The sequence below is a fragment of the Ochotona curzoniae genome, unplaced genomic scaffold (genome assembly GCF_017591425.1).
Source record: "Ochotona curzoniae isolate NIBS_2020 unplaced genomic scaffold, NIBS_Ocur_1.0 scaffold_2476, whole genome shotgun sequence".
Taxonomy (NCBI): domain Eukaryota; kingdom Metazoa; phylum Chordata; class Mammalia; order Lagomorpha; family Ochotonidae; genus Ochotona; species Ochotona curzoniae.
The window spans coordinates 11,982,076-12,126,254 of NW_024467095.1; the positions used below are offsets into that span (position 1 = coordinate 11,982,076).

The 144,179-nt window shown below is 43.7% G+C and overlaps 1 protein-coding gene across 32 annotated transcripts; it reads left to right on the forward strand.

Moving 5' to 3' along the window:
• Nucleotides 1-24,042: 24,042 nt before the first annotated feature.
• On the forward strand, nt 24,043-89,604 carry NRCAM (neuronal cell adhesion molecule). Of its 32 annotated transcripts, none has more exons than XM_041002211.1 (28): nt 24,043-24,060; nt 26,887-26,992; nt 29,512-29,708; nt 31,902-32,024; nt 35,544-35,714; nt 37,956-38,067; nt 40,735-40,919; nt 42,598-42,729; nt 46,303-46,446; nt 48,115-48,226; nt 50,389-50,555; nt 50,654-50,801; nt 52,354-52,478; nt 52,897-52,926; nt 54,369-54,470; nt 57,391-57,588; nt 57,681-57,751; nt 59,259-59,484; nt 60,145-60,260; nt 61,774-61,969; nt 64,097-64,219; nt 64,791-64,976; nt 65,694-65,729; nt 71,284-71,409; nt 72,537-72,695; nt 78,381-78,512; nt 79,527-79,605; nt 87,112-89,604. In XM_041002211.1, exons 3-28 carry the CDS (start codon nt 29,570-29,572, stop codon nt 87,347-87,349), a joined length of 3,576 nt encoding a protein of 1,191 aa, XP_040858145.1. In that variant the 5' UTR covers nt 24,043-24,060; nt 26,887-26,992; nt 29,512-29,569; the 3' UTR covers nt 87,350-89,604. The 32 variants fall into 32 exon arrangements, with proteins under 32 accessions (XP_040858145.1, XP_040858146.1, XP_040858147.1 ...); XM_041002212.1 differs by having other exon boundaries at nt 64,791-64,967; XM_041002217.1 differs by lacking the exon at nt 24,043-24,060 and adding an exon at nt 36,132-36,188 and having other exon boundaries at nt 26,907-26,992.
• The last annotated feature ends 54,575 nt before the right edge of the window (nt 89,605-144,179 follow it).

Consider the following 144,179-nt stretch of genomic DNA (forward strand, 5'->3'; position numbering starts at 1 on the left):
GATGTGCACACCGTGGGAGGGAGTGGTGGTGGTTCCACTGCTTGAGCTCCTGTCACCCGTGAAGGAGACCCAGATTCAGTTCCAGATGCCTGGCTTCAACTTCTGCCAGCCCAGACCTTTGCAGGTATTTGTGGAATGAACAGCAGATGGAAGATCCTCCTTTGTCTCTCTGCCTGTCAAGAAAATTATATATACCTTCAAGGCATATATTTAAGGCATACTTTAAACATTTTAGGAATGGCAACTTTGAAGGTGGAACCTTTAAAAAAAAAACATTTGTTTTTATTGGAAAGGCAAATCTACAGAGAGAAGGAGACACAAAAATAAAATCCATTGGTTCATTCCCCAAGTGGCTGCAATAGTCAGAACTGAGCTAATCCAAAGCCAGGAGCTAGGAACTTCCTCTGGTCTCCCTTGCAGGTACAGGTTGTCTACACTTTGGGCCATCCTTGACTGTTTTCCCAGACCAAAGCAGGGAGCTGGATGGGAAGTGGGGCAGCTGGGACATGAACTGGTGCCCATATGGGATCCCAGTGTGTGCAAGGCAAGGATTTAGCCACTAGCCCATTTGATGATTTTTATATAGTTGATTAGGATACAAAGGGTCAAGGGTTACAGGAAGGTGGGTGAGACTGAGACCATTATTTCCACATTCTCATTTTTTCCTTCCTGTATCTGGAGGATAGGGGAAGATACGGGGAGAAGCCACACCCAGTCTCCTCACCGCCTCCGTACCCTGGGATGGAGGAGAGCTACCCTGTGCCATCCCAGAGGCCCCAATGTGGGGCCTGAAGGTGGAAATCTTAAGACAATGTTTAGGTTTGCCTCTGCAGAAAATAAAGGTTTAGAAACCAAGTGGAAAATACAAACGAGACTATAGAGGTATTTTTTTAAGGCTGTCTCCTGTATTGAAAACCTTAGAGCTTTTAACTTTTTGCAGAACACACATTTTTAAATTCCTTTGAACTGTCCCAAAATAGAATTATGAAGAACTTCAGATGTCAAAAATGTGCCATTTTAAGGTGTATTGTGGCAGTGCTATTCGCCTTAGACCATTTGTTGTTTTCTTTTCAGAAACTGTGACTTCATGACATTATTTTGATTTAATGTATATTGGTAAGGACTCATTTCTAAATACAACCTTTGAGTTCTTAGCTAATGAGATTTCTTATTAAAGAAATGCTTTTACATAAAAACAGGCTAGCTGAGATGACGGATAAATGCCAGACCTTGCCCTTCATCAGAGCAGAAGAGGCCTGTGTAGCCAGTCGTGCCCAATAGGCAGTGAAGACATGGAAGGGTACCAGCCCAGTGACAGGAGTTTCTGAGAAACTGGCAACAGCATGTTGATTGGCTGGTTTCTTTTCTTTTTTTTTTTTTAAGATTTATTTTTATTACAAAGTCAGATATATAGAGAGGAGGATAGAGAGGAAGAGCTTCCGTCCGATGATTCACTCCCCTAGCGAATGCAACAGCAAATACTGTGTGAATCCAGAGCCAGGACCCGGGAACTACCTCCAGGTCTCCCACACAGATGCAGGATCCCAAAGCATTGGGCTGTCCTGGACTGCTTTCCCAGGCCACAAGCAGGGAGCTGGATGGGAAGTGCAGCTGCTGGGATTGGAACCAATGCCCATATGGGATCCCGGTATGTTCAAGGCGAGGACTTTAGCCACTAGGCCACGCTGCCAGGCCCGGCTGGTTTCTTTTTATTGTAAGCTGAACATCTAAAGTCAAAATGCTTGGTTTTTGTATTGTTATTTGATTACCACTAAACATCTTATTATTTCACTTCCATATCAGAGAGAGAGAGAGAGATGGAATGAATCATCCATTTGCTGGTTTACTCCCTAAGAGGCTACAATGGACAGAATTGGGTTGACCCAAAGCCGGGAGCCAGGAGCTTCTTTCGAGTCTCCCACGTGGATGCAGGACCCAAGGGTTTGAGCCATCTTCTGTTGCTTTCTCAGGCCATAAGTGGGAAGCTGGGTTGGAAGTGGAGTAGCCAGGCCTAGACCTCGGGTCCAGATGGGATGTCAGTTCTGCTTGCTTCACCACCACACTGGCCTCATGGTCCTTGTTTTAAAAAGATCCAAACTAAACAAAAAAAAAAAATCAAACTATGGTTTATGTCATTTATTGGTATTTTTGCAGAACAGATTTAAGTCAGATCATAGATTTTTGTTTTAAATCAAATGAAACAATGTGTCATAAGTTAATGTTTTCATCTTAAGAGCAGATAATATGTTCACTTAAAGAATAAAAGAAAAGTCAAGGCATATATGAGAAGTGTAGCTTATTATCACATATAAAGTAATAAATAGGTTAAGTATATAGTGAAGACCTGCGGACATTGTTCAAGTATGAAGGTTCTTCACACAATCGCTGGAAAAGGCACGCCATTTTTCAATTCTGTTTTCCAATGAACCTTCTGAAATACTCTTACATTTAATGTTGTTCATATTTGTTAGGGTAAAAGGAAAGGTAGATTTATGTTTTTTTTTATAATTTTATGTATTTTATAGTAACAATGTGTCTAAAATTATATATGTTGTTCCACGAGACAGTTACCATATTTATTGCATTATATTCAAGAACAGACAGCAAATTGGTTATCTCCTTTACCAAGGAACTCCTATATAAAGACTCTTGGGACTTTAGAAAAGCAGGGTTTCTCCGTTTAATTTTGGACCGTATTTAATTTCTTCATTTTAAGAGCTTTTAGGTTAATAGGCCCTCCCTGTGTCTCTTCCTTCATGTGGAAGAGGATTCATTATTGTGTTATCTTTATTTGATCCAGTGCTGGTGAACACAGGCTCGTGCTAAAACTCATCAAATATTTAAGAAATCATATGAAGGTGGCATTTGTGTCTGTTTTGCGGCAGCTGCTAGCTGTGTCATGGGGTCTCTGAATTCATTTTGTGAAGTATAATGACATTGCTCTAACCCTCACTCCAGTTTGCAACTGACAGAGGTCAAAACCGTTCCCGCAACACCAGGGAAACGAACTGGTGGGAGTCGTGGGTTGACCTCATCATAATGTGTGTGCCAGGGCAGTGAAGACACGTCAGGGTGGTGAGCGCTCCCTACTGTGCAGTGGGTCCCAAAGTCTGTGATTGCACTCGCTCTTAAAGGCTGTTGTAGCTCTGCTGATCAGGGTGGGCCTGCAGGAAAATGCTTAGGGGAGTGTTTTTCTTGCCATCTCACTAATTCTCCTGGGCAGAAGGGCAGATAAGGGTAGGGGGCTTTCATGCTGTGTATTCAAGTGTATCATTTTCCTCATAGAGGAAACTGGCCTATTCCTGTGTACTGCAGATTGGTCTCCCTTCTGGTGGCAGGAGCCAGAATGACTGGGCATTCGTGACTCATTAGCCCACTGGGAAAAATAATTTTATTTTGAGCTACCAAAAGAAAGAGATTGATAAATTTACTTTTAAGAGGAGGCCAATTCTTTGCCCAATAGGTCCCATTGGAGGCTTTTATTTCTCTCTTCCTTTCCTTATAGTCACTGTTAAGTTGTTGGACTAGAAAAATTACCTGCAGGGGCATACGGCTTTGGTTTGTCTACAAGTAGACTGAGAGAGAGAGAGAGAGAGAGAGACTGAGAGAGAGAGTGAAAGAGAGAGAGATCTTACCCACTGGTTCACTTTCCAAATACTTGCAAGATGGCAGGAGCCAGAATCGGAACTCAGTCCAGGCCTCCCTTGTAGATGAGTAGCAGGGACCCAAGTGCCTGAGCCAGCATCTGTTCCCTGCCAGTGTGCACAGTTAGCAGGGGCTGGAGTCAGGAGCCAGGACTCAAAACCCAGCACTCTGATATGGAATATGGATGTCTTAACAGGCATCTTAACTGTTAGGCCCAACACCCTCTCCAAATCTTTTGTTTTTAATAAGAAACATTGGTGCCGTTGTTGCTGGAGTTGAACATTCAGCTGAGGACGCACAGCGCTGCTCTTTGGTTTTGCATGGATACTCAGACTTAGCATATCCAAGTTACCCTGGTGTAAAATTACACATAAAATTCAATTCTGTCAAGAAGCATCAACAGAGTGGCGCATAATCTGTTTAAGGTGAGGGAATAAGTCTCTCATTGCCTAGATTCTCGCAGAGAATATAGTATTTATATACACATACATTTTTATACTTCTTTTTTGTTATTGTTATTATTATTATTATCATTTTATGATACAGTTCCATAGGCCCTGGGATTTCCTTTGCTCCCTACCCAAGTTCCTTCCCCCTGCCACTGAGCTCTCCTGTATTATTACTATAGTATAGTTCTTCGTAAACAGTCATATGTCCATCATCGTGCCATAAACAGTGGCAGGGAGTCCACATATATTTATTGTATATTCCAAGTAGGTAAGAGTTCAAAGACTTATGAAATAAACTACAGCCATTGTGAAGCACAAACAAGGATCCATCCCACTTGTCGTAGGGTTTACACAAATTTCAATTTTTTTTTTCACCCAGATGGGAGATAGGAAATTAAAGCAAGAAATTGATAAGATTGTGATTAAGTGCAAGGAAAATCCTATCCGTTTCACACACAAATCATCACTGCCTTTTCGCTATTTTATTGGTAGTGTGTGTGTGTACGAGATTATTGACAAACGTCTAGTCTTGCACTGGTATCTTTATCTGGAGAAGTATTTCGCTGTTGCCTGGTATAATGGGAAGGTGTTTTAAGTTAGAAGCCACAGCCCTCTTCCAATGCCTGGACCTCTTACTTGCTACATGGCCTTGGTGAGACCTCCGCTCTGGGAGACTGGCTTTCTCCATCTGTAAAATAGGAGTTTATGACCCATTTTTCCTGGGATAAAATATTTCAGAATTCAGTAAGTTTTTAGAGCTTTGATTTTAGGAAATTAGCACAGTACCATGTGAATACATTACATGACACCCTCGGTGAGATCTAGAATAGTACCCTCTAAGTAATTCTTCAGTAAAATGTTCATGATTTACATTTACTGAATTAAAAGACAACTGTAAATAGATCAGATTTGTGTTACCAAAATTTGTGCTTCTCAGAGATTTTGGGTAAGTGACCATGAACCTGAATGAGCCCCTACTGTGTGTTAGGCAAAATAAAAGTTATTCTACCGATTATAGCTTGTCATTTTTATTTAAATTAGTAGCAGATGAAGTATACCTCCTTCGTTGCACAGATTAGAGTATCAGTAAAGAATTCTTCTCACCATACAGCTCTGATTCCCAATGGGTTTCATAAAAAAGCCATGTGGCACTCTCCAAACTGCTGGTGAAATTTACTCTTCAAGAAGATATTCACACAAGGACACAAGGGTCTTCGTAATTTTAGAACTATTACTCTATTGTGAGATGATTGATAAGATGAGAGTTATGGTTTTAGAACAGGAAATGAGATTTCCATTTCATATTGTTAAAATTAGTAGCAAGACACTTTTAGCTTTTTTCCCTTTCCCCATTGTTCTTCCCCCAGGAAATAAAATCAGTTACCTCCCTAGTTCAGGCAGTATCTGAACTCCCTGCAGTGACTTCTAACTACACCTGCCAGTTTAGGTTCCCTAGGTGCCACAGTTCTCAGTTTGCTTGTTTGCCGTGATCAATATGAGGTGCCTTGCAAAAAGTTCTGCTATGGATAAAATAACAGATTGTCCGTTATCTTCATGATAAAAGAAATGGGTGAATATTTCAGGGTACTCTGTGGTTGTATTCCCTCGTACTTTGTTAGATTCTTTCTCTTCCTTCTTTTTTTTTTTCCTTTTCTTTTTTCTCTTTTTAAAGGAGATTTATAGAGAGGAGAGACAGAGAAGGATCTTCCACCTGCTGGTTCACTCCACAAATGGCCACAATGACCAGAACTGAGCTGATCCAGAGCCAGGAGCTTCCCCCAGATCTGTCACATGGGTGCAGGGACCCAAGGACTGGAGCCATCCTCTGCTGCTTTCCCCAGTCACAAGAAAGGAGCTGAACGGGAAGTAGAAGTGCCCAGACTAGAATTGGTGCCCATATGAGATGCTGGTTCTACAAGGCAGAGGATTAGCCTGTGGAGCCTCCACCCACCCACTTTGTTAGATTCTTATGCACCATTCCAAAAGGAAGCAAAGGGGGTTACAGTGCAGGTGTGTGTTTTGGACAAATGCCATCTATTGTGTCCACACTGAAACTCTCTTTTCTAGCATATCTTCCTGGTTTTGAAAGTGTATGGGTTGCAATCATGATTTTTAAAATGCTACATATTTGGGCCCAGCATGATGGCTCAGTAGCTAAATCCTCACCTTGCAAATGCTCAGATCCCATATGGGTGCTGGTTCATGTCTCAGCTGCTCCCCTTGCCCTCCAGCTCCATGCTTGTGGCTTGGGAAAGCAGTAAATGATGGCTTGGGATCCTGCAAGTATATGAAAGACCCAGAGGAAGCTTCTGACTCCCATCTTCAGATCAGCTCAGCTCAGCCATTGTGATCATTTGGGAGTGAACCAATGGATGGAAGATCTTTCTCCTGTTTCTCCTTCTCTCTGCAAATCTCTTACTTCTGTCTGTCTCTCTGTAATATATCTCTCCTCTCTCTCTCTCCTCTCTCTCTCTCTCTGTAACCGACTGCAATAAAAATAAATTTTAAAAATTTGAAGACTTCTCATTGAAAAGTATCCACTGCAAGTGAATTTTACAGAAATATGTTAATCTGAAAATGACTACATGCGAATTTCAAGCTTAAAAAAATTATGTACACTAATTTATTCCATAAAACTGGGGGCAGCTGTGTGAGATGGCAGGAATTTAATTACCTCGTATAACTGTCTGGTTAAACAGGTAATGTTTTGGTGAAAGAAGCGTCTATGTATGAATGACATAACTGCCCTAGGGAACATCATGTTATACCGTGGAAGAAACGAGCCATATCTCAGAATAAATAAGTGGATTTTCCTTCCCATTTTACCCTCAAGCACTGAATTAAGAATTTGCAGAAGGAAGGCTGCAAGCCTAGCATTAGTGTTCTCCTTTGACAACCTTTTTTTATATTCTGTCTGAGATTGATTATATGTAAATGTAAATATTTTTCTGTCTCTCATAAAGAATCTGAATATGCTAACATTGGAGCACAGTATTCCAGTTCAAAGAAAGCTGCTCCCCTTAGGGATGTGTGTTTTCTGGCTGTTCTTACTCTGAGTTGTTGCTGTCTAGTGCAGCCACACCATGACGGCACATAGCAATAGCGTCAAAGGCTTGTTGGGAAGAATCCGTGTTTCTCGTGCACATCTCGCAAGCAGAGGCTCTCATTGCCCTTTGTGCTGGACTCTTCGGAGATGCTTGTATCGTGAGTTGTCCTGGGAGGCAGGCAGCCCTAGAACAGTGCACAGGTGTGCTTAATGAGCATTGTGAAAGATGCTGGTTCCCTAAACTCAGAGTATGTCTCATACAGTATTACAGTCTGTTGTGTTTGGAGGCATCACTTGGCCTGAACAGTGGAGGAGGGCAAGCCATGAGCTCTCTTTTCTCTGTTTTCTGGCCCATTTCAGAATCAGAGAACTTCACTGAAAATAACAATGTTGGGGACATAGAGGAACTTACGGAGAACACTATGGAATGGCACATCTCATATATAAGCATAAGACGACTCTCTCTCTCTCTCTCTCTCTCTCTCACACACACACACACACACACACACACACACAACCCTGAAAAGTGGAAACCATTTGTGGGAAAAGGACATTCAAGACATTCCTTATGATTTAGTAATTTGGAACTATCCCATGTGCTGAATGTCTGCAGTTATTTCAAGACCAGTTTTTTTTTTCATTCACCAATTTTTGTTGGTAGTAAGTGTACTCTCATTGGTTTACCATAAAAGGTGTGTTTTCCTGTAAAAGATAGTATTAAAGCAGGCATAATTTTAAGAGAAGTTCTCTGTTCTGAGTACAAATGTGCTAATTACTTCTTGAAAACACCATGAGTTGTTTCTTTGCAAACTCTGCTAAGTGGCTATGAGAATTTCTGTTAGTAAGCCATTATCTATTACTGAAAATACCTAACTCAAGATGGCTGGGGAGGGGAGATTGTGTGTGTGTGTGTGTGTGTGTGTGTGTGTGTGTGTGTGTGTGTGTGTGTAAATCTCTCAGCCCAGATAGAGCCTGGCATATAGTGACTGCTCAGTAAATGCTAGCTATCATGACAGAGAGGGAACAGTTCATCAAATATCAACACTTTGGACATTAGGAGCTTCTAGAAGGAAACCAAATTCAGCTGTGTAATTTGGGAGGCCATAAAATACAGGTCAGGCATGGAGCTGGTTTCTCAGAGTCAATGGAGAAACCTGTCTGCTTAGCTGAGTCAGACTGAAATAGACCTCAAAACAAGCCTTTTTGTGAGATCCTTGAGGTCTCCCAGAGGGACCTGGGGCTCTCTGCAAGGCAAGCTGCCCTCAGCATGTTAAAAAGGGTGAGGACGCTGACAAGACCTTCCACCTGGGGTGGGGATAATCCTTTAGCCTGAAGCCTGCAGCAGCAGCAGCATAGGATTCCACAAATGACAAAGAGACAGTTGAAAATGTGCCATGGGGATTAGCATGCAGGTTTATTTTATAACCACGGCTCTTCTGTCCACTTGAAGTCCTCTGTGAGCCATGGCTGCCACACGTTCAGCTCTGAGCTTCTTCTAGAAGGGGAGTGGGCCTGAGATGAACCCTGAGCTGTGGCAGACGATAGGGAAACACCCAGTGGTTCATCAAGCCAAGACGTCTCAGCTGCTGTTGAAATCAGTGCCCTCCACAATCCGTCTGGTAAGAGGCCCTCAATGTTCATCTGCTGCAAGGATGGTATTTTTATTGTACTTTGTCATGAGACAGACAAGAATTTCCCTCCCTCGAAAGCAGTAGAATTATAAACCCAGGAACTAAGGAAAACTTCATTCAATAATAATACTAGAAATGGGCTCTCTGACTTCTGGTGAGGAGAGAACTGTCCCGGAAAGAGAGTTGTTAATGTGTTTGTTAGGAACAGAGAAGTGATCTTTGTTTTTGTTCGAGACCACCAATGCAATGGTTGCCATGGTGAGACTAATAAAGATAGGATCTGTACAAACAAGTGATGCCAGTTACCAGTCAATCTTCCAACAGTGTGTGTGAAGCATGGATGTTTCTCAAATCCCAGTTTGTTACAATGGCTGTTGGACCACTTCTAGAGTGGTTATTTCAAGGAAAGGTAGAGAAGTAATCTAGTTGCTTGTGGGACCCAGAATGATCTTGTGATTTCCGCCCCCCCCCCCCACGAACCCCAGATGTATATTATCTTTCAGGATGATACCAAGAAGATGTGTTTCTCAGCTTAGAAGGAATATAAGTAAAAATGAAACGAGTCTCCCCAAATATGCCTTTTCATGTAAATGAAATCAGAGCTTTATACAGAAGTAGAAAAAAGAGATGCTGGGATGCATTCTGTTTCAGATAATATGTAGCACAAAATATAGTGATCATGTGAATGGTTTGAAAAAATAGCAGCTAATGCAACTTGCAGGATTTGAATACAGGAAGATTTGTGTGTTCATCCTACAAGGTAAATACAGTTCAGTGCCTCTTTAGGCTGCTGGACTGGCATGAATCCTGGCCCAGGTCACTTGCAGCTGTCTCACACGTGCTGCTTGCTAGTGGCACCCTCCCAACATGAAAATGAGCTTTCTGATTAAGTCATCGCAGGAGCCTGTGAGCCGAGCAATGTGGAGTGGGTCAGACGAATGACTTCTAGCGTCCTAAGTGGTTTCTGTGTGACAGTTGGGCTCATAGCAGGGGTAAGGGCTTCAGAGAAGCATCCCATGATTTGAGACAATTATTCAGGATGGTTCATGCCTGGGGAAGGCCAGCACCTGCCAGATGGTGCTGGCAGGAAGCAAGTGGGCCCTGTGTCGGCCCTGCCTGATGAGGAAGCTCGGAGTTAGGACAATCCACTGTAATGGACAATCCTGTCACTCTGCTCTGCACCTGTTAGGGAAGAGGCCAGGCTATTTGTGTGATCTGCGCACAAAGGATTTCTTGCAAACCTTTCATTATTCTCATCCCTGTACTAGCAGAGGAGGAATATCAGTTTTCATTGACACACACCATCAGCAAGAGAAGTAATGACCTTCTTTCTGTGGTGATGTTTAATGCACAGGGTGAAGTGAAGCAGGAAGATGAAGTAATATGGGCTGGTTGTTAGAGTCTAGTGTCCGAGATGAAACTGGAGTTTGCTACCACAGAGCAGTGATACAGTTCCTTAGAGGGGCACGGAGCCCATGTGCTCGCTCTGACCAAGCCCGCTTGGAAGACAGAGCTTATCTGAGTGGAGTCTCCACAGGCTAGCTGGAGTTTTCCTTCCAAATAGACAGGCTATTTGCAGAGTTTGAGGAAACGTTGAAGATATCTGAGAAATGCTCCCCCAAGCTGCCTAGAATGAAAGCATGTGCACACTGGAACCTGTAGTTACATTTCCGGTGAGGTCAAGAATCAAATACTAAGCCAATAGTCTTCCAAGTCTAAGTGTATGACCCAAAGCTGGAAGAGAGGAGGAGGAACTCTATGCAACAAAGCAGAAGACTTTCCACAGTCAATGTGAGACAATCATAGCTTCTCGTGCTGCCTGGGATAGTGGAAGAGAACCGAACACTAAGTCCCCAGACACAGTGACCCCAAAGGAGAGTGAACACTACCCTTCCAGGAGTGTGTGCCTTGAGCATGCTTGTCCAACAGAACTGCAGGGACTGGATGTGGAAGAGGAAATACTGATCAGTATTGGAATAACAAGTACTCCTGTATCCTTCACTTGCTGCAAAACAATCTCAGACTTTGAATCCACGGAACTGAGTTCAAATCCATGTGTGCATTCTTGCTCCATGATATTGGATGAGTTTCCTGGCTTCTCTATGAGAAAACCCAAACAAAGCTGAGTACCTGAATGCTCAAGGACTATCTGTCCTTTTCCTGTTTCCTCCAGGAGCCATGGAAATGAGAGACTAAGCACTGGAGTGGAGCTGTCTCCTGCAGGGTTGTGGGTAATGCCGGGGGCCACTGGCGGATGCTGCACACATTGAGCATGAGTCAAGAACAAGATGGTGCTAATACATTCTGATTCTGCTGTCCCCTTATCTGAGTGTCCCGTAAGATCCAAGCCAGAGACTGAGGCAGGTGCATGGGTGGTTTTGTTCGTGAATGTGATGCCAGGGAGCAGAAATGCAGGACAGGAGGGTGAGCCAGGCAGCAAAGGGAGGGCCAGGACAAGAATACATGACTGCCTCGCTGCTGGAGTCTTTGGGGCCAGGTAGGGAGTATATGAAGTAGTTCATCTGTGAAACAGGGTTGCGTTTATCCAGGGTCCCCAGATTCCTGTTCCTGTTGGTCTAAAGCAACCTCCCACCATCACCCCACAGCACAGAATGCCAGGTAGTTCTGGGATAAGCATGCTTGAGTGCATTCAGATTCCACGGACTGTTGTGATTAAGGTTAAAGATGGCCAGCCCTGGAAAGCAAGGAACAAGATGAAGCTGCTATTCCTGCACACCCATGCAAAGTCTGCAAGGGAGCAGGTTCTTCCAGCTCTGACTGGCATAAGGGAAATCACTGAGAGGAGTTTTGAAGACACGCACAAAGGGGTTCCATGCACCACGTCTCAAGGACAGAAGGTTTAGTTCAACTTTTAGCCTGGGGGGAAAGGCAGTGAAATGCATTGTTTCTTGAAGCGCCTTCAGTTTTACAAATTTCTGCTTCATGAAAATGATATCAAACTTACTAAAAATCTATTGATTGATGAAATGCAAATGGAAACAGCAAACCACAATGATGTTTGCTACTTTTTATTTGTTAAAGAGACATCTGCCAACTACTAAAGGGAACTGACCTGTCCTCCATGTCTACTTGAAGGATAGCAGCCTAACATGGACTGTTACATTTGTGATATACCATGAAGACCAAGTAAATAGTACTTGGGCTAGAGGAAAATACAGTGATGAAAAGTCAACTTACTGTAATTCTCAGTAACCAGCACTGTTATGTGGGCCTTTGGTTTTTAGGATTTAGTAATTTTCTATTATGGGGAGGCTTTGGAAAGGATGCCAGGGTGAGAACACAGGAGAGGACACAGGAAATGTTTCAAGTTGGTTTGGCAAAGGCAAAAATGGTAAAAGCATCCGGTTTGCTTCCAGCCCTCCTCTGCCCCACAGATCTTGCCCAATACCCCACACTCCCTTTCCCTGTGTCACAGCCACCCTTTAGGAACCTAGTGCACTGATGGGCTGATTGTGCAGATGCCTCTGTGCAGTGAACCATGTTTTATTGATGTTTGCCATGTGCCTAGACCCTTTTCAGGAATCTTAGATAGCAGCTTACATCATAAACCTTCACCAAATGTCCTCTCCACCAGTCTCTTAAGTCCTGATGATAATGTAAAAGGTACTTCATGTGCATTGTGCCAGACAGACACGCTTGGCGTACCCCTTCAGAGCCTTTGCTTCTTCATCTCTTGTTCCAAGAGCTCTGGTTGGGCTCAGACCACACCTCCTGCTCACTAGTACTCACTAGTGCCCATGCCTTGGAATACTCAACCTGGAAGTGCAAGGGGATCCACCTTGGACTGAGTAAGGCCTGAGATGAATTCTTTTCACCATTGGGTCCTTGGGGTAGATTGTGTTTCTTGATGTAACAATGGTACAATTTTTCCCTGGTACAATAATGACCCATTCATGTTTGCTCAGTGTACACCGTATGCTGGACATTTACTTGGGCACTTGGGAATGCAGAGATGAACTGTTCTGCTCAATGCCGTGTCTAATAGCAGGTGTTTTCTTGGAAATGCTATTGTTTGATTCACTTTCTTGCTGGCCGCATAGTCCACAGCGAGTTCTGCCTAAATAGGTTAGGTATCCAAGGAGTCATAAGCAGTTATAATCCCTCAAAAGGATTCAGAGAGAACTGCAGATAGCAGCCAGGGTTGGGGCCTCAAAGAAACATGAAGTAGTAGATCAAGGGAGACACACATTAGAAAAGTGGCAGGAGGCCATCCGACTAGCAACACGGAAGCAGCTAAATTAAGGATGGTTAAGCAAATGGAAGGGCTGGCATTGGGGTACATGTTGTTAAGTCCTAGATGCTCTGTTTCCAATTTAGTTCCCTGTTAATGCTGCTCTGAAAGCAGCAAAAGGCAGCCCAAGTACTTGGGTCCCTGCCACTCGCACGAGAGCCTGGGACAAGATTCCTGACTCCTGGCTTCCGTTTGGCTTAGTCCTGACAGCAGTAAACAATTGGGGACTGAATCTAGATCTTGACCTTGATCTCTCTGTGCTCTCTGTCTACTCCTCTCTGTCCTTAGCCTTTCAAATGAGAGTTAATAGTGATCAATCGCCAGGATTAGAACCGGTGCCCATATGGGATCCTGGCATGTGCAAGTCAAGGATTTTAGCCGCTAGCCCAGGTTTATGTTTTTAACATGCAATTCCTTAATGATAATTGATATCACGGGCTTGTTATGTTTGTCTTCTTTTTAAAAAGTGTCTGTGCAAGTCTTTGGCCCATCAAAAATGATTAAGCTGTATTGTTTTTCAATTGTAAGAGTTCTTCTGTATGTTTTAAATATAAGCCCTTTATTAGACACATGAGTTGTAAATGGTTTTTCCTAGTCTGTGGTTACGTCTTTGCTTTTTCTCTATGCCTTGGAATCAAATGGCTCTAATGTTAATGATATTCATTTGATCAGTTTTCCTCTCTTAGTGTTACTAAGAAACTATTTAAGCAAGGGCATTGTTCACTTACGTGTTATACCAAGGATGAAAAAACCAGCAACTTTTGTTCTTTAAAACACTAAGAATCGTCTGCATGCCAGGACAAGGGGCTTGGCAGTCTCTGTCAGCTCTGTGATTTCGTGGTTGTGGTCATGATGGGTGGCAGGAGGCTGGTGAGTAATTATAACTTGATGCTAGCAGCCAGCTGTCATGCCTACTGCTAAGCCCTGCTTACTTTGCTGTCAGTATCTTCTCTAACCACCCCAGCCACAAGCAGCCATGGGTCAGTGTAGAATTCATTCTCAGATGATCAGGTTAAATGTTGCTGAATCCTGTAGGGTTCCCTGCACATTTTCTTTTACACATGGAGAAGACGGCACTCTGGATGCTCTTTCTGAGAAGTTCTTTAACACCTAGGAACAGACTGAATCTTTTGAGATTTCTCTAAAAGCACGAGGAAGTCTGAGTTCTGTAGCACAGCATCTGAGTTTCCTCATTCCCAAGAACCAGGCTGACATGTCTTCTCTATTCCTGCTCTGTCCTGGGGCCCCTGCCTCGTCTGGATGTTTGGCAGTAACCCACTGCACACTGGGTCCCTGCTAAGCCTTGTTTTCTGGGCTTCTGAATTGCATCTCCCCCAGGATGTCTCACCTTACCATTGCCCAATTTGAACATGTCCAGCTAGTGATGCCAGGACCTAGAAACCATTTGCTCAAACCTCAGGCCCCCAACCAGCTCCTCTGAAGCAGGAATCCCCTATCAGAGTGCTGGGTTCAATTCCTGGGGACTCTGTTTCTGATACAGCTTCCTGCTAGTGCACCTGGGAAGACAGGAGAAAATGACCAAGTGCTTGGGCCCCTGCTTCCTGTAAGGGAGGCCACGTTGGATTTCCTGACTCCTGGCTTTGGCCTGGCCCTACCTGGCTTGTTGCAACAATTTAGGAAGTAAACCAGTGGATTGAAGAGCTCTTGCTCACTCATTTGCTTTGCCTTTCAAGGAAATAAATAAATCTTTATATATATATTTTTTTCTGATGGCATTCCGAAACTGTTCTTTGGCCGTTCTTTTCACACCATTTCAATGGAATGTATTCTTTCTGAAGGATCAACTTAAAGTGATGGTGAGATGACAGGATGCTCTTCTCATGGAAAAAAAAAAAGTGGTTCCTGAAACATCAGTGCAACAGGATATTCCAAAAATCTTACAACTGTTGAACTGATGAAATCTTACATTATAAAGAATGTTCTTGCTAACATTCGTGTTTTTGTGTACCTACTTTTTACAGAGAACCTGGCTTCCTAAGGAGTTCATCTTTAACTTCCTGCATCCTGAATCATATTCTAATTGCTCCTAAGCAAATCAATTTCTGTAGAAGCCAGTGGCCATTCATTGATTTGTTTATCTTTGATGAATGTGGATTTTTGCACGGCCTGCTTAGAGAACTTGTATGCACGAGGCGTTAACTATGTCATGCATCACTCTGCCTTTGCAGGTGAATTCTTTGTTGTGCAGATTGCACACCAGCAAGTGACTGAGATGTGTTTTTCCTATGAAATAGCCACTGGGAGGGATGAAGGATTTCCAGTTCTTTGGTTCACGATAATCCACCTCCCCCAGCATGGATAGCAAGCAGAAAATACAATTCTTCGTGCCATGTCAAACTCTATTCCTCGTTTTCATGGTCCTATGGTGATTATGCAGAGCTTGGATTCCTTAGCAGAATTTATTTTGAAATGTTGCGGTGGAGATTACAGTAATCTATGATAGGCAGGAGTGATGTCCCTGGGGCTTGTTCAGTCTCAGCCTTTCGCTGCCTAAGCCCCCAGCCCTGTCTTTAGGAAAACAAAACAAAACAAGCTACTGTGCAGAAATACAGCTGGGTTACTTTTGGAGATTCACGCACTGAGTGACATGTATCACTCGGTAATTTTTTTTTATATTTGCTACTTCATACACATTATATGTATTTATGGGCTAGTAGGAGATGGTTTATTTATTATGTTTAAATCAGGGCAAAAAATATTATGGTAAAACATTCAAAATCCTTTATGGAATGCCAACATCGCAGGAGACAGCCTTACATACATCACAACTCCAGCCCTCTGCCTTTTTTTTTTTTAGGAAAAATTATACAGTATGTGATCATAATCAATAGTGACCCAGCTGGGCAATGAAACAACACCATCTTTCTCCCTGCTGAGTATCACAGTTTGTTAATTGATTCACCTGCTGATTGATACTTCAGTTGCTTAGGGTTAGAAGCAGTTAAGCAAAAAATTTTCTTTGACTTTTTAAAAATGCTTCAGGGACACATGTTTTCACTCTGGTTGGTCAAATAGTTAGGTGCAGACTTGCTCAGTGAGGAGGAGGTATCTGTTTAACTTTGTAAGAAACAGTGTCCTCCTATAGGTTCTTCTAGCAGCCCAATGATTTCTGCTTTTATACTTAGAATCAAAATCCTATCTCCAAATCATAATGTAAATTACAGGGCTGATTTTACCCCATGTGGATGTCCTTTCCCTTTTGGGAGGTGGGGAATATGTGTGGAGGGAGATGGAAAGAAATGCAGCTCAGAGAAAAGCAGAGGGGGTGGTGTCAGCCACACCATCCAGCCCCGTGTGGCCCATTGGCCCTGGCACCTTGCACCTGATGCATTGCTAAGAGGAGACATTCGGACAGCCACCCTGTAGAAGTCACTTCTGGAAGGGCCAGCATTGTAACCAGACAGATCCATCACCACTGGGACACCAGCAACCCATATGAGTGCCAGTTCAATTTCTAGCTGTTCTACTTTCAATCCAGCTCTTTGCTAGTGTGCCTGGGAAAGCAGCAGATGGCCGGAGTAATTGGGCACCTGGCATGCATGTGGGAGATGCAGTTGTGGTCTAGCCTCCTCCTGCATTTGACTCCTGACTCTGATCCACACCTGGGCATTGCAGCCATTTGGGGAATAAACCAGTGAATGGAAGGAAGATTCTCTCGCTCTCTCCCAGTTTCTCTCTCTCTGTCTCTAGTAACTATACTTTTCAAATATATAAAATAAAAATCTTAGGGAAAAAATTCACTTCTGAAAATTCTTTCAGAAAGGACTCCAGAGTTACTGTTTGTGGAGCATGATGTCTGTGATGGGGTGGTGTTTCCAGGATAGTCTTGCCGTGTAGTCGCTGACTGCCTCAGTGGGCTGTAAGCAGAGATGCATACATTACCTATGGTTGTAGGAAAGTCAGAACAGGAGAACTCAGGGCTTTGGAAGTCACTGGTGGAGAGTGCAGCAGCTGAAAGTACTGGAACCTCTGTCAGCCTGGATAGGTCCTTGTGCACCCACACTGGATGCTAACAATTAACAAACTGGGCTCATGTAATTATTTCAAAACTTGCCTTATTTTATTTTTTAATATTAAATTCTTAAACATGGGTCTGCTATTACATTTAGGTTTCAGATTACAAATTGTATTTGTATCTGGAGAGGAGCTCATTTCTTTGGAATGGAGGTCTGCAATTTCAGATCTGTACCATGCCATCCTAAAGGATATTCATGCACTGATTCAAAATTTAGATTTATGGATCTGACATGATAGCCTAATGACTAAATCCTTACCTTGCACACCCAGGATCCCAATGGGCTCTGGTTTGTATCCCTGCTGCTCCACTTCCTATCCATCTCCCTATTTATGGTCTGGGAGAGCAGTGGCAGATGGCCCAAAGCCTTGGGACCCTACCACCTGATTAATAAACTCCAAATCAACAGACTGATTTTAAGGGACAGTCTACATTACCAGGCTAGTTATTCATCTAGAAGTGATCTTGACAAGTGTCCTGTGTATTTGCTTCTTTCCAGTTACTATTTTTACTTGTGGCATGGGCTGTACAATGATGACCCTAGATTATTATTTCATCATCATGAGGGTTCTTCTATGGCATGTGAGTCAGCACATCAATCGGTTGCTTTCAGCTGGGAACTCTTTTGGGCCCAGAAAGTCCAAGGTGGTCTTTAGCATCCAGAATCTCTTTCTAGGGTCTCACAACTTCAGAAGTATAGCTGGTACTTCCCTGAGGGTGAACCCCAGGCGGCTGAGGCTGGTCACAGCTCTACTTCCATAATCCTGACTTCAATCCCCTTACCCAAGGTACAGTCATATGGCCACTCCCATAGTTAGTGTGAGTGCTGGCAGTTGGATTTCCTGGGAGCTGTGCATGTAGCAATCTCCCCACAGGCTTCACCCAGGTTTGTGGAAGACATCTCAGGCACAACCATTCTTTTGAAAAACCTCCCAGAAAGCTGGAACACTATTAGGATCCCAAGAGAGTAACCCTGTCCAATGTTACCAACTTCACACTCACGGTGGTTCAGCACTCCTGGCTCTGCTTCCGCTGACATTTGGCTGCCCACTGGCTTCCTTTTGTTCTTGACACTTCGCATCCTCTGCTTACTCATGGTTTCTCATTGGCCTGGCCTTGATGTGACCTTTAACCTTTGCTTCTGCTGCTAACTGCTGACTCACTCTCTCTTGCAGTCTCACACTCACCCTCCCCCAGAGGCAGGAATTTCTACCCACTGAGTCCTTCACTGTCTAGCAGCCCCGGCCTGGAACAGACGCTCAGGGCTGCCTTGCTGTGTTCAGACAGCCACCCTGACTCTGTTAGCCTTGTCAGGATGCAAGGCTCCCTAGAGAAGGACAGACAGTAAGGCTGGCAACTGGAGTGGAGTTGTCTCCTCCCCCTTTCCTTTAGAGAACTTTGATCGGACTTGGACATGACACGGGGTGTGAAGAAGGATATACTTTGCCCTTTGTGAAAAACTTATGAGTTTGAGTCAAAAGAAGTCAGGGAGCCAACGGTCACGTTTCTTCTCTCGTGATGCAAGGCTTGCTGAGGAAGGGAGTTTTTTTTTTTTTCTTCTATTTCACAGATTTTACATACAAATCTGAAACATTTGTTTGCAAGAGTGAAATGAAAGTTGAAATGATTTTGCTCTTTATCGTTACTCTTGGTCACTTTAACATATCTAAATTTTCATTATCAGGGAGATTTATTTTCAGAAGATAACCTAAGATTTATTGCATTCAAGTATGCTTGCCAATGTTTTTGGCAATTTTTTTTCTCATCGCAAGCCATATTGTACTCACATACTCTTTGAGCTTTGATAAAGAACGCTGCTGTTTTTAACCGGGTGCTGTTCATGTTAGTCTAACTCCTTTGGCAGAGACAAGTTAATTGTTAATGACGATTTCCACCGAAGGGAGAATGGCTGGCATGTTCCCAAGGCGAAGGGTGAGACAGACAGGCTTCGGCAAGGGCAGAACTGAGCGTGCAAGGCCATGGTTCTCGGTGAGACATGCCCAGCACACCACTCTCAGTGAGGGCGTGCTCCGTTTCTGTAGCTGTGTGACTTCCAGGATGATTCTACTCTGGAGATGCATAGCTGTTTGGCAGCCCGTAGCTGCTCACCACAGAAGGCATACGACAGAGGAGTGGGTGACTTTCCATGAGCAGGAGGCAGAGAACGGGCTGGGCCATTGCTTTGTCTTACCCTAGCAGAGCTCACTCTAGAGGGTTCCTGGCGCTGCAGACTCTGAGGGTCCAAAGAGAGAGCACAGCTTCAGGCGTCAGAGTTCATGACTTGGCAGCAGTGTGAGGATTCCCTGACCCAGGTCTCAGTAAGTGTATTCTCTCTCTATTGTTATTACAGTTTCCATTGTTTCTTGATAAAATTGGTGTGTTATGGTTTATCCCGTGTAGATGCTGGAAAGCTGTGGTTTTCTTTGTTTTGAAGAACAAGGTGAATACATCCAAGATAATTAGTGATGAGCTAGAAATTATATTTTTACTGCTTGAGACTTTACAGGAATTTCAGTTTGTGAGCACGTCTTTGTGAAAGTGTTATAATTCCCAGCACCTGTTTTGAGAGTAGGGAGCATGCTGGTAGACCAGTTGTTTTCCCAGTGCTTGACTCTGTTCTCATCAACAAGGGTTCTAAGAGAGACAGGCTGGTTTTAGTTCCACTTGTACCACTCATTTTCATTTCCCCTGGAGCTTACATGTTAATTCAGAACCAGAGTCTAAACAGAGATGCAGGTAAATCTGGTTTAATGACCCGGTATATTGTAGGCATATAAAGGTGGACTGGATTGTGTTAGGATCACAGGACATTGGGTGAGCTTCTGTACCCGATTCTCCACTTCACAGCTGTGAAATTTCCTCTGTTACAATGTGGAAAAGGCAAGTGCTCCACCTCCTAAATGAAGCCACACAGCATGGACATTTCATTCACAAAACAGTCTTTCTAGAAGTGCATGTGCATTTTGCATATTGCTCTCTGACATGTTTTGCAAGAAGTGTCCTGCTACAAACTTGACCAAGTTCAAAGCAGAATTCAGTTGCAACAAAATACCCGTTAATAGCATTATTTCATTTTCTATTTATGCAAGTAAGCCCTATACCATACATGGACATGATGTTACAACTAATTTGACCGTGGTGATAAGAGGTTGACTTTTAAACCAAGTTGTATAAATGTCAATACAGAATTGAGTTGCCAGTGGTGAGACTGCAAAGAATCTCAGCTTCAAATATCTGAAGTCTCCTTTCTTTTCCTATCTTCCTTTCATTGACTATTTTTTTTCCTAACCAGTATTTGTCACCTACCATATACCACGTATCATGCTCTAAAACAGTGAGGAACAGGACAGATGAAGTGTCTGCCCTGGAGACACTTGGGAAGAGTGGATATCACAAACACAGACAAATTACACAGACCATAAAGATCATGGAAATAGTTCAATAATTAGATTTGTAGGTACTGTCCTAATTTATAATCATAGCATCCTGCCACCTGGGAAGAGAGCTATTGGCCACCCCGCCCATGCTGAGTCTCAAGAAGCCCTCATGGAACCTCATGGCAGGTGGCAGTTGACCTGGGACAACATCCAGGGCTGACTGTGCACCTGCTCTGCCGTGTCTGGGGTGCTTCTGTAAGCGAGGCACACTGAGCAGGTGAGGACAGAGGTGTGCAGCCTGGTGTGACGCTGCTCTCTCTTGAAGGAGCCTGCGCGCACACACACACACACAGAGTCATCTGCCTGTCACTCTCTGTAATCGACATCATGTCTCTCACTAGGAATTCCAGGAATTTGAAGGTAGATGTGAAATGATGTGTTTCTTGGGTGATCAGTTCTATCTCTTGGAGATGATTTTTTAACTGATGTATGAGGAATAAATTGGGCTCTGCTAAGGAAATACAGAGGAAAGGCATTCTAGCTAGGTCAATGGACTGGAATCCACAAAGACTAGACAGTGGGAAAACTGGAGGCACAGTAAAGGACTAACACAGGAAGGAAAATGGAAACAAATGATCTAACGAGAGTTACCTGGAAGGCAAAGTAGGGGAAGCTGGCAGGGTACATTGAGGCCACTTTGCTGGGGACCTTGAAGACCTGTCTAAGGAAATACTGGTGCATCACATGTGGCTTCTCCCAGTACTGAGCCAACAGATAGCAGGTGAAAGAGGGTGAACACAGGATGCAGGCAGCCCAGGTCTGTGGCTGTGGTCCAGGTGAGAGAAAGTGAAGGTGGGAGATGCCCGGGCTAGCAGGCAAACCCGTGTTGGATCATCCCTAGAAGGGAGAAGCACTCATGCCTCATCTCTAAAGTCACCAAGTGGTCACTTCATTCCTGGTTGTCCTGGTCTATTTGGGAAGAGGTGGCAGCAAGTACCTGAATACTTAAAGTACAGGGATTTCAAATGGAAGACTCATCAGGCTGGTAAAGTGGAGAGATTTCACTGCAAATATTTCTGAACTGATTTTATCCAACATGAATAAATGATGATTCCAGTCTTGAGGGTTAAATATTTAACAGTGAGCTCAGTCTTAGAGTTCATATATAATACTGGGCAGATTTTCAATGCTGCGGACTTCCGCTCTTTTTCATTTCCGTCTTTTTAATATATAATCATTTTCCCCCCTCTTACTCTTTCCTTTGCCAGTTCCCTGCATGAGAATCATTTAAACATTGCCCACAAATCTTCTGTGGAAGACGACCAGGATATTCAGCTGGGGGAGCTCAGAAGCGGTCTCAGCTACTGCAGCTTCACATCATGCTAGGAAATTCGTGCGTGTCCGTGGGCGGCGTGGCCGTGGTCCTCTTCCTGTGCCGGGCGATGAGTGCGCTGGAGGTTCCCCTGGATTGTAAGTATTGACCTCTTCTGCAGAGCTCTCTGGCCCAGGACTCCAGCCCCTCCCCTGTTTCCCACCACCGTGAACTGTACGGCGGCAGCAGGTGTCTGGGATACTGAACAGCTCGTCAGAATTGATTCGGCTTTTACCTTTAGCACCTGTTGCTTACAGACTCACAGTTAGACATCGCCAGAGGACCAGACCACGTGGCTATCTGCCTGCCGTCCTGGTCACCCCACAGGTGCCCTTGTGTACCCAGGTGGTTGGGAAGGGCGGCTGTTAAGGAGTGAATTGCATAGTGCCCTGATGCTCCAGATAGGTGGCAGTAGGTGGAAGCAAAACGTTAGGAACCACGCGTTCAAATGATCATGGAGGCTTCTCCCAGTAGCCCCTTAGCCTTCACCTTTGCATTCCTGTGCCGAGAGTGCCCTGTGAAGACAGGGGTAAGTCTCACCACCAACACTCTGCCTCTTGGTATTCCCCCCAAGTACCCCAACTACACGCCTGTAGTTTCCAACAGGTCACTTTTTGCTTTCTCATCTTGGTCTTAAGAATGAGTCTAGAACTAGGAGGGTTATCTTATCTAGATCCTGGTGAATAGTCTTCTCTGGCTGAAACCATGTGAGCAAAGACCAAGATGCACAATTTGAGGGGAAGACAAGACATCTGCTAAAAGGCCCTAAAATGGAGCAAACTGCAGCCAGGGTGATCAGCTCACTGTCTCCCTAACAGTAAAGCACCCATTGCACCCTCCCTGCTGAAGGTGGCCTGTTTGTGAAAAGCAGATAGACTGAGTTCCAAGCAGTCAGTTTTCCTGCAAAGCAAAGCACATTTTCAAATCTGGACAATTACTGTGCTTCAAAATTGATTTACCTGTTATCCCCAATCTGTATGACCTCTTTAAATCCATTAGCTTCCCGAGTAGAACATCTGTTTGGCAAGCTTTCTAAGGTGCGAGGAACCTGTCACTTAACTGAGGCTATTCAATGGTTGGGATTTTTGTTTTCCATAGAGGTTGAGGTCACCAATGTGGGAAAACATTACCAAAAGGTGTGGTTTACTCCCCCAACACACTTTGTTGGCTTCCCTTACTGTGCATCTAGAGAATAATGAAATGCAATATTTGTGATTTTTTTTAAATACTCATCCAGTGGTGTTCAAGAGTCCAAAAATGTCTCATTACTTGAGCTCGTTGAACTGGGATTGTGTATATAAGTGTTTTCCCTAGCAGATATGTGGGAGAAAAAGCAGTTGAGAGAAATGCTTCTGTTCTCTAGATATCCCTCCCACCCCTTAATCTGAGTCTCAGTCTAACAATCAGAGGAGAACAGTCACCTATGGCTAACTCAATTATCACTGTTCATGGAGAAGAGGTGTAACCATAATGAAAATAAAGTCCCACGTAACCCAGGCACTCCTGCATTAACCTTTGCGAGTAGTGATGTCGAATAGCACCGCAGGATGATTTCAGTTGCATGCTCATGTAATTTTTTCCCTGCCCATGTTTCTTACATCCTGTCGCTAGTATATGAGCTGCTCGTTGGGATAGTCCCTAGGTAACTGAGAAATTATGAAGCAGAGACATGCTAATAGCCTGAAAAGTTGAATTACTGTCTTGACTTAAGAGATTAACCAGATATGTGAAAATCTAAAATCAGTGCTGGACTTGGCTTGGATGGAATATTGTCATTATAACAATGTCACATTGTTAGGTATGATTACCAAGTGCATTGCGATAATAGGACTAATGGGATCAGACGCTACACTGTGTGTGACAACTCAAATTAACTATAGATTTCAGCCATGTTTTTAAATTGAACATAATTGCTTGTCCAGTACATCATGTATGGAATAGCATTCAGCCACTTCTTTTCTTGGAAGAGTCAATTTTTTTTTCCTACAAGTGCTGCTTTTGTTGTCACACGTGTTTAAAGGGGAAGCGGCTGCAGGAATGAACCAAGCCATTGTTGTGCATTTATTTATCTTGCACTTTTCCAACATCAACATACATCAGATGGAGTTTTTGGGGTCAAGTTGGATAGAAAAGCTGCCCCTTTTATCTTCAAGGTTCTAACGTTCTTATCACTAACATCTGATTTTTTTTAATCCTGTTTGCCCACTCACCTGCTGATATTGATGGGGAAAAAGCAAAACTTCTTGAAGACTGTAAGTGTCTTTATATAAATTACTAGGGAGTGTGAAAAGTTGACCATGTCTTTGTTTTGTTATTTTTTAATTAATACATTGACTTAAATGCACAATTTCATTTTTTGTAATGAGTGTCTTTTTAAACCCGTGTGTTTAGCTAAATAATGCCTTTATAAACCCAGGAGCAAATGTGCTTTATTACACGCGTGAGTTCTGAAGATTCGGCTCCTGCAGTTTCTGTTACCATTATGCGGCTCCACTAACTTATGAGCTTTATTCATATCTGATGTAACTCAATGAGAAAATCCACACGGTTTAGATTGATTATCTGGTTCTAAATGCTCCTACATTTTTTCTGGTACGAAGATGTATCTTTTGGTGTCTATTAAAGGATGAATGAAGGTTTATCCCAGGCAGTAGCGACATGCTCTCTCGGCTTTCTAACCTTTAAGACTCTGTAGAGAGATGTTCAGGTGCCACACAGCCAATTTGAATACTATGCAGAAGTCACACAGCCCACTCACTCCAGCTTGGAGAGGCTTGCCCAAGCGAAACCTGCTGCTGTCCCTGCCTGGTGAGCAGCATCTACTACCTAGCCCAAGTCCTTCTTCAGACTTTTCTCATTTTCCTTTGATGATGGATCCACCAGGAGACATATGAAAAACCACATTTTCCTTATTTACAGCAAAGCACTTGTTCATTGTCAGGTAGCTTGAGCAGTGTTCAAAGGGCTTCGTCTGGATAGTAAATGTCTGATAGTTAGCATTAACCTCTGAGGCAGCCAGGCAGTAGCACATGAATAGAAATGCTGCATTTGAAACCACCAAACCTGTGCTCTGTTATGCCCAGGACAAGGAATGGAACTGAACTGCTTTGAAGAATCCCCTTCACATTGCCTGTGTCTGTTTGGGGGAAGGGGGTGTAGAATTCCAGGTTTTCCTCTGTTATCCCAAGCTTTCTACTCTCAGAACCTGAAGGGCTGATTCAAAAGTGAATCTGGTTCAAATAAAAATAATTGTGATCATAACTTTGAAATGACTCACATCGTGGAACCATGACAACTTTGGCAGGTACTGAGAAGTGGGCACGAATTATGAATCCCGCCAGCAACCCTAGGAGGCAAATGTTACTTTTAGACTTTTTTTGCCTCTCAGGGAAGTGGAGCAAACAGAGCTTAAGAAATTGGCTTGAAATCTTCTAGCCAGGAAGAAACAAACTAGTATTTCTCTACCCAGGCACATTGCTGTGTAGCACTGAAGCATGATGGCGCTAGAATAATGCGTGTTCCATGTTTACCACAGAGGCTGGGAAGGGCAGCTGACTTAACTGGAAGTTGGAGAAGAGAATCAGGTGTCGCTACCAGGAGGGTTACGTTATGCTGTTCAGTAGGGGATATTTAGTAAGAGCTATCAAGTGAACTACAACCAAGGCAAGAGAACTAACCCACGTTTGCTGATTTGTAAGACCTTGGATATAGAAATGATCCATTTGGCCATAGCAACAATTAGCCAAGAGAGAAAAGAGTGGAGGACAATTGTTGGGCTTTGGGAAAGGCTTGGTTGGCAAATAGAAGAGTTTTACAAAAGAAGCTGAGAACATAGGCAAGGAAGGGGAAGATCTGGAAGATGAAACACTTAAGTGGTCAGGGAGCAACTCCAGCAGCAAAGGAAAATGAGAGTCAGAGAATCTAATGCAGAGGAGAGAATGCTGGAGCAGGGCCAGGGCACGGCACAGCTGCAGGGATAACACCAAGCACAGAGAGGTCTGTACCAGCTTTCTCAGTCCTATTGACATCAGCAGCCACAAAAAAGATAGTGGTGGAACTTGCTCTGAAAATTATAAGATGTTAGCAGCATGCCTGGCTTTACCCTCTGGATACCAGTAATGGCAGTCAAAATTTTCTCCAGATATGGCTGAATGTTCTGGAAGTATAGGGGCAAATCACCCTTGTTGAGAACCACTGGTTGGTGTTTTAAAAGCTCTGCTGGCTGCTGTTCAAGGCAGTGACGTTTCACCAAGAGTGTTCAGGTTTGCATCTTTGGTTTATTCCTTCCTTGTCAAGCTGTTTCTGCTTTCCTGAGCATCAGAGCTGGAATGGATTATTTTCACCGTCCCTTCCTGTCCTAACACTTTGTCACTTTGATTCATAATCGTAGCAAAACTTGAATCTTAGAGCATACCCTATACCAGCTGCCTCCCGAGTAGATTGTTCTGGATCAGAACTATACTTTCTACCAGTGAGTTTAATAAATCATCGCGCAATGCATTAAAGTGTTGAGATGGAAAGAACATCTCCTACAACAGACAATTTTATCTTTGTTCTTAATTCACCTACCTCCTGGTCTAACGTGGACACATCAAATTTCCAATTTAACAATCATTTTAGTATTAACTTCTCAAATGTGTGTGTTTCCAACACACATTAAATTATATTGGCACAATAAGGGGCTATAATTCAGTTGCTCTTTCTTAAGAAAAATGCAAACTTATAACTTACATTTCATTCAGCATCATCCTTTGAACCTAAGGAATCCAAAGATTTCTCATTGTTACATCAGAAAAGAAACTGTTAATTTCAGGCTTGTGTTTGTACTTATTTTCTGAAACTTTTAGTGTGGAAAAAAAATGGACATTGTGATTGGCCCTGAAGTTTCTAGAAAGAAGTTGTGTTTTGGCTCGACAGTTTTGGGGAGAATTTTAGGAGGTTTTTTTTTTCTAGGAGACAATGGAAAATATTGATAGCAAAGGCAGCCTGAGGCAGGAGATGCTTGTCACAGGGCAAAATGGTTGCATTTATACTGTTAAGTGACTTGTTTACCTTGCTCTTCTCTCTCTATAAACAAGTGGTACAGCCTCCAACCATCACTCAACAGTCTCCAAAGGACTATATCATTGACCCTCGGGAGAACATTGTAATCCAATGTGAGGCCAAAGGGAAACCTCCTCCAAGGTGAGCGCAGCTTTCTGTTTTCTTGTGGGGACCAAGAGATCTGTCTGAGTACAGAAATAAGTTTGGAAATTTCTGTAGACCAAGATAAACTGATAAGGTAAAGCACCGCTGCTTTTTTTAGACTTACGGATCCATCTGCCCCACCTCCTGTCCCACTTCAGCCCTTCAGCATTATTAACGATAGTGTCTTTAGATCCTGCATATCCATACGGTATCATCTGTAGGTTTGTTTGTTTTGTATCTCTGCTTACTCAGAATGAGTCAATTCTTCTCAAAAACCCAGATTACTGTATTTTTTATCATGATGCCCTCTTTTCTAAATGCCGGGAATTGTAGGGAGAAGTGGGAAAAGTCCTCTGATGTGGTTCTGACACTAACGGCTTTCTGACACGGGCAAGTTCCTCTTCTGAGGGCTTTGCATCTGGTAATTTCCAAGATCTTCCCCATCTCTGCAGTGGTTCTAAACCTGCTGAGACTTCCATCTTCAGGACTCTCCCTGGGGATCTTGGCAGGACGTTCCATAGCATCCTAGAGTTGGGAGAAGCCATGAAGAAGGTGCAGGGCAACCCACACATTTGCAGATGGAATTTGAAGTCCAGTGATGCCAGGGAACTCAGCCAGCTTCCCACAGATGTGGGTCTATAATTTTTCCAGTGATCCTGGGGAGTTTGGGAGAGATGGGTTCTTCTTAATGTGGACTTTGAGGTAATGAAGAAGATGTTGTATTTCTAGATGTATTCTACAGATCTCTTTACACAATCCCAGTTGAGGAAAAACAAAATTAGTACTAGCACCTGAAAAATGTTGAGTTATATTCAATGTCTCCATCAAAGGTTTGCTTCAGAGCAATGTTCTTGCGAACTCTGTCACACATGCCCTGATGTGGTTTTCTCCAGTGGATTTCCTTGGGCTTTGCACTTGTTGAGCATGGCCTGTAACTCCTAAGTTGGGATTTTTCCTCCTCAACACAGTGATGGATATCTTGCAGCAGATGGTTCTTTGCTGTGGAGATGGAAGCTGTGCTGTGCATTGTGGGATGGTTAACAGCATTCCCCAATCTGTACCCATGAGGTGCTGGCACCATCCAGCACCAACACTGCCTGCTCTACTTGCGGCAGTACCACTTTAACGACAAAATAGGAGGAAGGCCAAATCCAAGTGGACCCAGGAGACACTGAATTCAGAGACTGCTCCATGCCTTGGTGTGAACCACGGCCATCATTGGCTTATGACTGGCTATGGTGCATTTCATTACACAAGCTCTGTGAATTTTTACATAACGCAACCTTTCATACAAGTAAAACAAAAAGAGAAATCCCAGTTGACAGTTTGGCATACCTCCTTAAGGAGTTTGAAAAAGTCTATCTGGAATTTCAAATTCTCTGAGTATAGTTCATAATCACCTTTGTAATAATCAACATTATAAAATGCCCATAAATGTATCTCCTTTCAAAATATTTATTTGTTTGTTTAAAAGGCAAAGAGGGAAATATCTTTAATCTGCTGATTCACTCCCCAAATATCTGCAACAACCAGTGCTGGCCCAAGCTGAAACCAAGAGCCAGAAACTCCACCGAAATCCCCCACAATCAACTCATTGAATGTTGAGACAGAGTATCAACCCTGATCAATGAGCTTTACAACAAAAATGCTTCAGTGTCATACAACACTGAAGACACCACTTAGGGATACCCTTATCCTGTGCTGGAGTCCCTGGTTCACGTCCTGCCTCTGCTTTCGGTTTGTGCTTAATGTGTACTCTGGGAGGCAGCAGCTAGTGGATCAACTAGTTGGTGCCTGCCATTCACGTAGGAGACCGAGACTGAATTGCTGGAGCCTGGGCATTTGGGGAGTGAAGCAGCGGTAATCAAGGCGTTTCTCTCACCCTTACTTCCTGTCTCCATGCCTGCCTTTCATTACTTTTAAAAACCAGAGAGACAGACATAGAAGGAGAGATCTTCCATCCTCTAATTCTGAAATGTCCACAACATCTCGGACTAGACCAGGATCTGGCACTTTTCCCGTATAAATGGCAGAGACTTAACTACTTGAGCTATCTCCTGGTGTCTCCTAAGGGCAACGTTAGCAGGAAGCTGGAACCACAGTGGAGGTGAAACTCAGACCCAGAGGTTCAAATGTTGGATATAGGTCTGCCAAGCAGCAGCTTAACCATTACTCCAAACATAGGTTCCAGCAAAAAATTATGTTAAATCTGCTAATAAGGCTCCAAGATATTATGCCAGAGAGTTCAACTGTGTTTCCTGAGAAAACTGACAGATATGTGTATTAGATTCGGTATCATTTGCAAGCAAATAAGCACCTTAAAATGTTTAGAAAACTATTTTCAAAGTTATGATTCAATCATTTTAGGGATGGAGTCCTTCTGTTTACTCATTCACTAAGCATTCAAGCCTAAGTATTAGTTCCAGATACTCTCAAAACATGTAGGAGTTTGTTAAGGGGTGAATCATCCCATTTCTCTGGTTTATTAACAAATGTAACCTTTTCTTTGTGGGCAGCTTTTCCTGGACCCGTAACGGGACTCATTTTGATGTAGATAAAGACCCTCTGGTCTCCATGAAGGCTGGTTCAGGAACACTCATAATCAACATCATGAGCGAGGGCAAAGCAGAGAGCTATGAAGGAGTGTATCAGTGCACAGCGAGGAATGAACGCGGAGCCGCCATTTCCAACAACATCGTCGTCCGCCCTTCCAGTAAGTGGGTCTTATGGCCCAAGCACAGGCCTTGGTGGAGTATTACACCGTGTACACTACAAAGGAACTTGATAGCATTTTAGGGGAAAATTGAATTAGAAGATGTTCATATGGGTGCAAAAAAAAAAAAAAACCTTTCTAAATTCATAGATTTTTTAAAAAAGATTTATTGTAGTGATTTGAAAGGCAAACCGGCAAGAGAAGGAGACAGAATCTTCCATTTACCAGTTTACTCTTTATATGCATGCAACAGCCAGGCCAGGGCTAGGCTAAACTGTCCACATCTCCGGTGTGGGTGGCAGAGACCCAAGCACTTGGGCCACCAGCCACGCCCTTTTCCAAACCTGTCAGCAGGGAGCTGGGTCAGAAGTGGAGCAGCTTGGATTCAGGCTGGATAGCGGCACCGAGATCACACACAGCAGTGTAGCCCATTGCACCACAAGGCCAGCCCTGTGATCCTCATATATGCGTCTGCATGAGCTTTTGAGGACCTCCCATACCCTTGCATCTCAAAATTTATTGCACCAAGCTGAACTTTTATTTCCATGAACTTCTTGAAGTTCTCTCAGGTTGCTGCTTCCAATATTTGGACACTGTTTTACATGAAAATCCTTGCTTCTTTCCATTTTTCTCCCAACAAACTCCTCAACCTAATGACTGGCCAATGCAATTTATCTTCTCTGCAAGTTCTAAATAAAATAACCAAAGCTAAACCAAAAATGTGTTTCCCTGAATTTATCTGAATGTTCATTCTTCATGTGACCTTTATATAAGCACAATTCTCGTAACCAGATGGAAACAAATACAGTATATATGAATAATCAAGGTTTTAGGTGTAATTTCTTTAAACATTTATTTCCAAATTTTCTTCACTTCCTTGATACCAGAATTGCCCTTTTGAGCAATCACTATCCAAATCTTCTAACAACCTCTAAAGTTGGCACTAAACAGTTACTATGTGTAGTACTGTTCATGATTAAAAATTTTTATTACATATGTAACATGTTTTTCTTAAAGAAACATTAATGAAAAGTACATTTTTAGAACCTGAAAAAGTGTTCATGCATCCTTGCATTCAAAGAAACAGCCCCTGGTCGAATATTCTTAAAACCATCTCATTCTAAAATATTGTGTAAAACCCTTTTCTGACCTGTCAACATATGCAATCTCATCAATGATAATACTTATGTAACACTACATGAAATGTAAGTGTAGATGTACAATTAATAATGTTATATATATTTAAATGTAATAACTTATTAAAATATTATTTGACCTTTTTTCTGTTTTTCTCACATGTCTTTTTTCTTGTCTTTTTAATGGTGTAGTCAGTACAAATTCTTGTATTTGGACTCACTGACTCACAATTTATACCCATACTGTCAGCACTGAATGAGAATCATCTTTTATTTTTTACTTTCTTTTTTTATTGAAAAGGCAGATTTACAGAGAGAAAGAGAGACAGAAAAAGATCTTCTGTCCATTGGTTCACTCCCGAAGTGGCCACAACAACAGCCAGAGCTGAGCTGATCTGAAGCCAGGAGCCAGGAACCTCCTCCAGGTCTCCCACACAGGTGCAGGATTCCAAGGCTTTGGGCCATCCTCGACTGCCTTCCCAGGCCACAAACAGGAAGCTGGATGGGAGGTAGAGCAGCTGGGATTAGAACTGGCAGCCATTTGGGATCCGGCGCTGGGATCCTGTGAGGCGAGGATTTAGCCACTGAGCCATCATGCCGGATGCCTGTTTTTATTTTTTTAAAGAAACAATATTGTATTTATTTATTTAAAAGGTAGAGATACAAAGAGAGTAACAGAGAGATCTGCCATTCACTGGTCCAATCTCTAAATTACTGCAATGGCAGGGGCTGGATGAGGCAGAAACCTGGAGGCTGGAGCGCCTCCTGGGCCTGCCGTGTAGGTACAGGGGTCCAAGTCCTTGCACCATGTTTCATTGCTTTCACATTAACGGGGAGCTGAGTTAGAAGTGGAACAGTTGGGGCATGAACCATCATAGCAGGTAGCAGCTTGACATCTTAAGCCACAATATCAGCCCTTTCAATACCGTATTTAAAACATTTGCCATAAATCAATATGTGAAGATTCAAAATCATTGTTTCCACATTTTTTGTATTTGTGTTTTATTTTTTAATGCAATTAAGATTGTGTTTGTGTGTGTGTTTTTTTTAAAAATAGGATCACCACTGTGGACTAAAGAAAAACTTGAACCAATAACACTACGAAATGGTCAATCTTTAGTACTTCCCTGCAGGCCCCCAATTGGATTACCACCAGCCATAATTTTTTGGATGGATAATTGTAAGTTTTAACAATATAAATTCTTACTTCAGGAGTCTTACAGTTGCTTACAGTCATAATAAATCACTTCCCCATGTGACTCATAAAATGTTTATCAGTAGCCACTCATGGGAGTGAATACCGTATCATTTCATTCATCCAATTAGTTTTATTGAGCATTCATTTAGCACCAGGCACTGCTCTAAATACACCAAATGCCCTTCTTCTCAGTGAACTTACAGTTTTGCAGCGGGTGAGAATAGAGTTGGGGAAGGGAGGAGACAATGTACTCATGAGAAAATCCTGTGAGTTAGCAATAAGTTTACTGAGTCATTAATCTAATGGACTAAGGGAGTAAGCAAGACCCTTAAATATCTGAGTGCGAAAGGAATAAGGGTAGAAGACACCCAGCTGGGAACAACCGTGATGTTTGTTGGAAAAAAGTCTAGAAGCCAATGTGATCAGACTAGGGAACCCAAAGGGAGGCAGTGGGTGAGACCGGAGAGGTCATGAGAGCATCAGGAAAGAGACGTTGGCTTTTGCTCCAAATCAGGGAAATGTTGAAGGATTTATCCGAAATAAACAATCCTCTTGCTTGAATTCACATATGGGAAATACAGGGGACAAGACGGGGAGGGAGACCTGCGAGCGACCACTGCTGTGGCCTGAGCAGTGTTGATGGTGCCTTGGTCAGGGGTGGCCATAGGAGACAGGATAAGAATGGCTTTCAAGGTGCAGTCTCCAGGATTGGTTGGAGTCAGAGAGGAGGCATGAAAGAAAGGAATCACAGATAACACAGTGTTTTGGAATAAACAGTAAGATTCAGTTCCTATTTCCTAAGACAGTAGAAGCCTATGGTGAGAAGAAATTAAAATGTTTTGAATATGTTTTTGTTTGTTTATCTTCAACATTACTTAATATGTAGCGAGCTTTAACTAAGTACTAGTTCCTTAGTAAGAATTTTACACTGGCTTATTTCATTAATCTCTTTTTCATCACCCGTATAAGGTATGTGCAGTTAAAATTTCCACTTTCCAGATGAGAAAACTGAGACAAAAAGAAATGAATACACCCACTGAGTGATTTCAGATTTGTCCACCTGTGTTCCAATCTTCAAGGGAATTGTTTCTGGCTCTGCTTCTCTAATCTCCCCCCAGATTCCCTTCTCAATGGGCTAGTGTGTGTCCCTAGAAGTAGCTAGCTCAATAGCTCTGCTTTGAGATTAAGAACTGGATTTTGGGATGTAAGAGTTTGCAAGGTGCTTGAGTTGAGATGCTCAGTGAGAGTCAGAATCATGAATCAGAAGAAAGATCTGGGGTTATAATCAGCAGTGTGTGAGTCATTGGATTCTAAGTACTCCTTCAGACCTTGAACTAGCAGATGGTGGGGGGCAGAGCCTGGGAGACAAGAGGCCAGGATCCATCCAGCAGCTGAGAGCTCAGGGATACACCAGCCAGGCACGGGAGCAGGTGCAGTCAGGAGGCAAGAAGAGAACACAGCAAGAGTGCTGTCTCAGGGACAAGGTGACAGAAGTGTGTGGGGAAGACATAATGAGCCCTGGGTTAGGTGACATCTAGCCTGAGAAGCGACTGTCAGGTGTGGCAGCATGGAACTCACCATGAGACCAATGTAATTGAGGTGAGAATGTATTTCTAGGAAATATATTCTATTCTCAATGACTCAGTATCCTCTGAAACCACAGGCTGTCCACTCGTGCAACAGAAAACATGGCTAGAATATTTAATTTTCACTTTTGAGTCATGAAATCATGTGGAGAAAGAATAACTAGGAAATGAAAACCAAATATACAAATAAGTCATATTTTTTATCGCATAGCAGCTTTAACTGATCTTAATATAAGTAGCAAGCCAAATATTATTGAGCTATTTATAGCTTTGGGAATAACATCCTCCAAAGGTCCTTGCCAAAATAAGGCCAAGTTATTGGGTCCCGGGTTCTTATTCAGAAAGCGTGACCCCTGTGATTAATAAAGAGACATAGCACATGTTAAAGTCTCAGAATCATCTGACTATGAAACTAATTGCTCCCCACATTGCACAGCTGACTGTGTCATTCGCACACATTGTAAGCCATTGGCAAAGCATCTGACCTTTTGAAGGGATTTGAGAATATGAGAAAAAAAATTCAGTTCCATACAGCATTCTTGTTGCAAGATGACATTATAAAGCTAGTCTTAGGTGCATAGATGCCAAGCAGAGAACCTGGAAAGGATAAAATGCCACAGCCTCAGCATCCTATAGCTTTACTTGATCTACCAGTAAACATCAAATATCAAATACAGCAGGAGGAAAAACACACATGTGGTTGACTTGTACTCATTGCGTTCATTAATAAATCCCTGTTATTTTTTAAATTATTTTTAAACTATCCTTCCCCTGAGAATTAAAAGCTTAACACCATGCATTGGTGTTAAACCCCATATCTTGACCAGGAATTTGGTTAAGACGATTAGCCTGTGCTGTTTCTTCAAGCCCGGCTGCAGGCTTTTATCCAGAGTTTTGCATTTTCTGAAATGATAGAGCAGGCTCCTATGCAGGGAGAGAGTACCCTGTGTTCACTCAAACTGACAAAATCCTACCAGGAAACACAACATCTGACTCCAGGTCACCGGAATGTGTGATTGCTCAGTTCTTTAGCCTTGCAGCTGAAGACCCCTCCGGTTGCAACACCTCTGTGAACTGAGTCAGAGCTTCAGGGTACATTTCAGCAGGCCAAGTGTAAATTCACACTTATGGCCACTAGCCCGCCTCCCAGCACCTGTGTCCACTCAGGCACTCCTCCCTTCCAGTGCCTAAGGCTGCACAATTCCTCCATTGGGCCAAGGAAGTCAGTCCTGATGGTTATTCATGTCCTCCCCTAGTGAGTGTTGGAAGGGGCCCTGGTGAAGGACCAGGCACTGTCCCATTGCGACAACAAGGGACAACGCAGATGCTAGTGTTGACCCTTCTTGATCATAAATCCTGGAGAAGAGAGAGATTACCAGTCTTCGATACATAAATGCAATGCAAAGAACCGGAAAGGACTCGTGTAAATACATGTGACGGGCCAAATGCAAGAGACTAAGCAGGCGGGGGTCAGGGTGTCCTTGTTAATGTTAATTGCCCATTTGCTGCCTGAATCTTCAATTGTGAGCTCAGATACAGCTTGGACTGCTGGGACTGTTAGATAAAACATGTGGTAACCTCTTCCAATCTTCCTTCATGCATTTTATCTTTAACAGGGAATGAGCTACCAAGGTAAATCACACAAACTTTTAATGAAGGGTGTTTTGTTTTGTTTTGTTTGGCTTACACTTGCTTAACAAAACCCTCCAATTTCACCTTTATCTCCAACCTAGAGAAATGAGTACAGGGGGGATTTTACTGTACTGTGCTTTCTTTTACAATTATTTTGCATCTACTCAAAAAGCTTTCTAAAGAGAGCAGATATTCAAATTCCTAGAATGGTTGCTAGATGTTGTTTCTCTGGCTAATCTGGACAGAGATCTCATGATGTGGGTATCTCTCTGCCTTTCTCCAGCTTTTCAAAGACTTCCACAAAGCGAGAGGGTTTCCCAGGGCCTGAATGGAGACCTTTACTTCTCCAACGTCCTCCCAGAGGACACCCGGGAAGACTATATCTGTTACGCTAGGTTTAATCACACCCAGACCATCCAGCAGAAGCAGCCTATCTCCGTGAAAGTGCTTTCAGGTAAGACAGCAGCTTCCCTGAGTCTCTCTCCCAAGGGTGTTGACAGATCCACACGGGATTCTGAGCCATCCAGTTGCTATTGACCTCGATAGTGAACAGGTTCCCTGATCAGGAAGTGATCTAGGGATGATGGGGGTTGCCCTGTGTCTGAGAAAGTGCATACATATGCCAAGTACTTGATTTTTGTGGTTGTTATTACTATTTTTATGATCACCTTCTGAACCGCCTTGTTGAGTTTCCTCTGAGAACTGGTTGGGTTTGGCTGAGCGAATGGCACATGCCATGGGAACCACTGGTTTTACTTACAGGGGGTAGCACTTGCTCAGCCTAGCTGCGTATGTTTGCTTTTGTTGCCCTATACTTTTTGACCCTTTTCCCTACAATTGTGCCCTCTTCATAATATTCTGTTTATTTCAGTGGATGAATTGAATGACACTATAGCTGCTAATTTGAGTGACACTGAGTTTTATGGTGGTGAGTTTTGGTGATTGTAACTGCTGTTTTTCCTTCATTGTAGAATTTAGTTCACTAACTTCACGTCCATGGCTATTTAACCTTATTTTTTGTGGAACTGCTAGTTATGTGTTTACTGCCTACTTTTACTGTACATTTCTTACAAAATCTAGGTAGATTCTCAAGCATGTCACTAAAACGTTTTCATGATGTATGTATGACAATGAAACTTGTAACTGTTTTCATGTGGAGTCATGTCACATGATTTGGAGGAAAATAATCTTTCATGATTGTTTAGCATTGTATTTTCCATTTTTTGTCCCATTCATAAATTTTCCTCATGAACTAAAAAACTGACAAGATACAGGCACTTGTTGGCTACTGATTCACCAATGCTTCTGTTTTACAACCAACCTTTAAATGGATTTCATAATAAAGCATCACATTTCCCACCTGTTTTCGTAAGACATAATCAGCATAATTATCTTAGGGCATCTTCGACATAATGAGTAATAGTTCTCTTTGTTTAAAAGCAAAGTCACTGTCTCCTATAGCAATAAACTGGTTAAAAATAGAGCATTAATTATATTCTCCTAAGCAGAAAATAATTGAATTGCCCTTAAGAGAATTGTAGCTGTTGATTATAGCACTATCAAGGCAAAGAATAGAAACTAAATGTGAAGTCCACTTAATTATCCAGTGAGGATTCTACTGTGTTCACTCTCCATCCTTAAGATAGAAAATAAAAAGCGTTAATGTTCCATTAGAGACCAAGGTAGACATGCAACACCTGCCTTATTTTATGTTAATATGTATATACTTATGAAAATATGAAAAATATGGGTTTCGAAACTATTACATTCATGAGTTCAAAGGAGTTTTCTCCCATAGTCTCCAAGATCTTAAGAAAAAACAATTTCTCTCAAGCATGTGCGCTTTCTGGCATCCAGATTTTTTTCTTCCCCAGAAGTAAACATAATTCACTATTATATGACTTTTCCTCTCAATGTCTGTGAGCATCAGACAGACAACGTATGCAAATTGTCAAAAGCTTTTAGACACTCAACAGCTATCATTTCTACCTTGGGTGTTTCTGAGGCCCCTTTGGAAACCAAGGCCACGGTTTGGAAAGGTCTTTTCAAATAAGAAGGACTTGGATTGTACTCTCCAGTGAGAAGGCCACTTTCCTTGTCCTTGACTTCACCATTATTTTAAGTCATAGCCAGGCCTCTTCCAGTAAATCTCCGTTTATGGTTGCTTCTGTTTTGTTTTCCATAAACTTTGTAGTTTAGGAATTAGATGTGACTCATCAATGGAGTTGGCTAAATGTTTTCCCCACTGTAAACCAAAATACCACTTTCATGAGTATACCTTTCTGAAAAACCCAGTATCCTCCAGGAGATGGACCATTTGTTTTTGCTGGGACCCGAGCACTGATCTTAAGGGATACATGATTTGATAACAATTTTCCTCTCTATCCTGATGTAGTCAAAATGTTTGAATCCACAGAAAATTTATAAGACCCTGACCCAAATTAAGAAAATGCACAAAGGAAAATAGTCCTGACTGCTAGGGTTTGTGCAGCCAAAGTTGTTTGTGCTCCTGGTTAACTGAGACGTAGCTGTTTGCAGGACAGACTGCATGTATGTGCGTGTAGCTTAACAAACTTTCCATCAACATTCAAAGGTTCTGCTAAGGGATTAGAATTTCAGACATCTTCTTTGTTAGCTGTTCCTAGAAATGTGTATTCATATACTGTTTAATACATGTTGATTTTCTTGTTTGCAGCTAAGTCAAGTAGAGAGAGGCCCCCAACATTTTTAACTCCGGAAGGCAGTAAAAGTACCAAAGAGGAATTAAGAGGAAATGTGCTGTCGCTCGAGTGCATTGCTGAAGGCCTGTGAGTTAATACGTTTTGTTCTTATGTACATTTCTGTTTCTTTTTCCATTTCTTGGTTTGTTTGAGAGGAAGAGAGAGAGGGGCAAACAGAGTTGCCATTAGCCGATTCATGTTCCAGGTTCTGCAACAACCAGGGCTGAGCCAGGTGAAGCCAGGAGCCAGAAACTCAGCAGAGGTGAGCACCTGTTACCTTTCAAGGTGCATGTTAACAAGAAGCCAAAATCGGGGTGTGGCCCAGCATCCAAATGCAGACACTTTGACATGGAATACAAGTTTCTTAACCACTAGGCCCAATGCCTAGCTTCTGCTGTCTTGTTTCTTATTAGAAACTGTGTAACACATTGGTAGAGAAGTGCTAATATCATAGGAAGGGTCATCATTTGTGTTAATCCCATCCCAATCATACTTACAAAAAATTTTAACTATTTTCAAGGAATACCCTATGAATCTCATGTTACCATTAAAATATTTTGGTATGGCAATAGTGTTCATCCTGAACTGGGTATGAATAATCATATTATGATAGTTGTGATTTATAATTAGATCTATGATTTGGCTGTTTTAAAACAAACCAGCTCAAAGCTTAGTGGCTAACTATTTGTTACTGATTGCTTATCAAGAGGTTGAGAAGGCAGCTAAGCTGTATTTACCCAAGCTGAACAAGTGCCAGCACCTGCTGGGTGGCTCAGCTGAAGGTTCAGGACCCTTGGGTTGGCTGACTGGGGCCGCTGAGCAACAGTTGGCTGTGAGTTCCTGACATTGCTCTAGCACTTCACCTGCTAACAGCACAACCATGCGGCACCTCTGAGGGCCTTGGCTCAGAACTGGGGCAGTTCCTTCTGCTGCTTCCTTCAGGCAGGTCACAAAATCAACTTCTATCAGGACGCCACACCTCCAAAATGAAGCCACCCAGAATTGATACGCCTTTGCCAAGAATTGCAGGGAGGCCTCACCCAGACATAAGGGCAAGTGTTACATTAGGTTCACGTTACAGGTGACTTTCTGGATACTTTCTGGCTTAACACCCTGAACAAGTACATGGGCAGAGGGGCAGGTCTGCATATAACCTTGTGTGGGCTCTTGGAAGCATGCTGCCCTGCTGCTGGCTGATCCCTGCTGTCCCTGGCCTCATAGTCTTCCCTGAATGTAGGAGTCATGTTTCTTGAGAAAGCACACGGAGGCCTCTGCTGGCCACGTCAGGAAATCATGGCATGAATACGTACTAAAGGTCCATCCTTTTCACCGTGTTTTAAAATATGTATATATATATATATTAGAACAGACAAAGCTTGCATTTGATAATTTCCTTCTCTGGTGCCATAACACTGGCTCAAAATGAGTTCATTATATCTTACCAAGTATCCATAACATGTTAAAACTAAAATTAAAATTTTAAATTTAGAATGTTGATTAAAATTTTAGAAGCTACTTCATCAAATGTATGTGCTCAGTTATTTTTATTCAGTGAAAGAAACCAAAACTAATTCTACAATTAATCCCATTTGTGTTTCTTTTCTGTTTGAAAGGAGGAATAACAGAGAGCTCTCCCATCCCTTGATCCCTGGGCCAGGCCAGGAGGCAACAGCCAGGAATTGCATGTGGGCTCCCATTTGGGTAGCAAGAACCCAACTGATTAATTGAGACATCACCTTTGCAGGTGCATTAGCAGGAAGTTGGGTCAGAAGTGGAATATTCACAACTTGAGCCAGCTGAGCCACAATGTCCCCTCACCACTTGCATTTCTAAATGACAAATACTGTGATTTTTTTCCTGAGTTCCTGAACCAAACTTCAGTGTTGCTATAGTTTCGTACTTAGCTAATGTTTCAAATCAAGCACCGACATCCCCATTAACAATGGAAACTTCTGAAATTAAGGCCAAAAGAGGCCAGGAATCCAAAATTAGAGAAAATATTAGATGACGAAGGAACAGTGCCGAGAACTTGACAATGACCCTCCAGCCTCAAGCCTGTTTTGCAACTTTGCACCTGTCTCTATGTTTTATGACTTAATAGTAAACATAGTGAGGAAACATGTATAATTTATGAGTTTTATCTGTTATCTATTGGCATAGGAATATGTTTAAGGATCTCATTAATAGTGAAATGAGGAAGATATTATACTCTAATCATTTCACATCACAAGGTAGCTTGTCATAAAATACAAAAGTTCTTCCATTTGGTATAGAATTGTGTGTGAAAATTCATAGGCACCAGAACATGTATGAACTCTCTACAAAATTTACATTCTAGCTGAAAAAAAAACAGTAATTCAGCATCATTACATTAATAGCAGTTTCTATGACTGACATGAATATCTTCCAATAAAAACTTTCTGCAGTTCCTCATGGATCAGAAGAACTGAAGAAATGTGTTTCTTTCAGTAAAGCAGCTTAGGCTAGCATTCACACTGCATTATTTAAATGGAAGTTTATGATGTGCCATAAATTATTGTAGTTCTGATTATGTGAGAACAGTAACATATGGACTCAAATGTAAGATTTGGGACATAGTTTATAGAAATCTCATGCTGATTAAAATACTTGTATGTTTTGCATGATCTTCATATAATAAAGAATTTGTTATGAACTTACATGAAAATTAGTTCTCAGGAGCAGTCTTGGGTGAGCTACTTTTTCAGTAACATTCTGACTTATTTCTTCTATCAGGCCTACCCCAATTATTTACTGGACAAAAGAAGATGGAATACTACCCCCCAATCGGACATTTTATAGAAACTTCAAGAAAACCTTGCAGATCACTCAGGTTTCAGAAGCAGACTCTGGAAATTACCAGTGTATAGCAAAAAATACACTGGGAACCATCCATCACACTATTTCTGTGACAGTTAAAGGTACCTCGATGCTTTAAATGTATTTCTGTCGTCTTCAGGCCAGGCCTTGAAGGACCAATGCAATGTGCCTTTGATTATGTTCTTCAATGAAGACAAATGCAAATTTCTATCAACATTTGCACTACCTTCAAACTCTTCTCGGTGACATTTGTAGTGCATCTAAGTCGGGTTAAAAATCCCCTTCTGAAGAATTCCAGTCAATAAATCTGGAAGGAATAATGGAAATAAAAAGTCACTGTTACAGCCCCACAGTGATAACTGCTGTCAGCAGGATCTACCAATGAATGCTATCGTTGGTGAAGGAAAAGAGAAACAGGGCATTTGCATAGCCGCAAAATATTTCTCTCTTCCCCAGCCCCCGCAAAAATGAGCTTCAGGGTCAGGTTTAATCTGAGGCTTCAGGACTCCTGCCATCTGGGCTTCCTGCCCTGTGAGTTTGTGGCTGGGCTTGGTGACTCTGTGCTGCTGGAATAGGGGACACGTGAGGACAGTAACCTTGTAGCGGAAAAGGCTGGTGGGCAGCACCTTAGCCAGGTGGCATAAATGGACATCACCAATATTGAGCAGCAACTTCAGGAACTTCCCAGGGTGGTAGAGTCAGATAATCATCTCTTTTTCTCCCCAGAACAAACCCTCAATCTAATTCTGAGAAAACTTCAAACTCAAGTTGAAAGACATTCTACGAAGTTACTGCCCAGTACTCTTTTGAAGGGTCAAGTCATGAATGACAAGGATAGATCAATGAGTTATCAGATTAGAGGAAACTGGGAAATCATGGCCTGCAGAAGTAGTGTGTGGGCCAGGATCTTGGGACAGAAGCAGTGTGTTAGTGGGAAAACTGGATATCCTGATGAACTGTACAGTTTAATTAATAGTACGATGCCAATGTAAGCTTCTTATAATGATGACTGTACTTTGGTCATGTAAGTTATTAACATTAGAAGAAACCAAGGGAAAGATATGTGTGAATATTTTGTACAATCTTTGCAATTTTTCAAAAGGCAACATTGTATTAATTGTTCTCTAATTTTATAATTATATATAGTATATAGGGTTCCAAATGTAAAATCCTGTTTCCTGGCCCTACCTATGCTGTACATTGTTATAAACCTTAGATAAATCTGTCACCTGTTTAATTATGTATTTGAATGCAAGAGATACAGAGAGATCTTCATTCTACTGGTTCACTCCCCTAATGTCTGCAGTCGTCTCTGAAGCCAGGAGTTGAGAACTCAGTGTGGGTGCTCCAGGTGGGTGGCATCACCGTTGGTCGGCCAGGAGGCGCATTAGCTAGCAGTTAGTGTTGGAAGCGGAGCTAGAACTTGAACCTAGCATTCTGATTTAGGTGTCATTTTGATGCAGGTATCAAAGTAGACTCTGAGCCATTGTACCAAACGCCCAACCCTCTGTCACCCATTTAGCATCCAGCTACTCTTAAAGTAAAAGGAGACTGTAAGACTCATATCAAACAGGTCTAGAGAAAATATATATGCATCCCTTGAAACATTCTTTGGAGAATCTGAAGTGTTACTCAAACCGTTGCTTACAAACTTACTCAAGACTAATAAGTGTTTTTACAAAACCCTGGTTTTTTATTGTCAAATAGTAAGAAATGCTAACGTACTAAAATTTCATATGATTCAGTCTTTTGGCCTTTTTCTTGTTTCTCTCAATAAAGCGGCTCCATATTGGATCATGGCCCCTCAAAACCTGGTGCTGTCCCCGGGAGAGAATGGGACGCTGATCTGCAGTGCTAACGGTGACCCCAAGCCCAGAATTAACTGGTTAATGAATGGCGTCCCAATAGAAAGTAAGTTTTCTGCAGTGTGTCGTCAGAGTGTTTGTCTACATCTCAACAATGAATGAATGATGATAAAAAGTAGTGATTCAGGAATAAAACTGCATAAGTTACACAGAGGCACCAAAGAACCTTTAGAACTCTGCTTTTTTACCACTAGACATTTACGATAACTGTGTGTCTTTTATGCTGTTATAATGATGCATGTTGACTTGGATGTGGCAGTGTTGATTCTGCTTTACAAGGGTCCTGGGGAGAATGACCAGGGGAGAAAGAAATGCCATGGACATTGCAATTGTCTTCTTTTGTTCAAAACATCCAGTGAATTATGGAATTCTTATCAGAGACGACAGGTGAGAGACCAGGCAGAGAAAGTAGTGCATGGAAGAAATGGTCTTCTGGAGCTCTGACTCCTAAGTGGAGCCAAGATGTTCCGAGTTCTCCGACATTAGGGGTGACGACTCCAGGACCATGTCCTCTGACTGCAGTCTGTATAGACTGCTTAGCCGTTTATCATTGTTCCCTGTCTGAGTGCCACCGAGATCGACTTCAGCAATGCTTACTTAGCCTGGCTGTCCTTGTCACCGCCTGCAGCCACCACCCCTGTTCTGCAGCTCCAATGCCAGAAGTGCTCAATGAACACAGAAAGGGTTTTTAGCCATCCGGGTGGCCTGGAGTAAATCCCAGAAGTTAGCAGGCCTTTCTGACAACAACCTTCCACTTAGGACACTGCAGAAACTCCGAGTGGACAGCTGTGGAGGGGGAGGGGCAGGGGAACAGCTGTGCAGGTGCAGTGTCGTTGGGCACAGGGCTATGCAGCATCCCCTGTTCCCTGTGCCACCTGGCCTCCCGCATTTGCCTGGACACCAGCTGGCTCCTGGTAGCAGAATCTGGCTACCCAGGGCACACAAACACTGTGAAAAGAAAAGCAGGATCAAGGAGAGAGACTTGGGTCCTCACAGCAAAAGGTGATGCTTTGGTGCGTTTCAGATCTGGAAGTTACCGGTGGACAAAACTGGAAGGATTGGCTGCCAATACCTCTTGTCTCTTGCTCAATGTCTTTGATATCTCTGGACCTCTAGGGCTGACTGGGTTACTAAAAAAAATGTCTGCTGAAGATAAGCAGTATATTTATTGGGCAGTTTTCTCCAAAACACTCAAAACTTTTTTAAGCTACCAAAGTCTGGGGAAAAGCACAGCTGCAATTTGCTGATTCTGAAAGAGAACCTTAATTGTTTTGTGTTGTATTGTGTCACGTGCAGAGCCTGGGAGAGTATTGTGGGCACTTGGGCGTAGAACCCAGGGCCAAAGAGAGTATGAACTTATTACTGTCAGGAGATGCCACAGCGTTCCCTTGAGGTCCCAGGAAGTCCCAGGTTAATGAGTCCCTAAGTTCTTTCTTCCTCCTCCTCGCCTGTGCAGTCTTGGTGTGGTTCTCAAAGTCACGGGCACTGTGATTTCTGACTCATAAGGCAGCAGGAGATTCTATCTCTTGCAGGATTTTAGTCATCCCCTGTGTGATTTGCCTTGGCCCTCGGACCCTGTTGCATGGACCTTGTTCGTCTCAACTACGAGGAGGGAACAGGGAAGAGAGGTTGAGAATAGGCACCTGTCCTCTGCCACACACCCCATGCTCTTGTGGAAGGGAGGGACTGAGAGCCAGTTGCATGTGGCCAGCAGCCTGGCAGCTGGAGCCTGGTGCAGCAGGTTCCAAAGATTCCACCATGGCATCTCTGAGGATGTAAATGAGAAAGACTTTTTGGTAGGCAGACTACCACAATGTCCATCACCTACCCTCTCTAACCTGTGAGTATGTTACCTTCTATGGTAATGGACTTCACAGCTGTGATTTAAGTTAAGGGCCTTAATGGGAGATTATCTAGGATTGTCTGGCCTGGGTCCAGTTGAATCACACAAGCCCTTAAAAGCAGAGTACCTTTCCCAGCCGTGGTCAGAGAGAAGTGTGACTGAGGAAGAATGATGAGAAAGGTGGACCACTGATAGCTTTGAAGATGGAGGAAGGGGTCTGTGGACCAACGAATGTCCCCAGGAGCTAGAACGGGCAAGGACATGCACCTGTTCCAGGAAGTTCCCAAGGCCACTGCCATCCCACTGGCACCTGAATTTGAGCTCAACAAGAGCCAGGTCAGACTTCCAGAAATGCAGAAATGAATGACACCGAGTGTGTGTGAACATAACAGCGGCAAGGAGAAAGCCACTACAGAATGAATGGGCACCATACTTGGAAAATGTGTAATAAAACAGGCATGAGTAGCCCCAGCCTCCGTTTATGGTCTGGTAAAGCAAGTTAATAAACCGCAGGCTTTTGCTAGGTGAAAGCAATCTAGGGTCTAAATGTAATGATAAATATGTCTTAAACCCACATTTTTTTCCTCTCACCCAAGAGACAGGTGGTGGTTACAGTCAAAGTAAAGGCTTCTTAGTTGATTCAGGTTGCTAGAGCAGTTTCAGAGAAAGGGTGATATTACTCAGGCTAAATTCATCCCAGCTTGCTGCCGCAGGGGCTACACCCCCAGCGAGGGCACTTTTAAAAGCCTGTCAGGTCATCACCTTAGGTTTAACATCCATCAAAGGGATGCCTCTCCAGGAACACAGCAGTTCCAAATGTGTGGGCACGGTCCACACTAAATGCCTTATGAGTAACCTATCGTGTTACTCACTGGCTCAGTTCGGCTTCAGGGAGGATCATTCCTGCTCTCAACATGCATTTTGAGAGATTTAGCTCTCTGAAAAGAGAAAGCTTGCTGTGTTAACCTCAGGAACCACCAATATGGGACATTTTACTTAATATTTTCACATTTGTTGCTTAGTCCTAGTCTTATCATAGACTTCTTGATTTATATTTTTGCTTCAAGAAGGAGGATCTCGAAATGGAAAGCTTTGGATGCCTTAGGGTGCTTCTGCAGTTTTTGACTGGATTTTGCTGTCTCTCTTTTTTTAAGATTTATTCATTTGTTTGAGCGGTAGGAATGTGAGGGGGGAGATGAACAGAGGGAGATCTTCCATCCCTTGTTTTGTTCCTCAAGTGGTGACAACAACCCAAACTGGGTGAAACAAAAGCCAGGAATTGGGAACTTTGTCTGGGTCACCTCTGTGGCATCCATGGTCTCACATGAGCTTGGGCCACCCTCTGCTGCCTTCCAGGCACATGCAGGGAGCTGGACTAGCGCAGAGCACCCCGAACTTGAACCAGCACTCTGATAGAGGATGCGTTACCCTCGGCAGCACGGATGCAGCTCCTCACTGATCCTCACAGCAATGAACTGGTCTCTTTGGGAAGAACCACAGTCTCTTCATGAACCACGCAATGTCTTCTGAATTTATAGTGCAGTTTTTACTCAAATCTGTGGTCACTGTTATGGAATCGATCCACTTGACACTGAGTGTTGAGCATATGCCCGTGTTTTTTGCCTTGGTTCTAGTTTCTTTCATTGCATTTGTCTGCAGCCACCTATATTTCTGCACTCCTGATAACCAGTTATATAGTATAGACCCCGAGTTTTATAAGCCTAATATAAATCTTCGCAGACAGGAATATATAATTTTTTATGTTTTTCCATGCAGTTACTCCTGATGATCCCAGCAGAAAAATAGATGGTGATATCATTATTTTTTCAAATGTTCAAGAAAGATCCAGCGCAGTGTATCAGTGTAATGCCTCAAATGAATATGGATATTTACTGGCTAATGCATTTGTGAATGTGCTAGGTAAGCGCTTTGTTTATTACATAAATGACTAATTCAATGAATGACTGCAGTGGTTTTCTTTTCATGTGTTACTGTATAAAATACACAGCCGGTGAAACTGTGAAGGATACGTGAAGATGGATGCAGATCCTGCCCTATATGATATTATGTCATCTGCATATTCCATCATAACACAGTTTTTAGAATGGTGCATTCTTTATTGCAGACATAATTGAATAGGGAGGTTGCTCCATTCATAGTGTCAAAGCCCTCAAAAAGGAAGATAATATTTGGTCCTAATGACTGAATATTATTACTCTTCTTTCATCTTTAGAAGCTGCCATGTTTCAATAGCAGCTTCTTAATTCTGATTGTTCAAGAACAAGCCATTAATCATATTGCTTAGAGTTTTTCCAAGTCGTAGTTGTACATTTAATTTGTAAGCATATGATTAGACAACTGTGGCATACTCAAGCATTGGAGTATCATGACATTAGTGTGTGTGAACATCGTATTTCTCATAACAAAACTGCTGAGTGCTATATTCATTAAAATTTATGCAAAAATGGTTTTGATGGCACAAAGAAATTAGACTTCAGTAGACCTAACTACCCCCTTTCACTTAGATGGAACTTCATTTTAAGCATTAAGGAAAAAAGTACCAAGAACTGATGGGCTGTGTGCTTAAAATGAAGATCATCACTCTTGTGAAAAGCTAAGTAGCTGGTGCGGATGCAGTTTTGACTTCTGATTTTGTGTTTACTCCATTAAGTTCGGCTTTTCTAGATTTCCCGTCTAAGTGAAAGGGGGCAGTATTTGTCCTTCGATGCCCAGTTATGTGACATAAAGTAATGTCCTCCGGTTCATTCATGCTGTTGCAAATAACAGGATTTCCTTCTTTAAAAAAACCCCTATACTTGCTACCTGTGTCCTTTTGTTAATGGTTGTTCTAACAGGTATGAGGTGACAGTTCACTATGTTTTAATTTCCATTTTCCTAATGATTAATGATGTAGAGCTTTTTATTTTTCTTGTATTTATTGGCAATGTGTAAGTCCTCCTTTGAAGAAAATGACTTCCCAGATCCATTGTCTTGTTTGTTGGCCAGGTTATTTGCTTTAAAAAATGGAGTTCGAGATCTCTGTATTTTGGAAATGAACCCCTTTCAGTTGCCAGTCATTCCTCTGGCTGCTGCAGAAGCTTTTGAGCTTGATGTCATTGTCCCTTTCGTCTCCTTTGCTCTCGTTACTCGGTTCTGTGTGTCAGTCATCGCACCCATCACTGCTTTCCCTGCCAGCTTGTGTGTTCTCTGTTTTCCATTTCACCGGCTGGGAATGTGATAGATCCATCAGTCTTTAAAGAAAAATATACTGGGCGATTACTTTTGTGCCAGACAAGATGTTGAGGATAAAAGGATCCATAGTCCCCTTCCCTGCCTGCCAAAGACTCCCAGAATTATAGAAAATAGGAATCAGTCACCCAATAATTAAACGAATGCCTGGGTCAGATGTGGGGGGTAAGGCAGAAGAAGGAATCTGGTCTTCCACACTGGGTGACTGTTAGGGAACATGAGGGAGAGAGACTGTGGTTGTGCTCTATTAGGAACTTTAGTACAAAGTGCAGTAAACCTGTCGTAGGCCTGAAATGTATTCTGATATTTCCTGTACCTTTAAAACTTTTTTTTTTCCAGCTGAGCCACCTCGAATCCTCACCCCTGAGAACACACTCTACCAGGTCATAGCAAACAGGCCTGCTATGTTAGACTGTGCCTTCTTTGGGTCTCCTCTTCCTACGATTGAGTGGTAAGTCATGGCCCTATATATCCTCCTTTTTGTAATATTTACATTTGCCAAAGTCTACACATTACAAAATATGTTAGATTTTAGTCAAAGAACATGCCTGGGGAACAGTGTTGTGGTGCAACAGGTTAAGCCACAACCTATACAAGGACCAGTTCAAGTCCTGGCTGCTCCATTTTCAATCCATCTCCCTGCTGATGTGGCTGGGAAAGCAGCCTAAGAAGGCACAAGTGCCTGGGCCCCTCCATGCACGTGGCAGATCTAAAAGAAGCTCCAAACTACTGGCTTTGGCCTAACCCAGCCCTGGCTGTTTCAGCCACCTTGGGCGTGAGCTAGCAGGTGTAACATCACTCTCCCCATTTTTGCCTCTGCCTTTCAAATAATGAAATATTTTAAAATGTAGAAAGCGCAATGCACAATCCATGGTTTTGTTTATTACTACATTCATTCAGTCAATCACAGAAGTTTATTAACCTGTTCTGTGCTTGCTACTTGCATGTAACTTACTTAGCAGGCCACTTTGCCAACCACAAAGCTGTGACATTTTACAGTACTGTGGACATCAGTGGGACTTTATGTATTGTTTCTGTAGAGACTGGTTGAAGGTAGGAGAGGGTTTTATATGCTCAAAATCAGAATTACTAAATCATATTTTCAGGATCCACCTCTTATCCCAACAAGGAAAACAACTCCAAAATTGCTTAAGTCCCTTATAGAAAATAACATAAGATTTGCATATAATCTTATGTTGTGTCTCTGTATTCTTTAAATCATCTCTAAGCTGCTTACAATACCTAATATAATGTAAATAATGTGGAAATGGTTCTCACACTGTATTATTTAGGACACAATGTCCAAAAAAAAAATCTGTGTAGGTTCAGTAGAGAAATAATTTTTTCGCATATTTTCAGTCGATAGTGAATTGAATGCATAGATGTGGAACCTGCAGATATGAAAGCTGATTATATCAGTTTTTCCCCTTTAGAATCTCTCAGAAACCCCTGACTTGGATATAACCAAGCTCTGTTCTGCTCCACTTTTTAAAAAAAGATTTACTTTGTTTGCAAAGCAGCATTACACAGAGGGAGGAAGTGGCAGAAAGACAGATCTTCCATCCACAGATGGCTACAATAGCCAGAGGTGGACCAGTCCAGCAGTAGCCAGAAGCTTGTTACAGGTCTCCCACATGGGTGCCCAAGGACTTGGTCCATCCACCACTGCTTTCCCAGGCTATTATCAAGGAGCTGGATCAGAAGTGGAGCATCTGGGACTTGAACCAACATCCATATGAGATGCCAGAACTGCAATAAGAGTGTCCAACAGTGCCGGCCCCTCAGCTCTGCTCTTTGCTGTCCTGCCTCATAGCCCATTGCCTTGTGGAACATGCCCGGCAGATCTTCTTACACTGCTGACTTTAGCATGAGCTGGAAGGTTGGGATAGTCAGTGGTTCAGTGAATGAATCAAAGCTGCAGGATTCATGTATTGATCATCTACTGAGACCCAAACATTATGGAAACCCTCTGTTACTGTGGCAAAAATAAAGACAATTGTAATACTTAAAGGAACATCAGCCAGGCCACCTTAGCCACCATGAAGAGCTGCACAGATGGTTATGGGTGTATTTTCATAGGTGATAGATCTGCTCCAGTACTAGACTTGTTTGCCTCCTCCTTTCTCATCCATCTCTACTTCTCCCATCTGACCCAGGCAGTGTGTCCCCTCCCTTCCAGGAATATTTTCCTCTTCATACTGTGAAAAGTATAATCTTTATAGCGTTAACATTAGAGTTTCTTTAGAATTACAGCCTGCAGATAGAGATACAAATAACATCACAGCTAGGGAAGATATCAGAAAGAACACCCTTTTTTCTTCCTACTTTATCATTAGTTTAGAAATAGGATAACACCATGTTTATTAAACTATGGGCCTCTCAACATAGAAACTACAATTGAAAGATATGAGTTGTCAGCCTAATTCTGCAAATCCCATTTCTTGTTGAAGTTTTTGCTTTTGGTTTGTCTATGTAATTGCTGATATAAGGTGCGCCTTGAGCTGAAGCAAATTACACCTATGTGCACTTGACAGCTGGACACAGCCTTGAATGCAGCATTTTATATCTGACTCGTGTGTTTGTAGCTTCCTTGTGTGTGCTTCTGCAATGCAGGTTTAAAGGAGCCAAAGGAAGTGCTCTTCATGAAGACATTTATGTTCTACATGAAAATGGAACTTTGGAAATTCCTGTGGCCCAGAAGGACAGCACAGGAACCTACACATGTGTTGCAAGGAATAAACTGGGAATGGCAAAGAATGAGGTCCACTTAGAAGTCAAAGGTGAGACAGAAATACTAAAATTTTTTTTTCAAGTGCTGCGTGATGTTCAACAAATTTCCCCCACTTTGTCAATGGATAACAGTAACTTTAACTTTCAGATCCCACAAGAATCATTAAGCAGCCTGAATATGCAGTTGTGCAAAGAGGGAGCACCGTGTCCTTTGAGTGCAAAGTGAAACACGATCACACCTTAGTCCCCACGGTCACATGGCTCAAGGACAACAATGAGCTGCCCAATGACGAAAGGTATTGGAAGACAGTTTCTCTCCTTTCTGTTAACACTTTCAGCTTTGAAACTTGCTGTCTCCAAAAGAGAGAGATGTGCACTTTATCCCTCCTGTTTAGTATTCAGAGAGTATCAGGTAGTTGAAATAAAACCCTGAGAATGTTTGTCTAGCTTTGTGCCTTGGTCCCTTGTGTAATGCAGGGAGAGTAAACACCCTTCGGGTCTTGGATGGCATCCCCTGGTTTTTATTTTTATGTCAACCAGTGAGAAGGAAAGATAGTAGCAAAGCGAGTGAAACAGCTGACTGTGTAGCAGTCCCATATCCTGGGGTGGGAGAAGAATCACGGTGCTTTCCAGCGGAAGCCCTTGATTTGGTGCCGCACGAGCGGAGCTGAAGATGGGTCTCACCCTTCACAGAAAGGATGCTGGGCTCTGCTGTAGAAGGTTTCTCTGGTTGCTTTGCAGCTGACTCAAACCTCAGCGCCTCCGTGGTGCCCTACTGCTTGTTAATGGCCCCCGAAGAACTCAGGTCTAGAGTTTAGTTCTGTGTTTTAGCTGGTCATTTGACTTGTAGAATCGGAAAAGGACAAGAAGAAAATACAAATGACCATGAGGTTAAGTTTGCTGGTGCTTTAGCTTGGAATTTGTCTGAGCATATGGCTTATTTAGCCTCATCAAAATCACATAGGAATCTTATGCATGTTTGGTTTTTTTTTTTTCAATTTATTTTCATTTTATTTGGAAGATAGAGAGTGATGGAGAGAGGTCTTCCATTTGATGATTCACTCCCCCATATGCCCACCAAGGCTGAGTCAGGTGGAAATAAGGAGTTGGGAACCCAACCTGGGCCCCCTATGTGAGTGGCAGGAATCCAAGTGACTCCCAGGGTGCACATTAGCAGGAAGCCAACATCTGGATGTTAGCTGGTACTCAAACCCAAACGCTGATATGGGAGCCAAGCACCAACCCCTACACATTTGAGTTTGGACCAGTCGGCAATTTCTCCTGCCCACAAGTAACCTCTGGAAAACCCTTGAGGGAGACAGCCTGTCTAAATCTTCCTATGTCTGTTGACAAAACAGATGACTATTCTTTGCATGAACTTTGTCCTCTAAACAGTTTATGTGTGTGGCAAAAAATGACACAAATTTGTCCAGTAAATAATAAGTATAACAGGCAGTTTGATGGAAATTGAACTGAATAAACAGTTTTTCAGAGTTTCTTAGTCACCTAGTAGGGATAACTATTGATCACCACCTCCCCCACCACCTTCCAGTGCCACACACACACACGAACACACACCCCGCCAGTTGCCTCTGAGGCCTCGAGTTGCGGCCCTGTGACCTGACGCACGTGGAGCTAGAACAGCTCCCCTTGTCGCAGTTGTTCAGATTTTGGGTTGGACTGGGAATGCTCAGTCTGCGTGGAACTTTTTGCTCTCATCGGCCCACTGTGTTTAGCATCTTTCCATGTCTTTCAAGTTCGCTCCTGCCTTTCTTATGACAACGAAGCAGTCCCAGGATGTGGCTGCACACCCGTGTCAGCTGCTCTGAAGCTGCTGTATATTCACAGGTTCAGCGTGGACGGAGACCAGCTGGTGGTGACTGACGTGGGTGACCATGATAGCGGGACCTACACTTGCGTGGCCAATACCACGCTGGACATGGTTTCTGCCAGTGCTGTGCTCAGCGTCGTGGGTAAGAACTGTAGCCAAGAGACGCTGTGTGCCGCCCTGAAAAGACAGACTGTAAAATGCATAGGAAGTGTTCGCTTGTTACACTTTTACACCATGAATGTTGATGAGCTTCTACTCTTGAGTTTCTTCTTTGGAAGACACTTTTGATCATTTCCGTGTGAGCATCCTCTGGGGCAACACTGGGATAAAATGACAGCCAGTCCCATTAGTGAGACTGTAGAGGGAAAATCATCTACTTCTAATCGAGTTGGGAGGATTTTCCCCCTTTATCGTTCCTGCATGATCAATGCCGTACCTCCCAGCTAATCATAGAGCCTAATTTTAGAATCCCAGTCACGTGGGATCTTTGTCTTTTTGTGTATCTTGTATCTTTTCATGACTAATTTTGATTAAATCCTTTGTATTAATGTCCTTTCTAGCTCCTACTCCAACTCCAGCTCCCATATACGGTAAACTAATATGAGTCTTCATTCACTATTCTCTGTTAAGACAGTTTTCACATTTGCAGGAAAAAAAAAATCATCACTTTCTTTTCTCCATCACCTCATTGTGTTTCTTAACGGAAAATGGTACCTGCTGTGTGTTATGTTGTGTCACTCATTCTCTGTGATCTGTCATCCCTTCATTATAAGTCTAGAATTATTTCCCGAGCTTCTTGCCAGTTGTTTATATAAACATTTCATGTGTTGTTACTATGAAATCATTTTATTTGCTCTTGGATCTAATTCTCTTGTCAAGTCTCATGGTGCTTCTGAGAAGCCATCATCCACATTGTACAGAATGAGAAAGCTCTCTCCATTGTCATTCCACAATTTGGTTTTAGCTTCAGTCTGTTAAAAGTTGTGGAAAAAAATAAATATTGTCTGGGGATTTCACTTTCAAGGAATTGGCACAAGAAAAAAAATGGATATTGAGATCATTTAACATTTTTATTAGATGCCACAGACACACTGTGTAATAGGAGATAAACCCACTTTTGTGTGTGACTTCCCTGGGTCTGGAAGACAAACCAGTCATCATTTCCAGAAGTCTTTGTGTTTAGAAAAAGCTTATCTTTACTCAACATAGGCATGCATAAAAGTAGTTTTGTGGCATAACCCATGAGGATTTTTCACAGTCTGTAATTATGCCACCTAAGACATGTCCTTGGTAGGCATGGACCGCTTGACTGCTGACAGGAAGGAAGAGCTTTATGTGGTCTCTCCCTCAAGAGCCAGAGTTAACTTCCAAGAGCAAGGTCAAACAGCGGCCCAGGGACAGTGCTAATGCCTTGGGTCCCAGAAGCACCATTGGAAAGACATGCATGTTTCTAGGTCGCCTTTCCCCACAGGTGTGCCCCTGTGTGCTCTGAGAGGGAACACACCTTGCCTGGCAGCAGGGCTGCCTGCACAGCCTCTGTGTTAGAAACCCCGTAAGATTAATGATACTGTTCAGAGGTGCCAAAGTCTGTCATTCAGCATGTTTCCGAGGGAACATGGAATCATATTTATACTGTGCTTTTATCCACCCATGTTTATTCCTTAGCACCGACTGGTCTCTGTTTCTCGTGCGTTAGAAATCCAGCTTGGCTCTTAGTGTCTCTGCTTGTGCTCGTGTTGTTGTTTGTGGGATGACGCACACAGGCAGTGCTGATGAACCATGTATGTCTGCTTCGTTGGCTTCCATTACAAGTGCTTAAGCCTCGTTTGAAAAAGAAGCAGGCCGTTCTCTTGGGTGGAGTGCCTTGCATATGCTCGTGTGTTCTCCGCTGCCTTAGTGGTTTCCATGTCGTTCCAGTTGCATGCTTGCTGACCGTTCAGTGTGATGTGTCTTTAAGATGTGCTCTGTAAATCCTATCACAGAACCTCCTCAGGATGGACGCCTAACCAGGGGGCGTGTGTTTGCTCCACAGATGTCCCAAATCCTCCCTTTGACTTAGAATTGACAGATCAACAGGACAAGAGTGTACAGCTGTCATGGACTCCGGGTGATGACAATAACAGCCCTATTACAAGTAGGTGGTGATACTGGCTTTGTCGTGGTCAACTTCAGGACCATTTTTGAAGCACTTTATGATAATATGCAATTGACATTCTTCATTAAAATATGTACTGGCATTTTCTCCTGTGGTCTTGATAACATAAAAATAGTTGCTTATGAGTGCGGATCTCTTGAGAGATGGAGGTGTTCCTGGCTGCTCATATTGGTAAGTAAATACATGGATACTTTTGTTTAGGATATGTGAAAATCATCTTAAATATTTATCACAGTATTTAGACACCGCCGAACTGCCCCCTTTAGCACCTGCTTCTCCAGTGTCCAGTTGGTCACAATTGGAGCAGGTACTAAAGAGGGAAACACAGGAATGCTAAGCCTCTGGTTGAGATTCTCATATTACATAGCATAACTAAGTGCCTGGGTCTGTAGGTGCATGAGAGGGGTAGTGGAGAGACCCAGTAAAATCATGATTTGCACCCTGCCTGTGCACTGAACTGACCCCACAGTACCCAGAAAATTCATAGTGTTCCATGGGAGAATTTTAAGGCATTTTGATATTTCAAAAACACAGTAAGAGGTTGGCATTGTGGTGCAGTGGGCTAAGCTGCTACCTGTCACACCAGCATTTGATATTAAAGCACCAACTCAGGTCACGGCTGCTCCACTCTCAATCCAGCTCCCTGCTAATACTTCTGGGAAGGCAGGAGAAGATATCCCAAGTGCATAAAGTCCCTACTACCCACATGGGGAACCCAGTTGGAGTTCTGGGTTCCTGGCTTCGGCAGTCCAGCCTGGGCTGTTGCAACCATCTGGAAAGTGAACAGAGGAGGAAGGTCCCTCTCCATTTCTACTTTACCCTTGTCCTCTGTCATTTTTGCCTTTCAAATAACTCAGTAAGTGGGTCTCTCTTTAAAAAAAAAATTAAAAACACAGTGACATTTGTCAAATACCAGATTGCGTTGATGTTCTATCTCTGTTCTATCTCTGCAAAGCATCTGTGATGACAAACAGCAGGCACCATGTCAAGATCACTGTGGACTGTGAAATGAGGAACCTGCTGTCTGGTCTGCTTGCAAGGCTCGAGAAGCTGCACAGTATACAAAGATACCAAGTACATGTTGAGAAAGTCTGGGAATTACTCACTTGGGAGATGGTGTCACAATTCACATAATAGCATCAGATGGATGGTAGAGCCAGGGAATGGCCAGATGTTATATCTATTTTACTGGAGTGGACAGCAAGACTAATTGAGAATATGAACAAAAGGAGGGAACCAAGAAGGTCTCTAGTGCTGTTTTCAGTTGTCTCTCCCAGCTGGGAGAGAAGACTGGTGTCAGTTTTGGTCATAACCAGTTTGAGATGCCTTCGTAGACAAGCACGTTGAATTACTGAGTAGGAAAGGTACTCCCCAAGTGTGCAGTTCGGGGGAGAAGTCTGCTGTGTGTACATCTGAAAGTTACCCCTTCCCGAGACTGGCAGTCACCAGCAAATGAGTGGAGATTGAAAGGAGAACCCCAGAGACTTAGCTTTGGGCCATTGCAACACAGAAAACATTACTAGTTTGTCTTTGTTTACTTATATGGTTTGCATGCTAGCATGTGGCACATAGTCATGCATAGGGGTTAGGCAACTGTTGTTTAAATAAGAGTAAAGCTGTGACAAAATGTTAGACATGGAAGAGACAATGAAAACTACACCTTGCTGCCACCCTGTGGTCTCACAGGAATATCACCATGTAACCTGAGTGGTAACACTGATACTCAAAGCCCAAGCTTACACCTAAGAACTTGTATTAGAGCAAATCTTAACTTACACCCAGAGGAGATCGAGATGCGCTCTTCTGTGCCCTGCTTGGCGTCAGTCCGGGAACCGTTTCCACATCCGTAGAGCAGCTCCACTCACTGCTAGCAGCTGCGGAGTGATGCACAGCTGGCTGCACCGGGGACTCGTTTAATCAGGGTCCTATTGGTGGACGTTGAGGTTGTCTGCAACTAGGCTTCATTTACAAACAGTGTTGCAGAGTGGATTCTTTTCTCATGTGCCTTTGAGCTTTCTGTTTGTGAACATTTTTATTCAAAATAAACTGCCAGAAAGACAGTTTCTCAAAAGGTATGTGAGTTGAATATCATTCAGTTTGATGAATTGCCATATATGAAAGATCTGCCAGTTTACACTTGCCGCATGGTCTGGGCATGCATGTTTCCCTGCACACCAGTCAATTAAATGTTAAGCCTTGGATGACTGCCAGTCTGTTTAGTGGAAAACAGCATCTTACTATATTTATGTAATTCTTTCCATTACGAAAAAAAAAATCAACGATGTTTGCGTACCTGTCAACTTTTCCTAGAACTCCATGGACCAGTTCTGAACAATTTAGGAAACTAAACTCAGCATGTTGGAGACAGCGTGACAAAGACTTCTGAGTGTTCTCAAGTACTGAGGATAATGATAGAGCTCTGAAATCAAAGGTTTATTTTACTTTTATTGGAAAGGCAGAGTACAGCGAGAAAGAGAGACAGTGAGGGAAAGATCTTCTATCCACTGGTTCACTCCCCAGATGGCTGGAGCTGAGCTGATCTGAAGCCAGGAGCTACAAGCAGGTCTCCCATGTGGGTGCAGATGCCCAAGGATTTGAGCCAATCTCCTTTGCTTTCCAAAGGCTTAAGTAGCAGGGAACTAGACTGAAAGTGGAACGACCAGGGCATGAACATGTGCCTGTTTGGGATGCTAATGTTTGTGTCTGGAAAATTAGCCTATTGAGCCACTGCATCATCCCCAAAATCAAACCATCCAAAGGGAAGTTTTCTTCCAAATAAATTGACTTATGTCTGGCTACACTTGTTAGATTGCTCTTGTAATTGTTGCTGATAGTCTACCGCTTGGCTGACTGAATTTTAACATCTTGGCTTTGCTGTGTGTCTCTGTGTTGTGGCCAGAATTTATCATTGAGTATGAAGACGCAATGCATGAGGCTGGGCTGTGGCATCACCAGGCAGAAGTGTCGGGCACGCAGACCACAGCTGAGCTGAAGCTGTCGCCCTTCGTGAACTACTCCTTCCGCGTGCTGGCGGTGAACAGCATCGGAAGGAGCTTGCCCAGCGAGGCCTCAGAGCAGTATCTGACAAAAGCTGCAGGTAAAGCCAAGATGACTGATGTGAAACAGACAACAATGCTCCTCTTTTATAGAAGTCCTAAGTTGACACATCTGTGTCTGCTTAACTTCTAGAGCCGGATAATAACCCCACGGCTGTGGAGGGACTCGGATCTGAGCCGGACAACTTGGTGATTACTTGGAAGGTGAGCTGTGAAGCCTTTGGCTTTTCTTGGTACTTCTTAGAGTGGAAAGAGAAAATAGCACCAACATAAAAAGCCCAGGTCACCCATTTCTGGGTGAAAATATGTATGTGCAATGGAGAGGCAGTGTGATGAAGTAGTTCAAAGCTTCATCTCTGGAGCCAAAATGAATGAGTGCACGTCGCAGCTCTACCACCCAGCTGGAGGACCAGCTGTCCGCGTCTGCAGAGGTGATGGAACTGTGATGGGACAGTAGTCAACCTGGCTTCCTAAAACTGAAGCAGAGAATGTATATAAAGCACCTCACTTTGCACACAGATATGCTCAAACACAAACCAAACCACAATTGGTTCATATTCTACCCTCCTGGAGAAGCCCCAGGAGGTCGGCATCAAGTACTCACAGTAAGCTACATCTTTTTTGTTTGTTCGTTTGTTTATCTGTATTTTTTGGATTTGGGAAGCTGACATACAATTTTCAAATCTATTTCAGTTTTTACAAAATAATGTCTTTTGCCTTTTTGGTTTTTAAACGTAGGAACTAAATCTTTATAAAATGTTTATTTATTTACATTGCTTTATTTGAGAGGCAGAGCAAACCTCTCTGCTGGTTCACTCACCAAATGCCTGCAGCAGATGCCAGGAGCTGTGAACTCAGTCCAGCTCTCTCCGATGGCTACAGGGCTTCAGCTACTGGAGCCATCACATGCCACCTCCTAGGATGTGCATTAGCAGGAGACTGCAAGCAGAAACAGAGCCAGGACTTGCCCCCAGCACTATGCCACACGGGGTTTTTCATTGCTACACCAAACCGCCCCCCTTATACCTATTTTAAATAGAACCATATATACAGAATTATATTACAAACACATGTGTGTGCTCCTAATCATATTACACATAGAAATGGAATAAGGTGACAAGACAACTTGTTTTTCATAAAGGGGAGAACACTTCGTAAGTTTCAGCATCCAGGTAAAATGGGCCACAGGTAGTGTAATCACCCAAACAGGAAGATATGAAGGAATCTATATGGCTGAAAGGTTTTAAACGTCACCCACTCTTGGCTGAGGAGCTTCAAGATAAGCATGCATAACCTTGAAAATGCTGATCCCAATGATACTCTGCCAGCTCTACCTTCAGACCAGAGAAGGTCTCCCCAACAAGCCGTTGAACTTATCTGTACAATAAGATGCTGGACTCTATGCTTGGTATATGCTTGCAGTGAAAGAATCTCAACTGAACTTGAACTGCGGTTATGCAACAAGGTGGAGGAATCCACCATGGGAGGAGGATTTAGGGAAGGGTGGGGGAATCCCAGTACATATAAAACTGTGTCACATAATGCAATGTAATTAATTTTAAGAAAGAAAGAAAGAAAATGCTGATCCCGAACAAGCTCTGAGCCTGATCATAAATTGAAGGTCCCCAGAGGGAATTGTACTTCCTGTTCCTGGAACAGCATGTGTAGTCAGTCTGTTTTATGAACTCTGGTTATCTGGCTTCTCGTGCAGCCCTTGAATGGTTTTGAATCGAATGGGCCAGGCCTACAGTACAAGGTCAGCTGGCGCCAGAAGGATGGAGATGATGAGTGGACCTCCGTGGTGGTGGCCAACGTGTCCAAGTACATTGTCTCCGGCACGCCAACCTTCGTCCCGTACCTGATAAAGGTGCAGGCCCTGAACGATGTGGGGTTTGCTCCGGAGCCGGCTGTTGTCCTGGGACACTCTGGAGAAGACCGTGAGCATGGCTGTTTCCTTTGTACTTTTCTTCAGCAAGAGGCAAGTTCAGGCGCAGGGCAAAGCCAGGTCCAGAGGTGCTCAAGTTGCACAGGAGAGGTGGAAGTTATTTTATTTAGCTTCTCTGAATTTAGACATCCTGCTTTGGAAAGAAAAAAAAGCGGGGGAGGGTAGCATGTTAACGGTGGCTGTTTTATTTTTTTGAGATTTCTGTATTTGAAAGACAGGATTTTAGATAGAGAGAAATTGTTCCTTCCCTGATTACATCCCCAAGTGTCTACAACAGCAGTGCCAGGCTAAAGCCAGGAGTCAAGAACTCCATCTAGATCTCATACACGGGGCTGTCTTCTGCTCTCTGGGGCACGTTAGCAGGGAGCTGTATCAGAAGTGGAGCAGCTTGGACTCAAACCGTTGTCCATAATGGGATGCTGGTGCTGCAGGCACTTGTTTAACCCACTCTGCCATGCCCTGTGACTCCTTCCTTGAAAATTGTTGTTCTCAGAAAGTCAAATGAACAGAGACCAGAATCATCTATTTTGATTTTTAGAAATCTGAAGAACAGGGCGTGTTTCAAGGCAAAGTAATGAGAGGCAGTGACATTTTGCCTGAATTCATCGTGGCGCTAACACCTGTGCCCCTCATTTCCTGTCGTTTCTCCTAGTCCCCATGGTGGCTCCTGGAAACGTGCACGTGAATGTGGTGAACAGCACCTTAGCCGAAGTGCACTGGGACCCCGTACCTCTGAAAAGTATTCGAGGACACCTCCAAGGCTATCGGGCAAGTCAGGAGGGACATTTTCTGTTCTTAGGCCACCTGCCACGCGCACTTCACAAGGTTGGAGCTCCTGGGTTGTCTCAGGAGCCCGGGATTTCTCATTGGGCTGTTGCCCCAGGCAGCACCCCATCTGAAGGACCCCATCTAGAGATGACTCCAACTCTCACTGTGTCCCAATGTTTTCTCTGCCTTCCCCACAGGTCCAAGTTTCTGCCAACTCAGTAATTAATGTGCATAAAAAATATGAAAAGTGAATTCTTTTTTTAAAGAATGATTTTATTTATTTGGAAGGCAGAAAGAGGGGGAGAGACACAGAGAAAGATCTTCCATTCACTGGTTCGTGTATCAGATGGCTACTGGGTCAGGCTGAAGCCAGGAGCCAGGACCTTTACAGCCATTTGGGTGCAGGGACCCAAGCACTTGAGCCACCCTCTACTACTTTTCCGCGTGGATAACTAATTGTTAAATAACTAGACTAATTAAATACATCTAGCTGTAAAGCAATATGGACCATGTGTATTGAATATGTAAAATTGACCTGGTAATAATTTGTGCATCTTCAAATAATTCAGATTGTAACTGAGGACCATTTAGTCACAACTGAATAATTCTTATAATCGTCAATTGTCTTCCTTTTGGAAGCGTGGAAAGATGAAATCCCTACAAATTTCTGTTTGATCAACAGGCACCCAAGAATGACACACTCCTTAATTTGCTAATCCTGACCTCTAGCGTTCACTTTTTGCACAGCATCGTGTTCACAGGTTGTAATTTTTCCCCCTCTAGCGTTACCAGCTTCTGTAGATATATTTGGTTTCTCTTGGAAATGCCTCTAGTTTCCTAAGAATTTAAAGAAGCTTAATAAGCAACAACTAGGGCTTTCTGATTCAAGTTAATTGATGCTTTTCTTATCCACCTCTCTAAAAAATTTCTCACAATTTAATACCAAAAAAAAAAAGGTACTAATTTATGGGAAACACTTTGGCTTAGTTAAAAAAACCCTAGACTCAGAGTACTCTGAGGACTCCCTTAGCTTTGGGAAAGTTATTACTCAGGAGCCCAGAACCTCATCTGGAATATAGTAATATTTAGCAGTAACAATAGCAGCCTTTCTGTGGTTTTTGGAATTCAAACACATGATGTATTGTGTGTGAACTTGTATTAACTTGAGAAAAGTAGGCCAACATTGGGCAGTAATTTTTACTTTAGGAACATTTGATACAATTAAAGGCTCAAGTCCATCTACTGTCATCCATTTGCTCGGTGCTGTTCTGTTGGTTTCCCTTTGTCCCTTCCATGAAACGGGATAGCCTGCTTGGTTGAAGCATCTAAATTTAATTTCCCTTGCCATCACTGATCTGTTGGGCTCAGGATCAATATCCATTGGTTTTGCTAGTAATTTTCTTCTAAAACGCACCAAAGAATGTTCTGGAAATACAAACGTTTTAAATCCACAAACCTGAGGATTCTTGCTTGCTCCGTGGTGCATCCCTGCGTTCTGTTCCTGCTGTTTCAGATTTACTACTGGAAGGCGTCACAAAGGAACAGACGTCACCTGGAGAAGAAGATCCTCACCTTCCAGGGCAGCAAGACCCATGGCATGTTGCCAGGGCTCGAGCCCTTCAGCCACTACACGCTCAACGTGCGGGTGGTCAACGGGAAGGGGGAGGGCCCGGCCAGCCCCGACAGAGTCTTCCACACTCCAGAAGGAGGTATGGGATGGTCGGGTCTCTGAGATGTGTGGCCTGGGAGACTTATGTTCTGGGGGTCCCATGTTATCTTTTCTAAGATGAGCACAACACACGCAAAAGTGGCAGCAGATCACGCGTCGGTGGCCAGAACACCGTTCTGGGTCATCCTCTCCCTCGGCTTCTGGTTTTGCTTCACATTTGTACTTTCCAAAACCTTGCTTATTTGGTGTTCATTTGGGTCACTCATCCTCTGGCCTGAGGCAAGTTCTAGAACTTCTCCAAGCCTCAGCAGCCTCATGTGGAAGGCGTGTAAACTCAATTGGGTCTCCCAAGCAGAACATGTAGGAACAAAACTGTTCGGAGCTGTTTCTATAAGCACCTTCTCACAACCATCTTTACCAGCACATATGTAACTGGCATATTAGGTCAACTTGTTCAAGTTATGTATATTTGTAAAACTGTAAACTTGAGCTGAGTTAGAATATTGGAGATCTTGGCTACATAGTTTGGAAAGAGAAGGAGAAATTATTTTGGAAAAAAAGAATGCCTCACCACAAGCTGAGAGCAGAGGGGATTCTGCACAACTGATGGAATGAGGAGAGTGGGAGTTTGGGCACTGATGCTTGGAGTCTACAGAGTGAGGGAGAAATGGGCCTGGGACTAAGGATGGGGAGTGGAAAAACCACAAAATGGGCTTTATCTGTTTCTGTGTCCAACCAGGCATGAAAATAGCCCAGATATCTTCCATGGATCCCTTGCAGCCCTTTGATAAGGGAGTGCCCAGACACACCCCCGTCCCCATTCAGAGCTCAGGTGTTGCCAAGCATCACCCTGTGCATCCCATTTCCCATTCCACAGAGGTGCTTGACCTTCATCTCACTTGGGGCTCCTTCCACTCAAGCCTTCCGCTAGTCCTTTAGAAGGAGCAGGAGAGGGTGTCCTGGAAGAGAGAGTCAGATCGAAGGGTTGAAGGAGAAGGAAGCGAGGAGTATGATGACACAAAGGCACGAGGCAGCCAGGCTCCTCCAGGCTACTGAGAGCTGCATGGTGGGAAATGGGGAGGAAAGAGAGGAAGGTCAGCTAGGGAGGTGCTGTGTCATGCTGATCCTGGGTGCAGTGAATGTTCACCAGAGGCTCTTCCATTGGGGAACGTAGGCCTTTGAGAGGTGTGGGTGGGCAGGAAGAACAGCATTGAATAGGCTTAAAGAGCTCCATGAGTCTCCTAACATGGCATGCAAAAATGCTGGTGTATGTTTGAGACTTCTTTTTTTTTTTTTTTGGCTGACACCAGTGTTTTCCAAGAGTCCTGGGTTCCCCAGAAATTAAAAAACACTTATTAGAGTGGAAGAGCTTAGAGCTATGCTTTGAAGTTCTGTGCCCCAGAAAAGGCAACTAAGAGCCTACAATGGGAAGCAACACAGAGGAAGGGACGAAGAGGGAATGGGTATGATTTAGATGAAGGTGGTGGTGTTGCCAAGACTTAGCACCCTAGGAGAAGATAGAGTCAGGGCACAAGAGGAACTTCAGGGGGATACCTTAGTCTTTCAACAGAGTGTGCAAGTGCCACACAGCTGGTTTATGGGGAGCATGGTACAGAGAGGCCCTCCCAGCCATAATCCCCATAAAGAAGTGGATCAAAGGCCCCCGGAGCATTTCCCCTGGCCATTTGCCAGCCTCTGCCTTGGAAAACCTAACACCCCTAGGTCTTCACCATGATCAGGGCTATGCCAACACTGGTACCCAGATCCTAGGCAGCTGTCAGCTCTCGGGATGAGGACAGCCATGCACCTGGACAGGCTGACCACAGCCCAGAACATCCCTCCCCCTGGGCACACACCAGTTGACCCAAGTGAGTCTTCATGGTCCTAGAACACAGCTGCTCCCACTCAATGTCCTGGTGAGAATGATTTCCCTTCATAACCAGTTTGCTTTAGGAAGCAACATTTGTAAATCAAATAAGTACTCTTGCCACAGCAGATGTTTGATTTTGATCTGTATAAAGGCGACATTATTATGTATAGTGTATAGTGAGAGATGGTTGTGAAAACCCAAGCATTGACAGTTTGTGTGAACACAGGAACATGTACCATTTTAATACATTTCAAAAACGTTCATAAGCCTTTACATTGACTATGTACTCCTTCTAAGTCCCCAGTGCTCCCTCATCTTTGAAGATTGTTAATCCTACACTGGATTCTCTCACTTTGGAATGGGACCCACCAAGCCACCCCAATGGCATTTTGACTGAGTATACCCTAAAATACCAGCCAAGTAAGTTACTGGGAGGAGGGGAGTGTACAATATGGGTTGCTTTATTTTTTGAGATGTATCCATTAATTTGAAAGTCAGCATTACAAGGAGAGGGGAAGAGACAGAAAGCCTCCATCAACTGGCTCATGTCCCAGATGGCTCCAACTGCCTGTGCTGGGCCAGGCTAAAGCCCAGAGCATTATGTGTGCCTCCAAAATGGGTATCAAGGGCCCAAGCACTTGGTCCATCCTCTGCTGCTTTCCCAGGCCCATTAGCAGGGAGCTAGATTGCAAGTGGAGTAGCCAGAACACAAAGTAGCACCCCTGTGTGATGCTGGTGTCGCAGGCATTAATGCCGCCTGCTGCATCACAATGTTAACTTCTCAGATTTTGTCTTGCATTATTGAATAGTAATTTGTAGAATTTTGATGGTGTAGTGTGTTATAAAAGGTTATCAGTTATATGAGGCAAAGGAGGAGCAGGATTAGAAAAGTCCATGTAAGCTAGGTTTGACATTTCTGCTTTACATATTTATGAATATGATTCTGTCCCAGTTGATGGAGAATGCTTTGCTTGTTGTTTTTGATCGGCAGTTAACAGCACACATGAATTAGGCCCTCTGGTAGACTTAAAAATTCCCGCCAACAAGACACGCTGGACTTTGAAAAATTTAAACTTCAGCACTCGGTATAAGTTTTATTTATCTGCACACACAGCGGCAGGATTGGGGAGTCAGATTACAGAGGAAGCGATGACCACTGTGGACGAAGGTAAGATGGGTATGTATAAAGTCCATGTGGTGATCAGGCTTGTGGTAGTCTGTGCTTTCCTTCCTACCATCTGTCTTACCCAGACATGCATAACTATATAGACATGAATCATGTAATTCTAGTTCTGGTCGTGACTCACTGGAAAAAAAAAATTACTAATCCTCATATTGATTTAGACCTAGCAAAGAAGCCAAAACGATTTCTACACAGTATATTGATTTTATGTTTGAGCAAGAGACTTTGTATTTTGGCATGTCATCTGGTACAGAGAAAGGGAAGTAATTCCATTAATGTATTTAGAAAAGGAATTATCACTTATTTTTGTACATTTCCAAAAGCATTCTGAAAATTGCAGATTCTGTGAAAATGATCCAAAAATCTTGTTAAAAATGTTCTGGTTTTGCATGTCACTAAGCTGTAGAATTGCTTGACGAGTACTTAACTTGATTATCTACCATTGCATAAGAACTTGACATTTCTGTCCTATGATGGTTTTGAAATAGCCTAAGCCAGCTTGGATACTAGACAAGCATGAGTAAAATGGGTTTGAGTCATGGATAAGTTTGGGGACACTGCAAACCTTTGTCCCTGGTACCTAATGCAGATGACGTCTTTGTTCCTCTTGCATGCTGTAGTATTTTAAGAAGTGTTTTGTATCACTATACATGCTCACAGTGTGTTACATCTAACTATATAGTGTCCTGTTTCTGTTTCCCTTCGTTAAAGCTGGTATTCTTCCACCTGATGTAGGTGCAGGCAAAGGTAAAATAACTCATCTGCATGACTTTCTACATGTGTGAGATTTGCCATGTTCAACGTGGGGAAGTGCAGCATGGGTTAAAAAAGAGAGAGAGAGAAATAAAATGTACTTGGAAACTTAGAATAAGGAGAAGCTCTTGGCTTCTAAATGAAGGCCTGACCTTCTTTGCGAGTGGAAAGCCACGCACTGAATTCTCCCCAAATTTTTTCTCAAAAATCTTAGTCGCCGGTACAAATCTTAATATTGAACAATGCGATTTTGGCTGGATCAGACAGGACCAAAATTGTGGATTTGTCCCAGATCCTCTACATGGCCGGGCTACCTATTAGGAATTTGGAACTATTAGTCCTCGGCTGAAAACAGCTTGTGAGGAACCAGATGAAGCCAGCTTGCTGTTCTAATCTGATGTGGTTGTTTGCATCCTCGCAGATGCTCCTGGCATCACATGACACTATCCACTTGGAATTGTGGGGAGCTGTTCTACTGTTCTCTTAGACATTTGCTCACATTCAGAAACTTGGTAAATTATAAAGTGCACATTAGGTAGATTTTGCAGTGATTGATTAAGAACCTAGCCATTTTCAGTAAGCCAGATAAGATTTTATTTCTGTTTTAGATTTTAAAGGACAAAAATTCTAAATTCCTACAGCATTGTGGACACGTTGGAACATAATTTCTATGTATGCTTTTTTTCCTCAGAATAATTAGCTATGAAGTAGATTAGCTGATCATTTTACAGTCCTTTCCTGATGTATGATAAAGCATTCCAGGAAAAGCCTTGCCTCTTTTCCCGTACAGTGGACACATCCCTGTGGCTGTGCCAAGGGTTGGTGGCAGAGAAACTGCATCCACAGGGTTACTCGTGGGGAAGTCCGAGCTTTCTATTGACTTGTCCTGTAGCAAGAGAACAAGTGTATTCCTTTTTTAAAAAAAATCATGCCTGTTTTCAATAAATAGAAATCTTTAACTAGTAGTTTTAGTTGTACCATTTGATGGTCCTAAAACTTATGAATAACAGTCATCCCCCAGTATCTGTAGGAGAATGATTCTGGAACTTTCCACGGGAGCCAAAGCCCTTGGATGCTTAAATCCTTGCTGTAAAATGACATTGTGCTGCACAGAACCTACACATATGCCCCTGAAGATGGTGCATGATCCCTAAGAGACTTTAGTAGCTCACACAATATGAATGTGATTAAAGGAATTCTCCTACTTTATTGTTGGGAATAGTAGCCAGAAAAAAAAATTAGTCTATACATATCTTGTGAGGACGCATATTTCTTTGGGAATATTTCCTATCCCGAGTGTGCATTTTATCTTTGAACCAGAAACACAAATGTAGAACCAGCTATGTGATTACGAAGACAGCAGACAATCCAATAAGCTCTAGCAGTAAAATCAGAGGTCCCTCAGATCAGATGAGAAAAAAGAAGAAAGAAAAAGAAATATATTTTTAGGAAGACTAACCCAGATTCACAGATTCTGCTTAACTAGCATCCTATTTATTGAAAGAATGAATTGCATGTGCTTTTCCATTTCCCTTCTCCGTGTGAAGATTGGTTCTCCACCGTTCTTCCGAATTGCTATTTCAAATGATCTTTTATATTTAAAGATGTGCAATAGGGGATAAATAAGATATAGGACATCAGGGGAGGGAATCATGTTACCCTTAGCTTTGTAAGTATCAACATCTAATATTTCACTGCAAATGTCATTTTTAAGTGGTTTTAGTTCACTACAGTCAAAGAGGAGGAAAGAATTGTACCAAAGCTTTCATTTTTTTTTTCATTTTCTAGCAATATGTAAGAGACATTGGGAAGAAGAGATTAAATGGTGAAGCACAATACAGGATAATTTAATTAACTATATTGTGCTGTACTAACCCTTTTTATTTGAAATGCCATTGGTTTGAGAGACAGAGAGGAGTGAGGAGAGTGCATTCGTCTCTGGGGGCACTCTCCAATGCCCCAAAGAGTCCTCAGCTGGGATCTCCATCTGAGGTCTCCCACATGGGTGCCAGGAACCCAGCCTCTGAGCCATCCAGGACTCCTACATGGGTGCCAGGAACTGGCCTCTGAGTCATCCAGGTCTCCCATGTGGGTGCCAGGAACCAGCCTCTGAGCCATCCAGGTCTCCCACATGGGTGCCAGCAACCCAACCTTAAGCCATTCAGGTCTCCCACATGGTGCCAGGGACCGGCCTCTGAGCCATCACCTGCTTCCTCTTAGGGTGCACAGCAGCTGGAAGCCAGTGTCAAGAGCCAGAGCTTGGAACTGAACTAGGTACTCAAGTGTGGTTTGTGGGCATGTAACCCTTCTCTGCCATCTGACCCCTCTTCATCATTTTCCTTTCTGTAATTAATAAGAAGATATTCAAATGCTTCAGGAATCATTTCTTTTGACCCATTTCCTTCTGTGGTGAAAGCGCTCAATATCTGTGTGAGATTGACAGTTCTTGAACTGTATTTATTCAATCTCTGTCTGTCTTTAAGTAGTTTCAGGGTGTGGGATACTTAGATCTGGACTGTGAAGGCATTAAAAGAGGTGACTGAAAATAAGCAAGCAGTGGGTTTGAGCTGCGTCCCCAGTATTACTCAAAGAAGATCCTACTGTATTCATAATGTTGGATTCCACTCCTCTTAGCACAAACCAGCAGAACGCTTTTGGAGGATGAGTAGTTGGGGCTTCCAGAATAGGGAGAAAGTCGCTTTCTGGGGTAAACATTCAGGACTGACCAGAGAAGGGCTTGGTGTGCAGTTAGTGCTGAAGGTTTCCCATGAGCTCTCACTGAACTGTTTCCCTTGGTTTTAGATGTACTGTTTCTAAAGAAAGCTCACTGAGTTCAGTAGCTACTGTCTGCCTGGAATATAAAATGTACTGGCTGATTGGTTTGTTTTGAGACATAATGCTCACATGCCATCCACTTGTGTGTTGCTCAGCTTCTTCCAGTGGCTGGAACTGGGAAGGGCCAAAGTCAAAATGCCAGTGGGTCAACCCAGGTCTGGCATGGAGGTGGCAGGGGACCCAATGACTTGGCCATCTCTGCATCAGCAGGAATCTGGAGTCAGGTGCTGGAACTAGCCAGTAAATCCAGGCACTCTGGTGTGGGACACAGGCATGTCCTTGACACTATGTGTTCACTCCTGCCAATCTTAAATGTCACCATACTGAGACATACTTAAGATAAGTATAAACATGCTGAGCTAATGGGTTGAAGAAAGATGCTCTTTGAGCATCGAAGAGTGAACTGCAGGTATTTGTTTTGACATTAGAGTCAGGGGGATAAAATTCAGAGAAAGAGGAGCAATGCTGAATAGGGCAGTAAACCTACACTTAAATTCCAGCAGCTAAGTCAGACGGTCAGATGTGTGAGGTCCTAACACAGGATACAGGCAAAGGTGTGGACTTGGAATACTTAGAAGCCCAGTGTGGCTGTGGCATAGACAGTGTATGGGAATGAGAAGCTGCTGGGGTGTGTGGGAAGAGACAGACTCAGAAGGGAACAGATGCTAACATCTCGTAACCGCCCCGAATGCTATCTAAGTGAATGGATGGCGAATGAAGGCAGTTAGAAGTCCCTATGATAAAAGTAGCTAAACAGCATAGAGTAAGTTAAACGTAAGTTTCCAGTAAGCAATACTGGTATTGATTATAGTTAATAGTAGAATGATGTGAATTAGACCTTTGGAGCTTGTTCATCTTACCCATGACGTTTTGTGCCCCATGTCCACCTTCTCCCAGTCCCCAGCCCATCCCCAGTTCTTGGCAACCACTAATCTACTCTGCTACAGAAAATTCTCTACGTGACTTGTTCAGACTCCCCCCGTATGTGGTTATGCTGTAGTTGTCCTTCTGTGACTGGTTTGTTTCAGTTAGCACAGTGTCCTTCAGGGGCATCCATACCACACTTCCCATCTCACTACCTCATTCCTTCTTATGAGCGGAAGACATTTTGTTGTATGAATTGACTGCAATTTCTTTATCCATTCCCCTGCCAGGGGCTTCCTAAGCTACGTCCATAGTTTCTCCATTGTGACTTCTACTTTGCATTTGGGAGAACACGTATCTCTCCAGGATACTGATTTTTATCTCTCAAATCTGCAAAGAAAAGCAAAAATAGAAAAGAAATCCTGTGGATGAAAAGGAGTCCCTCTCCTCACAAACCATTGTACGTAAGAAAACAAAACAAGGTTCTCCTTGATAGGAGGATTTTGCTATGGTTCCTCACTGGACGTTTTCCATAACCAGTCCAAGACTAAATTCCTCATTTTCATGATTCCAATGTTTTTTCAAGACTTCATATTTTCCCTGAGTTCTTTGCTATGGGTCTTTTACATGCATGTCCATGTGTATGGTCTCTATTGAATGGTCATTTTCCCCTCATGATCTGGTTCCTTCAAAAAGAAAATCTCAGAAAACTAAAATTCATCATGTCCCCAGAAGAACCCCGTTCTCTTCCTGCTTAGTGCAGAAACATAGAATATGTGTATGTTGCTGAATTATACTTAAGAGGTCAGGTGTATGGTTTATTTGACTTTCTAAATGCACTTCTGTTTTGATGTTAAGGTACAGTTTTTCATAAAACTTCAGCAGAATCCTTTAGTATCTGTTTTGCAACATATTTTAGAATTTAATTAAGTCTTGAGTAAACGCACAAATACTTCCTGAGTTACCACACTAGTATGTTTTTTCTGAGGTAGTAATTGATTTTATTTTTTGATTACTCAAGTTATATATAAATAGGTGGGTTTTAATTCACTCAGTAGAGAGCGTGTAGCATCATGCAGTATTCATAATATGAATTATCAAGAAGCAATTCAAGTTATCCTATGCATTTTCAGAAAATGCTATGTAACAAATATAGCCGACTAGACTTTCTTACTGTATGAGATGAGTCCTGGCACAGCAAGTCTTGCTCCCTCAGTTCTTTCTTAACTTCTGGTAGAGCATATCTGGTGATTCCTCTGGCAGCTTCTCTCCCAGCACATTCTTCCTACCCAGCATTCTCCGAAGCAGAATTTCTCATCTGAAGTTCCTGAGCTCCATGAATCAGGTTCTCAAGGAAGCATGTGACTTGATTCAGGGCAAAAGCCAATATCCCAAAGAGTATTCTTGTTCTCCCCTGCCCCACCCTGCCACCCTGCCACCCCTGTTTAGAGCTGAAGAGTAGCCACATCGAATGGAATCTTATTTTGAACCATCCTATGTTCCACGATGCTTCTGTCCCCAGGACAGCTCCATAGTCCACCTCCTTGTCATATAGCAGTGAACAAGGACTGTAGTCCCCTAGGGCTGTATCTGTTGCACAGTAGAATATGTGAATCAGAAGCCATGTGACAGAGCTCAAATATTTTAAGATGATACATAATACTTTCTTATTTATCTATCTCCTAATGTTATAATCCAAAGAAAATTCTTGTAAGGAAAGTAAAAAGGGGATAAATCCTAAATTTTAAATTAATTTTATTTGCACAATTTTAGGATATTTAAGCTTACTTGATACTTGTTTGTGTGGTACTGATTATTTGTTTGTGTTATTTTTGTGTTGTGTATTTAGTTCAAGCACTAGGTCCCAGGATCAGCAATTTTACTGCTGCGGCGGCTGAGACCCATGCCAGTATCAGTTGGGACTATGAGGGACCAGAGCCTGTGACGTTTTATGTTGAATTTGGTGTAGCAGGCAGTAAGAAACAATTTCATTATCAGCTCTTTCATTTGGGTTTACATTTCAAGAGATGAAAAATGTGCTTAAAAAGATTTACTCTCAGTCATCTTGAGAAGCAGCTTGACTCAATTAAGTGAGTCAGGATTATAAAAAAAAATCATGAATTACCATTCACTAAAAATATTTTAGATGTAACTTGAAATACCATTTTTCATGTTATTAATAAAGAGCATCCATTACATATATGTGTTATTTTAGTGTGATTGTACTTTAAAGTACCTTAAAAATGATCATAACATGTAAACAAGAGTCATAGCTTATTGAAAAGTGCAGATACACAAAGAAGAAGACGTCAGATTGAATCACAAAGTAGCAGAAATCAAACCAACTTGAAAATATTCCTTTGCCCAAACTAACCCAACAAATTTTAAAATAAACTGCATGGAATGAACACGCTGGAGGAGCATGTATTATGTTTCAATATTCAACATAATCCCAAGTTAGTTTATACCCTGGCCCTACTGAGGGTAAGGCATCTTCCGTTTTCAGCAGCTCAGAAAAACTGAGGGGGTCTCTTCTAAATGCAGTGTGTTTTATATGCAAGGAGCTGGACAGCCAGTGAGTATCTGACAAAATGCTGAGTAGAGTCCAACTTTCTGGACTTATTATGTGAATAAGAATTTTAGAAGTAATCATCCTTTTAGAAAGGATAACCATTGAGGAAGATTGAATCTCTACACTTGGATGAATTTGGAGATACTTAAGTTTGCCAAAAGATTCACCCATAGTTCACTTACACTGTTTAATATTTGATCATTCTTTGTATAAACATTTTTACATAAATTCAGCATTTTTATAAGGCAAATGGTAGATAAAGAAGCTTCCTTTCATATTAAAAATGGGAATAAGTGTAATTAGTATTTATTCTGAATATCCAGCCCATTTTTCTCTGATGATATTTTTATGGAGATGTTTGTTTTAATTGATTTATCTGACCCAACCAAAATGGTTACTATTCAAAAGCATAAACCCAAATCTCCGAGATTTTGATTTGGGCTTAGGAGGAATTCTGCTTTCTTGAAGCATGAAGTAACTCCCAGTCCCTCCAAATACTCAAATGTGTTGTTTTTGCAACATTTCCTTAGGCAAAGAAGAATGGAGAAAAGAAATTGTAAATGGTTCTCGGTCTCGCAACTTCTATGGGTTAAAGGGGCTAATGCCGGGAACAGCATACAAGGTTCGAGTTGGTGCTGCTGGGGCCTCTGGCTCTGTGAGTGCAGAGGGTGTGTTTGAGACAGGCCCAGGTGAGGCTGGCTTCTCAGACAGGGGTGGAGGGCAGCCAGGCACATCGGTGGAGCCAGGGGCTGGTGGAGCTGGGCCGTGGTCAAGGCCAAGGCCGTCTTTCTGTGGGCTCTGTTGGGTTAGGCCTTGCAGTTTCCAGTTCTTTCTGGCTGTTCGTATCAAATGAATTGCAGGAACCGGCATATCATCTTTGGTCACATTATTACTGAAAATAATTCCAAAAACAGATTTAATGTTTAACCTACATTACTTGAATCATTTCATTTTTATCTCATGTAAATGTACTAAATATCTCTAGAATTAAGCTGAAATTTCCCAAATGCTTTGGAATTTGATGTAACATAAAAAAAAAAAAAATCACAATTCTTTGTGTCAGAAATGGACTACAACCCAGCAGATCCCAGCAGTTTATCTAGACAACTAATGTTTGGTTAGACTTCTTGGAACAAGAAATTCATATATGACATTTCTGTGACAACAAATTTGATTGCTTGCATGTATTTTAGTTATGTGAATGTCATCACAGTATGCAAGTAAAGTTCTTAGTGAAAATTTGTCATCTACAATGCAGCCATGTTCCTATTTCCTTACAAGATGGAAAGCAATCCTTGTTTATTTCCATGTAGACAAGGACTGTGGTATGTGTTCATTTTTTGTTTATACCCCCGTGTTGTATCCAGTCACTTCCGGGAAGTATTGTGTTGCCTGTAGAACTCAGAAGCACATGGTATTTTGTGTGTGTGTGTGTGTGTCTTTTGTTCACAAAGCATTATGGTTTTTAAAGTAATTTCTCATCAATGAGAAAATATCCAACATAATATCCAAAAGTAATATTCTGTAACATCAGATGCAGTTTTAAAATCTCCATTTGCTGAAATCATAATGTTTTTAACAAAAAAAAAATACTTCCCTGCTGTTTTGATCTTTTTAGTTTCATTTCCTTGAATACACATAGTTTCAACAAAATACTATATTAGCCATAAAAGGGAAATAGATTACCAATAGTTCACAGCTTTATAAGGTTCTTCTTTGTATTATTGATAAGCTTTAATTTGAAAATAGTAAAAGCTAAGTAGATTTTCTATGCACAGGCAGCTGGCAGGGGCTGGGCATTTACTTACCTCCACTTTAGGGTAGGCAAGTGGTTTTTCTCATTCAGTCTTTACAACAATCCTGAGACACAGACACTGTGTTTCTGCCCTCTTACACCTCATGTCAGTACTCAGAGAGATGTAGTGTCCACCACCCCACCAATAGGAATACAGAGAAAGATGGGATTCGAGGCTCAGCCTTCCACATACAGACAAGGCCAAGGCCCACACTGAAGGAAACAGGTTGTCTCAGAAATAACCGCTTCCATAGTGCCTGGGACTGCCTTCTATGGAGCCATAAAGGCTCTGTGTGTGCCGCCAACTTGCAGGAGAGTTAGTCTCCCTCAAAGTCAAGTAGTATCACATCCATATGTTATTTTTATCCTTTTATAGAAGAGAAAACAAGCCTTTTAGCAAACTTAGTGGTCTAATACTTAACAATTCCAATAAAGAGATTCCAGAAAGTTCAAGGGGTGTGGTCATATTGGGTAGGTGTGTCCCGGTAATGAAGACAGGAGAAGGCCACACTGCTGAGTGTCATTTTTCACATATGTGTATAACTGTTAGAAGGAACAAAGATCGATTGGACCCTGATGACCTCATTTAGCATATTATCCCAAGGAGCAAATGCCATCCACATCACAAAATCCTCAACCTCATGTCACTCCACCTCCATTCTTCTCCCAGTTTCTGTGGCTCTGTCTCAGACTGCTTGGTGAACTCCCAAGGGCAGCATCCTCCTCTTCTCTTGCTCGTCCACACTTCTTGTTGGGTGTAAGAATGTCAGCACATGACAGGAAAATATGCTGTTTGGCTGACTTTTAAATGCTGCATTCCTGAGCTGCAGCTTTCTGTGAGTTCTGCTCTTTTCAGGAACCTAGATTCAGTTCAAATCTTTATTTTGGCTTCATAAATATCCTTAATAGGATAGCATCTCTGCCTTTTATAGTCTGGATTTTTTTAAGATTTATTTATTTTTATTACAAAGTCAGATATACAGAGAGGAGGAGAGACAGAGGAGAAGATCTTTCATCCGATGATTCACTCCCCAAGTGAGCGCAACAGCCGGTGCTGTGCACTCCTCCTCCAGGTCTCCCATGTAGGTGCAGAGTCCCAAGGCTTTGGGCCATCTTTGACTGCTTTCCCAGGCCACAAACAGGGAACTGGATGGGAAGTGGAGCTGCTGGGATTAGAACCGGCGCCCATATGGGATCCTGGCACGTTCAAGGCGAGGACTTTAGCCACTAGGCCACTGTGCTGGGGCCCTGTAGTCTGGATTTCTTTCCAATGCTGTGTTCCTTCCCCATGCTGCTGTATATGACTTCATGAATGCTGCCTCACCTTGCTATGGCCAGGTGTGCCCTGCCATGACTTCCTATGCATGCCACCATACAAGGTATGGCCAGATATGACCTGGCGTGACCTACCATGAATGCTGCTACACCTTGCTATGGCCAGGTATAGCTTATCATGACCTCTCAATGACTCTATGCCACTTCTTCTACTGAGTCTCTTCTCGTATCACAGAGGACTTGAAGATTTGTTTTGACTAGTCCCAACAGCTTTTTTTTTTTTGTCCAAACTTTTGTCAAGTTCACTTTTTTCCCTTTCAGAACATTTCTAAGTGCTTTAACCTCTCGGGACATTTTTATGTGTAAGGGATTCTACCTAAGCAGGCCCAGACAAATACCGATTTCTGCCCACCTCCCCGCCCCCATCTCATCATTGGTTTTAGTCTATGATTCTGAAAACTCAAAAATTTTTCTTCTGAGACCTCCTACCATGGGGCCTGGGTCTTCCCAAACACAGCAAGCAACCCAATAGCTGACAACTGTTATCCAAACATACCTCCAGGGAACAGTTGCCTTATTTCTGATTTCCATACTTGTATGTTTTTATCACTTTACAGGATATGTAATGTGACTTTATTACTAAAAATTTCACATAAAGTGAAAATCCTGTTTCACTCTGCATTTTTTCCTACTAATACCCACTCATGGGAATCTGGAGTCTACCAAAAAAAAAAAAAAAAACATGAGTTTCATTCCATGTGCTTGTGGCTGTGTGTGTGTGTGTGTGTGTGTGTGTGTGTGTGTGTGTGTGATATGCACAGTTGTGTTTGTGACTTGAGTTTCTGTATTGTAGTTGGGATGATTTTAAAGTGTTCTGAAAAGATTTGATGTCTCTTGCAGTCATTCTGGGCTTTAGATTCCTTCTCATATGGGTGGGAAGTCACTTGAAATTTTATCAACACAATTTTTGTTTCACATCAACCTCTAGTGCATTTGTGTGTGTGTGTGTATGTGTGTGTGTGTGTGTATTAACATATTGTGCCTGTCTAATCTTAAATAGGGTAAGCAGATATTTGGTTCTTTCTTCTTCAGGCATAGAGGCAAAAACTCAGTCGATTTGGATGTTTGGTTTCCAACTGTCAAAGAAATATTTCCAGTCTTTGCATAATTGCACAGTAGCAAGCTGCCAGCAAGCAGTTGAGTTTGGCCAGTCACCATCTTAGTAGGAAAACATTTGTACTCATATTTGAGCATCTTACTGCATCTTGCCTTTATCAGTTGCATCTTTCCTTTATCAGTTCCTCAGTTCGAGGAAAAGTGTAAATGCTGAAACCATGTAAGACAAGACCATTTCAGCATTCTAGAAACAAGAACTCTGTAACTTCAGTCAAGCGCTTCAAGAGACCACTTGGCGTGTAGTTCAGCTTGGAAGAAAATGCAACACAAAGACCATGTGTGAATGGAAAGAAATCGAATAGATTCTCCCTGTATGGGAAGTCCCTGTAGCCTTTGAGCCTTTGTTCAGACTTTTGCCTGTTTGCTGTCTGGACATGCTTTCAGGAATGCGTTAGAGCCAGAGAGTTTAATGGCTTAGTAGTGTGTTCTTGCTAGTGTGTCAAATCCCAACTCCTGGACACAGGTTTATTCCCAAAGACTACCTCAAAGGATTGTTGTGAAGATTAAATGAGATTATGCCCTCAGGACCGCACTGAGCATATAGTAATGTTAGCTGTTACTATCTTCATCTTCATCCTCACCCTCATCATGATGACTGTGGGATGTATATATATAGGCATAGAAGGGGGCAATTGCCTGTAATGGTGCTCCGCTTGTGTCTTATTGGTGCAACTTGAAGCTCCTCTGAGTTGATGAGGCACATGGGGGCTTCCCCAGGGAAGAGCTATTGGTCTTGGATTGCTTTCCAGGTAACTTGTACTTCTTGCCGTAGTCCTTAAATGTACTTCATACATTTTTTTTTTCGACATTCCTCTTCACACTTGATTTGCAGCATTTCATTTGCCTCCCCAGACTTCATGGGGAGAAAAAGAAGTAATGAAATGCTGTTTTTGCAACAGGAGCAGAACCTGGGATACATGTAGTCACGCTGATTATGTCTGTGCCCGGAGCTCACACACATCTGACCCAACTATGTGAAATGCATCCAGAGGAAATTCAGTCCAATTAAATGCATGAAATGTGCATGCTGATAGACTGAAAAGAAGGAAATCTTTCTCCCTTGATTATTATGGTCAAAAGAGAAAAATTGAAGGCCTTGAAAGAAAGAATTCTTACCAACCTTGAAACAAATCCGCATGGGCATGTCTGAATAGCCATTGATGCTGCACTTTGTCCCATATGATTGACACTTTTGCATAAGAGCAATGTTCGTTACCCTGGTTTGCTTAGGAGCTTTGCATACTATGACTGGTTAAATAAGAGGCTTCATGTTTATTTATGCAAAGAGAACAGATGAAAGTGTAGAGAAAATGTATACATGTGAATGAGTATTTTCTCTTCAAATTGCTCCTTTATTCCGATAATGAGGCTGCTGAGCAACATATATTTCCAAGTCTTTTGAAAGGGTTGCTAAGAAATGACAAATATTGATCCTTTGAGACTTCAGAAAAATCTGGTCAGAACCAAACTCTTGTAAAGGAGATAACAAACATTTGAGGTATAAATGTGAGGTGTTACGTAAAATAAAGGCTAGTTTTTTTGTGTGAGCTGCTTTCTTTTTTAACAGAAAATTCCCGAAACATTGCAAAACAGCAGCAGCATTGCAGTGGCTTGGTTTCATTGGAAGGAAAAATACTCAGTAGATGTATACATTCTGTTCTGTTTAAAATCCAGTTTTATGTTCTTATCATTGTGTTAAACAATGCACAATTTTCCCTGTAAACAATAAACCTTTTAACTGGTTGGAGGATTGGCTTCTATTAAGAACACAATGTCCAAGAGAGCTTGATATGATTTCATTTTATTAGCGCTCAACAGTTCTCTCTGAATGTTTTAAGTGACAGTTTTTCTTTTTTGTTCTTACTAAGATAACCTATTTTTTTTTTAATTTACATTACATTCGGGAGCCTAATGCTCCATCAAATAATGATGATAATTTTTCCAACTACATATATTATATATAAATTCCTGATAGATAGCTAAACGGTCCCAATTTGGAGCCCCATGGAAAATATGTAAAAGACTACAGAATATGATAGTTGATTTTTTTTTTTTTTACTACAAGAGATGACATTATTCTTGTTTTCGCTTTAATGCCTTCGCCTCAATCACTCCGGTGTGTTTGCAGCGATGGCAAGCCGGCAGGTGGATATCGCCACTCAGGGCTGGTTCATTGGCCTCATGTGCGCCGTTGCTCTCCTCATCCTCATCTTGCTGATCGTTTGCTTCATCAGAAGAAACAAAGGTGGTAAATATCCAGGTAAGAAAAGACAATGAAAAATTGCTTTATAATACTATCTAATGATCCACTTCGCTAAAAAGCAATTATGAGAGTCATCACCCGCGTTGCAGCAGCACACCTTCCCAGAGCCGGGTATTTGGATTTTCTGTTCAAACAACGTTTGATCCCCTTTTATAAAACGGCAGTGTGAATGTTGTCGAGGATCAGAAGGCCTTGAGAGGAGGAGTAAATGAATCTGTTTGTCGAAGATACTATTGAGTCTGCTTCTTGAGGCTTTACTTAGCTTTCAGGGCTGTGTCCACTAATGCATGAACCGAGTCTTGATATAGGAATGTATAACATTGCTTGCCTGTAAGGTAAAATTGATTATTTCTTCAATTTAGTGAGCCCGAAGAATTTATACTCATTTTGCCTGACCATCCTACCTTCATTTGCAAGAAAAATGTTTTCAAAAGAATACACTTAGAAGAACATTTTGTAACCAGTGTCATAGCTTATCCATAGGTTGATAAAATAAGGATGACATCCCAAACCAAAGTTACTTTATCATCGGGGCACTTAAGTGTTAGCATACACATTATAGGATAACATACATGTTAGAAAATGTTCATGCTAACAGGTTGCCTAAAAATGCCCAAAACATCACAATATGTACATGACCACATTCTTTGGATGGTTATATGAGGATGTTTCAAGTGTTTGCAGAAACATGGGATTAAAAATAAATTTATTTTGGTGCAGAAAACTCTTAGTTCTTGCATAGCTTTTTGGTAATAGGCATTCTGCATAAGGGGTATGGGAGGGGTGGGGGGAATCCCCAGCGCCTATAAAACTGTACTACATAATACAATGTAAGCAACAATTAAAAAAAAATAAAATAAAAATAAAATTTTTTCTTCCCTAAAAAAAAAAAAAAAGAAAAGAAACCTTGTGTTTTACTATATCAAGAATTTTTTTTCCACTACTGTGTATCTTAAAAGCATGCTCTTGCCAACTGTAAATTGACTAATAACATCAATTTGAAATTTTTAGTGAAAGAAAAGGAAGACGCCCACGCTGACCCAGAAATCCAGCCAATGAAGGAAGATGATGGGACGTTTGGAGAGTACAGGTGAGTTCTGCCTCCTCTAGTCGCCTGCCTCACACGTCCTGTGCTCACGCCCTCGCCCCCAGCAGCGTGCTCTGCCTGGCACGGCGTGTGTCCCGTTTACCTTAGATGTGCCTTAGTGTTTACACGTCTCTCACTGTTAAAACATCCTCATTTTTCATTAAAAATAAATCCGTTTCCATTTTGGCCGTGGGCTTGGAGGCAAAGAAGCGCCCCACTCCTGTCATGCATCTAGGGGCCCTGTATCGATCAGTTCAACAAAACCAGTGTGCCATTGTGAGAATTAAAACAGGAAGACCCTTCATAAATGGCAGCATAAAGGAAATTGTTTTTGTAGAATTGGTGTTAACAGATTATTTAATTTCAGATTCTAAGTTGGTTTTTCCTTAGCAATGCTTGTATCCCTCTCCATACATCATGAAATAATGACTACATTGATAAACTTCCTGTGAATAACCATCAGCCACATGGCACGTTGACAAACCAGGAACATACTTGGCTTAACTCACCACTGAGCAAAATTTTAATAGAAATTATTAGAAATACAGAGAGGAATGAATTAAAACAAAATTATAGGCCACATTTTTTTAAAAAATCCCCTCTTTCAACAAAGGTGCTGTTTCCTAGGTGAGTGGTTCTTTTCAAAGAAAAAAAAATGAATGATTATTTTAGATATGATTAAAATCCAAAGCAAAAATTGTTGTACTAAAATCCTGAGATTTTTCATGCCCTAACAGGATGCCTTCATATAAAATGATTTAAATATTAGTTTTCCCCTTTTATAATCCTCTTAATCATAGCAAACACTGAGTTTTAAACAGTAGAGCTCACATTGAGGCTGTTTTTGCAGGGAAGAAAAGCTTTTAGGTGAAATAAAATATTGTACTATTAGCCTGGAAAGGACATTCGTAGATGAAATATGTGTCAATTTTTACCTGTCTGTGGTGCTTGAGTTTGATATTATTATATCTGTATCATTAAAGGCGATTTGATTTAAAGATGAGATATACAGAACTTGTTGAGAAAAATATTTTCAACAGTTTTCCATTCAGATACAATGTTTTTGCCTTTGTTTTCTCTGTCATCCTCAAACAGAGATGACTGAGTTCTAAAATCACTCAGCCTTTCTGTAACTTACAATACAGAGAAAGTGTATCATAAAAGGCATCTTGGTCTCAAAGGCTGGCTCTGGAGCTGCAAATTTGTGAAACCCCTACGCCATCCACACAAAAGGTTTCCATAATACCATTGAGTAGTCCACACAAGCCCCTGGCCAAGGGCAGATTGACTCTGTGGATTTAATTCATTCCTCTCTGTATTTCTTCCGTAAAGCAGGTGAGCTGATATTACTCAATGACTTCTTACTTTAGAGTCCTTGTAGCTGTATCCACAAGATATGCACACCACTTCCTCCTTGTTCTGTAATGAAACTCAATGTTTAATATGTCTTGACAATTGTTTGCATGAATTGAAGCTACATCATTGTCGTTTGCACATTGTCCACCTGTGGACAGGTCCCTGTTCAACAATGCCATGCTTACACGAATTTGGTGATGCACTGCTCATTTCATAGGTATTAGATACTAACTTGCTAAGATACTGATGCTGGGTCTGTTCTCGATTCCAGTACAGCTTGATTCACACAAAGACTGAACTTTGTGAACTGGCTTGGAGTCAAGTGATTGCTAGTTCTACAAGCAACTCAGCCATTAACCATGATTCTTTCAGATATTTTTTTTTCACCTATAAAATAAGTTATTCAATTATTTAATGATTTTCAATGGATTGTTCCCAATTCTGTGATCTTTGTGCTATGAGCTATCTACTAACAGCTTTTAATATGACTTGGCCCCAGAGCAGTATCGAGCAGGTGTTCGGTGCCCTTTCGCAGTTGCTGGGCTGACTTTTACTTGTCCGTGTCTTTTGTACAAATGTTGATCCATGTGTGGGGCTGTGCCGGTGAAGCGTTTTCAAATGGCTGACTTTGGCTTGGCCCTTGAATATCTCAACGAAGATTTTTCATTTGGGCCTACTGAGCATAAGCACAATTGGTATGGAGACAAAAACTTGTCACACTTGCAATGACACCGATCTGGGAGGAGCCCAGGGAAGCAAGGTTCTGGCCAGTGTCTTTAACTCAAAACTTAGTGATCTTATTCTGTTCAAATGAAGCTGAAAGTTCCCAAGGATAATCCTACAGGTGAACTTGCCTCTCTAAACTTCCAACCACCTTTCCCTGTGGTGTGGCTGACCAACTTCCTGATACTGCTTCAGAATTTTTCTCTTTGGTTTCTTTTTAATCTAAAAAAACAAAAATTAGGAGCCTTTTATTATCTCTGATGTCACAATTAATGAAAATAGTTCCAGCTATTTATTACAGACCTATTAACAGTACATTTAAATGTTCTCTTCATTAAGTCATCAGGGTCCTTTTACTATTTTGCACCTTCTGGAAGTTTTGAGCTCTATGTTCTTGATTGATTCTTACCCTCTTTCATTCTGAAAGTGAATTGCTAAGCCAATCACACACAAAATTGGTGCTGTTGGCTAAATTGAAATTCATTACTGTTGGGATTTGCTCATCTTCCAGCCTCATGATGTGGATGCCATTTCCAAGGAGGTTTCCTAGTGCAAAGAGGGATGGAACTTCAGTGGTGACCCAAGTTGATGTTTTTTGTTTGTTTGTTTTGTTTTACATTTGCTATAATCCTGTACTCTTACTCCAACACTCGCTTTTAAGCAGTTATTCTCCGGTGGAAGCCTGCAGCTTTCTTTGTTTGTTTCTTTGATTATACAGACAGTAGGATCTGCATCCATACTAACATGTAGAAAAATCAGAGAAACAGTACAACCAGCTGAGTAAGTATACTCTTATTCTTTAGAACCATCCGTTTGAAAACCCAAATGGACCTAAGTCACAAAGCAGATGTCCGCAGCATTTAAACTTGTAAACTGCCACATAAACAAAATGGACTTGCCATGGAAACCGTATCGTTCACATGACCGTGACACTGTTGTGCACATACTGGCCCACACGTGTAAGATTTCAGTGATGCAATGAGGCATCACATTTGTTCCAGGCCTCATATTTATTCTGCTCACAGTCATCAGTTTGTAAGCAGAATAGATCATGATGGCAATAAATAAGAACTGATGGGTTGGAAACAGTTTTGGGGTCATGAATGTCAGTAAAATTGTGACATACTTTGTTCGCAATAAGCTGGTGAGCCAATCATAAGGTCATTTTCTTCTGAAATGATGAATTATATCGATCAATATTGTAATGCCAAATAAACTTATTTCTGAAATAAACCACACATGCATGTGCCATATGATCTTCCTAGTAGCTACTAAATTCAATTTGCCTAAGAGATATTTGAGATTTTCCCATCTATGTTCATACATGAGATTAGCCCATGATTTGTCTTCTCATAGTCTTCTTGCTTTGTTTTGTTTTGATTTTTTTAGTATCCTATGTGAGAGGCCTATAGATGCTCTGGCAGAGAGAGAATTGTCACCCCCAGATGCTTTAGAGAGCTGTGCTGTACTAGCCTCATAAATTGATTACAGAAGTGGTTCCTCTGATGTGTCCAGACTTGAACATATCCAAAAGGAAGCCACTGATCTTGCACTGCATACGTGCTGTACCTCATAGTGGCGATTCTAAGCTTCTTGTGGCGCAAACTGAAAGCCTCAGCATCCTCTTCTCTATTTTTCCATATCCAATCCATTAAAGAAAATCCTGTTGGCAACGAAACTGCCTGCTTATAAAAAGGGTCAGGCTATCAGTGTGGCAAGAAGACCCTTCGGGACCTGTGTCCCCTCCCACGGCATCCTGGCCTGGTGCTACTAGATTGAGTGGAATAAGGAAGGTAAATTTTTAGATGTTTAAAGATTGGAAAGAAGAAAAGTATAAAAGGAAAAACAGAGAGCACACTTATAACTGTTCGTTAGGCTGTACCTGTTTGCTCAGCAGTTGTGAGATGTTTGAAAAAAGTCAAAGAGGAGTAATCAAGAAACTTTGCAGATAAAATTATATAGATATATGTGTAAGATATCATATAGTATGTATATCACTACTTATGTTATATATGGTACATAATAATAATAATGATTGATCCAGTAGTATCTGCTTCCCAGGTATTATGATTGCTCACACACTATCTCACTTAATTTGTACTCTCAATCAAGAAGATATTAAAAACTCATTCCACAAGTGTTTATCACTCCACATAGCTCAAGAGCCTTTTTATTGTGTACTATGTGCTCATAGATAATAAAAAAATAATAAGTAACCCAATGAAACCTGCCACTGTATATAAACAGTCTTGTACAGTTGCAGGTGTTCTGGAAAGATCCAGTCAAGATTATAATCTACAAAAGCATTTCTCATATCTCAAGCATATCAATAATTCCTCCCCAAAATAGAATATTAGGCTTGTTCAGAATTTGGCCAGTTATAATGGGATCATAACTAGTGAACCATTTCCTTTAAATCTTCTGAATGATTAGGAAAAAGGAGTTTATAAGTAAAATTAATTTTCATGTGCTGTTTTTTTAATTTAGGTAGTATATATTATTTTAAAAAAAAACCTGTAGATGGACTTCAGTTGCAAAATAGATTTATCTGTAATTTTTTCCAATAAGGAAAAAAAATCCTGTTGGTTTTACCTGCAAAACAGGTCTCTAATCTGATCCCTCAGTACCTCCTACAACGTTCCACTTCTGGCCCAAGCCCTCCATCCTCTGATCACTGCAGTAACCCTCCCTTCCCGCTCGGTACAGGGGATAGGGAGTGCTTTCTGTAAGTGGCACACCAGGAAACACCCCTGATGTTGCAGGCCACAGGACCGCTGCTGCAGCTCTGCAAGTCTATGGTTGACGCAGAAAGCAGGCACAAGAGGCTAAGTCATGCATGGGTTGGACACAGTTTTGCTGGAGTTTCCTAACCCCAACCCTCTAGGGTAAATTACTAATGTTGATGACCAAGTAGTGGTTTTCAAATGTAAGGAGAGGCCAGACTTTGACCTAACAGTTAAGAAGTCTGCATTCCATATGGGAGAACCTGGTGCCATTCCAACTCTGGCTGCTGACTCCAGAAGCCTGTTCAGGCCAGCTCTAGGAGGCAGCAGCGGTAATGGCCCCAGTGTTCAGGTCCCCTGTGTGTAAGACCCGGGTACATACTCATCTTTTGGCTCTGGCCCAGGTGTTACAGGCAGTTAGGGAGAGAATCAGCAGATGGAGGAGTTTCTCTCTCTCTCTCTCTCTCTCTCTCTCTCTCTCTCACACACACACACACACACACACACACACACACACACACATACTTTAGAATAAACAAATTAAATGTGAGGCAATCAGACTGTTTATGTATTGGAATCCTTGCAGGGGCTTCACACCCCCTCCATTGCAGGCCGTCCTTAGAATGTCCCGCAGGTCCTTGATCTGGCCCTGCCCGCCACCCCGCCCACCCCCCTTACCTTAACTCTTGCTGCCCTCTTCCTCTCACTTGCTCTTGCATTTCCAACTACCCCAATTGCCTGCTGCCCTCCAAATATACCAGACTTGCCCCCACCTCAGGCATAATGCTATTAAAATTGTGTGTTCCCACGCTAATATATAGTATATATTATTATATATATTATTAAAGAATTCTTTAGTCTGTTAAGTTGCTATATTCCTAATGCCCATAATAGACACTGTGTACATAATAGACGCTCAATATCTTTTATTGGATGGAAAGATGAGTGGGTTGAAGGCAGGCTGAAGGGAAAGCCAGACTACAATTTCCTGCATTCTTGGGAACACTCATTCTACAAACCAGACTTAGACAAATCACTCGAATCCAGGAGAGTAAACTGCCCGTTATCACATCCTTTAAGAGGACACCTGTGTCATCAAGTGATGAGCAGTGTTTCACAGAAGTATGCAAGTAAAGCTCAGAAGTTGGTAGTTAAATCCCAGAGATTTTGTACGGTCTCTTTTTGAAACAAATTGGACACTGGATACTGTGTCCTCGGAAGTATCCCAATGCACATCAATTAAAGATTCTCTAATAATTACCAGTTGTTGATGAGCAGGGGTGACATGGGTTAGTCGGTTTGTGACAAGAAACTGTGTAGTGTTAGGTAATTTTCTATCATGTATGACAACTTCATATTGTAGCATAAATTCTCTGCCTTAGGGTTTTCTTTTCCCTAGAGAAAAAAATCAAAACCCTTGGTTGAATTAAAAAAAAAAAAAAGCCACTCACTCATCAGAAGTTTTAAACTAAGAAGTTTTAACACAAACTGCCAGGTGGTATATTGCAGCTAAAGGGACCTCTTTGTTACATCTGCCCTGTGTATACTTTGCAAGTTTTGTATGTCTTTTCCAGTTTCCTTGTGTTTCTATGCCTTGAAAGAAAACAAAACTGCTGTGCCTTTCAAGAAAATGAAAGTCAACTTAAAAAAAAAAACAATTGGATTATGTAAACCCCTCCATTTCCCACAACTCCCCAAAAATGTTACCTGTTAAGCAGAAGGCCAGTATGTATACCTAATGTTATGGCCATGTGAATGAATGATATGAAATGCACTGATTGGTCTTGTACTTCTGGAAGTTGTGTTTAGGGACTCCACAAAGAAGCAGTTAGCTACTCATGAGTCCTGTCAGTCTGTTCACATGCCTTCTCGGAGCTACATGTGATGTGGAGAAGACTGCATGGCCCCTAGGAGAGGAGGGACCAAGGACTAAGCTGATCACAGTGCTTTTCTTTAAAAATTTTTTTAAACAGTTCGTGTTCTTTAGAATCTACAGGCAAAGGTAATGCCTTTAGGTATGTCTTCACCCATGAACTGAAAATCTCACAGAACACGTCATCACTATGCACTATCCGTATAAGGATTTTGCTTTTCTTCTTAGGCAATTTTCATTTGTTTCTTCTGCATCCTTTTAATGGGATTTATAGGTCTCTGGAAAGGTAAGATTGAAGCTTACAAGTCCAGCCTGAATGCAATAACAAAATGATTTGAAAGGCAGGAATTTGCTTCTTCTAGCTCAGAAAAAAAAATCCATATTTCACTGTTAACTAAGATCATGCTCCATCCATCTCCAGGGAATCAGAAATGTTGTGCAATTTAACATACTAACTTCTCTACTTGCCACGAGTGTTTGCCTTTGCACTCTCTGGAACTCAAAACCAGTGATGATTTCCAACTCTCTTCAATTCTCCCTTTTTTAATGCTTGTGATTATTTCTTGGCTTCCCAGTTAGGACTGAGAAACTGCCATTGAGATTAACCTGCACAATAGCCACCATCCACTCTACTGAAGGGCCAACCATTTCTGCACCCTATTGTCATCGCAATGCCATCCAAACCATTGGAGTCAGTCTGACAATTAGATTTCACTTGAGACGCTCAGGACTCCAAATGCTTGGTCCATCCCTTGCATGCATGATCTTTAAAAACTAGGCAAGCAGCAAGTGCCCTGACTGCTGTCCTTGACAAAAGTGTTTCCTCTCTTCCAGCGATGCTGAGGACCACAAGCCTTTGAAAAAAGGAAGTCGCACGCCTTCAGACAGGACTGTGAAAAAAGAAGACAGCGACGACAGCCTAGTGGACTATGGAGAGGGAGTGAATGGCCAGTTCAATGAGGATGGCTCTTTCATTGGACAGTACAGTGGTAAGAAAGAGAAAGAACCAGCGGAAGGGAATGAGAGTTCCGAGGCCCCTTCCCCTGTCAATGCCATGAATTCTTTTGTTTAGCCCTTCCAGCTCTTTGCCGTGATTCCATTTCTCAAGAATTTCTCGTAAGCACTTGTTTGTCAGGTCTCTCATGCTATGAACATACAAGTGGAAGGTCTGTTTTCTGCTGTATGTTAATATTATGAGAACAGTTAGAGCAAGAAGGCGACTCAGGCCGATTCACATGAGCTGGAATGCACAGTGCACATTTTCTGCTCAAGATGGATAGTCTTCATTTCTCGGAACTCATAGAAATAACACAACATCAGCAACAGATGATGTCATTTCCTCTTCGGAATACACTTCAACCTGATGCATGAAAAATGCTACCTGTGTACGCTATTCAAACATGGTTTGGTACTTTGTTTATACTATCCTCAGCAGAGCCCCCAAATATGAATTCCGTTTTCATTGTGCAGAGTGTTCCTGTAGTGTTCTCTAGAGCTTCAGTGTCTTGGTGGGCATTGCTGTGAAATGGGTGACTGTGACTAGCTGTGCTTAGTCTTTTGGGGGAGATTGGTAGGAAGAGTGTGTACAGTATCTACTTGCTAAATGAGTTGGTTCTGATGTTGCATTTGCTGATGCTTGTGAGACTGTGTCCCCTGCTCTTGGCTCCTGTTACTTCTAGGCTTCCTCGTGCGCCAGGTGTCACAGCAGCACAATGTTCTGCTTTCTACCCTCTCTCTGCCTACGGTTGTTTTTAGACTTAAGCGATGTGTTTCACAATGCATTTCAGCAGCGAAGCCACACAGAAAGCATCAAACACAAATCACTCGAATGTTCAGAAATGAGTCCAGAAAACCCAGGTCAAGACACATGTAGTGCCTTCAGACAGGAAGCATTCCACGCCATATGAGCCAGTATGGCCAACTAGGGCCTGGATTACTGCCCAAGTTGCTTTTTAGAAGCAAAGACAGTGAAAACTGCAATGATGGGTCGGGGCTGGGGACGAGGGAGGGAAGGAAATGTGAAAATCAGAAGCATAGGGCAATTTATCTCAGAGAGCATTTCCCCCGTAAAGTCTAGAAAGAAAAACTTTACTACCAATTGGAATCCAGGAGGATTTTGTAGTCTTCCCTAATTTCTATAAAACAAATCTTATTCCGTTAAACAGATGTCAGCATAGTAGCCAGTTCATAGAAAAAGAAACAGGTTATTCCGAAACTCAAAACACGCAGCAGCGTTCCAACACTAATACACCATTTGCTAAGACTGCACCTACATGATCTTCTGAAATGCTGTGCACCATGGAGTAATACATGCTTGTGTGCAAATGGTGGCACACACATTCGAGAATCTAGGAAACTCCAACAAGTGCTGCATCTGCAGCTTAAAAAGTAAACATATCTTCACAGCTATAGTCTATCCCACTCGTAAACACTCTATCTTCAGTGGTTTACCTCCAGATATAAACATCTATAACAACCTATGGTTGAAGGAATGCTCTGTTTCATTTGCCAATCAATTGGTTCCTCATAACTTGCATCAAGTTTAATTTTAAGTAAAGCTTTTTATATGTAGATATTGTGTTGAATTTGTAAATACACTTAAAGTGTAGATGCAATAAGCCTATAGGTGTGACATGCAAATAAACATGCAAAAATGTTTATGTTGTACTGTATGAGAACTAAGCTCCTTCCTGCAGGGCTCGGGATTGGAAAGCTTCTGCCTAAATATCTGATAGGTTCCCTTCTCACCACCACCTTTTTGCTGTGAATCTGCAGTAGTGGGTTTTGCTGCATACTGACAAGAGGCCTCTAGCTAACCTTGCAAGCTTTCCCTGTGGGGTACAGTGGGCTTGGTGCCTGGTACCCTTGATACACACAGGTAAAGCCTAGTTGGAAGGCATCCCAGATCAAGGTGGCACTAAACCACCTTCATGGTTGACCTTCATAGACCAACCTGCCTGTTGGAAAAAAAAAAAAAAGACAAATAGGTTGGCCTGGGCATCAGAGAACACAACACAAAGGTCAAGTTAATTTCAGTTAACTAGTAATTTCAGTTAGCTAGTTAATTTCAGTTAACTCACATTTTGAGAAACACATACACAGTTCTACTCTGCCCTCATGGTAGATGCTAAATTTGTGGGTGAAAGAGTTGTTATAGTGCACCAGATTTTGTATCAAAAATGAAATGTGGTTTTCAGAGTCTCTCTGTTGTAACTGCTCTTGTGTCCAGTGGAGTCTGAACGGCCACATGATGGTGTGTGTATGTGATAGTGCAGGCAAGTGCGATTGGATTTCCATCCACGAAGTCACTATTAAACCAGTCTTGCTCTCTTGGTGATTTTTCACTTTTTCAAGCACATTCCTCATGTTTTGATATGGAACGGATGTTGACCTGTTTACTTTGAAAACTCCGTCACGAGAAGTAGTTCGTGAGAAGTAGACTTAGGCATTTCCACTTGGCTGAGAGAAGGTCTGAGAAATCAAGTGCTGTCTCCTTTCCCAGAGTCCGGTGCTGGCCGCCTGCCGTCAGGCACGACCTCTGGCTCCCGCCGGACCGGACACAGTGAACCTCCGTACCTTGGCTGTCATGCTCAATGAGAGAGCTCGGACCTTAACAAGTGTGCCGTGTGTGTCTCCCTCTCCTGTCCTCTGAGCAACTCAGAAATGTCCGATTCTGCAGCTAGCCCAGGCCTGGCATGCGCCCACGTTCCACCATGACCTCCATGGAACTCCTAGCTCCAGGTCTGAGTTAGGGACTGCTGACTCAGAGCCTGCCACGTATGAGTGAAATACGAGGTGCCTAGAACTCTTAGCATTTCCACCATGGAGCCCACCTCTGCCACTCACTCCAGGGCAGCCATTCAGGGTTTTGCTCTCCCCTCCGCCCTATGACACAACACATTCCTGGACCTTGGCCCCAGGCCACACCATCAGACACAGTTCTGTGTAGCAGCGGATGGCTGGCAGGAAGCAAGCCCGGCTGTAAAGTGCATGGTGCTGCTCCCGGATGGTGTATGATGGCCCCGGTTTTGTTTTTCATGGCTGATTCTGGAAATGGCTTGTAGAGGCAAGAGGAATTAATCCAGTCTCTCCCACTCGTGAGCTTTCTCTGCAGATGGCCACCAGAGGGCTCCCTTGCTTTATCCAGTGCAAAAGAAACAGGCCTGCAAGAAAAAACCAAACAAGCCTCTTGTGATGAGCAGACTGTTAGCCTGCTTGTACACCGCAAGGTGGCCTGCTGCATCCAGGAGAAAAGGGATTTGCTGCTGAGTTCTCAGCATCCAGGCAGTAAGCCTTGGCGCTGTGGGCTTTGTCGTCCTTCTTCATGTTCAGTGTGGCTTCAGTGGATAGGGCAGGGGGTGGAGAAGCTGTGTCCTGGGTCCCGCCAGGCACTGGTATCACTGTGGCCAGTGGGCAGGCACGAGGAAGGCTCACACCTTGAGTTGGCTTTTCCCCTTTCTTTAGAGGATGTTCTTTTATCCGCCACCAGTGGTTCGATCTTTGGTGATGGCAATGCACACACAGAGAGAAAGCACAGTTAAAACACAAACTGCAGGAAGTATTAATAGTTGATAAATAGCTGCTGGGTGGAGGCAGAAAGACCTCCAGCCAGGAGAGAGACAGGGATTCCCATTGGCTCGCTGCCCTGAGCCGGCTGCGTTGGAGCAGGTGTGCATGGACCTTCTGTTGTTGTCCAAGATACCCTTCTACTTCAAAACGTTATCCCGTGCTTATGGTTCCTAACAAAGGAACAAAATCCTGAGTGCTCATGAGAGCCAGCTAAGTGGGAAGGATATGAGGTGAACAAAACCAGATACGGTGCCTGCTCTCCAGGGGTCCAGAGGCTGGTGTGCAACGGCAGCCGTTCATCCATAACCCCGTCACTGAGTGCGGATGAGGATAACACACAGGCACACGACTGTGGAGGCCGGCCTGGAATGAAGTAGTCAAAACGTTACCCTTAGCAATTGTGAGTTGAAGGCTGGGACACAAAGAGGGGCCCAGAGAAGCAGGCAAAGCAAAGCAGCTGCCTGCAGAGGCCAGTGGATCTGCAGAAAATGCAAGACCAGGCCATGCTGGGGCCTGGGCACCATGTGCCAAGTCTTTACGCCTCTCCTAGGCGCACAGAAGTGAAAAGTGATTGTGACGTCAAGGGTTACGTGATTGCACTTGTCTACCAGCAGGGGACACCACGAACGGGTGTGGAGCTAGGAGCAGTGATACTGAGGCTTTTGGGAGACTGGTAGTTTAGCCAATACATAGCACAGGCTGGGTCCAGATGGTAGTGCTGGAGACATACAGAGGGAGGTGAAGGGAAACAGGAAGGATGGGAGCAATGTGTTGCCTGCCAAGCATGGACAGGAAGGGAGATGTCAAGAGAAGCCCTTGGCTTGCTGACTTGCCCAGCCAGACATGGGATTTACATGGGTGGGAATAGCAACAAGCACCCAGGAAGGGGAAAGAATTTCAGGTTAATAACCGAAGCTTGAAAACCTCTGGGGCATCCAGTTGGAATAGTGGGGGTTGGATACATTCAGATAAGCTTTAAACCCAAAAGAAACTGCAAAGATGCTGAGCAGTGATGGAAGCCAGGAGGCCTGGATGCATTTGTCTAAGAAATGCCAGGGAGCTGTTTAAGAAGCTCCCAAATATAATGGACAGGAAGCGAGAGATGGACCTCTGTCAGGGACAACAAACAGAAGCCAGGCAGGAAATAGGAAACGTGTGTTGTCTTGGAAGCCAGTGAGAGAGACCCTTCCAAGACAGAGCATGCAGACTGGAACATCAACCCAAATGAGGCCTGGAAAGGACTTCTTGGATTCTTGAGTGGTGTGTGGCAATAGACTGGAGTGAGATTAGAAAGAGCAGGAGTTGGGCAGCAGTGTGGGAAGGATGCGTTTTGACACTGCACACATGGGTAACTTCAGGCTCCAGTATTTGGTCTCTGCACCCCTGTAATGGTGTTACCTTAAGCATCATTTCCTCTGCCACTGCTTCTCCACCCCATGCAAACTTCCCCTCCACTCTCTGGCAAACCCTTGGGCTTATTCCTTCATTCATTTGTTTCTCCAGCATGGGTTTTAAAGCCTATCTTTTTTTTTTTTTTTTTCAAATCCTGCTGCATTGTCCTGGAGTCCCATGCCCTTCTCTCTTGTCCTGAAAATACAGCAACTCTCCTTGGGATCCATTCTCTGGTCTGCTTTCCCTGACTGTCCCTAGGAGCCGAGCTCCAGTGCAAATGAGGGGTGCCATCGTCTCATCAATATCTTTCAGTGCATCAGCATCACCTGGTGCACCTGCTCTTTTGCTTAGTTGAACTTACTTCTGTAATCACTCCTTTAGGCCTTCTCCGTTCTCCTCAAGTATTAAACCCTGCCCCCTTTCCCTACCCACCCCACAAATCTTTCGCTACAGAATACCTCGATATCATGGTTCACTTAAGAAAGGGGCAGTGGGAAGGGGAAGAGAGAATTCACTCATTTTCCTGCTAGCAAACCAAAATGTCTGCCTCAGTGTGTTTGCAATGTCTACCTCTGCCCCCTGTTAACAGAGGAGCTGTTTTCCCAGCTGGGTGCAGTGCCAGCTTCTCAGGGGGCTGCAGGGGCCCAGACACCTGTTCCCTCCTCAATGAAGCAGTTAATGACTTGCGTCTCTCCCATTGGAAGCAAAGGGACCTTTGTATTCTTTCCTGATTCACTCTTCCACCCCCTTCAGTTGTAGCTTTCCTCTTCCACCTCAAGGTCAGAAAGGTTGAAATCAGACCAGGACAAGTATAAGGGAATAATCGTGCAGCTTCTGTTTGCCACACAGAACACCCTTTGTTCCCTCTGTGGCTGTGAAACCTCTCCAGTCTCACTCCATTTGTCCTGTAGACACTGTCTGTCTTCAGCTGCAATTGTTTGGCTCCTGACCTCTGTCAATGACTCAACACTTAAAAAAAAAAAAAAAAGATGGCCTCCGCCTGCACCTTGGGATCCCCTGGGGAGCTGTCTTGCCTGCTCTCCCTCCCCCACAGTGTCTTTGTCACAGTTGTCTGTGACTTGGCCAGCCCAGTCCTTGGAGAGTCCTCAGGTGATTCTCATGTCAGCCAAGATGGGACCAGGGTCAAGAATACACTTGTTCCACACCTAATGTATTTGGTGGACAGTATTTTGAATGCATCTCTGCACAGCGCACTGATTGATCTCATATTCTCTTCCATTCCTCTCATGGAAACATATCTAGGAAAATAGACCCATGACATATTGCTGATGGGAAAGTAAGATGATACAGCCGCTTTGGGAAATGGACAGCAGCTTCTTACAATGTCAAGTATACATATAACATATGGGACCTGGTGGCACCATATATATATACACACACACACATATACACACACATACATACACATATATAGAGAGAGAAATGAAAAATATACATCTACACAGACTTGTACGTTCGTGTTCCCAGATGCACTGATGATAAGAGCCGTGGAATGGCCCACATGTCCATGAACACACAGAGATGAATAAAATGTGACAATTCACAAAATGAGATGCTGTATCTATACAGTGAAACCAAATAGTATTGAGCAATGTTTTTAAAGTACTAATGCATTCTACAGTGGGAAAAATTCTCTAAAACATTGTGCAAAATTGAAGATGCCATACTCAAAAGGCCATGCATTGTGTGGTTCTATCTAGTAGAAACATCCAGAAAAATGTAATCTTATGAAGACGGAAAGCAGATGAGCAGTCTCCCAGGACTGGTAATGGGGTTTAAGGCTTAGCTGTTGAATGGCCTGAGGGCTCTTATTGGAGAGACTGAAATACTTTCAAATACTGTACTCATGATTGCACAGGGATCAAGAAATTTACTGAAAATCGTATTGAATTTTATACTTGAAACACGTGAATTTATGGTGTTGCCCCCCATACCTTCTATAAAATTGTCAGAAGATAGCACCCCTAGGCTGGTAACTTGTCCGAGCAGGCGGATAGGGCTGAGTGTAAACAAGACTTATGATGAGTGCACGCCATGGTAAGGGAGACCTCACCCTCCACTTCTGTTTCATCGAGGAAATGCCACAGACTGGCAGCTCTCCAAGTGAGGCCGCTGGTGCAATGGTGTCAGCATGGCTTATGAGGCATGCAGACTTGGCCCTGAGCACCCCAGATCTGCTGTGTCAGAAACTCTGATACGATGGTGTAATGCTGATAGGCACCAGTGTATGATGGGCACTTAACACTCAACCTGCTGAAGATCAGTGGGCCTGTTGGGATGAGAAAAAAATAAAGTAGGTTCTTTTCATGCTGGCAGAACGCTTGAAATGACCCCAATTCCTATCCATAGGGAAATAGCACAAATTTTGGTGTTACGTATCAATGAGATATTCATCAGCAGTGAAAAGGAATAAATGGCAAGTGTTGAGAGCCTGTGCTGCTGAATGCAAGAAGCCCGGGAGTGAGGATGTGAGACACAGCGCAGAGTGCTCTATTAAAGCAGAAGGCACATCAGTGGTTGCCTGGGGACGGGGTGTTGGTGCACAGGGGAACTTTTAAGCACTGGTACTGATCTCTCTCTCAATCATGCTTGGGTGTGTTCATTTATCAGAACCCCCCAAAATATGTACTTAAAATGTATTTTATTGTATATATGTTATATCTCAATAAAGTTGATTTTGAAAATGAAACCGCGCCTGAGTGACTCCGTTCTGCCTCCCCAAAGATGGGGTCATAGCATCTGGCTCTGATCCATCTTTCATATAACAAATGCAAGACCCAGGCCCAGGCCTGCCTCCCAGGGGATGGTCCGTGGTGACAGTCTCCCATCCCACTCTGAAGCAGAGCTGAGCCTATTAGCCAACCATGGCTGTTATACACACACAGCCTTCCCTGGGTGGGTGGCCCAAGGACTGGAGGAGGAGGAAGGATAGGAGGGCCTCAGGGAACCCAATTGCAGTTTCCAACCCATCTTAAGATCTCTCTGGTTTCTGCATCTGTGTTCTCAACTTGATTCTGAGCTCAGAAGCCCCAAAGCTCCGATGGCCTTGATGAGAACCACCCTGACTCATATCCCATGGTAGGGTAGGGGGAGAGGGGTCATCATTTTAAGATCTTCCACTCCAACTAATCCGTCAGATGACCCATAGGTTCTTTTCCAGAATGTACGTTGCGTGTGTCTCACCCGCTTTCCCACTCACCATGCTGTAAGCCACACTCCATGCAACAGAGCTGGATTTGCTTAATGTCTTCCTTGAAAACACCAGAGAGTGAATAATTGTGTGGACCATTTAGCCTCTGATGCAGCTATTCAGTTCTGCCTTGGGGGAGTGAAAGCCGGTGTGGACAGTGTTTAACTGAAGGAGTGTTGCTATGTTCCGATAAACCTTTATTTGTTCTTACAGGTGGCTGGCCAGCTTTGGCCCGTACACCCTAGTGTGCTTCCTCTGCAATGGAGGGACGTTGTCTGAAATAACTGTGAAGACACCCCTCGCACTCCACTTAAAATTCCAGCTTCTTACCACCACTGCTCTCCTTGGGCCTTCTTTGCACTCTCCCGTTTTCCCACACCCAGCACTCTGTTTTCCTGTCAGCAGCTTGGATGCCCTGGAATTCGCTTGTATATTTATGTATTTCATTGCTAAGTGTTTGCATTCCCAACCAGAGCCCTGGGAAGCCAGGAGCCCGGCTCTTTGGCCACCACCTTGTCTCTCCTGCCTGGAAGCGAATGCCTTCGACCCAGGCTCTTCACTTCTTCATTTGTGGATGCTTACTGAGTCCCTAGTATGTGCCAAATCCCATCCACATGATAAATACCAGTTGTGTATGAGTGAAGACAAGAAAGAATAAATGTCCCCGCTTCTGGTGGAAGCTCTATCTCAGTGCCGGTTTCCTGCCGGTTCATACCCAGCGAGGCAGATTACAGCTCGGAAGTGCTTGGGACCCTGCCACCCATTTGGGAGACCCTGTCTGAGTTCCTGGCCCTCAGCTTTGTTCAGTTTGGACCAGCCCTGCTGCTACAGGCATTAGAAAATAAAGCAGCCCCTCTTTCTGTCTGCTCCTGAAATATGCAAATAAACATTTAAAAATCAAATGTAGGTTAATAAACATGTAAAAATACCAAGGTAAAACTATTGAAGAATATCTCTAAAAAGCCTAAAGATCTCTAAATTAGTGTGTGGGGGCATGATTGTGAAATCTGTTCCCTGATGTTTATAAACATGGTGTAAAGCTGACTACCTCCCTTTGGCTCACTTCATAACCACTGCTGTCTCAGGAGCTTCTAGAAGTCCCCAGTAAGTTTTTCAAGCAACCCATATAGTTACCACTGATGTGCACTGATTTGAAATGGATGCTCAACTGTCTTCACAGGTAAGTGCAATTTATGACTCTTGTCTTAGCTTCACTCCTAAGAATTCCAAACCACCTGGATCCCCTAAAGCACTCAAATTTGCAAATCCACAGCGGTGATATTTGCTTAATCTTCACAGGAATCAGAAATGTGTAAGATATCTCATCTGGCCCTGGGTGCTGGCATGTGGCACAGCGAATTAAACCTCTGTGTATGAAGCCAGCATTCTGCTTGAGCCCTGGTTCAAGTACTGATCTGGCTCCCTGGGAAAAGGAAAAGATGGCCCAAGTGCCTGGGCCCCTGCCGGCCACGTGGGAGACCCTGATGGAGCTTCAGGCTCTTAGCTTCATCTGGCCTAGCCCTAGCCGTTGCAGCCATTTGGGGAGTGGATCAGTGGATGGGAAATCTTTCTCTGTCTCTCTCTCCTTCTGCCCTCCTTTCATTTAAATACATTTTTAAAAATTGATTTTAGAGAAAACAGAGAACAGTCAGTGTACAATGGAGCTCTGCCTCCCTTTCAGTGCAGGGGGTGTTGAGTCTAAGTCAAGCCTAAGGCAAGCGACTTCACAGATGACCTGCTTTGGCCTCTCTGCTCGCAGGTGCCACCAGGAGAACACTTCCTGCTTCACCCGACGCTCACTTCCAGCTGTGTCTTTGATGCCATGCTTGCTGCTTGTGCCTCTTGGCAGAGACTCTCGAACTGTGGTAAATCTTGCCTGTTGTCGCTCTGGTAAGTTGGCATTTTATGGCTTCGGTGAGGATAGCATCGAGTATGGAATACTGCAGTTGTGTTGGGAGTTAGAGCAAAACTTGGGGTACATTAGAGCATGGATTATGAGACAATCAGGTGATGTTTCTGCAAGGGTCATTGCAGAACTTGAAAGTTGCCAATGGGGAAAATAGGTGTTTGGTGCTCAGTGTGGTGTGCCCAAGAACTTGAACTTCTCTGGACCCTCCGAAGAAAGTCTCAAAGACGGTGGGGATGAAATGTACAATTTTGAGTCGCATCTTCATGCTGTGGTGATACAGCTTGTGGCAATTTGGAAAAAATTTAAATTCTTTTGAGCTTTTTTTTTTTAAGGGTTTTCTTGCTGTCCTAGATATGTGTAAATTTATTATGTGTTAAGAAAAACATGATGTCTGCTATTGCTGAAAATAAACCAAACAGCTCTGTAACCTATGCTGTTTAACTGTGATGCAGTTTGGAACAGAGCCGGAACAGCTAAGCATTCCTTAGGTAGCATGAGAAAAAAAGAATATTAAACATAAGCGTGCCAGGAGAACTATTGCTGAGTATGCATAAAATTACCCACTTGACAAACCCCAGAAGCAGCCTTCAGGATTAATACAAATAGATGCATTATAATGACCCCCTCTGTGATATATTACTGTACAGTTGACAGCAGATGAAGCGACAGAAGTGAAAATGGGAAACAGGCCCTAGCTGTGATGCGATTAGCCCCACACTGTTGGCGACCATGGGTCTAGGAATGTGACATCCTATGGCCCTTGAGTTTTTATCTGTTTTGTCTCTATTGTTTCAGCCAAAAAGAGGAACCCCTCTGCCAAGATGTTCAATAGGATGCAGTGACAACACACAAGGCTACAAAGTAGTCAATACATTATATTAATTAGCAAGACCGAAGAGTTCATTAGTGACTGTTCAGTATAGCTCACTGTTTTTTGCAACACTTCAATGTTTTTAATACTTCTAGTGGCCTTCATTAGACACTTGCCAAAGTCCACCTGAGGCTTTGGCATGATGCTTGCTTCTGAAGAATGGCTAGTCTTTTGTTGCTCAATCCTAAAATTTTAGATGTGTCATCAAACTCACCGATGGACTGAACAAGCCCCGTGAGGCTTCAGCCATGTCAGCTCTGGCCACCCAGCCTGAAAAGCAGCCGCATTGAAACATTGAGCTTGGGGAGGTGAAGGATTGGGTGGAATTAGCACAACTCACGATATTGTGTGGCATTGTGCAGCTGTGGGTCCTGAGATGACTGGATGGGACATTTCAGATAACAGAGCTTCCAGAAGTTTCCAGATCTATAATTCTCCTCTCATTTGGGACCTAGTTTACCTGAAATGGCACATTCCTAGTTCTTCCTAGAACTGGGAGATACTATTTAATGTAATGAACACAAAGTATCAGTGTTGCAAAAAGAATAGAATTCTGGACGTCCATTGCAGAACAATGGGAATGGATCTAGCACAACTGAATTGTGTACTTAAAATGGTTATGTGATAAATTCGACCTTTGCTGTGTTTTTACCACAGTTCCAAACAGCACCAGGTGTCTACCTGGCAATGAAGATGCTTGTCTCTCACACAGTAGTAGCTAGGTTCAGTGCCAGCTCTAGTTCTTGACTCCCTCATCTTGCTGATCTGGACCCTGGGAGGCAGTGGTGATGGCTCAGGTAACTGGCTCCCTGCTGCCTCACACTGAGTCCTCAGCGCTTGACTTCAGTTACGTACAGTCTAGGTTATTGCAGGCATTGGGAAGTGACCCAGCAAATGGAAGATCCCTCACATATATAAGCAAATAATGAAGTTTTAAAAGAAGACTTTTAAAAAAGATTTATGTTTTTTTTGAATGTCAAAGTTGTAGACAGGGAGACAGTTCTTCCATCTGCTTGTTCATTCCCCCTTCTCCCCAGTGCCTGCAATGGCCAAGATTGGGGCCAGGTCAAAACCAGGAGCCAGGAGCTTCTTCCTGGATCTCACATGGTTCTCTCACATGGGTGCAGGGGCCCAAGGACTTGGACCATTCTCTGCTGCTTCCCCAGGCACATTAGAAGGGAACTGGACCAAAAGTGGAGCAGCCGGGACTTGAACTGCTGCCCCTGTGGGATGCTTGGTATGCTACAGTGTTGGTCCTCACCCTCCACACACCAACTCTTCCTCTCCCAAGACAGGTTTCTGCAAGGTTTTAAGTGAAGTCATATTCTTAGGATGCTGGGCTTGGATCACAGAAGAGGAAGCTGGCATTTCAAAACCCTCTCAGAGGCGTCACAGTGAGGCTGGCATGCAAGGCAAAGGAAACAGTGGGGGTGAGAGGAGTTCAGAAAGCAGGAAATTGTGCACTTAAGGCTAGGGTGCGGGGCCTGTGAGATTAGATGGGTTAGGAATGCAAGGCTAGTAACACAAACAAAGAAATTGGTGGGAAAAATGCCTTGAAGGACAGAATGTCAAAAATATCCTTATCTGTGACTCCATGAAAGTTGCTATTGAACCAAAAAGTTGCAGTAACAGTGGTTGAATTTAACTTTTGAATTGACAAAGACTTAACATTCAGAATACCCGAGGTCAACCATGGCACAGGTCACAGGTTGTTTCCAGATGGTCTTGAGAGCCAGTTAATGGGGACAAACATGGCAGTTTGATGGTGACATGGATACAGGTGGTACCTACAGCTATACAGGGGACACAGGAATGTGTGTGTGTGTGTGTGTGTGTGTGTGTGAATTCTTTATAAACACACGTGCATATTCTGTACACACACACACAGAGGCCCATTAAATCTTCTCCACTTAATATATCCTGGGCAATACTACAAGTTAGTAAAGCTATTTACAATAGGCAAGTATGAGAATCAAAATACACATCAGTAAGAACTGGCTTTTGCATTCAGACAGTGGTTGGGTGGTGGTTAGGTTGCCTTCCATTCCCCCTACCTGCCCAGTGCATCCACACTCCTGCCTGTGGAGGACGTGCAGTGACTTGGGGGGGTACAACTAAACCTGCAGGGGGCAGCACAGAGCATGCTTTGCGGAACCCCAGCCGAGATCCTGGTCGCCTCATCAGGTCAAGTGTCACTGAGAACACTGGTTTGAGATGCCTTTGTTGAGGTGAGCCTTGTCAGGTTGAGCTGCCTGCCACTCTGGCATCCCGTTTGAGTGTCGGTTGAAATCTCGGCTGCTCCACTTCCCATCCAGCTCCCTGCTTGTGGCCTGGGAAAGCAGTGGAGGACGGCCCAAGTCCTTGGGCCCCTGCATCCACGTGGGAGACCCGGAAGAAGCTGGGTCTGGCTTCTGGCTTCAGATAAGCTCAGCTCCAGCCTTTGCCTCTCTCTTTCTCTCCTTCTTTTTGTAAATCTGATCTGTCTTTCAATTAAAAATAAATCTAGAAAAAACTATACATTGAAATAATAACTACTATTCTGTGCAGGGTCATACAATAGTTGATGCTTTCTTCATTTTACCTGTCTAAACTTTTAACTTTTTCTATAATGGGTATTAATTATAATTTGGGGGCTGGTACAATGGCCTCAGTCTGTGGTACCAGCATTCCCATGTGAGCACCACTTCAAGTCCTGGCTGCTCCACTTCTGAGAAAGCAGCAGAAAATAACTCATGAAATCTACCTTTCAAACAAACTAAACTTTAAAAAATTACAAAAAATTTTAGAAGTGACTTTCTAAATAAGAACAAGGAAAATACTGGTTAAAATCAAAACATATAAAGAAAATTAAATGCTTTCCATAATACGTTCCACAAACTGATACGTTCCAGGATTTCAAAAGCTGGAAAAAAATTAATCACAGACATGCTTGTTCACCATGCATGCATTCCTTTTTGAAGAAACTTGAAGTTGTAGATGTTCTGTGCGTCTGAGGAGTAAGGACCATTAAACATATCTGAGTACTTTTAGATTCTGTGTGATAATAATGATGATTGACTCTGTCACTGACTTTAATTTTTGTTTAATCTGGCATAATTGATTGTTGTCATTTCCTGACTAAAGAATGAATTTCCACTTTTTTTTTTTTAGCACCATAATGGCTGTTGGTTGTCAAAATCCATGACTGCTCACCTTGCCATTGCCCTAACGTATGTAGCAGACATTGTTTTTCAACGTGTCCATTTATTTTCTCAACGCTGCTGTTTATTTGCGTGGCCACTCAATTACTTGTGTCAAATAGCTGGAAAATTCTACTTGAACCTGCTCAGCCTCCACACGTAACCTGCTTCTGTCTGTTTTTACCACAGTAAGTACTAAGGAATATAAAATAGATTCAGATGCTTCATTCGCAGATGCTTCATTCGCAGATGCAAAGCGTTGAATGTTTTTCAGAATAGCTGTGCTTTGAATATAACACTTGTCCACAGGGTGAGATCTTGCAAATGCAGGCAAAATTGCCTCCTTTGAGTAAGCAGCAGGCCTGTCAGCTAAGAGGACTGTTCTCCACGGGGTGCTGCAATGACTGGTGATAATCACAGAGATCCCAACCCGCTGGGTACTGAGCACAAACTAGATCACTTAGCGTTCTTCCAAGCACCAGGCTGAATTCCAGCATCTCACCTTTTAGTTCTGCAGTCACCAAACCCTCAGGGACTTTCCCAGTTACAGAGAGAAGAGTAGTTCCAGATGGCCGAGGTTTGTTTGCACTCAGCTGAAACTTCACAACCTCAGAGGGGTGAGCTCCGGGCCAGCAGACCACGCTGGGACTGCTGAGCCATGAGGCCCTGGGGTTTATTCTCCTCTGTCCCCAGGACCGTGAGCTGAGGTCTGTCCTTGGCCAATCAAGAAAGATTTTGGAATGCCCATCTGTCTAGAATGTTCTCTTTGAAACCAGAGTGGTCTCTAATAGCCAATGGGACTTCTGCCTGGCTTCTCGGAGGGACCTTCTCCTCACCCACATATGGCTCAAGTTCAAGGCTACTCTACAGTTGCTGGGAAAGATCTCCTTGGTAACAGAATCCTCCTGTCTACTGGGAAGAAGCTTCAAAGGTAAATTCACCTGAGCAGAAAAATTGGCCCTACAGTAAGTCTCTGGTTTCTAAACCTGAGCTTACCCCCATCCACACCCAACACCCAGAATTGTCTAATGTCAAATCAGCCTGAACACCGTTCTTCAGCACAGGCATTTCCTGGCTCAAGGTGGCAGCATGGGCAACACAGCCACGACCCACTATGGAGCTGGCCTGGTGGCACAACAAAGCCACTCTGTGATACCAACATCCCGTATGATCACCAGTTCAAGTCCTGGAGGCTTCACTTCCAGTCCATCTCCCTGCAAATGAACATGGGAAAAGCCACAAAAGGTGGTCCAAATGTCTGGACTCCTGCCACCCATGTGGGAGACCCGGATGGAATTCTAGGCTCCTGGCTTGGGTCTGGCCCAATCACAGCCGTTGTGGCTATTTAGGGAGTTAGCCAGCAGATGGAAGAACTCTTTCTCTCTGTAACTTTCAGATAAATAAATCTTAAAAAGTTAATGTTTCCTATACTATAAAAATTAAAGGATCACAATTCATACACTGTGAACAGGGGCATTTCTGTTTGAGAGTTTGCACGCAGGCAAAAAGAATTCAGACTGAAACTTGTCTAAAAGAATACATTTCGGGAAGGAAAGACAGAGTAAACCCACATGTGGCCTCAACAGAAATGCTCCATTCAAATTTGTTAAAAGTCACAGTTTCTTGGAATCCAAACTTCCCAATAGTGATTCCGGCTCGATGCCAAATCCAAGGGATAAAATCAGCTATAGAATTGGGTTGTTAAAGGAATAAAGGGAAAAAATCCACATCATGCAATCAAGAATTGTCTCTTATAACGGTTGTGTGATGGAGTTGTGTTCATGTAACTATCTTAAAGGGAAAGAAGTAAATATGCTTTGATTTAGAATAACGATCTTTCTAATGCGGTGAACATACAAGATCCCTTATTTAAGCTGCCACTTGGTGACTTGTGGGCAGGAGACCCTGGTATTGTCTTCTTGGTGGTAGAACTTGGTATTTATGCTTTGTTACATGGTGTTCACAAAAGTAGCCCAACTGATAGACTTTCGAGTGGTGAATGTGTACCTAAAAGAAACAACCCTGGTTCTACACTAGCTGAAGTTTTAGAATCACAAGTTGAAGGAGAGACATCTACCCAGTGTGTGATGAGTCCATGGAAGAAAAAAAAAATCCTTGTATTTCTATAATTGAGAAAACTTAGGAGAGAGCAAGTTTATGTCACAGGAGGGAAATTGTTTTGCATGGTGGGCCTGTGTCTCATTTCTGTCTACTACAGGAAGGGTGTAGTATGAATTTGCGTGTCTCCAGGCAGAAGCCTGCAAGGGCAGCTGGAGCCTGTCATGGCTGTTGTTCCTTATGATGATTGGAGTCAGGTGGTTTACTGTCTAGAACTTGATCAGGTGTTTTAAGGAAATTCAGGAGGAGAGGATTATGTGAGGTTTTCTGTTGTTTTTAACTCACTCTAAGTTCACATTCACTTGAAAGAGGGAATACAGGGCCTGGCGCAGTAGCCTAGTAGCTAAAGTCCACACCTTGCATGCACCAGGATCCCACATGGATGTCAGTTCATGTCTGGGCAGCCCCACTTCCCATTCAGCTCCCTGTTTGTGGCCTGGGAAGCAGTCAAGGATGGCCCAAAGCCTTGGGACCCTGTACCTGTGTGGGAGATCCAGAAGAAGCTCCTGGCTCCTGGTTTTGGATCAGCTCAGCTCTGGCCATTGCAGACACTTGGAGAGTGAATCAGCAGATTGAAGATCTTCCTCTCTATGTCTGTTCCTGTCTGTATGTATGACTTTCCAATAAATAGGAAGAAAGAAAGAAAGAAAGAGAGAGAGAAAGAGAGATAAAAGGGAGGGAGGGAGGAAGGAGATTCTTTCTGTAGAAGTATTTTACTTGATAAGCATGTTAATTACAGACATTTACCCTAGGAGCCTTCCACTTCATTTTATTCAATCTTCCCATCAATGAACAAATCCTAACTATAGAATAGCTCACAGAATCCTGCAGAAAAATCTGCCAGCAGGAAGTAATTCAGGTTATCCTCCACCCCCGCCCACCATGCATGCATTGATTTGACGATGCACTTAGCATGACTGGCGTGCTTGTCTGTTTGCGCAGGGATTTTTGCTTCCTTCTTTCGTCCAGTGTGAGAGTTCTCAAATATTATGTTAGGATGTGTGTACCCAAGCTGCATATGCCACATGCTATGGGCAACTTATGACATTTTCCGGAGTAATTTGATTTACATCTTAAATGAGTTTCTAAAGTCTAAGACCAGTAAGCCCAATCTCCAAGCTAATGTCTACCACTTCCACAATCAGAATTTTTTAACTGAAAGATGTTTAAATAAGATTGTGGTTAACATTTCCCAAAGTATCTTCCTAGTATGACATGTGGTATTAATTTGAGTTGACTTTTAGAAATATCCATGATTAAGCAAATTTGGGAAGTATTGCATAAATTTAAAGTCTTTTCTTTATACACAGAATCTCTTGGGATTTAATATGCTAGTGAAGGGCTTCACAGATTCGCTGTCATCTGCATTCTTTTATGATGGAAACCCTTATGGACCTAGAGTTCATCTCAGCAAATTTTAGAAGCATTGGTCATTAGTCCAAATCTACTGCTCATTAATGTTCCTTAATACCTCATATTTTGAAAAAGGAAGAACTCTTTGCCTCAAAGTTATTATAGCTAATGCCCTCCGGAAAGTTGGGATGATTCATCATCTTCTAACAAATTTAAAAGCCTGATGTAACTTTGCTCAATGTTAAATAAATGTATGCATGCCAAAGATAGCCATCAGCTTTGTCTGTCTCCAGGAATTTACCAACTTCTGCATTCCTGGTCACTCCAGACTGGATTTATTTTAGACTTGAAGGAAGCAGTGTTTTCCCAACTCTGTAAATCTCTAGTCAAGGACTTCCTTGGGAGGTAGACAGTGTTGGTATTCGGGTTCAGTTCCTTCCAGATAACTTACTATCCAGAGGACTTAGAGTAATGTTTGCTCTCTCTGACTCTGTTAAGGAACCTTTTATTTGTAACTGACAACCTGTCCACAATCTCTACTTAGACAGAACTTCTGATGCTTTTTTTCCATTACAGCTGGTTTCTCGTATTTCCTGGTTCTGCAGCGACACAGTCAACCAACAGCAAGAGAATTTTTAAAAATTAGATTTGTACTGAACAGGTATAACAGTCTTTCCTCATCATTATTTCCTGAACAATATATAGTGAAATAACTATTTACATATCATTTGCATTGTATCAGGTGTGGTCATTTTTCAAGATCTATTTATCCCTGTATTTGAAAAATTGAATTCCCGAACAAAGATACACATTTGCCTAAAAACACACATGAAAGAGACCGAGAGAGAGAGAGAGAGAGAGAGAGAGAGAGAGAGGGACAGAATTGAGAATGACAGAACTTTTGATTTTTCTTGATGCATCTGGGGACACCGAGGTACCACTCCCCAAAGGAGATAAGACTCCTTCCTGAGTGACGAAAGTGCAGCAGACAGAAAATGGGGGAAATCTGCTGCATTTCCATTTCTTGTTGCCTTTCAATAAGAAATCTTTTGGGTTCAATCTTGAGCGGGGTGGAGATTCCTTTAACTTCTACTGACGTGGTTGGCTGCCTCCATCATTTCTGTGGAGTCAGCAGCACTGACTGTTGAATGAGGATCTCAGATCCTTTGGCATATGAGATCATGTGTACAGTGTTGAATCCCTGCTATTCTGCCTTTGATTGAAGAGGAGTTGGGGCTGAATAATGGCGTGCCAGTCATGCACCAGTCTCACATTGCCACTCGGAAAGTTATGCTGTCTCAAAGTCATAAATTCCCCATGTGAACATGTTCTTGTGTCTTTTGCCCCCAGAAATCAGCTTTATGAAAGTGTCGGTGGCTTCTCAGGATTGTTTATATAACAGCAGAACAAGTCTCCAAGGTCATCTGAGTATCATACCTAGCAGAATCCCCGAGACAAACACGTCCGCCCCATAAATGAGAGGATGTGCTGGAAGGGAGCTGGACGGAAGCCTGGTGTTCCTGGCCCAGGCTCTTCCATGAATTGTTCATGTAAGGCAACTTGTTAAAAATCTCTGGGAAATGCTTTGTGTTTCAATGGGTTGCTAGTAAAAGATGTCGCTTACAAATAAGTGGAGACAATACCTGAGTCCTTAGCCCTGTTCCAAGATTAGGAAGGACTTGTGTCAGAAGGAGCATTTTCCTTGGGTGCAGGAAATGACACAGCAGACCCTGCACTCCACTCTTGACCAGCAGGGAGGGATGGCCCTTGGAGTGACTTTATGAAATCTGGGTCCTCTGCACTAAGGAGTGGTTTCCAACTCCGGTACTGGAAACCTTCCAACACCATCACCACCGATGTTCTTCAGCCTCTTGCATTTGCTTGCTCTGTTCATGAGTCAACATACTCTGGCAATATTTGAACTTGATGCTCTGGATCTTAAAGTTACACCACCTAAAATTGAAAGTTAAATCCAATGATAAAGGTTCCTTTTGTCTAGACGCTACAGAGTGACAAGAATCTCAGTAAGCTTAGAACTGGGGGAAATATTCAGAATAATCCTAATGACAGAGTAATAATGGTTAGGGTAGGTAAGCAAATATACAGCCTGGAGGATGAATTTCTCCTTAGGAAGAGCTACCAAATAAGACATTTTCTTCAGAAGCTTCCACTCACCATAGATGCGTTGCTTTGGGAGTCCCACTTGCATTGGCCATGACTGCGTATCCACCACAGCCAGTCCTGTCAAGGAGTCTGCTTCTGAAATGGTCATAGAGAAATGACCCACAAGACTTGACAGGCATTCATTCAAATCAGCCTGCCTTCATTGAACAAATTCTATTGAGCCTCTGGGATGCCTCAAGTTCTACTCTTGTTAATCAGGATACCACAATAAACACAAGAAAATGCTTGGGCTCGTTCAGATTAGATTCTAATATAATCTATACAGTATAGTAGTCGCAAGTAGTAATAAGGGCTTAGAAAATAAATAAAGTTGGGCAAATGATGCAAAGTGGCAAAAAGCCATGTGTTAAGGAGGTAGTAACATTTTAGATAGGATTTCCAAAGGAAGCCTAAGATGTTGGCATTTGGGGGCCACTTCCTGAAAAACCAGCATCCCATCTGAGCATCCATTCAGTTTCTGGCTGCTCTGTTTCCAAAACAGCTCGCTACTAACGTATCTGGGAAAATGGCAGAAGATGGCCCAAGTGCTGGACTTTTGGCTCGAGCTTCAGGTATTGCAGCCATTTGAGGAGTAAATCAGTGGCTGATTTACACAGGGCTCTCTCTCTCTCTCTTTCTGTCTTCCTTCCATCTTTGTAACTCTACCTTTCAAATACAAACATAAACCTTAAAAAAAAAAAAAAACAGAAGATGTCAACATTTAAACAGAAGAGAATGAATGAGAGGTAGAAATACTAGAAATACTAGAAATACTGATATTATAACAAAGCTGATGACAGAGAAATTTGTGTTGTATTTGAGAAGTGGCCAGAGGCAAGAGCTGAGTGAGAATGCAGGTTAGCTTGCAAGCCAACAGGCTGCTCTGGTAGATCAGTAGGCCCCCGTGAGCTGTGCTGATGACCTGCCCGCCGAGGACTCTGAATGCAGTTTCCAGCTTAAAAGATTGCAGTGAACAGTCCCTTTGCTTCTTGGAAATCTTGCCATGAAAAGCTCCTTCGAAGTCCCCCCCTATTGCAGTCACTGTGCAGGCCACCAACAGCGCTTTGGAAATCTTTAAGGAGCCCATTTTAAATGTAACTAGGAGTGGATGCATTAAGTCACCCCTACTGAAAGGCCGGCCATGCCTGCTCTAACCTTTGAAAATCCATTTGAAGCAAATTAGTTCCCATGCGCTTACAAGAGCAAGACACACGTGTGGACCCCTTTGTGGTGAGTTTGAACGCCTTTTTTCTAAGTCCACAAATGTGATACAGAGATCTTTGAACAGGGAAGATTTCTTCCCACAAACTATCTGTAAATCTGTTGTGGGGAGGGTAGGGAAGGAGAAAGGATGATTGCTGATAACCTGCAGGCCAAAGGTTTTCTTAATTTCTTGCCAAATCTCCCCCTCTTTGCCAGTGGAAGTAATTTAATTCAAAAAGCATACTCTGAATATTTTTGTACAGTTTAAAATAGCTTCCAGAGCATCTGCCTCTTATATGAGAGAAAATTAGTTCCATAGAAACTTATATTTTTAATCCCAAAATATGAATTTGTAGAATGCCTAAGCCATGTTTTATTTTAATTTGTTGTTGCCTTTGAGTGCCTATTGATGGAAAAATGAATGTCTTGTTATTTCCTTTGCTGTTTTATTTTTAGTCAGTTTGAAAGACAAATATAGTAAACACAGCTTATTTTAAAATTATATCAAAAATAAGTAATTATGATTATTTCTAACCATTAAAAATATTTATAAATGTATTTGAAAGGCAGAATCACACACACACATACAGAGAGAGAGAGAAAGAGGTCAATTTTCCATCTACTTGTTCATTGCCCATGTGGCCTTAGTGGTTGGGCATGAGCCAGACCAAATCAGGGAGCCTGGACCTCCATTTGTATCTCCCATGTGGATGGTAATTGCCCCCAAAGAATCTAGATTATCTTCTACCGCTTTGCCAGGCACATCAGCAGGAAGCAAGATTAGAAGTGAAGCATCTGGGACTTGAACTGCTGCTCGTATGGGATGCCACTGTTACAGGCAGTCGCGTAAGCCTCTGTGCTACCACACCTACTATCATGCTTACTGTTAGTGGTGGTGTTTTTCCAGGAAGAACAAAAATGCTTCATCTGTGACCCCAGGTTCCCATCATCTGGTCCACACAGACAACCCAAGAGCCACACCACTGAAACTGTAATTCCAAGTTTCAAGCCAGAGACAAGAAGTGGTGGTAATCTGAATTTGGTTAAGTTTCTTTGCAGTCTTTTCTTTCTGTGTTCATGCAGCTCCTTTCTCTGTGTGTGGCTGCAGTGATGTGTCACAACAAGCATTGTCCCCCAGGAGTGGGGAGCTTCACAGAAGAACAAAGCATGTTTTCATTTTTAGCAATATTTCTTTTTGAGAAATCAGAGTGTATTTTAAGCACCCAACACACAATGTTTCACCCTTTCCATAGGGGGAATAAATTCTCTCTATGTGTCCTTGTTCTCTGTAAAAAAAAAAAAAAGGAAGAATATTTATAATGTATTGGAAATTAAGCCTAATAGAAAACACGCTGATAGCAACAGAGTGAAGAATGTCAAGGAAAGTCTGACCACTGGTGCCAATGACCTTGTCCTTCAACACGCAAAGGGAAAGAGAAAAAAAAGAACAATTTGCTTTTGACTACCATCCAAAGATTTTAATTTAGACTTGAGCTGAAAGGGTTGTAGCCCACTGACAGGCATTTTTTTCCTTCCTGGATTTATGCCCAGCTCGGTCCATGAACAATTATGACATTGAACCCCACACTGACCCTGAACATCTAGATTTCCTGGACATCCTCAGGGCAAAAGCGGATCTCTTGTCCCAATGGAGTTGGACGCCCTCAACTCGAACCCTGGATTGGGATTGTCCCATCAGTGGCAAATGTTTTCTCGAGCCATTGGCTCTGGGACTCTCTGCTGAACCTTACTGCTGCACAGTGCACACCCTCTCCTGTTTTCTGCCCAACACTGTGGCCTCTCTCCCCATGTGACCGCTTAAAATGAGGCTACTCTAATTTAGATGTGCGGTGTACCCAAAAATATCTCAGATTTGTAAGGCTTAAGGAGAAAACTCTAATAAAGCATAATTTAAAACATGTTGGGCTGCATGTTGAAATGATCATTCTCTATTGTATTGGTTTGTATGTATTAATAAACATATCTGCTGTATTTGCTTCTTAACTATGGCTGCTAGAAAATGTTTAGATTGCATGCCAGATTTGCATCCTACTTTCACGGACAGCGAAGCTGCAGAGACGTGGGCTCCCTGCATGTCCAGGTTGGGCCACTGTCCTATGTTTATACGAGTGACAGATCACAGCTACCAGCTAAGTGCAAAGCCCTGCCATCTCCTTGACCAGAGAGGAGGTGCCCACTCCAAGAGGAATGTTCCAAGTTGCATTGTCTACTGAGTGACCAAATCCTTCTTCAAATGGCTGTTAGCGCTGTTGGAAAAAGAGGGTGTGTTGATTTCTTACCAGGCCCTTGCTGGTTCACATTGGTATGTGTTCAAGATGGGAGTTCCCGGCATTGAGTCTCCTCTGTAATCGTAAGCATTGAGCTATACGCGATGCAGTTTTACTATTAAAATGCATGAACTTCTTACAGAATTATTTTCTCGCCCCCTTAAAGATATTGTTTCATTGCTTAAGAATTTTGCAGCTTGGTAAGTTAAATATTTCCAGGCCATATAAAGTAGTAGCGAATAATACAATAGGCACCGTTATATCCACCAGCAACTTTTAAAATCTCATTGTTTTACTACCTCTTGGGATTCTTGCTTTTTACAGAAAAGGAGAGACAGAGAGAAAGGGAGAGAGATCCTGCATCTACTGATTGACTCCCCAGATGGCTCCAACAGCTACAACTGAGCCTGTCCAAAGTCAGGATCCAGGAACTTCTGGTTCTCCCACACAGGTGCGGGGTCCCAAGGCTTTCAGTCATCCCCCACTGCTTTTCCCAGGCCACAAGCAGAGAGTTGGACGGGAAGTGGAGTAGCTGGGACAGGAACTGGCGTCCATATGGGATGCTGGTGCTACAGGTAAAGGATTAGCCTGATAAGCCACTGGAGCAGCCCCTGGACACAAGGACAGCATTGGGTGCAGTGGTTGAACTCTTGCTTGGGGACCCCTACAAACCCCCACTGAGTGCTTGTCCTGACTGCTCCTAACTGATGGCTCGAGTGTAGGGGAACTGTCGGCCATGTGGGAGACCAGGATTCCATTTCAGGCTCCTCAACTTCAATCTGGCCTAGCCAGCTGCTACAGGCACCAGGACACTGAGCCAGCGTGTGGGACATAACTCCGTCTGTCTCCCTTCCTCACTCAGTTCTCACATATGTAAAACTTAAACAAACGCTAAACATGACAGGCAGTGCTGGAATGCAGGTGCATGCCTACCTTGTTTGTGCACTCTCCTTTCTGGCTAGAGGACAGTTCTGTCCTGTCTTTGGTATTTATCATGACCATGCTTGTTTGAACACATTCACATGTGTTTTTGTCCACAAATTGTGTATGTTGGCATGATTTTAAACCTTAGATGAGTGATGTGTTGCCTAAGGACATACCACGTTGGCATTTTCTTCAACGTGATATTTTCTAAAAATGTATTTATTTGAAAGGCAGAGCTAGAGAAAAAGAGCTGCAGTGGCTAGGCTGGACAGCGAAGTCAAGAGCCTGGGACTCCATCTGGATATCCCACCAGGATGGCAGGGGTCCGGAGATCTCATTCTTCTGGTCTGATAAATCAGCCTGTTATGCTTTCACAGATCTGGGGTAAGTCATGAAGCTGCCAGACCAAATGCAAAAGACATGATTATCCGTGGAACAGCAATAGCAAGATGTTGAGAGTGAGGGCAACACAAAGGAGGCCACACACAAACCGCTCACTCAGTGAGCTTATGTCAAGGCTGGGCAACACTGACTTATTATTTGATGATACAGTTCCATAGCTTCTGGGATTTCGCTTACCCTCTCCCCAAATTCCCTTCCCCGCCACTGATTCCCCTATATTATTACAATAATATAGCTCTTCCTAAACAATCATAAATACGTCATTTGGCTGTTTAATGTATGCTGACATTGCGGGCATGGACAATGGCAGACAGTCCAGCATCCTATCATAAGTTATATTTAACAGTTATGTTGGGAGCCCATCTTTGATCTGGAAGTAGAGATGCAAACTGCATTGTATCCTCACATCTGGGTATGACGGTCTCCATTACACAGTTACTATACATCCCCCTAAATGAAAAGCTACAAAAGAAGATCAACAACTGGAAGAAAAATAGAAATTTACAATGCCATGAGATTAAATAACATGCTACTTTTTAAGGCGCAGGGAAGCAAGCGGGCAGGAGCCTGTGACACGGGTACTCACAGTGAGGGGGCTCAGGATGCCTGGGATGCCTGGGGCCCAGGGAAGATGGCCCCTCCCACGCCCAGAAAGCCCTCCTTTCCGGCTTTCTCAGCGACATTGTGTTATAGTATGAGAGGTGAGCTCTCCCAACGCTGTACCTTCAAACATCGTATAATCGCCATGTCGAAATTCTTAGTCATGAGCGGTTTAGTAGCCACTTCCATCTATTCAGTCTGCAAGATTTCACACCTGAAAGGACTGCAGTACAGAACAAGTCTCGGCAGTGCGTTTGGCTCAGGTTATTCAGGAGGTGCTTGGCTGCGGTCACTTTGTCTTGGGCGACCAAGGTTGATGTAAAGGACTGGTTCCCCCCAAAAGTTGGGATTTTGTTGTTGTTGTTGTTTTAAGATTTTGTTTGTGTTTGAAAGGCAGATTTACATAGACAAAAGGAAAAACAGAGAAAGAGAGATCTTCCACTCACTACTTCGTTCTCCAAATGGCCACGGTGGCCAGAGCTACAGTGCTCTGAAGCCCAGAGCTTCTTCCGAGTATCTCATGCAGGTACAGGGCCCCAAAGACTTGCACCACCTCCTGCTGCTTTCCCAGGCACATGAGTAGGGAACTGGATCAAAAATGGGACAGCAGGAACTAGAACTGGTGTCCATATGGACTGGCAGGACCACAGGTGGAGGCTTAGCCTACTATGCTACAGTGCCAGCCCCTCAAAAAATATATTTTGAGTGCAATTTCCTAAGTGTCCTATGATTTTATTATAAACTATAAGCACAGATAGAGACATACTTGCAGTCACAATTTTATGATTGTTTTAAAAGATGTGTAGCTAGAAAAAATAGAAACTGCTCCTTGGGTAGAGTTGGAGAAATACACAGTGCTTTGAAACAGATAATCAAGGAATTTGGAAAGAGATTTGGAAATATTAAACACAATGTTTTGAACACAGCAGCCTACATTTTGTCCCTTAAGAGCCACTTATTGGAGTTTTTCAAAGAGACCAGGGAAAGAAAACTAATTTCCCTGGTAGGAAATTAAGAAGCCACTCTTTGTAAACAGAGAGAGTTCCCACGAAGTGTGGGTGAGGCCCTGGAAAGAGACTGCGTCGTGAGAGTCCCCAGTTCCTCCCAGTTCCTCCCAGTTCCTCCCAGTTCATACAAACGCTTGCTTGTGGGGTGTGTGCCGTGGTGTGTGCTGACCAGATTAAGAGCACCCTCATGTAAAGTTTTTCTAAATTGGCCTTGTTTGAGCCTAAATATTTACATAAACAAATTCCAGACAGAGGAATTGACTAATTTTATGTCTTCCATGGCTAAAAGCCAGTTCAATGTGGTGCAAAGAAGCAAAAAAAACCCAAAGATTGGGTTGACTTGGCCTTGGCTCAGGAAGGTTTTCTGGAATCACGCTGTGTTACACCCAGAGGCCCGATGGTATGGTTACCCCAAAAGCCACGACAACAGCTCAGTTCACACGGCTCTCCCCTCGTCCACGTCCCATTCCCCAAGGGCTCTTCTGTGCGTGATGAACTTATGCCGTGGAACTCCGTGTGGAGTCCTTGGAGCCTCTCCCAAGAAAAGCTGAGCTGTGTTCCTTTTGGTGACTTCTAAAATGAGGTCAGCTATGGCCCACTTCAGGAATCCATCTTCTCCCGGAATTTGCTATTCCAATTCCCAGGCGTGCTCCCTGTCCAGCCCCTGCTTCTCTTGGTGAGGAGGGGCCATTCTCAGGTCTACTCTTTTTTTCCCCTACTAATTTTTTCACCTTGTAACACACACTTGCAAGTTACTTGACTAACATCACAAAGCAAGCAGGTGGTGGAGTCAGCATTAAATTCCATCCAAATTAACTTTCCGTGTTTTCTCCTGTAATAAACCCGTGCCTCTCAAGCTGTAGGCGAATCACCTGGGGACCTTGTTAGAAGGAATGCTGATGCCGGGTTCCAGATGCACCGCCTTCTAACGAGCTCCCAGGTGATGGCCCCTCCTCACCAAGAGAAGCAGGAGCTGGACAGGGAGCACGCCTGGGAATTGGAATAGCAAATTCTGGGAGAAGATGGATTCCTGAAGTGGGCCATAGCTGACTTCAGTGATGTGTAAGGTCATGGTGAACAGCTAGGGAAGCTGTGAAATAAACATTTATTTAAAAAAAATTTTTTTTTGTTTATTTTGTTAAATTGGAAAGGCAAATTTTCTGAGAGAAGAGACAGAGAAAGATGTTCCAACCACTAGTTCGCTCCTGAATGGTCACAATAGCCAGAGCTGTGCCGATCTGAAGCCAGGATCCTGGAACTTCTTCCTGGTCTCCCATGTGGGCACAGGGTTCCAAGGCTTTGGACCATCCTCTACTGCCTTCCCAGGCTGCAAGCAGGGAGCTGGATGGGAAGTGGAGCAGCCGGGACATGAGCCAGTGCCCACGTGGCTCCCAGAGCTTGTAGGTGGAGGATTAGCCAGTTATGCCATCCCACAGGTCCCAGAAAAGAAAAAATCTTCTTGGGAAACTCATTAATGAGACATCAATGGAGCAAACATGAATATCCAGGATGTGAGCAGAGATTTGAAAGCATGAGACCATTGCAGAAGCTAACTGCATAAGCAACTGAGGAAGAGGCCTCTTAGAAAGCAGCGTTTTAAGGAAACAGAAGGTGCAAAAATGGGGTTCACCTTTCAAACAAAAACAAATCAATCTTTTTTAAAAATTCTATATTCCATATGTTCCCTGCGTCACTCACCAGGCTCTCTGGGGATGAGGACGAGGGGCGGGAGTGGGGTGGGTGGAGCAGTTCTCCAGAGCAAGGGTTAACGGTGAACTGTAAGCTGTCGCGTGCCACACAGCAGCATTGCCTATGGATGACTTCATATGTATCTCTGCCTATTAAAACCTCATCAGATGGCACGGTTTCTTGTTTATTTTCCCGTCCCCAGCACACGAGTCTAACGCCACCTCCTCTCCCCATGACAAGGGCTCTGGCCTGTTCATTGCAATACCAATTCAGAGGCTGGCGTTTTAAGTTACTAAGCAAATATTGATGCAACTGAGGCCAGCTCAGGGGAGATGGCAACGTGTCTCCAACTCCAGGGTAAGCACTGCGGACGTTGCTCCGTTGGCCATGAGGAAGAGTTGAAAACGCTTTGTTGGCAGGGGTGAGCAGCATGTATCCCATCAGGGACGGGCCGGAGAGAGCAAGAGAGAGTGTGGGGAGGCAGATGCCGAGCAAGTGACGGAGGGGTGACCCACATGTGCTCGGCTCACGTCCACGCAGGCACTCAGCCGGGATCCTAACACCACGAAGCGTTGCAGGAGTGTGTACGTCCACGCCCCTGAGAAATATGTGTATGTAAGAGGAGCGTTTCTCATATGTGCATGGAGGAAATAGCTAGGGAGAAGACCATGTGGGTTTTCTCATGCTTAGGGAACGCTGTGAAGTAAGCATGGGGATATTGTTTTCCTCCCTCTTTTGGCCAGAATGCCTTGATTCTGGCTGAGAAAGCTCAAGGTCAGTAGTGTGGAATTTGCTCAGCTCATTAGCGCAGAGGGTAATTAAAGTGAAAGTGACTCCTGGAGACGGCTTTCAGGCTTTCAAATCTCCTGTGGGGCAGCAGTCACCTGCGCCCCAAGGCTGCAGTATCAGCACTTTCTTGGCTAGAGTCTGGAGTGCTAAATCCTGGTTGGAACAATTTGCCCATGACCCAGAAGGGTCCTAGCTACGCCAGGAAGGACTTTCGTGTTCTGAATCCTCTGGGCTTTGACTGAGGGCAAAGCTATTAACCTTGCACGCTCTGACTGTCGTCCAGACGTCTGCCAGTCATGGGGAGCTCTGTGAGCAGGTTCCTGGAACCCCATCACATGGACTAGACCTGGGCTGGCCAGGGTTCTCCCAGGGGCTGGCCTGAGGCTCACGGACAACAACATCCCCTGTGCCACAGCCTTCACCGTTGCCATTCGCCTGGAGACTCGGGTAACTGGCTCTCTTTGATGGTGAAAGGCTGACATAATACCTTCTTCAGCTAAATGTCTCTGTCTCCTCCCTGTTGGAATAGGTTTCTATTTGCAAACATATTATAGACTGAAGGCACTCTGAGGCAACACGGAAGTCACGGCACACGAGCTTTGTTCGTGGAGAGGAATGTCATTGTTTCCAAGCTGGAGGCTCCAGGTTGATAGCAAGAATGACTGAATGTGTAAAAACAGTAAGTAACTACAAATGCGCAAATACTGGGACATTTTCCCCCCCCAAAATTTAATACGCCAGCACTGCAGAACCAGGGGAGAGCCGGGCCATGCATTTGCTTATGCATCTTTCCCTGTCGGCAGAGCAAGTCCTTCCCGCCCACACCCTAAGACAGACGATGACCTAAGACAGACGATGACCTTCCTGGTCTTTTTTTTTTTTTTTTTTTTTTTTTTTTTACTGCTGTTGATTTAAAATCTATTTCATCCGAAGGAAGTAGGACTGCTTCTGCTTTCTTTGGTATTCCAGTTGCATGGAATATCTCACCCCATCATCTGACTTTCAGTCTACGTGTGTCGTGAAGAGTAAAGTGAGTTTCTTGTAAGTAGCATAGAGCTAGGTCCTGTTTTTAATCAATGGGATCACTCCATGTCTTGTAATTGGAGATTTTAGTTGCTTGACATGTGAGTGACATTCAAGGTCATGACTGCTGGATTCCGTTTTTTCTCCTGCCCTATTGACACTTGCTGCATATTTTTATTGTTGTTCCTTGCACTTCTTTTCTTTAGCAGTCTTTATAAGTGATTTCTGTTGTGGTGTGGTTTGATTCCAACCTTACGTTTGGTAAGTCTGTTTAGGCTCTTGCTTCTTTTTTACAAGAACCTTGGCTGTGAGAAGCTATCTTGAAACTAGAGCATGTTAGCATCGATCATGAAGAGGGGGAGCTAAGAGGCAGGAAATGTAATTCAAATAGTTCCTTTTCCCATCCACATTAGAATTTTTATGTCACTTTTAATATTGTGCATCGCTTAACATCTTAACTATATGTTTTTATATATTATATAATTATAGTAGTTTAGTCCTCACAGTAAAGATGCAGTTTATCCACCATATTTACAGTATTGCAGCATTCTGGATTTGTGGAATGATACCTACCAGTGGGTTTTGCACCTTCTGGTATGTTCTTACTTTTTGGCATGTCATTTGTTTGGTCTGAAGGACTTCCTGTGGCATTTCTGTGGCTAGCGATGATGATGCATTCTCTCACTTTTGCCCGTCTAGGAATGTTCTCTCTCCCTCAAACCTAAAGGGACTCTTTGCTGAAGGCAGCGCTCCTGCTCGGGGTTTCCTCTGCAATGCTGGAGAGCGCCCAGCCCACTCCCTCCTGCTCTCTGAGGAGTCCGCGGTGAAATGAGCTGCAACTCCTTTGTGTGTGATTTGCTTCTTTCCTCTCGCAGCTGTAAGAAACTTCTCTGCATCTTTAGCCCTGGAGAGCTTTACTGTGTCTTGGGGTAGAGTTTTCTTGTAATACTACAAATATGAGGCACGGTGGTGGCTCCCAGGGTACCAAAGCCTTCAGGAAAGTGACATGATATGTGCACAGCTAATAATATTGCAGTTTCTGCAGGGAGCTAGGCATCAGAGCCTCTCACACAGCCACCATCTCGGTTCCCTCCAAAGTATGAAGGTAGAAAATAAAAGAAAAATAATATCCAATTCCATGTCCCAAAGGCATTCTGAAAGGAGACTCTGCGACTGACATCTTTAGACAAAATTCCGCATGTATAGCTGATGGCTCCAGCAAAATGCTAAATTGCCAACTGAAAAATTCGCACTGTAAACAAACACGGGGAGGCATATGGTAAAGACCCCTGCCTCCCACACTGGAGTATCTTGGGCCGATTCCTGACTCTGACTCCCAGCCCAGAGCGCGAATGCGGACCTCGGGAGGCTCAAGTGACTGGGCGCCTGTCGCTGGCATGGGAGATCCAGATGAAATTGTTCTCTCATGGTTTCAGGCAGTTGGGAGCAGATGGGAGCGCTTGCTCGTGCCACTCTTTCTTGCTGCCTCTTGAATTATAATAATTTGCAAAACGCTGTAGGGAACAAGGAGTCATTTTTCGTTTGGGGCCCAGCACGGTAGCCTAGCAACTAAAGTCCTCGCCTTGCATGCACTGTCAGGATCCCATATGGGTGCCGGTTCTAATCCCCGCTGGCCCCGCTTCCCATCCAGCTCCCTGCCTGTGACCTGAGAAAGCAATGGAAGGCGGCCCAAAGCCTTGGGACCCTGCACCCGCATGGGAGACCTGGAAGAAGTTCCTGGCTCCTGGCTTTGGATCAGCTCATCTCCGACCGTTGTGGTCACTTGAGTAGTGAATCAACGAACGGAAGATCTTCCTCTCTGTTTCTGCTCCTCTCTGTATATCTGACTTTCCAATAAAAATAAATGAATTTTTAAAAAAGGAGTCATTTTTCATTTTATGTATGCATCTAGCATCAGATCCTCCTCCTTCCTCGCAGACCCCCCCGCCCTCCCGTGACACACCCCTATGCATTCACTATGACAACCAAATCCACCTCTGTAGATCTCCAAAGTGTCCACTGGGGGGCGGTACCTCCCACAGTGAGAAAGCCCTGGATTGAGAGAAGGTTGGGGGGCGTACAGGCAGGAAGGTGGAAGGAAAGGTGATGTTGTAGCTTTTAGTGTGAGGTCGTAGAAGCTGCTAAAGTGTTTTCAGGAGGGGATTGTCTGAACAAGCAGCATCTAATGACTCCCAGTACCTGAAAGTCTAGAAAGCGGACTGGGGGTGGCAAGGGTGGCAGTACCCTTGGGCAACCTTAGACTGCCCCCGGAGTACCAGGAGGCCCACTTGAGGGATGTGACAGGGCAGGAAGAATGAGCAATGCATGTCAGAGACGTTGAAGCGGTGTCCTTGGCCCAGCGTGGTGTCAGGCCGACTTGGTGGGTGGGTGGGGTTTTGCCAATGAAGAGGCAGCTGTTAGGGTAGAAGGTGGGGCCTGCTCCCCCGGTTTCCTGGGTGCTTTGAAGGCAGTGTCCTAAGGAGAGCAGCTGGAAACCAAAGCGGGTTTGAGGCAGGCTCATTTTGTAGTGCTCACGAACAGGCTGTATAGGGCAGATCCGGAGCCTTCCCCTACACAGCGCAGAGGAGACGCAGGCTGACGCTGCTCACCTACAGCACTGTGTTGCCAGAGCCTCCCGGGAAGTGGAGGCAAAGACGGAGTGCTCAGGACAGGAGGTGGTGGACGATCTGGGAAAGCAAGGGCGTCATTTTACAGAGGGAGGGACCCTGGCACGTTGAAATCTCTGCTGAGCACATGAGCTGGGTGGAGACCTGGTGAACCACTGCAGGCTCCCTGGAGTACGGTAGCTTCCGCCTGAGCTGCTCCTCCATGGCAGATCTTCTAAGCAGAGAGGGACAGGTGGGGACACCTGTGAGGCTGGCAATTAGCCTGGAAGGCGGGGAGGGCAGGCAGCAAGTAGGAGGAGGCTCCAGGGCATGGCTGGGGTCTGTTTTCTCCATGAAATCCAAGGCAAGGTAGGCAGGGAGGACGATGGGCAAGAAACTTTGAGATAGTCATTTAAGGCTGAGATGCCACCAGCTGGGGTGGGAGTCCAAGGACAATTAGGGGAACGCTAGACCAGGCTGAAGGAAAGAGTGAAATAGACAAACCCAAAAGACCAGGAGGCATTTGTCTAGACACCCAGGTTCAGTCTCCTGGCTTGACCTGGTGCGATAAAACATGGTTTCAATCTTGTGTTTGACCCCAGCTGAAAATCTTGCTGAGGTCAGCTCACTTTCCCCATAAACACGCTGCATTCTCATGCACACACATTTCAAATCATATTAGGTCACCACTGACAGCCTTTTCCAGAAAACAGAACCGTATAGCCTTGTTCACATGGATATTAAGTTACACGTGACCCACTTTGAGAATCAACTTGTAATGATACGTCTATCCTCAGATGGCCTGAGCGAGTAACTCCCAAAGATACATCTGTGGAATATTCGTTTTACGCGGTGTTAGTGTTATTCAGATATAGGGCCAAGTAGTTAAAGAACAGAGCTTTAAAAATGCCTTTCTTGTCGGACCTCTCAGAGCCTCTACCTAGTGAGCCTGAACAGTGACACTCCAAAAGATGGATAGTTTGATGTAGAACCCTACTGTTTACATGTAATAAAAAAAGAAAAAGGTAACAGTGACATTTGTGGAATTGAGTTCCACAGTATCACCATGGGAGGCATTGTGCAGGCCTTTATTCTAAATTTCTCACTGATTGCCTGGCTCAAAGTCTTTCAACTCTAAAATGAATTTATTGGCAAGTAAAAAATAGAATAATAATGGGGAATAAAGGTAAAGACTTAATTTCTTTGCCAAAAGTAAGTGTAAATGTTTAAAGATTTCTTAGGCCCAATGCAATGGCTCAATGGCTAAATCCTCTCCTTCAAGCACTGAGATCCCATATGGATGCCAGTTCATGTTTCAGCTGCTCCACTTCCTGTCCATGTCCCTGCTTATGACCTGGGAAAGCAGCAGAGGATGGCCCAATGCCTTGGGACCCCACACCTGTGTGGGTGACCCAGAAGAATCTCCTGGCTCCGGATCCGCTCAGCTTCGGCCATTGCGGCCCTGTGCTTGACAGGATGCTAGCAGCACTCTTGCCCACTGGGATGTCAGAGTCACCCCTCGTCCCGTCGTGATACCCAAACATACTTCAAGCCTGGGTGAGGAGCTGTGACAGTGACGGCAAGGGCCTGGGCTCCCAGGCAGGCGCCGATGTGTTCAGGGCAGAGCCGTGGGTTCTGCATGCCCAGCATGTCATCACATGTACAGAATGGGGGACCACCAACCCCAGGAGGGACACTCTAACATCGAGGCAGAGCATCTCTGTTCTAGAAGGATCTGGAAGTCCTGTGCCCACACACAACTCCACCATTTTTTCGTGAAAGGTTAGGGTCCATTCTTGACCTGAGACTTGTGAGCTCTGAATAACCTTTGCGTTGTCTAAGTGAATAACAATGAGACATGAATCTTCTGTTTTAGCCTAGAACCCTTTTCCTCACTCATCCCTAACGTATGACTTGCCATTGTCCCTAGAGGAGACCAATAATTCTCTGTAACCTCAGCCTCCCTCCTTCCCGCTGTGTGCCCCTCAGCCCCATCCTCTCCCAACCTCTTCTCAACGTTCAGTGTACAGAGTGTGCAGCGGTTTCCATGGTGATCCCAGAGTTTCAGGAACACCTTGTACCTTCAGCAACACAGATGCACCTTGCTGTTACTAGCTTGCCTGCTGGCACTGTTGGCCTTCATACCTGCCCTTGCGCCTGTGCCCAATTCATGCTGGCTGGATTGCCATGCAGATTCCCAGGCTATACCTCAGACTCACCGGATCAGAATCTCTGGGAAGAAAGGCCAGGAATCTGCATCTACTCCGACACAGTAGCCTAGTGGCTAAAGTCCTTGCCTTGTTGGGCCAGGAGCCCATATGGGTGCCGGTTCTAATCCTGGCTGCTCCACTTCCCTTCCAGCTCCCTGCTTGTAGCCTGGGAAAGCAGTCCAGGACGGCTCAAAGCCTTGAGACCCTGCACCTGCATGGCAGATCCAGAGAGGCTCCTGACTCCTGGCTTCGAATCAACTCAGCTCCAGCTGTTGCAGCCACTTGAGGATTGAACCAGCAGATGTAAGATCCTTCTCTCTGTAAACCTGACTTTCCAATAAAAATAAATCTTTTTTTTTAAAGAAATAAGCACATCGGGCCCGGCGCAGTGGCGCAAGTGGTTAAAGGTCCTCGCCTTGCACGCCCGGGATCCCATATGGGCGCCGGTTCTAATCCCGGCAGCCCCGCTTCCCTTCCAGCTCCCTGCCTGTGGCCTGGGAAAGCAGTCGAGGACGGCCCAAAGCTTTGGGAACCTGCACCCGCGTGGGAGACCCGGAAGAGGCTCCTGGCTTCGGATCGGCATAGTATCGGCCCGTTGCGCTTGGGGAGTGATTCATCGGACGGAAGATCTTCCTCTCTGTCTCTCCTCTCTCTGTATATCCGTCTTTCCAATGAAAAAATAATAAAAAAAAATAAATCTAAAAAAAAAAAAAAAGAAATAAGCACATCAACTTACATATAAATATGGGAAACTTTGATATAGACTTCAAAGTTCTGATCCCTTTTTTAACATTTATTTTTGTTAGAAAGTCAGATTTACAGAGAGGAGGACAGACAGAGAATGAAGTGTCTTCCATCCGCTGCTTCACGCCCCAAGCGACTGCAATGGCCAAATCTGAGCTGATGCAAATCCAGGAGCTGGCAGCCTCTTTCAGGTCTCCCACGTGGGTGCAGGGACCCTAAGACTTGAGCCATCTGCTGCTTTCCTAGACCATGAGCAGAGAGCTGGATCAGAAGCGGAGCTGTCCAGACACGAACCAGTGCCCGTGTAGGATGCTGGTGCCGCAGGTGAGGATTGGCCTGATGTCTAATGACAGCCGTGTTACCCAGGATGCTCCTGCCCTCCTGGTGTGGTTCCTGCTGATTGGCCCCCAGGAAGGGGAGCTTGCCGCTGTCAACCAGTCCCCAGCATGAGCCCTTGTCTACTGAATGTCATGGGTCTGACCTGGGACCAGTGTGCTGGTGGACACTGGAATCTGGCCCCTGAGAGAGGATGCCAACCATGCACACTCCCAAAGTAGCCACTGTAACAAGGCAAAGGACTTCAACACTGTACACTGTGGGTTAGGATGGATGGTGAGCTGTGGTTCCCAATGTGTAAAGAGATTTCCAAGGTATAAACTGTGTATGTCTTCATGCGTTGTTGGTTATGAGTGTTTCCATCGGAACTGGTCTTGTTGATGAATACAGTCAGCATTTATCAAGCAAGGAAAACACAAACAAAAGAATTGGGGGGAGGGGGCGGGTCTCTAGCTTAACCTTGCCTCTCTCTAATGGGGAAATCAGAATTTAGATTTAGTCCACCTGAATGGCTGCCCAGGATCCAAGAAATAGATCAATCATCAACAGTGATTATTCATCAGAAGGAAAAGAAGCAGGTGTCTTCAGAACCCATGACTTTGGTCTTGGAAATTGAGTGTTCATTTCCCCGCTCACCCTTGCTTTCCACATTGGGTAAGATGTCTTTTCCCAGACCAGAACAGATCACTTCTAAAGAATGCAAGTCAATATCCTGGGATGGCATTCTCCATTGTTTAATATACAATTAACACTACCTCACTGGACATGTGATTTTTCAGTCAGTAAAACAATGGGCACAGACTTTTTTGATGACTATAACACAGTATGTATTTATGGAAAAAAGCACACTTGTTAATATACTTAGAAGTTTTTTGTTTGTTTTGGTTTGGGGAATTTTTTGGCTTAATGAATCTATTCTTTGACAAAATTTTAAATATATTAATAGAAATTGGAGGAAAGAAAATAATAATGGAAAGAAATTTTAGAATAGGTCAAAGACACAATACAGTGGTTAGGATCTGAATTGCCACTGGAGTGATAATTTAACAGAGTGGGGATCTTAGTTAGCAAGCATGGCTCACCTCCAATTCCAGCCCCACTGTCTAAGTTACTGCTCTAAAATCAAGCCATACACTGAACTTTTGAAGGTAGTTCCTTTTTCAAAAAAGATGTATCTGTTTATTTATCTAATTGAAGGAGAGAAAGATGGCGGGGGGTGGAGGGGTGGGAAGGAGAGAGAAGAGAGGCAGGCAGAGACCCTCTGTTCACTGAATCACTGCCCACATTCCCACAACAGCCAGGTCTGGGTCAGGTGGAAGCCAGGAAGCAAGGACTCCTCCTTTGTCTCATTATGTGGCCCTTCCTCTGCTTCCTTCTTAGGCAGATTAACAAGAAGCTGAGTTGGAAGTGGAGCAGGCAGGATTTGAACCAGCATTTTGATTTGAGATGCTGGTGTCGCAAGCAAAGGCTTCACTTGCTGCGCCAAAGGTGTGCCTTTGGAAAGTGGTTCGCACATAGAGAGTGCCTTTTTTCCTCTTCTTTATTTTCTTTCTCTCCTACCCCTCCCTGACCACACAAACAGCATATTCTCCCTTTAAAACTAAACCTGCTTCAGATTTGTGAAGTCGCAAAGATAGCACAGAGAAAATGTAACCCCTATGCAATTTCCATATTATTAACACCTTACATTTGTATGACAAATTTATTGTAACTAATTAGCCAAGGTCAATTCATTACGTTAACTTCACAAGATACTGAGATTTCCTCACTTTAATCAGATGTCCTTTTTCTATCCGTGACTCATCATCTCCTGGACACCTCTTGGCTTGACACTCTCACACTCCACACAATGACAGGGTACCTTGGGCTGTTGAATCCTACAGGGTTCCCGGGGCAAGATTGTTCTTTGCAAGCAGGCCCTACACTCATTAAGTTTCAGACTACACTCATTACGTCTCAGAGAAGACATGGAGACGTCTCGTTCCAGCTGTTTAAACAACTGCTGATAAATGGCTGTGTGTCAGCCAGGACGGGGTCCCTAGAGCATTCCCGCAGAGAGATCTAAACACGCTGCCCCACATCTTCATCAACAGTTTAGACGGGGCTGGGGAAACACGCTACTCCAATTTGCGGATGTTGTAAAGCTGCATGTTAATATGGTAAACATTGGACAAGAGGCAGGATGCACTAACAAGCTGTCACGTGGGCTGCAGCCAAGAGGCGAACTGTTAGGAGGGTGGAACTTGAGTTTTGCAATCTGGTTTGCAAAACTCCCTTGCATAAATCTAGGGTGGGAGTGATAACATTGGCACCAACTCAAGTGAAAAATATTTAAGAATTTGTATTGTCATAAGGTCACATGAACCAGTGATAGGACAGCCTGCCCTAGAGGCAGTGCCTGCTTAGTGGGAGTTGGGGGAAAGCCAGCTAGGGACCTTAGCATGGTCGTTGTCCAGAAAGATGGCTCCAGGGGTTTTAGGGTCCTTCTGGAGCACCACACGTTGAGTACATTGTAAGAATCCTGCCCTGTGGCCTTACAGTAGCCTAACGATTAGAGTCCTCACCTTGCAAGTGCCAGGATGCCATAAGGATGCCAGTTCTAATCTCGACAGCTCCACTTCCTACCCAGCTCCCTGCTCGTGGCCTGGGAAAGCAGTCGAGGACGGCCCAAAGCCTTGGTACCCTGCACCTGTGTGGGAAACCTGGAAGAAGCTCCTGGCTCCTGACTTTGGATCAGCTCAGCTCCAGTTGTTCAGTCATTTGGAAAATTAGGCAAGAGTTGGAAGATTTTTCTATGTCTCTCCTTCTCTCTGTAAAATCTGTCCTTCCAACAGAAATAAATAAATTCTTCAAAAAAAAGGGGGGGGGCAATCAGCATGAAGAATAGTAGTAATTAGTTGAGACAGCCAACATTAATTGGGGGAAGGACTTTTAAGAAGGAAGAGGAAGATTTGCTATTTTGTGAGATTCCCTGAGACAGGTCTCCAAACAATAGGGACGAGAAAGATGCAGGTTCCTGACAATGCAAGCAAGCAACGCCCAGCCAGCACAGACACTTAGGGCCATGACAGGTCGCCGGCCACGTGCTCCATCAGAGAGGACGCTGCTGGGAACTCTCCCAAGGGGGGAAACTTGTACCCCCAGTTATTTTAGGATTTCACCTACTTATTCACTGAAGTCATTTTTAAACCAGCTGGCTGAAACAAATTTTGTCAAATTCCACTTAGAACAACAGCGATGCATGGTTTTTTTTTTTTTAAGATTAATTTGTTTTTATTGGAAAGGCAGATATAAAGAGAGGAGGAGAGACAGAGAGAGGAAGATCTTCCATTTGTTGATGCTCTGCCCAAGTGACCGCATATGCCAGTGCTGCACTGATTTGAAGCCAGGATCCAGGAACCTCCTCCAGGTCTCCCATGTTGGTGCAGGGTCCCAAGGCTTTGGGCCGTCCTCGACTGTTTTCCCAGGCCACAAGCAGGGAGCTGGATGGGAAGCAGAGCTGCCAGGATTAGAAACAGTGCCCATATGGGATCCTGGTGTGTTCAAGGCGAGGACTTCAGCCACCGGGCCCAGCAATGTGGTTTTGTAGTCTCTCCTACACTTGTACAGTCTTCAGCGTTCAGAAAAATTTTTGTGAATCCATTTGGGAGAATACAGGCAAATCCATCCCTCTCCTGAAAAGACAAATAGTTCTCACTGAATGCTTAATTCTAAAACAACACATACACACACACACACACACACAAATACATACACACACAATGTGTGCTGGGGCCCGATGCAATAGCCTAGTGGCTAAAGTCCTCGCCTTGCACGTGCCAGGATCCCATATGGGCACCAGTTTCTGTCCTGGCTGCTGCACCTTCCTTCGGGCTCCCTGCTTGTAGCTTGGGAAAGCAATGGAGGACAACCCAAAGCCATGGGACTCTGCACTCATGTGGGAGACCCAGAAGAAGCTCCTGGATCCTGGCTTTGGATTGGCTCAGCTCTGGCCGTTGTGGCCACTTGGGGAATGAACCAACGAATGGAAGGAAGATTTTCTCTCTGTCTCTTCTCTGTAAATTCGACTTTCCAATAAGAATAAAATAAATCTTTAAAAAAGAAATGTACTGTTGAGTGGAGTATTAGCCCAGTCAGTAGAAACAACACCATCCATTGCATTATAAAAACACTACTGCCCAATTTCGTTGACGTCTGGATGCTATAAGATCGGGTCTTCCACCTCTCTCTTAGGAGGGAGTTCCCTTGACTGTGGAGGGTAGGAATGTGTGCTTTGTTTGCATCTATATCTGTGGGTGTTCCCGATTTGGGGCCACCTGTCCCTGAACAGCTGGATGCAGGCGGTGTACTCAGGCACCCAAGGCCGAAACGCATGAGCTCCGGATCTCTGCTGGGAGGGCGGGGGAGGCGAGGCCGTGGGGATCGTCCTTCCCCCGCCTTTGCGCAGCTGTGTGTTCTAAATCATCCAGAGGAATGTTCTCTATGAGAATGCATGATTTTTTTTTTATTCTTAATTTTTATTTAGACCGTAGAGCTTGTCAATTTCTCACAGAGTACAGGCCAATGTCTTTGTTAATCAGGCTTCAGCAAAGAATGATCGTGGCCGTCCAGTGGGGACATGTGCTCCTAAGTACTGGGAATTACAAAAACACAGCCATCTGTTAGCCCGGACTGCTCAGGCATGCTGCGAACCCACTGCCTTCTACATCCCTTTAGTGTTGCTTTTAGTAATTCAGATTTGATTAAAATTTTTATGTAGTTGAATTCTAGTCTTGCATGCACTATTTTAATAGCTTCATTAAAAGGGATCCCCACTCCCCACAGTAAACCTTACAGCATCCGTTAAAGGTTAGCCTCTATTACAATCTTAAACCTATATTACAATTCCTGTAAGTCATTTCAGTGGCACAGACCTGGAAGGTTGCAGCTGGTAGCAACATATCCCCACCAGGTAGCATGTTGAGGCATGGGCTTGTCCTCATCCGTGTGGGAGTTGGATCATGGGAAGCCAGTGGGGCTTCCCGGGATTCTGGCTCTGTCACTTGCTCAGTCAGCCATTTGTGAAACAAATACCCCAAGAATGCCTGCTAGGTAGCCAGAGAGTAAGCAAGCACGGCAGAGCCCTTCTTCTCTTAGAGTCTCTGTTCCAGTGCCCTTCAGTCTGGGAGTGAATGATCGGACCTAGCGCTTCTCTCACCAATACAACTTCCTGTCATGCTGGAAATGTTCTAGATCCATGCTACCCAGGGCAGGACCACTCGCCACATGGAGCCACTGAGCACTTGAAATGTGCGACAAAATTCCTTCTTCAGTTCTTTCAATATAAATAATCACATACAACTAGTGGTTGCCGTGTTGCACGGTGCACATTTAGAATCTAGGCTGGTCCTAGGAGTCAGGGGTTTTAAATCTTCATTTAAAGTCAGTCTGCAAAGGATCAGTCCAACACGTTGGATGTGATGAGCTAGTTGTCTGGTTCACACCTATGTAGCCTGACATGGTACTTCTTTCTTTTTCTGCACCTTTATTTGTGTGTGCTTGTGTTAAAGTGTTTATATAGCCTCCACTCCACTGTCCCCTGCTCATTCAAAAACACATACTCAATTATTTTCTCTGGCTCAGCCTGGTCCGCCCCCAGACCTGACCCGTATATATGGCAGCAGGCACTATAACCTGGCCTGGTCAGAGCCGCTCCAAGTCTTGGTACCTGGGCTCACCTCTTGGACCTGCGTCCTGACAGAGGAGCTTCACATGCTCTTTTATCAGATCATCTCCCACTGGCAGATTATTCATATCAGTGAGTTCTTGGCCCAGCCTGACTTGGCCCACTTTCTATCCTGACAGCAACAGCGGCCTTGCCCAACTGGCCCAAACCTGTTCTAGCTCTTACTGTTGGGTGTTACAATCCAGCCATACCTGGTCCACCCTGCCCTTTTCTGGTCCAATTTGTAAAGAAGTACTATTTTAGTTACCTAATTTTCTTCGAAGATTATTATTTATTTATTTTGAGATACACTATATTCTTAGGTTTTAAAAAAGAAAATAATGGCATGCTACCCAGTCTATTATTGACAGTACATGTAGAGTCTTTAATGAAGAGCAGGGCAGGGAGAGGGGTAGGGAAGCTTTTAAAAAGCTGAGTTGTTTTTACTGATCTATGTTGAATATTACATCACTCAGCATTTTTTCTTGCTGGCAAGCAATAGAAATCAACTGCTGAACAAAAAGGAAATATAATTGAACACTTGGGCCTCAGAATCACAAGAAAGGTTGGTGGGAAAAATTTGGAGACAGGATCAGAAATACAGCTAAGACACATCCACATGAGCCAGTATGGTAGCCTAGTGGCTAAAGTCCTTGTCTGCACTGGGATCCCATGGGTGCCGGTTCTTGTATTGGCTGCCCCATTTCCCTTCCAGCTCCCTGCTTGTGGCCTGGGAAAGCACTGGGGAATGGCCCAAAGCCTTGGGACCCTGCACCCACATGGGAGACCCAGAAGAAGCTCCTGGATTTGGATTGGCTCAGTTCTGGCTCTTATGGCTGCTTGGGGAGTGAATCAGCGGATGGAAGATCTTTCTGTCTCTCCTTCTCTCTGTAAATTTGACTTTCCAATGAAAATAAATAAATCTTCTTTTTGAAAAAGACATATCTACACATGCACACACAAACACACACACCATCCGTGTCATTTGCCCCAGCGTCCAAGTTTAGAGCAGGCATCTGGCGAGCCAAACTATACATACAAAACAGTGACAGGTTTATTTAGCCAATCACAGCGCTCTATTGTTATACAACCTTTGCTTGCATATGATTCTTCATGGATTTAACAACTATTCATTGAGCACCAACCATGAGAGCTATTGATCCAGAAGTCGGGAATACAGCACTGACCATAACCAGGGCCAATCCTGGTCTTACAACCCCGGTGGTTAAAACAGTCTTTAAACTGCCTGATATCACTGAAACCTATTCTATTACCCTTTCTTAGGGAAAAACACCCAACCCCACATTGCTGACGCTGCTCGCTGGGGTTGATTAAGGACCACTCCTGTAAGGCTATCTGTGTTAAGAGATAACCTATGAAATTTCTATCAACAGAATCTCCTGTAATCGACAGCTAACAGAGAGCCAGAGAAAGAGGAGAGTGGGGGTTGTCCAGTTGATAAAGCGGTGTGCTGTTCTGCTGATTAGAAAGGGGGAGAATGCCAGCCCAGTCGGCACGGCAAGAGGCTTCTCAGGCGTCAGGCCTGAGGAAGATGGATTGCAGAGAGATGCTTTCAGTGTGAGGTCATGCAGTGAGCTGTCTGGAATGTGGGAGCACCTAACTGGATTCTTTGGTGCTGGCCTGTCGAGGGTACTTCTTTCCTGAAGTCTGGTGTTTCTATATTGCTCCTGCTATCCATTTTTTAAAGTTAAGAAAGTGCTGGAGCTCCCAAAAAAGAGTAACATTCCTAATCATGTAAATCCTTTTTTCCTTGTTTGAGCATTTGCTAATAACTATAAAGCCTGCTTCACAGAAACTGCAGGGTTCAAATTCAACAGCTTCCTTTTGTGGGGAAATAAAAGGAGTTTCTTTTCTCCCTAATTATGCTTGATCCTAATTAGTCCTACTTATGTCACAATTAATTTGTTCAATAAGCTCAGTTTGTTCGTGATATCGTCTTACTGCATTCTGCTTTGTTCTCCCTAATTCCTTGAAATCCCAAGAAAAATTCCATGACCTTTTTTAAATCACACAATTAAAAATTTGTACAACTGGTACTAGTTCAGTGGTTCTATTAATTTGTACAGTTCTACCATGTGAACAAAGTATTTGGGATGTATTTTTGTAGCCTATTCTAAGTTTATGCTCTTTTGTTCAAATTGGAAGGATTATTATTTTTTTTTTGGCAAGGAACTGTATTATTTGAACATGAGGAATATCTAAAAGAGTAGCTATTTATACAAAATTATCTCAACTGATTAAACCTAATGACCATGGCAGGTGAAGTACTCCAAAGTGACTTTTTAAAATATCTTATTTTAATTTTCATTGGAAAAGTCAGATCAGATTTACAGAGAAGAAGAGACACTGAGAGAAAGAGCTTCTATCCACTGGTTCACTCCCCAAATGACCACAATACCTGGAGCTAACGCTCCAGATCTCGCGGGTCCCTCACGTGGATGCAGGACCATCTTCTACTGCTTTCCTAGGCCACAAGCTGGGAGCTGGATGGGAAGTGGAGCAGTTGGGGCATCCATATGGGATCCTGGCAAGGTGAAGATGTAGCCATTGAGCCATCATGTCAGACCCCTGAGGCAATTTTGATGCAAGTTGTTGGTAGTATAAAATGCTAAGTCTTACTAAAATTGAATTTTTATTTTAGGAAAACTAGGAAAACTGATCAGTACTAGATCAATATTGTTTAAGACAATGTATGTTATTTTAAAAAAATATGAGGGGACCCAGCATGGTAACCTAGTGGCTAAATTCCTTCCCTTGCATGCACTAGCATCCATGTAGTCACCAGTTCTTGTGCTGACTACCCCACTTCCCATCCAGCTCCCTGCTTGTGGCCTGGGAGAGCAGTCGAGGATGGCCCAAAGTCTTGGGACCTGCACACACGTGTGAGACCTGGAAGAAGCTCCTGGCTCCCGACTTTAGATTGACTCAGCTCTGGACGTTGTAGCTACTTAGGGAGTGAATCAGCAGATGTAAGATCTTTCTCTCTGTCTCTTTGTCTCAATAAATCTCGCTTTCCAATAACAATAAATAAGTCAATATTAAAAAAAAAAAAAAACCTTGCATAGTCAGTGCAGTGGTGTAGTAGATTAAGCCCCTGATTTTAGTACTGGCTTCCCATGTGGCATTGATTCACAGAAAATCTAGGAATCTGGTATTCAGTCTGGGTCCCCCATGTTGGCGGCAGGGACCCAAGTGCCTGAGTCATCACCTGTCTCCCAGGGTGCATGTTACCAAGTGGCTGAATCAAAAGCTAGACCAGGGCCCAGCACGTTGGCCTAGTGGCTAAAGTGCTCGCCTTGAACGCATTGGGATCCTATATGGGCACTGGCTCCAATCCCCCGCAGACTCGCTTCCCATCCAGCTCCCTGCTTGTGGCCCGGGAAAGCAGTGGAGGATGGCCCAAAGCCTTGGGATTTTGCACCCGTGTAGGAGACCTGGAAGAAACTCCTGGCTTCTGGTTTAGGATCCATGCAGCTCCAGCTGTTGCAGTCACTTGGGGAGTGAATTATAGGATGGAAGATCTTCCTGTCTGTCTCTCCTCCAATCTGTATATCTGACTTTCCAATAAAAATAAATAAATCTTAAAAAAAAAAAAAAGGCACCCTGCTACGAGACGCGGGCATTCGGAACAGTATCCCAACTGCTGCACCCAATGCCCACCCGCCAAACTCGTCTGTTAATTTTACCTGCCATGGACTCTTGTAGCGCCCTCGAATACTCCCCTCGTTCAAATGCCGAGAACCTTCTGAGCTATCCAGAGCCTCCCAAGCAGTCTGGGCTCCTTAGCTTCCTGTGTAGGGACGTGTGTGGCTGACTCCCAGCCTTTCCACACTCATGCTCCTCCCTTGACACCTGCAAGACTCCTGCCAAGAGTGACCAGGCACTCCTTTTTGTACCCCCGCTCCCCCGAGCTTTGTCTTCTGTGATTCTGGCTCAGATTAGATCTTCCCCAGGGTCCCCAGGAGTTTGGAAGACCCCCTTTCAATGACCGCTGACGGCCGTTCCTGGCGGACTTGCAACTCGCTGTGAAGCCCAGCCTTGTCTTGCATTTATTATTCCCTTTCTTATTTGACAAATATTTCTATTTAATGCCTGTATTTCCGGCACTTGACAATACTCCTCTTGTAGATAAGATCCACATCTAATCTCTTCCGCTTCCTGTGGGAGTTGGCACATGAAAGGAACTGAGTAGTTGGTTGGCGACAACCGCTGTCCCACCGAACCCTGGCACTCTGCCTCCATTCGCACGTAAGGCTGATGTAATTTTTCTGATAAGCAGCTCAGATATGTAATGAAATATTTCTTTAGATATTAGCTCCCTCTTATTTCCCTCTGTATTGTCTCAGCAACTGTCTCAGATTTCAATCGGACTCCTAGCCACTGTTACTGTTTCTAGAAGAGCAGGCACGGGTCTGACGCGGGCGCCTTGTGGAAGACGATCACGTTTGTGGTGACTTGGAACACAGTGCCTCTCTACTGAGTCATCAGTCTTTAAATGTTCACAGCAGGCTTCTGCACATTTGAATTGCTTTGACTTGAACTCGTATCTAACTTCTGGGAGCTCATTGTGTGCAGTATGCGTAACATTACAAGTCTCTAGCTTTGTCGTATTCCAACCGGCACTGGTTCTGCGAAGGTTCAGCAATGTGGAAGTGATATTTCTTCCTAGAAAGAAGGGGACATTGTAGATGAAAAGAAATCTGTGGGACACACACAGTCTGGTGCCGGTATTGTCAGCACAACTGACTAGATTTGCTGTGACTTCAGGTACAGGATAACATGTACAGAGGGCACATGCTCACCGAACAGCACCTTCTGATCTGATAACTTGCCACCAGAGGATATTCAGGAGGTTGTAAACCACGCACTTGACCTCTACTTGCCACATACCATCACCAGATCTGACCCATGGACTTGATCAGCTACACGAATGGATGTACCTTTGAGAGGAGTACAGGGAAGATGAGAAGAAGCTAAATAAAGCAGCAGGTGCAGCCCAAACGCTTCTGTGGAGGCTGAAGCAATATCCTTATCTTCCTCTGACAAGTCATCTAAAAATGTTTGCCTGGAGAGCGACAGCAGTGCAATGCAGTCGCCCTGCATTGTTCATCGTCCACGCTGAAGGCTCGCCTCTCTTTGCACCTGAGCGACTGGAAGGCGTGTGGGGAGCGTGCTGAGACCCTCGCTTCCTGCCTTCCTTAGACTCAGATGGCTTTCCCAGTGACCCGATACCCCTTTGTACTAATGTGGACCAATAAATATTCCATGCCAATTACATGCCAGCATTTTAACAGATGGTTGGGATATGATGTATTTTTACTTTAATGTTTTTATATAACATATAAAAAGCAGTGTTAACAAAACATTGAAATAAGAAAGACTGCCATAAAAATGTCTGCTGTGAGGGAGTAGGCAGAATAGATGCTAGTTTCTCAGGATTAATAGCACAAGAATAAAATGGCATATACAGAACACCGAAGTAAGTAACACTCATCTCCTCTCTTCCTTTTGACCTAGTGAAGCAAAAATGAAAAGGCCTCTTGGTGTTGTCATGAGCACAGGTCTGTAGGGGACATTGAATGATGCTAACATCCTCAGGACCATGTTTGGATGCTCAGTGGAGTTGAATCTGCAGGCACTCTCCTTGGCTCATCAGTTGCTCATTCACAAAGTGGATCAGATTCATCTGAAGGTCCAAACGCCTCCAGATTTCATGTTTAAAACCACAAGGGTCACACAGACATTAAAGGTGATATCGGGGCAGGCTGGGCATCAGCAACTTGCACCTCCTTAAGAGATGCTCATATGTGATGCCAGCACCCCAGATACTCACTAGTTTGAGTCCCCACTTTCACTTCCAATTCAGCTCCCTGCTTTTGTGCCTGGGACATGGCGGATGATCGCTCAAGTGCCTGGTTCCCTGCACCCACCTGGGAGACCCGAAGAAGCTCATGACTCCTGGCTTCAGCCTGGCCAGATCCTGGCCCTTGCGGGCATTTGGGGAGTGAAACAGCAGGTGGGAGATGGTTCTTCCTTTCCCTCCTCCCTCTCTCTCTCTCTCTCTCTCTGCAGATCTGCGTGAATGGGGAGCTCCATCACTAAAGGAAAACTTCTGTACACTAGAACGAGCCAGACAAATATGATGTTTGCAGCCCATAGGATTAATGGGTAAAGATGTTTGTCCTCCTTACAATTTTTTGATACTGTCTAGATTTGCCATAATAAACAAGATATTGAAAAACCTAAAGATGAAAAAAGAATGCAGCAAATACAAATAAATATTATATATATAGTTAAATAGCTATGTGTGTGTGGTGACAGAGGAAAGGAAAAAATTGAATGTTGAGTTCCTAGGAAGTTATCAAAGTGAAATGATGAAGGTGTTTGTGGGGAAGGGGTGATAGCATAATGTTGCAAAGAGGAAAGATGCCTCGGGGCCAGGGAGGAGGGGGGTTGCATGGGGTATGGGGATGTTTCCCAGTTCAGCCTTTCTGATTGGATGTACTCTGCTACTTCACTGGCATGGTGCATTGTTCTTCTCCAAGGGGTTTGGTGATACCCACAGACGTGTGTATCAGGTGACCGTTGCTTGAGGTGAGTGCATGTCTGTGAAACAGCCCGTAGCTCTTGGAATGCTTGTGACTGTAACCTCAGCCTGGGCCCCTGAGCCGCTGGAATGTCAGGGAGGCTTAAATCACCCTGAACAAACACAGCCTACAAACCCCAGGCTTTGCTCCTCCCCTCATCTCTGCAGGCTCACTGTCCCAGCCCCACTCCTGCAAGGTGTAGAGAGCGTTACTGAAGGTTAAGCCATTGGGAAAGTGAGATGCTTGGAGGAGAGTTTTGATGGGCCACCTATGGAGTTATAGTTCTCAAACATGTCTGCTCTCGACAAATTAAGGAGCAAGAAGACATGTGTCTAATTTGAATATCTGCCAAAATCTGTGTCTATTGAGTCAGCATAGTATGTGTGTCTTGCAGTAGCACACGTGTGCATTGGCATTTAAAGATGCCTGTTTCTCCAAATGAAGTCTTCAGCACTTTGACTGGCTTCAAAGTAATCTCAACCTACATTATAAATACTTCATGAGGTGCTCTCAAGGTGAAGCCAGTGAATAATTCTGTATTTATCTAATCTGATATGTTAATGTCTTACCCTAGGAGTGCGCAAACGTTCCATTAAACCTTGACACAATGTTGAACAGGCTGCAACAAGCTCAAATCCCTCAAGGACAGGCAAACTCCGCCACTGCACAGCTGAGTGCCGAGATAACAAAAATAAAAGCGCAGGCAGGCACGCCAGGATCTCTCTCTCTTCGTTGAAACCAGCCTGAAATAGACTTTGCAGTTTTCATTTTTGTAATGTGAATGTCCCACTTGCTTTGCTCTCATGGGATCACTGTGAGGATAAAAGAAGTCTGGGACAGAATTATGCATTTCATTAATGTTCTAGATAACCCTCCCAAGCAGTATGTCAGTTCTTCGTGACCAGCTCAGGGGACAAGGCATGTTGCTACCACCAGCTTGTAAATGAAGGAAATAGACTTTATCTGTTTATCTAGTATTTATTTAAGAGGCTCTAAGAAGAATCTGAGTTCACCTCTACTGGTTCACTCCCCAAGTGCACCACTGCCCAGGTCAGGATGGGGCTGAAGCTGGGAGCCAGGCACTCAGTCTGGGTCTCCTATGTGAGTAACAAAGGAATTGGAATTGCTTGAGCCATCATCGTCACATCTCAGGGTTTGCATTAGCAACAAATGCTGGCATCTCCTATAGCAGTCCCTTACCGTCTCTTACAGGCATCTGATCTAGGGTGCTGAGATACATTTCAACTACTGAGCTTAGTGCCTGCTCTGGGAATGGACTCTCTAAAGCTCACCCATCCAGAAATATAAAGAGCTGGAAGCTCAAGCTGAATACTTATAGGAGTATCCTAGGACTGAAAGAATATCTTACCCTTTCACTGAGTTTAGTGAGAGCCAGGCTGTGGTTTGACCCACATGGTGGCACAGAACGAGGGAGCCTGGTGGGTGGCGAAGGCAGCAGGACCTGATCGCACAGTGTGTGTGACGTCTCTTCCTCCAGGGCTCCGCCATTCATCATGGCCCCACCTTTGCAAGCTGCCATCACTCCCGGCCTATGCATGCGTCATGAGCAGAAAAGCACAGAACAAGCGGTGCAACTGTGGGATGGAAAGGGGTCATGTATGCAGGTATCAGCGGGGATCAGGCTGACTCCTGCCTTCTCCCTTCCTGGGCACCTGCTTGGAACACAGGTGAAAACCAGAGCCCCGGGCTGTGCCGTCATAGCTGCCTTTGCACCTCTGGCACAGAGCTGAAGAGTGGCACGGAGCCTCTGTGTGGACCCCAGATGGTAAAGGAGTCATTATTTGCCTCTTGACAGGAACTGGGACACAGATTCAAGCTCTAGAAAGACTGCCACAGCTGCCTAGGGCACAGGAAGGGGTCCCTGTGACTATGTGGACCAGTGCTGGAAGCAAGCCTCCCCAAAGAGAAAAACTGAAAATATTAAGGAGGATTTCACAGATACATTTCTGTAGTAAGTTGATATATAGTAATTGTGCCTATTTATTAGGGGGTGATGTGACCTGTCAATGTGTCATGATGAGCTCGGTGTAGCTGGCACATCTGCCATCTTGGGCGTTCCTCATTCCTCTGTGTTGGGAACCTTCAGCTCTTCCTGCCAATGGTTGTCTGTCTCTCCCCTCCCTTCCCTCTCCTCCTCCCTCTACACCTCTCTTCTCCTCTCCACTTCTCTGCTCTCCTCCCCTCTCCTCCCTCCCCCTCTTTTCCTCCTTCCCTCCCTTTCCCCTTCTCTCCATTCCTACCTTCTTCCCTCCCCTCTGACTCTCCTCCTCCCTTCCCACTTCCCTCCCTCTCCCTTCTTCCCTCCTGTCCTCCCCTCCTCCCCTCTCCTCTCCTATCTCTTCCCTCCCCTTCCTTCCTCTCTCCTCTTCCTCTCCTTTCCCCTCCACTCCTCTACCCTCTTCTTGCCGTCTTTCCCCTTCCCTTCATTCCTCTCTTCTCCCCCTTCTCCCCTCTCTCCTCTCCCCCATCTCCTCCCCAATCCTTACCTCCCCTTTTTTCTTCCTCCCATCCCTCCTCTTTGCATCCTTTCCCCTTCCTTTCCTCTCCCCTCCCTCCCTCTCCTCTCCTTTCTTCTCCTCCCTTCTCCTCCCCCCTTCCTTACCTCCTTCCCTTCTCTCTGATCTGGCCCCCAGTGTGACGCTTCAGGCAGAATCCCCCCTAATCCCAGGCTGGAGGCAATGAAAAGGTCACTATTCCTATCCGAGCCTCCCAGGGCTGTGCCTCCAGGACAGATACCCCCAGAGGGCAGATTTTGGTGCTATTCCTCCCTTTGTTGTTGCCCAGTGGTGCCTCTTTACCCATCCTAGGATGCTCAGTAGTGTCTTGCTCAAATGGTGCATGCATCAAATTTTCCCTCAGTTTCTGCACTTCCAGATTTTAGGTTGTGTATTCAACACATATTCTTTCTTTACTCTAATTCAATCACATAACAGAAAGCAAACCATTAAAAAAAAAAGTCGCCACAGAAAGTGACCTACCAAAGAGGTGGATTGAGTTACAGAAATCAGAGCGAGTTCATTAAACAGCTGTGGAAAGTGGCTCATTAATTTAGACTGCTGAAAGAACCTATCAGCTCAGCATCTTAAAAGGAACTCTCTGGTTGGTTGCATTAATACAGTGGCTTAAACAAAAGCAAGCACTTCAATAATTGAGCTTTTCTCAAGTGCTAGCTGTATTTTCCATCAACTGGGGGAGCTCAGAACAGATGTTGAGAAAGGAGCTTCCTGTTCACCTCCTCCCATGTCCTGCTCTCTTCTGGGCTCTGACCTTCAATCAGCTGCTTAACCCTGTGAGCCATCACCTACACAGGCTGGCCCTGCAGACCTTCAATCCAATTCCAACGGAGGCCTGCCTGCTATTTTGCTTTCATTGTCACCTGCCTTGTTCCCTTCATTCCTTTCTGGCCTTTCTCCCCAACTGAATCATGAACACCTGCTGCCTCTTGCTTTCGCCCTCTCACTCTGTCCTTCATCTGGTGTGTGCAACTAATCAACCCAACTGGACCAGGAATTTGTTAAGGTCAGCACTGGGTCATCAGTGTTGGCTCTATCTTCCACCTACACATAGTGCAGAACAAACCACAGATACCTCATAAATGGTTGCCTTAACATGCATCAATGATTAAGGTTTTATAACAGAGAAGTCTTATTATTCCTTCCAGCTGAGATATATTTTTCATCCTGAAAATGAACATGCAAATAAAACCCCTGCTGGGGAAATCAGAGAACACACACGTATTGACTGAACTATGGTTTCCTCTGTATTACCTTTAAGAAGGGTATTAGGAGGGGCCCAGTGGCATGGTCTAGCGGCTAAAGTCCTCACCTTGCACACTCCGGAATCCCATATGGGCTCCAGTTCTAATCCCGGCAGCTCCACTTCCCATCCAGCTCTCTGCTTGTGCCTGGGAAAGCACTCGAGGATGGCCCAAAGCCTTGGGACTCTGCACCTGTGTAGGAGACCCTGCTTGGGATACGTGCACCCCATATAGGATTGTCTGGGGTAGAATCCGGTCTCTGATCCAGTTTCCTGATTGTCCAAGAGCTTGGGTTCCTGCTGCCTGCATAGGAACACCTAGCTGTAGCTCCTGCCTCCTGGCCGTGGCCTGGCCCAGCCCAGTAGTTGGGAACATCTGGGGAGAGCTCTCTGTTTTCTTAAGTGGCTCTGCCTTTCATGTGAATAAATAAACCTTTCAGATTTCGTTGCATATGACAAATAAAAATTCAGATAAGTATTCTATTTACTAATAATAATTTCAGTCAAATGAACCTAAACGTTAAATACCAGTAACACTAAGATAGAGGAAATATGATGGGGTGTACTAGTTTGTCCTATATTTTCTTTTTATTTAGGATTTGGTTTTAGTTCTAAAACTATTATTCTATTCTGAATAGACTGAGTACCACCCAGTGTAATTTGCTTTTCTACCTTCTTCCCTATGCATTCATTCTGTTTTTGTCTTCTTTCCTTTTTTTTTTTTTTTTTTGGAATTTTTGTTTTTATTTGAAAGATTGTAAAGAGAGAGAGAGAAAGAGAGAATCTTTCATTTGTGAGGCCACTCTGCAAATAGCTACCATGGCCAGAGTTGGACCAGGCCGAAGCCAGGAGCCAGGGGCTTCATCTCAGTCTCCCACGTGGGTGGCAGAGGCCCGAGCTCTGGAGCCGTTCTCCACTGTTTTCCCAGGCACATCGGCAGGGAGCTGGATCAGAACTGGAGCCGTAGAAACCTGAACTTGTATGGGATGCTGGCACAACCTGCGGTGGCTTAACCCATGACATCCAGTACTGCCCCATCCCCCCATACTCACACTCTCACCCACAGGCTTCTGTTTGCTCCATATGGTCTTGGAAAAATATTTAAAAAGAGAAATATTGAACGACCTTTTTTTTTAACTTGTCTATAGACATTTTGCTGTGAATTGTAGTATTCATTTTAAAAACTTGCAAGCACATTCTTATTGTTCAGTATAAAAGATCAGATTGTCTCATTTTAAAATGAGTCAGTGAGTTCACATGAGTATTTTTGCATGGATGGTTCCTAAGGGGCTCATTGCTGCCGTTTCTTTCAGAACCACTAAAGCAAGGGAATTTGCACCCCTGTTTTTAATAAAAAAAAAAAAAACTGCAGTCAGTATTGTTATGAACAAGGAAGAGCAGCTGGAGCCAATTCTATGAAGGCCAGACTCATAAAAATGGATTTAAAAATTCAACAAAGGGATCTTAGGATTACCCACAAACCGAAATGTGTTAAAATGGAGGCTACGAAAGAAAATGACAGCACCTACTTCCTTCCAGAGGCTCAAGACTAGAGGGAAACTGTTCAAGATGCATTCATCTGTTTACTTACTTATTTGAAAGGCAGAATGAGAAAGAGGGAAAAAAAGACAACGATATTTTTTGTCCACTCGTTCATTCCCCCAAACGGACACGACAACAGACCCAGGCCAAATTCAGGATCCTGGAACTTCGTCTTGGCCGCCCTCATAGGTGGCAAGGCTCCAAACTCTTAAGCCACCATCTGTGGCTTTCTCAGGCATCTCAGTGAGACGCTGCGTTGAAAGGGGAACTAGGAATCAAACTGGCATCCTGGTATGGGATGTCCAGGTAGCAAGTGGTGGCTTCAAATGCTGTGCCACAACTCTGGCCCCCAAGAAGGAAACCTTTTTTCCAGGAAGGCCCATCTAGGAATCTCTTGAAGTATATACAGTTGTATTATCCCACACACCCACCATAGGAGCTTTGGCAAACTTCTGCCAATAAGTAGTGGGTAAAATAGCCCAAGTATGTAAATGACCCAAAACAGAGCTGCCACAAAGCTCTTTTTTCTTTTTTTTTTAAGATTTTTATTTTATTTTCATTACAGCAGGGTCCCAAGGCTTTGGGCTGTCCTCAACTGTTTTCCCAGGCACAAGCAGGGAGCTGGATGGGAAGTGGAGCTGCCGGGATTAGAACCGGAGCCCGTATGGGATCCTAGTGTGTTCAAGGCGAGGACTTTAGCCACCAGGCCATGCCACTGGGCCCACAAAGCTCTTTTTTACTCCGACTTTCCCACGAGTACACTGACTTTAGCCTTGTGCAATGATAGGACAGTTATCCAAGTGTGTGTGTGTTTTGTCTGCAGTCACGCGATTCGGTTCTTCCCGCTCAATAATCAGAGACTACACAAGTAACAGGCCAAAAGTGTGGGATTGCTTACAGTGAGGAGGTGCTGTCTGCTGCTGGCCGGGGTTGTAAAGGAGCAGGAAAAGCCACAAGCATTTGACAGAGAGCTGTTGGAGAAAGGGCCAGGCAAGCCGTAGGGCCCAGCAGAGCCTGGCTCGGCGCAGGGGAGGCCTGGGAAGTGTGTGATGAGGCACTTTGGAAAACAGGAAGTACACCTGATTAGGCTTTCTAAACTTTGGTGTTGAGAAAACAAGGGATCTTAAAGGAGTTTGTGGAAATGCATTAAGACAAGCTGATTTTGGGTGCAAAAAGTTGGTCAGCCATGCATATGAAAGGCCTTCAAAAGTTCGTGAAAACATTTATTATGAAAAATCTATAGGGACCAGCACAAAAGCTTAGTGGCTTAAACCTTGCCCTGCTAATATTGGGATCCCATATGGTTACCATTTGTGTTCAATGGCCCTGCTTTGCTTCTGCCTTTCCAATAAACAATTTATTCATAGTAAGATTCACTTATTTTTTATTGGAAAGGTAGATCAGATATATAATGAGAAGGAGAGACAAAAAAGAAAAATCTTCTACCTGTTAATTCACTCCCCAAATGGTCACAACAACCGAAGCTGAGCTGATCCTAAGCCAGGAGTTGCTTCCAAGTCTCCCACACGGGTACGGGGTCCAAAGTCTTGGGACCACCCTCTATTGCTTTCTCAGACAACAAGCAGGGAACTGGATGGGAAGTGGGGCAACTGAGACATGAACTAGCTTTACTACAATGTTTAGGAGAAAATGTCACAAGGGAATGGAATTTAGTAATAAGAAAATGCAGTTCCCCAGGTAGGCATTGTGGCACAGCGCATTAAGCAGATAGCTGGGATGCCCGCATCCCATATCCTAGTCGCCTAAGATGAAGCCGTGGCTCCATTTGCGATGCAGCTCCGTGGTAGCATTCCTGAGGGGCAGTGGGTGATGTCCAACCTGCTTGGATTCCTGCCACGCAGGCGGGAGATCCCAAAGAGCTCCTGGCTCCAGTCCTGGCTGTTGGGGCATTGGCATCTGCATATCGGGAGTGATGTTTCTCTCTCTTTCTACCTTTCAAATCAAAACCAAAAACATCGTGTTCCCTATCTCTGCCCCTCAGTGGCAAACGTATTTGGTAGCAGCATTTAAAAACTCCTTCTTCTCTGCTCTCGAAAGCCAAGCTCATGACCCCTTGCCCTCCAATCTGATCCTTTGCACTTGGCTCCTCTCGCGCTGCCCCAGCCATGCACGCCTGAGTTTACAAGACTGCCTCTCCTTTCCAAGTCACTTGGCCTTAAACGAGGGCGAGTCACTCTCAGATGAAGGCCAGGACCTCAGACAGGCTCAGCTCCCCTCCCGGAGCCAAGAGACGGCCTCCCTGCCCTTCCCATTCAGTGAGTCTCTCTCCAGAAGAACTTTCTTCAGAAAGCAGTTACACAAAGAAAACATGAACGACCACACTTGAAGTCTTACTGATAAATACAAAACTTTATGCTCATTACACAATGCAAAATGTATAGAGAATGTAAGTATAGTTTGCGGGTTTCTCAGTGGTCCTTAGCCATTATACAAACCGGTTTAACCAAACCCTTCTGTGTGCACACCTCACGTCTACCCCGCTTTCTTCCTTGCCTTCCCTGCAAACAGGCTTCATCAGAAAACCTTTCCATTTGCTTTCTACAGCTGGAAACTAAAATTCTCTCCCAGTTCTGTTTCTGGGATCTTAACATACTAAAGAATTTCAAAACTTGGGTGACCCAAGGCCGCCTGGCTTGCTGTGCCGTGAGCTCTGAGAGCTGCCTGCCTCTGAGTACCAGCGTGCCCCCACGGTCCATCACGCTGGCTGCCATTCACTCTCCCCTTTCTTCTCTTGCAAGAGAACCCTCAAGGACAGGTGAGTGTTTTTCCTCCTGAGGCAAGAGGCAGCCTACACAGGACTGCTCCTAACAGCGGCTTCAAACTGCTCATCCTCTTGACCTTGGCTGGTTCAATGCCCAGGAAGCTTCTCTGCGACTCTCCTTCTGAGGAGACTTCCAGTTACACAGAGCAAGGCTGTCCATAGCCAACATCAAGTCCAAAGCGATTAGAGGCAGCATCTGTTTTGTTCACCTCTACAAAGAGTCGGTGTCAGTCTTGGTCATTTCACACCCTCTGCAGTTCACCTGAAGGACGAATGTCCAGGGTTCCCAGGGATAGCAGGTTGACTGTGTCTTCACACTGGCAAAATGTGTACTAGCTCAGTGCGGTACAGCTGTTCCCAGTCATTCCAGCAGGGCTCCAAAAATTAATCTTGTTTTATTTTTTCCCCCTAACTGCTGTTCCTTTACTGAGAGGACTTTGAAATATTCAGATGCAAAACATTCAAGGCAAAAAAAAAAAAAAAAGCCCCACAATATTTAAATCTACCAACAGAAGATGCCTTTAGCTGTGCTGGGAAAACATAAAATGGCTGGCTCAGAAGAGAGCTAGCTGCAGCTGAGCATGCTTTAAGAAAGACACCAGATGCCCGCATCCGCTGCCCCACAGATTTTTCTCCCTGGTGCTTGCTCTCATCAAGAAAGGGTGTGAGAAATTGAAAAATGCCAGGGGTAAGAATTTTCTAGTCTCATCCTCATTTTTCCAAAAAGCACTGAAGTTATCCCAGCCAGTGCTCTACAACTAGCTGGGAGTTGGAAAATAGATCCTGGACTTGGTATAGTGGTATAGTAGTAGTCTAGGCCTTTGCTTACGGTGTTGGCATCTCAGAAGGGTTCTGGTTCAAATCCTAGTTGTTCCAGTTGCGATCTCGTTGCCTCCTAGTGGG

Bases quoted from the DNA above. Each gene is read 5' to 3' on its own strand.
- NRCAM (XM_041002217.1), top strand. From the start codon at position 29,570: ATGAAGGCTGGTTCAGGAACACTCATAATCAACATCATGAGCGAGGGC. The intron at 54,471-57,390 runs GTAGGTGGTGAT...TGTTGTGGCCAG, and splicing joins CAATAACAGCCCTATTACAA to AATTTATCATTGAGTATGAA. The intron at 72,696-78,380 runs GTGAGGCTGGCT...GTGTGTTTGCAG, and splicing joins TGTGTTTGAGACAGGCCCAG to CGATGGCAAGCCGGCAGGTG.